This window comes from Anabas testudineus, chromosome 11 (assembly GCF_900324465.2).
Source record: "Anabas testudineus chromosome 11, fAnaTes1.2, whole genome shotgun sequence".
NCBI lineage: Eukaryota > Metazoa > Chordata > Actinopteri > Anabantiformes > Anabantidae > Anabas > Anabas testudineus.
The window spans coordinates 19,427,438-19,571,616 of record NC_046620.1 but is presented as its reverse complement, the minus strand read 5'-3'; the positions used below and the strand labels follow the sequence as shown (position 1 = coordinate 19,571,616).

Below are 144,179 nucleotides of genomic sequence, written 5' to 3'. Positions count from 1 at the left end.
GAGAGCAGGAGAAAGCAGAGGACAGACAGTGCTGCAGTCAGCCACAGTCTTTGTGCTGCAAAACTAGCTCAGCCCAGCAGAAATGGAGGCAGAGGGGAGGGGCATGGGAGAGAGAGAGCGAGTGTGTGTGTGTGTGTGTGTCTCAGTGTGAGAGTGTGTGAGTGAGCAGAGAGAGCAAGAGGGAGAGTGCTGTGTGTGTGTGTGTGTGTGTGTGTGTGCGCGCGCGCGCGCGCATGTGCATATAAGTGTGCGCATGTGCAAGCTGAAGAGCAAAACAGGGCTTGGGGTTTGTTTTTTTTTGCAGGAGAGAAACAATTCACTGAAGCAACAGCAAAACAACACACTTTGTCAGCAGATTGAATTTTCTCAAATACATTAATTAAAAATCACATAGAGGCAAGAGACGCCGAGCAGGGGGAGAGAAACAGGCGACTGGTGGGTGGGGAGGGGTGGGGGGTGAGAGGCACCCTGGAATCTGAATATGACATGTTCACACAGGAAGCAAGGGCCCCAGAATAGCAACAGGAAACCGGCCCCGGACTCTGAATACTGTCAGCGTCAGCCTAGCAAAACAAGGCTGCGCTGCACAGCGTTATGAAAGCTGATTTACTAAGAGAAGAGAGGGTGAACAAGGAAGGGAAGAGGAGGAGGACGCAGGCAAAGGGAAAGAGAAAATGAGAATTCAGATGGAAAGAGGAACGAGAGAGAGATAGTGTGAGATATATATTTATATATATATATATATATAAAAAATATATATATAAGTGAAAAGAAAAGGAGAAATGCAGCAAAAGCAGAGTGTAATATTGAAAAAGGCAGGGAGGGGGGTTGGGCTGGGTAGGAGAGGAAAAAGTGGGCCGGGCTTGTCAGGCTGATTGCTCCAGAGCTATGTCGCAAAAACAAGCTTAGCTGCCGCAGGAGAGCAGAGCTGGGCTGGGCTGAGCAGGGAATGGGGATTGCGGGGAGGGTGGGGGGGTTCAAGGTTGATCAAGACTGGAAGATCCCTCGGTTCCAGATCAGGAGGCTTGGCAAAAAATATTAAAGGTCAATCAGTTGAGCGGTGGGGGGGGCTCTTTGTTGCTGTGATTTGGGTGGTCTTTAATTTGCGCAAATGCATGGGATAAGCCTGAAATCTGAGACTGTGGTGGGTGGGGTATTGATGTAGTGATAAATTAGGTAGGTGATAAGGTGGGGAAGACTAAAACCAAACCAGGACATCTGATTGATGAGCGTCACAGGAAAAGCACTAACAAATCAAAAGCAGAGAAGTGAGTTGATAGAAACGCCAACGAAATATTCCCTTTATCATTAACAATACTCCAGTTAGAGCCGTCTTATGTGTCACATATTATACGTAGGATGTGAAATTCAAGTATATATACAAAAAAAAAAAGGTACCAAATCTACTCCATTACTCCACTGCTAAAAGAAGAACATACTCTATGAGCACAAAGCAGACAGAATATCAACCCATGGCTGTTCCTACATGATACTACCACTCAAGATGAAGCATCTCTTTCAGGAATTAGAGGAACAGGAGGACAGAGAACAAAACAACAAACTTGAGTGTCAGTGTGTGACCAACATGTGACCTTTCTGCCAAGTGTGGAGCACTTTCAGACACAACAGATAAAAGGGGCACCACAATTAGTGAGAGGCTCTGAGTGGGATTAGCCCCACAGTTTGAAAGGGCGGGGGAGTTCTACAAAGTGGTTTTCCATTATAAGTTTAACAGTTCTCTAAGTTTTCTAGTTTAAACGTAATAGGTCAAGGGAATATTTTTAGACTACAAACTCTACTAACTTCCAGTTGTTTTGTTATTCATCTTTACTTTAAGTTGGTCTAGATTAGCATCAGCTAAATGCTGATAAAGATATTTCTATAAAGATAGTGACTGGTTCTGGGGAACTGACACCGTGGCAAATATTCAACAGTTAAACTGTGCATGTGTGTCCTGGAGCTGGGGGTAAAAACAAACCAGGAACCAGCTCAACCTGCTCAGCTAGTTCCACCATTGCTGCCTGTTTTCCTTTTCCTCCTCCTCCACCTCTTATTTACAGCCTCTTTTTTCTTTTCTTACTTCAAGCTGACTGTTGCTTTCCTACCTCTGCCTTCCAGCAGGCGCTGAGCCTCCTGTACTCTTGCCTTTATTCCCACCTCAACGGCAGCCTAAGCAGACGCGGGGCTTTCAGCACCTGGCTCAAACAGACCCATCTGTGCTCTGGATGAGGTGGTGTCTGGCTGGCTCTCTGAATGCTACTCAAGTAGCTAAATGGCGCTTACCCTTCAGCCACTGTTGGATTGGTACGCAAACATGTTTTGAGGCAGATTAAAGCAAATGTGTCCACACAAATCAGTGCAGGTTTCTCTAAAAGAAGTCTAGTTTTTTGTAATCCAAATAAAACTTGTAGATCTGTTTACCATGCTGTACGGAGTATTTTAACTTTGCTTACAGGGCAACTTCATGCAGTTTTAATATTGCTACTTTGGAGAGCAGATGTACTGTATATGAATGATGTTAAACCTCTTTATAACCTCTTAAAATATCTAAATATATACAAAAAACTAAAAGAGTTTTAATTCAGTTGTCTTCTGGTTGCCCTTTAAAATTACATAAGTTTGGTAAATTAAATTTAGAATACTATTAACTATAACATTGCTTTGTGGTTACTTAGACAATAACTATATCCAACATTGACTGGAAAATAAAAGAGAAGATTACATATGTAAATTGTGACACACTAAAATGTCTGATGCTGCCTCATACTTTGGATGACAGAAATATGTGGGATAAAGGGGTTCCTGTTACTGAAAGAGATCGAGAAAATCAAATAAATGAAATGATGAATTTGGGACATGAATGCTACCACGCGCTGTGCCAAATTTTCAAGCTTGAGAATTGTTGAAAGTCCAGTCATTATCACAAAGGTACTGAGGAATGGCACTCTCATAACACCTGTAAGAGTCAATTCTGCTTCTTTGACTCAGGCTGTCAGAGTTGTAGTCACAGCTAGCACGGCCTAATCTGCACACAGTGCCATGTGCCAACCTCAGGGGTCCTGAAAGAGTGGGAGGAGAAAGAGGATCAGTTCATCTCAACCTTAGCCAGATTAACAGCTCTTGCAACCAATCACACCAGGGCGATAGGGAATCCCCAAGAAGTGCAAGAGAGAGAGAGAGAAAAAAAAATAGAGCAAAATAAAAACAGCCCTGGCCTTGCCTGCTCGGCCAATGGCTGAGCCCGCAGAGAGATGAATAAGTAAATAAGAGAAATAAATAAAAGAGGAGGGAAACACATCCTGAGGGCATCCCCTACTGGCATAGACAGCGCTGCCTCTCATCCCTCCCTCCCTCTCAGCATCTCCCACTCCAACCAATCACTCACACTATTTGAAGTTATTTGCTTGCACTCCCTCAATCCTGCGCCACCCCACCCCACTCCTCACCACCGACTCCGCTCTCTCACTTTCATTCTCTCTCATTAATGATCTCATTTCTCACTCTCCTTCCCTGAGGCCCAGAATGAGGTTAGCTCCACAGTCTGACCTATAAACACTGCCATGGAAACTGCAACGTGTTACAGCAAGACACCTCTTCAACAGAGAAGGGTGGGTGGGGGTACAGGGGAGAGGGAAGGGGCTTCTCTTACCTTTATCTTAGCCAGAGGGCTATCAGATGCCAGATTTACTTCACTTTCAACAATCCTTTTACTGGCAGACTTTTTCCACTTTTTATTTTTTTTTTTTTACCTAAGAAGTCAGTAGAAACCTGCACTGCTTGAACACACTTTACTCTTGGCATCAGCTTGTTGTTGTACACTCTGTGTAATGTTGAATCCAGAGGCAGCATAGAAAAGGAACGGGCCGGGGCCTAAATGAAGGCAGTGGGAATGCAGATTTTAACTCAGGGAGTGTAAAAATTTTTTAAACCAACTTAAAACTGTGAGTCCACATTCTCTTGTTGCAGTTTGGGAAGAAGGAACTGTGACACTGCCTTAAATCAGCTCCAGCTCCTGTAAGGCATTTAGGGACAGTATAGAGTGATATTTCATTCATGTTGTGAGGCATTCGGGGGACACTATGGAGGATAGGTCATCGGTGTTACAAAAGCACTCAGATAGCTTTTAGACTTCCAAATACCTGGTAATTAAATTAAATTCTGCACCAAAAAACATCAACAAACATCCAGGGCTGAACTATGGATTGACTATGGAGAAGCATTACAGCTTTTGTAATAAATATACATATATGTTGGAATGTTAGAAGTGCAGACTTTGGAGTATCCTCCACATGTCAGTAATTTAGCAGGCAAATTAACAGAAAGCTGGGAATCCAAGTGTCCAACTGAAAATTGAACTTTGCTAGCAAAATGTAATGCACACTGTCGCAAATGTGTGCGACTGTGTTCAAAATGGCCCTTTTACCAGCTTCAAACACAACTGCATCTCATAATCAAGGAGACAGATAAGACGCATAAGAGTGTAGCAGGTGTTAGTTATCCTGGATAAATTTGGACTAGCATGGGACTGAGTCACAAATGACTAAGGTTGCTTTCACTCTGCCAGTTTAGTCCGTTAGAGGATTTGCTACATAAAAAAAACAGTTTGTTGATGCATGCAGCTCGAGATAGCGTCTAAGTAAAGTCTAAAATCTGCTCTCAACAGTGGGACTGTCTGTGTACAGAGACACCAAAAACACCTAGAGCAGGATTTCCTCAGGTAGTTGTATCACATCCTGGTTGCCAAGTTTTTAACTAACTTAAAGACCCAAAATCCAAATTAAATTCTTTACTTACCAAAATTATGAATACTTGCAATAAGATTAAAAAGTACTCAGAAGTTTCTGGATGTAAATGTGGGATTCAGATCATAAAATATCAATTTTGGAAGTTGTTGGTGCCTGTGGACACCAGCACATAAAGAACAGTTACAACTAGCACAAGTCAAATGTTACATGAAGAGACAGAGGACTTACCGGCAGACTGGATGGTCGGGCCTGCATGCTGTCTTCCTGACTGCCCTTGTTGGAAGCCATAGGCTGGTTGGAAGGAGGAGCGCTGGACTGAGAGCTGAAGGAATCCTGGGAGAGTTCCTGATCACAAGGTAAAGAAAAAAAAGCCCAAATTGAGCATCTCATTATTGCCTTTTTGGTTCAGTAAAGTACAGCAACACATAGTGTCTTTTACTATCAAACAAACAACCTAAACTGGACTGTAACGCTTTGCTCCCATGTAATTTAATGCATTGTAAATACTCACTATTCATTTAAAAGACAGGGGCCTCATTAATTAAGTAAATAATTCAACTTTAATCGAGCAACGAGTCATCCCTAGATGGTTTAAGTCCAAGGGTTATTGGAATAGATTAGGGAGTTTCATGGTTTCTGCATTAGTTTGTCATAAAATTATCTTATCTTTATCTAAGTCAAGAGTATTAACAAATATTATGTGCATAAAATACCAAAATAAAAGAGTGACCTTTCATGTTTTTCTTGAGAATATTTTTATTTGTTATTCTTGAGAACAACAATAAAAAACGAACTAATTAATAACTGGCTGTTTTTAGTTGGATTTTAGTTTTGTCAGTCCACAAAACTTTTTTCAATACTGTTGTGGAGTGTCAATGTGCTCTTTGGCAAACCTCAGGTGTGCAGCAATGTTCTTTTTAGTAAGCAGCAGCTTCCTTCATGGTGTCCTGTCACAGACACCCTGCTTGTTCAATGTTTTACCTACTGTAGACTCATGAACACAGATGTTTGCCAGTTCTAGTGATGCCTTTAAATCTTTGGCTATCACTCTGGTTTGTTTCTTTAACTCAATGATGAATGCTCATTGTTGTCTTGGGTCATTTTGACTTGCTGCCCACTTCTTGGTAGAGTAGTCACAATCCCAGAGTGTCTCAATAACTGGCATCTGATAGCAAGACGGCTGGTTGTTCTCAATAAAGTCAAAGAACCTAATTTTTTGTGTTATTATTTAAGGCACATAATATTTATAATAATAACAATAACAATAATAATAATATAATACTATTGACTTTGATTAATGCAGAAAACAACAAAATTCCAAAAAGGAGAAATAGATAGAGCACAGCCAATGTAACAAGTATGTGTCAACTCAAACCTCCTGCTGCAAATAACGTAAACACAGATGTGCTCGACATCGCACACTAGGTTATTGCTAAAGTGTGTAAAAAGTGTGTGGTGTGTTTACCTGTGGTGGAGGTGGGAATCTCTGATATGGTGACTGTTGCTGCTGCTGCTGTTGTTGCTGGAGGGGGGGTGTCTGGGAGTAAGGTGATGGTTGACCCTGCTGACCATGACCTGGAGGCTGCTGGGCTTGAGGAGGTGGGCCTCCTGGTTGTTGCTGCTGCTGTTGTTGTTGTTGTTGTTGCTGTTGTGGGGGCCCTTGCTGCTGCGGGGTTTGCTGCTGTGGTGGTTGCCCTGGTCCAGGGGGTTGTGGATAGCCAGGCTGGCTCTGAGGGCCCTGCTGACCTTGAGGGCCGGGACCTTGCTGCTGTTGAGGCTGCTGCTGTTGCTGCTGCTGGGGAGGGACGTAAGGTGGCTGTCCTGGCTGAGACTGTGGGGGCTGGCTATAGGGAGGCTGACCTGGAGGAGGACCGTGTTGACCTTGGGACTGTTGATAAGGTGCTCCTGGTTGGCCATGTTGGCCAGGAGGCTGAGAAGGGTGGCCTTGCTGGGGGTAAGGAGGTCCAGAGTTGCCTTGTGGTTGGGCAGGGTATGGAGGCTGCTGCTGGCCGGGATGAGGTGCGGGGCCGTGCTGACTGTAGTAGCTCTGATTCTGCTGGCTGTAGCCCCCTGGGGCCTGTTGACCATAGGCTGACATCTAGACAAAAAAAACAGAAAGATTAGTTAAGATCAACCATAATTCCCCTCAAAAGAAGGGAGACCATTCAGATATGTGAGCAAACATCAGCCAGAACAGTTGTGACGTGAAAACGACAGGAGCAGCTTTCTTCAGTAGAACTAAGATTTTACTACAGGTTCACTATCCTGTGGCCCTCTGTGGAATATCAATCACTAAATGATACTGTGCACTGACAGGATCTGTTCTAAAGCAGTAAAATGTATAAAAATAACCCAATATGCAAAGACTCCTCTTTGATTTTTCTTTTTTTTTTTTTTCTCAATTCACTCTCAGTGGAGCAATCAGAGCATCTCTTCATCTTACTCACAGATTAAAAGGGAAAGACAACTGTTCTCTCTCTGTCTGCAAGAGTGTTCCTTGCTATAAACTGATCAGTCAAAGCACATAAGAAAAACCATGCAAGTGCTGGAATTCAGCCGTGTATTGCTTTAAATTACAGCCACAAAAATAAAAATTGAGTTTTGACTTCATCTCCTTGAACTTCAATATGAGGCTTTTCATATTCTCTCCGATCCTTTTCGCAAAAAGCCTTTCAATACAGCATTTTCCTTTCATTACCCTCTATCAGCATGGAAGGAGAAAGAACTGACCTTGTGAGGAAACATAGAAATAAGAAGAAAAAAAAGAAGACAAATGCACGACGAAGTGGGTATGACAAAACAGCCATGTGTTATTTTGGGAGGGTTCTTACCTACACAAGAATTCAAAGAAAATAGGAGATAGTAAAGAGATGCCACACACTTAAAACAATGTGAAGTGGTTGTATTCCATCTGTCTGACAAAGGGAGGGAAGCCAGTTTCTTCTCTTCAGGGTACTTATCGAGTCCATGGTCAAACACCAGGCAGGCAAGTATGAGATAATCACACCACACAATGGGCACAAGACCACAGACAGCGCACGTGGAAGAAAAGGCCTCACTCTACGGGAATCCCTGCATGCATTTCTCTGTTAAGATACACTGCCTGGCTAAGAGAGTTCAAGAAGGGGCTTATTCCCAACAATGAGAAAGTAGCTACGGCAAACTAGATGTTTGCTGTTTTCAATTGGACAACGCTGTCAGAATATGCTGCCTGCTGTGCCTGTAGACACAATTCAACTTTCCCCAACTGTTACTATCGAGTATGAAAAAATCCAGATAGTATGTTCTTGTAAGAGCCGTTTTAGATTTAAGGTGGAAAAGATGATAAATAATAGCTGGTATATATTCCTTCTAAAAAACATAGACCATTTTCTATCAATCTTGAATGAACAGTGCTCCATCCTAGTCAATAGTTTTGAAATACATTTATTTACTTTCCTGCCATAGGTATGATGAGAAAATCAACACCAATTTCATGTCTGTTCATTAATAATAAAGAGTCTGTTTAAAAGTAACAAAATTCACCTAACAACACCTGAAAAATGTACTAATTAACACAGTTTGTCGCAGACTATTTCCTATCCTCTTTATGCCAAGAAGAAGAATAACTGTAAATGTCTGTTAAAACTGCTGTTTTAAAGATAAGAATAACCAGCAGCTCAAACTGTTGCTAAAGTGATGTCTCAAGTAGCAAAACTTTTTATATACAATTCCACCTTCTTTCGGAAACACACGTAGATCGTGACTCCTTACTGTGAAACAGTAACTGGTTTTGAACCACTGCAAAATCTCTCACAACTGAAATCCAAACAGGCTAAAATCACTTTATCTGCTCCATACTACCATTTCCACCATTCCTGTAATGCTGAGTCACTTACCAAATAAACGCTCTAATGCCTCAGCTAACAGGAATGTACAAAACTTATTAACTTGTGGTCCAGACTTCAAACCATACCCTGCCCCCTCCTACCACAGCAAAATTCCAGGACAGGTAAAAGTCCAGTAGGTTTTCCATTTTGAATAATGAATTTGTTAACAGGTTGGGTGCCCAAACCAAACACGTACTGCAGGGTTTAGACAGAAAAGTAGAAATCTTGTTTTCGTTCAGTCAGGTAGGCTAAATTTCAAGCATACTAGCAGTTCATTCACCCCCGTGTCAAGCATGAGTACCAGCAGAAGAAGAGCTCCTCACAAACTGAACTGTATTAGGCATCGGTCACGTCAAGACAGAAATATGTAGTCTGATCTGCATACCCTATTTATTTGGGCTTTGGTCTGCTGATCCAACCCTCTTCACATCATTTTTCACCAAATCAAAATGTCCACAATAAGCAGATCAAATCTACGTCACTAATATTTCCTCCCAAACCCAACAGCTAATTAACATAGTGCAACATCCTCATTATACCAGATAATGACTTTATACTGTACTTTGGGGGTTATTTTATCACTCATGTTTATAACTGTTCAATTAATTTCTGCTTTGACTTTTTAATGGTGAGACAATCTTCTAACCTTCAGTAGCCAGCATGTCCCAGACATAATGCAGGTCATGTGACGCCCTTTGAACTCAACCTATATTGACATCCCACATCTTTCCTCATAAATGTATCATCTTTAAAATAGTTACTATGTAAGGTGAGGAAATAAACAAGACTATTTGTGTTTGTTTTCCTGACAGATAACAATATTAGGCCTTCTAAAGCAAAACAGTGATTCTAGAAGGTTGCAACCAAGATGCAAGGGAAGTAATCAGTCTACAATTACTGACCTGCTGTCCATACGGCATGCTGCCCATAGCACCGGGTGTTCGGCTCTGCATACCCATCGGATACCTCTGAGGTGCGGGAGGTCCGTACCCCTGGCCAGGGTAAGAGCCTCCTTGCTGGGGTCCAGGTCCTGTGGGAGGCCCTTGTTGCTGCTGGGAGTATGGGTTGGGTCCACCATATGGCTGGCCACGCATCTTCCCTACCTGGTCCATTGGGCTTGGAGGCTGGAAGAAAACATAGAAAATCTGGAGTAAATTGATGAGCTGAATTAGCAGATGGATTTCACTGGCAACTGTGGCAACAGTATGAGAAGGTACAACCTTATAGATGATTGTTTGTTATTCACTCACAGTTTTAGGTTTGGTTGATGGTTTTTTAAGCGTACAGTGATCATGCTAAACTGTGGAGTCACACAGCCTAGCTAGTTATAGCTTTATAATCATCCAACTGATATGGGATTGTTCAGAAAGAGATGCTAAATTTTTCCAGGTCAAATACAGCCAGACTTATTTTGGAACAGTTTAGTGGTTTTCTCGAAAAAAGTATTACTTAGCAAATGCAAATGATGACTCTTCCATTACAATGTGTCATGCAAGCATCATCTCATAAAACAGACACATTATAATCAAGCAAATATACAACAAGAGAAGCGGGAGGAGGAGGCATAAAGAAAGTAGTGGATTTACTTTCCTACTAGAAAGGGAAAAAATTGGCCATGAATGAATGAACGAGCCCACTATATCCGCCAGGAGCATTTCCCTGCCCAGGATATCATTGTGCCAGTAGGTGGATACTGTTACGGCAGAGACGTCGGAGAGCGTTTCTGTGAAAATAAGCTTAAGGAAGTGGAAGTGTCTGCGGTGGCTGGAGCTGGGCCCACCCCTCAGCTGGAGCCATGCCAGGATGGAGGCTGGTGGTGGTGGTGGTGGTGGTGGTGGAGAGGGCTGAGCCACATGGCTGGGTCAGGCAGTTATACTGGGCCAGCCAGCCTTCTCAGTCTGAAGAGCCAGGGAGGGACACGGAGAGCAGACATAGAAGAGAAGGGTGTGGGGTGGGTGGTTCAGAAGGAGGTAGCCTTGCCTGTCAACAGCTTGAGCCAAGGTCATAAAGTGTCTGATGCTGTGTGTGTACATAGGAGATGAGGTTGGTGGAATCCCCCGAAACAAAGCATTCCTCCAGAGTAATAAAAAAATAAATACGATAAAATAAATTCAGGACGGATAGAATTTTGTTCTAGTGTAACATTTTTCGGGAACAAAATAAAAAACACAAAAACAAAACAAAACAAATACAATTTACGACTGTGGGCTGTGTGGGCATCTTCCTGGCTGGCGTGATACAGTACCATCCTCTGTGTGTTCAAATAAAACCCACTGCAGCGACATCTGAAAGTACGAGGCATGGTGGGGGCTTTGAAGTAGCAACACCTCCTGGCCTGCTGACCTCGGGCAGCAGACACAAAGCTTTCATTGCTTCCCACGGTTATTAATCTGTGAATGTGTGTTTTCTTTCCTCCCCCAAAAACCTCTTTTCCTTGGTTAAGGGAGACAACCACCGGGGCTATTTATAGCAAGCAAGACGAAGAGGGCAGTCTGCCGAAAATGTAACAGGTCCCAGCTGCACTGCTGTTTGAACCTGGGCCAGGCCTTGCTCTTCCTGGGCTTTAATAAAGCAGCAGGCTTTGGCACTCTATGAATGATAGTGCTGCAGTTGAAGAGTGGAGGTCAGGTGGGGGGCGGCTCAATGGGAGGTTAGCAGTGTGTGTGTGAGAGAGAGAATATATGTGTGTTGGTGAGACTGTAGGTGCTCAAGGTCGGGAGGGGTGCAGGGGTTTGGATCAACAGGCTGTCAGAGCAGTCAACTAACATTATCCAAGATAACATATTCCACTCCAGGTTTTCCCTGTAGCCTCCCCAAGGCCACACTCTCCTGAGCTCTTCCAGGTTCAGGAGAGTATGTGTGCATTAAATAGGAAAGGAGATGTTTTGTGTTTTTGTGTGTGCGCACGCGTGTGTGGTGGTGGTACTGGGGTTACTATGCTCCCTAGGGCGGAAGAAGTAACAGGCCCCAGTAGGCATTCTCCTATGACCTCCAACGCACTTTTAACCCCAGTCTGCGAGCAAGGATACTTTACCCCCCCACACCAACATCAACACCTGCCATCATAGGAACAGTGTACAACCTGAAAATGAAAAATACTAGAAAATACTGAAGTAGACACCACTTTATTTTTCGTTTTCAATCATTTCCAGCAGCTGTGTTGGTCCAATTATGGCAACAATAACAAAAAAAAAATCTCCATATTGCCACAAACAAAGTAGGAGCCACTTGTTTCACTGGACAGAAATATGCTATAGCCCGTTCATAATGAGCTCCTTAAGCAGTTAGACCGACTCTCCTGTGTCATCTATAAAGTTTCCCGCTGAGGTCTAAATCAACGTCAAACATCCTCCAATGCTCGCAAAAAATTACTTGTAAGCTAACAAAGTACAAAGTAGCAAGCACTAAAGGTAAAATCTATTTCTCTACTTTAGACAAAATCTCCCAGAGATGACCGTGCCGTAAACAATCAACCCTTCTTTTTTCCTCACCAATTTCAGCCAACATTTTGCCAGGAGTGAGGATAATATTAAGTCAGCTGTACCCGCTTTTCTATTAAGAGGTCTGACAGCTTGGGCTCCCAGCTCAGCGGGGATAGAGCTGAAAAAGTGCAGCTCGACTACAATTGGAGTTTCCAGCTCCCAGAGCCACGTGGTGAACCAGTGCTGACGTTTCCAAAACAACCACTCATCTTGCTCTCACGTCTCATTTAACAACCACTCGAAAGTTGGAGATAGTGATCATTTGACAGATAAATGTCAACCGTGCACACAAGCGTTACACCAATATATGCCCACAGCAATCACTGATATATATGAAATACATTTTACATTTTTCCACAATTATTGACTGAATGTCTGATGTTTTGCACCATTATTGCCAAAACCTCTGAAACAAATTCTAATCATTCATTTCAAGAACTTTTATTCGCTACCTCAGTCTTTCGGTCACTACTCAACCACAGGTAAGAATCAAAACATTGCAAGACTTGTAAATTGAAATCCTTGCCTTCCAACTCTACTCCCTCTTGGGTTAAGGTGCCCTCACGCCCAACCTGAAAAAGGTGATCCACTGTTTTTTGAGCCTTGGTCTCAAAGGTTCTCCACCTCTGACCTCTCCTCATTATTTATTGAATATTTGAGTCTTAATATGAAAACTATTAACTAAGTGGCAATACTAAATGGTCTGCACTTATATAGCGCTTTTCTACCTAGCTGGTACACAAAGTGCTTTACGCTGCGTCTCATTCACCGATTCACACACACATTCACACACAGATGGCAGAGCTGCTATGCAGCTGCCCTGACTCACCGGGGGCAACTACCAATCCTGTGATTGGCAGTCAACTGCTCTACCTATTGAGCCACAGCCACCCCAATACTAGACAACAGATTTCTCAAATTAACATTTTGGGGCTTTTGACAGTTTAAACATAAAACATATAAAGATATCACATAATCAGCTAATAAGGGACTAAACTGCATCAATGTTAAGTAGCTATAATAAACGCAAACCATCCTTTAAGGCATGGACATACCAGCTTCATAACATGTCATAATAGTTTGGAAAGTATGTGGTCTGCAGCCACCTATAAATTTGGGGATTCCAGCGTGCCCTCTAGTTTTTGTTTCTTACTCCTCAGCCTTATTCGATTACTTTGACACATCTGTGCACTGCATGCTGGGTCATACCTGTGGCCCATCGGCTGCTTCAGCCTTCATCGATTCGTTAACCAGCCGATCCTTGCATTTCTTAAGTTGTTCACATTTGAAACACTATTACATCTCCTCCAAGCACTCATTTGACTATGTGCGTTTTAAACAACCTCTTCTGCATCTTGTCAGCAACTGCTACATAGGAATGTGTTCCTCTTTCTCTTAGCTACAGAGCTTAGTCTCTTAAGTGAGGCAATGTCAAGGCTGAAACATTACTCCAGCTAAGGAAAAATATTATAGAATCCATATTGATCCATTAATTTAGGGTTTAACTTGTTCTTGGGCTAAACTGTTACAAGTATATATTCCACAACAGCTTGTCTGGCCTTAAGACTAAAAAGGCTTCTTTGAGCTCCTATGTTTCCCCTTCCACACATCCCACTCTGATTGGCCAGTTTGTGAAAGTCTTGCTGTGGACTGAACTATACCCAAAACAGTGGTGATCAGTACACTCCTATCTTTCTCTGGCACAGAATGCTGCTCAATACTGTAGCAGTACACCTTTAACATGACACAAATCTAAAAGTCTGTAAGAGATATTGACCTCTGCCTAAACACTCATACAAGCCCCAACCAGGGAAGCTGTGGATGTTATTGTGGGAGGCTGGGTAAAAGGACATACTTTTTAGGGTTAGGAGAGCAAACCAGACGGCGAGTTATGGATTTCCACACTGCTCGAGGTCACCAGTTCATTATTATAAAAAACAAAGCAAATTGGCCTGACTGAAACCTGGGTGTTTCATTAACAGCCAGCAGGCAAACACACATTTAGCTCAAGCTTTGGGCCTTTGACAATGGGTAACATGGAAACCCAACTTCACAAAAACATATATGCAACATCAGAACACAAAAAAGGATAATATGAGCCTTTAAGCATTTAAATTTTTTTTTAAGTTTTTATTTCTGTTTGAGCTGAGAGATGAATCATGACCAATTAAGAAATAATTCAAAGTAGTTTTACAAATTAGAGGGAAAAAAGCTGAGAAAAAATGCCAATAGAGAGAAAGAGCACTCCACTGCACTTGTTGGTTTTTGTTCCTATGAGAGAAGTGTTTTCATCTTAAAACCAGTTTTACTACACTGGAATTATGCTCAATAAAGATTTGGCAAACTTGTTTTTTGTTGGTTTGGAAATTAGAGCAGTTGTTTATTGTTCAAGGTCTAGGACAGAAAGTGATTTGTTTCTGATGTATCAGACAAAAATGTCAGCAGCTGGAGGATGTCGGGGCACAAGATAGACTCAGTGGAAAGACGATAAGGCATACAACACTGTTGAGTTGAGTGTGTCTGTGTCCTTGTACTGGTAAAATTTGAATTTGGAATGTTATTAAAGACTTGGAAATATTCTGTGGCTATTCTTCTTAAAACTGATCATTTCACTCTGCTGCAATAACAACAATACATTTTCAGAGCATCAACACTGTAATCATAAGATGTGCATGTACTACGTGTCGTACGTATGATGCCAAGGAAGACTCACTATTATAAATTCTGTAAAGTATTTCACTGCTCTAATAAATGACACGAGATATTCTGCCTGTTTTAATAACTTTTCAGTGTCAAGTTAGTGGCGGTTGAGCTGCTTTGAAAGGAAAAATAGCTGCAACTCCCAGATCAACTGGTCAGTTTAGCATGAAAAAAAAAACAACAAAACAAGCTAATCAGAACCTTAAGTGGATTTTTCCATCCAACATTTAGGTGGCAACAATAAAATACAGTTTTGACATATATATGGCTGCATAACTATACTCAATGACATTAAATTACATTACTGCCCTGTATCGTATCTAGTGCTAACCTATGCATTGTTTAGTATTTATCATGACCCTGCAGGTTCTATTTGTGGCTGCTGTTAAGCAAACATTGCATAAAGTTAAAACGCACCAATAAAATGAGCAAAGAAGACAAAACAAGCAAACAGGAATTAGACAAGAGCTACACACATTATTTAGATGTAGGCTAAATTTTAAGAAGTCTGATGTGCAACAATAGATTCTCATTTGTTTCTTTTCTTCCAAATGGGCTGATGACAACAGTGTTCAACCCTAAATTAAATTATTTTAAATATATTTTAATATATATTTAAATATATATTTTTATTTAAATATATCTATTCTGTATCACAAAATTCATAGAACTAAAAATATCTGTTGTTTTGACATATAGGGAGATTCCCACATGCACACATGGCAAGCAAAAAGGCTTCACAGCAACCTGCTCAATAATGTCTGAAACTATCTCAGCTGAAAGAGTGACGTTTACAAAGGTCAATGGCACGTTTTGATGGTGTTAGGATAGAGCCAGGTTTCAAAATGTTGACAGTCGAGTATTTCAAGCCAATGTGTCTGTATTCATATTTTCACCATGCAGAGAAAATTAAGCAAATGAGAAATTATGAACAGCATGAGTATTTTGTGTTTCCTGAAGAAGTATAATTATCAAAGAGCTTTGCAAAGTAGATCAGATGTTTGAAATACATGATACTATAAACCAAAATAAAAAATATTAAACACTTAGTCAATTAGCTAAAAGAGGTTTTATTTTATACAGATAAAAAAATATTTTGTCCTGATGTCTATCCACACAACACTTGGATGCCAAATCAATCCGTCACACTGCACTCTTATTTCTGCTCAGTCATCAAATCAACTTCTGAGAAAACTCGTCCCTCCCCTTTTTTTCTATTCCATTAAAAGAAAATAAATAAATAACCACAATTAGCACATGGCTAATCTGCATAGAGGAAAGCCAGCACGCTCTTGGCAGAAGAGGTTGCACTGAGTATATTGTGTCATGACTGGACTGCTGGTGGATATTGCAACTATTCAAAACTGTGTGTGTATGTGTTTATGTGTGTGTGTGTGTTTGACATGGGGACGGGGATTTCTAAAGGGCTGGGGAGGGTAGGAGATTGGGAGGGGTCTGGAGAAGTGCCTGAAAGCAGGACTGGAGTCTAAGGGGCTGAGCAGATGGACTGGACGGGAGATGAGGGGTTGGGGGGCAGAAGATAAACAACTGCTGCTAATTTAATCTGCCACACGGCCACAGAGTCTCCGTCCACACACCATTGTTCTGCGTTGAAGCCCCACGACACAGTCAGTGTTACACACAAGCTAGAAACACCCTCATATGGTGTCACACACAGACAGGATTTCCTTGCACTTTACAAACAACACTGGTATTAGAGAGGGAGATTTGTTTCTACAAACAAAGTGACTGAATAAATGCAGCATACATCATATTAATAGCCATCTATGTGCACAGTGGACCTAAGGAACTTTAAGCTGACATTAGTAGGAGATATCATTTAAAAACAGACATTAACTAAAGCTGACTATAACCTTGAATGCATTTATCTATATTTTATATTTTGAAATACTTTGATGATTCATGGTGAAACTGTTTTTGAGGACAGCTGCAATTCAAGGCATTACTGCTCCTTCAGTATCTTGTCTAAGGGCACGTTAACACCAACTGATTGCAATCGCCACATTGATAGCAAATGAAATGTACATTTAGCACAAACTTTTAAAAACACTCCAAAGGCTGGCATCAGATAACCATTATCATCATCAGTCAATCTCCAGATTATTTTCATGATTGATTAGTCAATTGATTGTTTGGTCTACCGTCATTAGACAAATGCAAAACAGGGTTATAAAAAAAAGAAAGAAAGAAAAAAAGCCCTGTTTCTTAATAAGTACTCAGTTATCAAAATATTCATCTCCTGTTGGTTGGCCGCTATAGTATTTATTTATTAATCAGATAGCTCCTTATTTTAATCAGTACCTTGCATAAAAACGTTCCTGCACGCTTGTTTGGGTTAAACTGAATTGTTTATCATAACTATGTTTTGGCACCAGGACTCAGGAACCATAGAGTGCCACAACCTACAAGAAACCGTGTGCTAAAAGTCCTACCTATGAATAGTTTATCGTTATCTTCACCAACTTCTAAAGCAGTTATGACTGAGACCAGAAGAGCTTACCCCTGAGATGTTATCAATATGCACTATTCATATTTTACACTCTGCAAATAAGAAAAAAAGTTCTTTCATAATCTACCATGAATATAAAAGCACAGAGAGAAAACACCCTGCAGAATCCCAGCAGCAAAAGCAGTGTGGTTCTCCTGTTGCAGACGTGCAGCATTAAAACAGTCTAGACTACTTGTTAAAATTAGCTTTTAAGAAAAGCTTAAGTACAGCCAACAGGTGTGTGGAGATAGCTGGGGAAAGATCTATACCTGAGAGCTAGAGTAAACAAAAAACAAAAAGCAATGGGTAGAAAAAAAACTACCAAATACCTCATGTTCTCAATTAAGCAATTAGTCTGTCCACCCACAGCATCAACCTGTGGATTTCCAACTTTGAGCTGACCGCTGCATGACATAAAAGCCAGGAGGAACTGGGTTGGTTAGAGGGGGCGGCAGCCTGCGCCTGCTGGTGCCATTATCCACGACAGCACCCTACACACCCAGATGTTCACCCAGCTGTTCCCTGGAATTCAAAAGATGTTTTGGGAGGAGAGGGAGATGGGAACTCGAAACACTTGGATGACAAAAATCGACACATCTCAGAGAGATGAGGGATAAACAGTTTTTTTTACAGGGCTGTTTGTGGTTAAATAAGAACAATAGCAACAATAACAGCTAAAAGATGGCAGTTAAAACACTGTTCTGCACCTGCATTAATTTGAGCTGGTTTAAAAATAGTTAAAGAAAACACTGCTGCTGTCACATTTCGGAACATGCTACATTGGGTAAAATGTAGTTTGACAGTAAAGAAATTACTTGTGGATTTTTTCAATAACTTTCATTTACACTGACATTTAACAATCCTACATGCAAAATGAACCTAGGCACTCAAGGTCAAGCCAACCATCCTAACCAAACTAATCTGTTCATATAAAAAGTGTCACAAATAGTGGGTGATATCAGAAACTGAAGTTGATCAATATGGTGAGATGCAACCTTAAATGTTTGATGGTCAGGTGTTGTGGGAACAGAGTTTCTTGATGCTATCTGGCCCAGAGAACAATGCAGAGCTGCATTTGAGATGGGAACTTGGACAGTAATACCATTTCCAAAATCAAGAATTTTCTCAGTAAGAATATTCTCAAAGGCACACCACAGTAATTTTTTCCACCTTAACATCAAATGCTTTCTAAATCCTCAAAAATAACCCTGATGATGTCATCGGGGTTACCTAGACTGGGCTCGAAAATAATATAGCCTACAATCCAAACAGAGCTTTTACTGTGAAAGAGAAGTCAGGTTTGATGAAAAGTAGCTCTTGGCTTGAAACTGGGGGTTCAGTACTTTTACAGCTGGGAACTATAAGAGAGCGAAAGTCACAATATCAGCACCTCTGCTATACGTTTTGATCACTCTCCTTGATATGGGTCAAAGATAACCTTTCTTGAGCAGAAAAATAAAAACAAGCATCTTGGACATCACATTACAAGATGAAGAGAACACATCTTCAAAACATAATGTCAGATAGTTTTATACCTTTCCGCCTTAAGAAGACGCTAAACTGATCACTATCAACTTTTAACAGTGGTGATTAATATCTGTGAGGCACTACCTGGGTCCCAGCACTATACTGACAGACCTGGTGTGCTCTTCACCAACATATCTCCTGTTAAGCAGATCAAAGCAGCTTGCTGTGACTGTCCAGTAAAAAAAAAAACAAAGAATAAAAAGAAAAAAGAAGGAACGAGTGCTGCATGCTGCTGTCTGACCTGTCAGTGTGATGTTCAGGTTGGAGCTACAACAGAGCGAACATTCACCCTGACTGCCGCCTGTCAACCTGTCAGGCCAAACTTATACTTCCAGGTGACAGTGGCTGATTCCTGGGAGTGATACGAGGCAAGGGGTGTTCAAAAGGACTCAGAGCAGGGCCGGCGGGTGGGAGTGCACAATGTGGTGAGAAACGGTAGACTGCAAAACAGATGTTCATCATTTAACTGTGACATAACAGTAAACTGCGAGTGACGTGCACTACACCTGCATGTGCAACAAAAAACGGGATGGGTTTTCTTGTGTGCTGCTCGTAAAAAAGGCACTGAATGTTCAAAATTTTGAATCAAGGTAGTAGTTGTAGGGCTGGGCACTAAACATAAAGACTTTATTGGCAGGGACAGGGCAGAGAGTATTGAAAAATGTCAACAACTGAACGCTGGCATCGACCACGCGGTGTGATTTGTACTCTTATATACTTATTCATGGATCAGCTCCAGATTCAAATCTAATTGAAACATCATACACTGCAACCAAGTGCAATGCAAGTGAGAGTACAAGAGTGGCGGTGTCATTTGGGTCACAGGAGCACTTTCCCCAGTACCGCTCAGAGAAGAAGAAGTGGTCTCTGTTCTACTCTCTTGCTCAGAGATAAGCCACTTGATGAGCTAGTGGGCAGTGTCTCCTCCCGTTAGGAACCGAGGGAAAGACAGTGATCGGTTACATCACGTTGCCAGGGCCCTAGCTCACGCTGCATAGAAGGATGCTTATTCAGGCTGACCACTGGCACCCTGGACGACCCATTACGATAAGTGTGTCACTCGCTACAATGCCAAAAATACCCTGGCTGCTGAATGAGGCGAAGCCACTTAAGGACCTGGCTGGGCCACTGCCTGCCTCATGGTTAGAGTCACAACTCTGACACTGACGTCAAGCACACATGCACAGACAGAGGAAAACATACATGGTCATAGTCTGCATCACACATTGGTCATATATGACAGAATGTACAATTGGTGGGCTGTAAAAAAGCTTGCAGAAAAGATCAGTGTCTACCACGTTTCAGGCCCTACTTGTAAACAAATGAGTGACGGGCTGAACTGGGCTGTGAAGACAGTTGGCATTGTTCATTTGCACTTTGACAAACAGCAAACAACCGCGGACATGCAAATCTTAAGGTCGAGAGAGGAACATGCCAACAACAGTTACTGCGTTCTCAACAGTGCATGTTTAACTATGACAACACAAGAGCCAATTTTTCAGCGTCAGCCACCCACCAAACTCAGTCCACATGCATCTTCGGTGCATAAATCGTTGTCACCTGCCACACTAGCCACAAACAATGACACAGAACAGCCTTTCTGCTGTCGCTTTTGTCTGTGTAACTTTGTCCCTGCTGACCACCAGCTGCTCTTTTTTTTCCCAAACAGTGAGCTGATCAAATCAAAACTAAACAATGGCTCCATATTAAACAGCCTGCCAACTGGACGCCTGGTACACTGCTGTACATGAAGTGAAGGCATCCAGACTTGTGTAAACACTGGCCCATTTCTGTGAAAAATTCACATTGATTATTTAGGTCAGTTCAAAATAAGCACTAAACAAATTCCTTTTTTAAAAAAGGGATTTGAACTGTTTTCAAGTAAAGGTCCGCCTAAAATGAAGAAAAGCTCTAGTTTTGTGTTGTTGAGCATAATGCTAACTTACTGCTAGAGCTGTAACTGACGATTATGTTCATTGTTAATTAAACTTTAAACTCAATATTTTGGCTTCTGTGTCAAAAGAAATTGCTCTTCACAAGTTGCTAGAGGCCAAGGTACAATTATAATTTTAATTAAAATTTAATTTAGGGCTGCATCTAACAATTATTAGCAATTGTTAACGTGATGGTTACTTTCTTCATTTGTCATTTGGCCTATAAAATAACCATCAAGGTTTCCCAGAGCTTAAATTGGCTCATTCATGTGTCTTATTTTGTCTGCCTGGAACCATCATGATATTATCAATTTTCTTTCTATCAATTGCCTATAATTTTATATAGCAATATTAGCTCCTGTTTTCCTTGTCTTGTGACATAAATATCTAGAACACAAGGCTTTCAATGGATTCCAGATTTGGGCATTGATCACATCGACTTCAGTCTGCACAAGCTTTTTTCCGAGTTTCAGCTTGCCCTGACTGCACTCTGCAGCTTTGTTTTTTTTTTTTAAGCCTTAAAAAACAAAACAAAAAAGCTGAAAAAGTGCATAACACATTAGGTAAAACAGAAAAGCAAGGTTATGACTAGAGGGCACGATCAGCAACAACAGATGGAATGACCAAGTTACACAAAAGACATAAAGGGAGAAAACCAACTGTTCCTTGTGTGCTCATGTTCCCATTCCCTCCTCACTTTATATATGAGCCATTGGCTTTTTTTTTTTTTTAAACAAAGAGCAAAGGTGAGCACTGTGTGAGAGCTGGAAGGAAGCATCATTCTAAACCTTCTAGTATCAACAACTGCACCCATTTAAAGGTTAACTGCTTTATTCCATAAAACACACACACACACACACACACACACACACACACACACCATACATCATGTAAATGAAGTCTGTAGTCTCGCACAGACTTCAGAGAAGGATATTACTATGCTAATCTGGAGCATTTTAGAAGGTAAATGTCAAAAGAAATGAATTACCTTTACATTCCCAATGTGCCCCGGTGCAGTAGCCCAGGTTTGACATTTGTCCATGAAGGAACTTGCTTTTCCCAGTGTGGTTTCAAAATGAAACACTGGGTTGAGAATGATTCAGACTGAGTCAGTATCATGGATGTAGGTTAACTTTCTATGCCAATCATCCAAAAAATCTCAACAGCATCGCCAAAAAGAGGGCTCAAAAACCTGATGTTAATAAACATGAAACCAGCCCTTGCTACATCTGGATGGTGATCAGCTGCAGACCCTATAGATGATTCACCTTTCTCTGTTGTGACAATTTGTGAGGACAATTAGGATGACAACAGCAGCAAACTGTGGGTGGAAAAAACACAACAATGCTGGCTTTGGGTTGTCAGCATGATGAAGAAGCCCAATGTCACTAAAGAAAGATGGATGGCTGGTGACACGTGGAGTAAGAGCAGGTCGGCAACAAACACACACACACACACACACACACACACACACACCACTAAGTAACTGCTGCACTTTGTACACAAATACACACAGCTGTCAGGGGCAGACGAAGATCATTCACAAAACACCCCTCGCCCTCCCCTGGGTATCACTGACACCGTTTCTCCCTCATACGCACACACCATGCAGTCTCTCTCTCTCTCACACACACACACACACACACACACACACACACACACACACACACACACACACACACACACACACACACACACACACACACACACACACACACACACACACACACACACACACACACACACACACACACACACACACACACACACACAAAGTTGCCGGGAGGCAGCATGCTGTCCATGTGGCCTGTGGAGAATCATTACTCAGCAGTGCAGACGAAAGAGCCGAGAGTGAACTTCCTTTTTAAAGGCTCCGTCTTCCTCTTCTCCACAGCACCGCCCCCTCCACCACCACCACCACCACCACTACTAAACAGGCTTAACAGTAGCTGGATGTTGTTCTCTTTGGGTTCTTGGAAATGTGCACTGTGTCGACTGAATAGGAACAACTCACAAAGTGTTGGTTTCTAGTATTCGTGTATTCACAGACTGGTGCTTGTGTGTATCCTCTAGTGACACAAGCTTCATTCATCTTTAACTCATAACTTGAAACAAGAATATTTTATGTTTTCTTTAAAATACAAGAAATGTGTGCGAGACCTGCAACTAATATATATGTGTGTGTGTGTGTGTGTGTATACACACACAATAATATGAACGAAAATAGACTGCTATGGATGAAACTACCAATAATAATTTTATTGATCATCTAATCATTAAATTGTCAGCAAGTAAAGAAAATGCCCATTACAAGACATGAGATAAAATATTTGGTTATATATAAATAAAAATAAATTAAATATCAACATAAAATGTCTTGTTATCTCTTAACAGCAGTTCAAATGCCAAAGACTTTCCTATAAGACAAAGAAGTGTCACTATTTATTCCGCAAGCAAATGCTTGAAACAATGACTGAAAAGATTAATCAGTTACTACTCAGCTATGTCCTAAAAATCAGTGCTGTAACAATTTCTTTCATTATGATTATGTTTTTTTTTTGTTTTTTTTAAATGACCATGCTTTTATAATAAATTATTCGATCTTTGGGTACCGGTACTTATTTGAGTTTGGTATGTGGATGTTTGTTTTTAATGTAGGACATCAACAAAGGTGAACTGAGCATTACAATTTATTAGCCCTTTCTTGCAATATAGTTCTACTTTTTAATAGGTCTTTTGAAATTGTGTAACTATTACTATGCGCTTTAGGGCAAGAGCCGAAAAACATAGAACATACGAGGTGGAGAAAATCCCATCTTGTGCTAGTTTAACTGATATTACGAGAGTAGATAAGAACAGAAATCATGGATCAGTGTGGGGGTTGTGTTAGCGGGCAATTGCTAGTTTTACCTGATAAAGAATTCATTAAAGAAATGTAAAACTATATTGTAAAAAGGTCTGGTAATAATTCCCACACAGTTTATTAGTTCAGTGGACTGTTCTTACCTGACTACGCTACACTGGCCTCCCTGTGTTCTGCCCATACAGTTGCTAGCAGAGAGGGGCATATACACAGGTTTTTGAGCTATGGCACCAGCTGCCTAATGAAAAGACCATCATGTTATTTTTCTGGCTAAAACTGCGCAAATCACAACAGTAACAAAAAAGTGTATTGTCATATGAGAGAAAGCTGTTTGTTAGCTTAGGAGTATGATCAGAGCTTTAGTTTTTACCCTGATGCTGCAGAAATAAATGGGAATTTTAAGACAACTCATAGTGACACACTATGAGTTATTAAAGGCTGTTTAATGAATAATGTTCCTGCTTAGGTGCTGTGTTTGACATGTGTAACAATATTGCTTTGGGAAACGGAGGAGAGTGATAGAAAATCCAAATCTATAATATTCCAGAGGAAAAAAACTTGTATAATAAAACGAATTGGTATAGAGTGACATTTTGTGATTATTAACACGTTAACTGTGCGAGGAGGCTTTCGTGCTTTAGAGTTTAATCCCAGCTGTCAGTTATGATTTTGGACAATACATGGCGTTTGCTTATCCTTATATATACCAGTAGAGGTAAATTGGTTACACTTACTTGCTAAACATTTAACGTTATCACAACTGCTAATATATGTTGTTTCATTAGGATTAGCTACCATTAGCTGCCACATATGTATCTAAATGTGGTGGCCGTTCCATGTTAACGTTATAGTTACTACTTACTTACTTAATGTAGGTTAAACACTCTCAAAAGTTTGGTGAAAACACGAAATGTAATGGTTTGAGCAAACTTAAACTACGTACCTACTACTACTACTACTACTACTACTACTACTACCACCAGTATTTTGAGAGTTTACAATGTATAAAAATTGCTTCCGTCCCTCCAGCTGCTGTCCTCACAATAACAACACTTTGGCATGTGCAAATCACTTACTGTTATTAAACTGTGGAGATATATGACATATGATGAGAAGACAAAAGCAGTGTGCCAAAAATACCATTTGAAACTGCGCTGCCACGATGGCACAGCTAGCATGAAAGAGAACACTGACATCATACCATCGATTAACTAACGTCTGCTGTGCTGAGGACTAAAGGACCGTTTAAATGTATGTGAGGACTGAGAAATGACAAGAAAAAATACACATATGAAAAAAATGAACATTGTATCCAGAGTGGTGTTAGCGGTCTATCGGCTGCGTTCAGGGACAGTACAAGTACAAAGTCTGTCCCTTGAAAAACTCAATTAGCTGAATCATAATTAGTCCAAAGACATTTTATTACAACTATTGTAGTAATTTTTCAAGCAGAGATTACTGTAGTTCAAGGTTCTCAAATTTGATAATTTACCGTTACTGTCATTAATTAATGGTATTTCTTTTCATATACCTATATATTATAATATGAGAGCTGGTCAAACAGATTTTAGCTTGAGAAAACTTACATTTTAACAGCAAGAAGGAGTCCGTCAGAATTACTGACTGTTTGCTTATAGATTTTCATTCTGATCTCAAATAAAATTTCAGTACATCTTCAAATAGATGACACAGAACAGCTCTAATGTGCTAAATAATCAGATAGTGGTCTGTTTAAAGCTTTAATTTGTTTTACTTTTAAATAGCAATGCAGAGCCAGGCAACACATTTGCTCTGTTAAATATTTAATATATTCTATTTTTTAGCTATCATGAAGACTGTTTATTTATATGTTGCTTTCCAATTTGCAGTGGTGCTCCCCTTATACATCATTACTAGAGCTGCATGTGCATTAGCAGCAGTCAATTAAACGCCTTGACATTTAATTGACTGCTGCACGTTTTTTTGTCCCGTTTTCAACTGTTGGGCTTTTTTCAAGAAATATTTACAAGGGGTCTTCGACTACTATTTCCCTTTTGGCTCACTCCTGTGCGTTAGGTAGTGGGTGTACTTTGTTTCTACTGTCCAAAGCAACCCCACTCAAATCAACTTCAGAGAATTTGTTTGTGTGCAAGGCGAGACAAAAAAAAAAAACAACACAACACAAAATATTAGTCCTCACCCACCACTCAATTACCACATTAATTCGTCTTCAGCAGGTGGCCCCAGGCAGGTGAATGGCTCCATAAAACTCACCCATCGAATCATTACTGGAGATATATCCGCCAATTAAAAGGCCAATTGTGGCGCTGCTAATGAATGGAGAGTTGAAGCATTTAATAAACTCTACTAAAATAAAGCCTGCAGCACTTATTATGGCCTGCTCTTCTACAGAGGGTTAGCCTGTGAAAAACCCTCCACCTGAACTTTGGTCCACTTGCAGCCACATCAAGCTCTGCAGTCAAACATAAAACACACAACAAGGTCTCTGATTGAACACCATGTGCCAAAGTGATGACCTCAGGTGACATATTGAGTCCTTTATTTGACAACAGTTTTTTAGACATGTGTATTTGCTCTGCTTAAGCAGTCCAATCCTCCACCTTCCGCATCTGGGATTATAACCATTAAATTAATATCTTCCCTGCACCTGCACCGCTGACACCAAGACAAACTCCCGAAAAGCTCCAGTTTAAAGTGATTCTGATTCTACCCAATTCAGTGACACTAATGAGATTTTCAAAAAGCCCTCCTGCCTTCTGCAAAAATGCAGTTTCTGCTACCTTTAAGTACGCTTAGCAGCCCAAATGTTCAATTACCTCCCCAGACACTTTCCTTCCACTTGTACAATGAAAATGAGCCTTGGCTTCTTCAGCAAAGAACTGCTCTGAAAGTGCATGGGCTCACATGAAAGGGTAATGAAAAGGTGTTAAGGAATGTTGGGACAGACATCACTCTTAAGAAACTTAGAGGATATGGTTCCAAGGTTGTGAACACAAACACAGCTTAATACAAACTAGTCTGATTACAACATCACTTTCTCCTTAAATTTGAAATTGGATGCTATATTAGGAATATGGCGCTGTCACCAATGTAACTGTCACTACAGCAACCATTCAGCACAGAAATTCAACAAAAGTGACACACTGCAAAAAAAGTGACACTTTCTCAAAACTCTAATTTGACAACAGAAAAAAAGTGTTGGTGTTTTGTTCACAACACAACTAGAAATAAAGATTGAAGCTACATTGAGATGACAGTAATAAGAGGTGATTCAATAAAAGCAGTGCTACTAAGGCTGGAAAATACCTCAAATTTTTCTAAATATAATTCTTGTAGCGTAAAAACACATGTCTAAAACTAGGCTTTTACTAAACAAGTTAAGCTGAAATGCAGTCAGATCACCCCATAAGCAAAAATGTAAAGCCCCCCCCCCCTCACACAGGAAGTGATAAATTGAAACTAAAAAGGGAAGTCCAATCCTTCCCCTTAACAGCAGCAAGCAGCACTCTAGAGAACCCCTTTTTAATTTATTTTCATAAAAAGCAATACAGACCTATCGGGTTAGTGAACATGACTGCTCTGCATGCAGCTGCTTAATACAAGATGCAATACCAGCCTATTTGGGTTCAAATATTTTAACCTGAAGCATTTACCATCTTGCAGGCAGAGCTACAAGTGGTGGCATCTCTTCTACAGAAGAACAACCCGTTCTTAATTTCCTGGAAACTAATGAGAGACATTCTTGTAGAAATAAACACAAAACAACACATGTGCAACAAAAACTTTGTCATCTCTGATTAGTAGATGCAAAGTAAAATTTCATTAAAAAAAATAAAAATAAAAAAACACATGCAAGCTTAAATTGTATATATATTTGGAGAAAGTGCATGCAAAGACGTGTATGTTATGTAGTATATCATATTTGTCTACCAAAATGAACACATGCTGTAAGACAACAATAAAGATATCCTTTACATACACGTATATATCAAAATGATAAAAATAGTGTACAGGCAGAGCTACACACTTCCCCTGTGCTGCTTATGACACATAAGTGTCGAGTAAACACACAATACATGTGGCTGTTATTACTGAGTCAAGAGATGTAGGTGAGCACTGTTGACATGGTTACCTACTCTGCATGTGGAAGTAAATTAGACTATTGTGAACCTGCTGGGATTTAAAAAAAGAAAAAGAAAAAGCTGTGACACTTGGCTGACACCTTGGTTGCTTGTAAACACAATGCTGCAGCCAGTCGGACCAACTCACGTGGCACACAAGCCTCATCAACTCCTGATCCGGAGACAGTGGAGAACACAGTTTTACAACAGGGCTTATATGACCACACCTACTCTATCTGCTGTACCAGAGTCAGGCAATTTGAACGGAGCAGTGCATGCACCCATCGTGTACCCATCTGCTTCAAGAAAATAAATAAATAAAGTGCAAATTCAGGTGTCCACGTCTGAGATCATACATTCATAAATGAAAGTGGAAATGTGATTCAGGTAGGCCTGGACATATACAGACAATGGTGTCTACATGAGTACATCATCATGCAAATTACTGCAGTGGGAGGAACTGAAAAATATGTGATCATAAAATGCTTTCAATAAATACAACCTGTGACGTTATTAGTCTAAAATGTACATTATAGTGTCTAGTGTGTGTTTGTGTATATTTGGGAGGCTGTTCTGATATTTTACATACATAATATAAAGATATTTCTAACACTGCATATTTGCATCTAACTGTGCACAAAATGAGTATAAATACAGAAAATACACGGGGGGGGGGGGGGGACTATGTTTTCTTGACACGGTGGAGGAACACATAACTGTGCAGAGGGGGCTGTTTTTCTGCAGCCTTCCATTAGATGCAATTATAAATGGCCGAGAGCAGAGGGACGGGGGAGCCAATCAGATCTCAGCTCGCATGTCAACCTAAGACCAACTGTCTCCTGGCTCTGACAGCAGGATTTTTACCTCCATAATTCAAATCCCAAAGCAAAGGCAATCTGCACTTTGCCAACTCCAACCAGCGGGGCCGGTGTTTACAAGGTGGCACATGGAGGAGAGACGCAGAAGGGCGGGGGGGGGCAGGGGTAAAAAAAAAAAAACACACACACACACACACACACACCAAGCCGCAATGAATGAAAACCCTCCGTCAAGATGAATCAATCGCGGCCACAATCACACTTTGATCCGAGTAAACACTTAGCGGATGTAATTGGTGCCTTTCGCCGGACTGTGAGACACATCTCCGCTCCTCGGCTGCTCTCTCTCTCTCTTTTAGCCGACAGAAGGGTCTTTTTTTCTTAATGATTATGCAAATGTTATTTAACGGCTATCGCTGTCATTTGCATCTTGTTTATCGCCTTGACAGCCATTGACACAACTTTGATAGCGCCGGTGCGAGCACAACGCCGACAAAAAGCAGCGGATTGGGGCAGAAATAAGAACGGATTTACGGCACTTAAAAGTCCAAAATGAGGCTGAAGAAGCACTGCGAAGAAACAGCACCTTATCTGCCTCTACACACACACGCACACACACTTTCTCCTGACAAACTCTAGCTCTACTTAGTCAAACTCGTGCCCTGTACCAAGCAGAGACACGCACTAACATTACCACGACTCACCAAGTAGTTTCTACCAGAAAATGCGGCTTGTTTCTCGGTCTAAACACTGTTGCAGGGGGTGGTGTTGGGAGAAAGAGAGAGGCAGCCATTTTAGAGCTCTTGCTACATAGACAATGGCTGGGTCCAATGCAATATGCAACTCTACACTGCTTTTTCTGAGCTACTGAGTGACTTGAACTCAGTCAAAGTGTGTCAGTGCACAAAACGAACTTTACCTGATTTCTGCTTGGAGGTTGTCCAGTGTTTCCCGGGCTCATGGGAGGCGGATGATGGGTCCTTTGTTGCCAACCCGGATGGACCCCACCATACTGACTGCTGCCCATATCCCCTGGTCCCTTGTTGGCTCCTTCCTGATTGTTATAGTCTCCTTGGGGGTAATTCGGGTAGCTCCTGGTAGAGGTGGGGGATGTCAAAAGCTGATTTAAAGTTGGCGTAGACGTAGGTTGTTGGTTTCCCATGTTATACCTCTGATTATTGTAAGAAACAGCCATAGCTGTGGTTCCTCCTGCTGGCTGTTGCTTGCCTGGCTGCCCCCCAGCCGCCGGAGGCTGGTTGTTACGCGGGGAATTCATGGCCCCGTATCCTTGGCCCTGATAAGAAGTCCTGCTCTGGAACGGGCTGTAGTTGTTATAGTGGTTGGGGTAGCCGTGTTCGTGTGAATTAGGGGGGTAAGGATCCATCATGCCCGGCCCCGATGCAGCTGCCATGCCAGGGCTTTGTTGTCCGCCATGTTGATGAAAAGGGGCCCGGCTGTAGTGCTGGTTGTAACCGTAAGGAGGTGGAGGAAAGGGTCCCGGGTGGTGGTGTCCCATTCCGGGATGGTTATTCCCTTCAGGCCCGCCTGTATCATTCTGATTACTGCTATTATTATTTACCCTGGGTAAATTTCCGTTGCCGTTCTTCATGTCAGGATCCCCTCCTCCCCCAGCATTTCCAGCATCGGTCCCGTCCTGCAGCTCCTTCTGACCAGGAGATCCGCCGTCAGGTCCCGGTTCCTTATTTTCATGCTGTTTCTCTCCTGGTACCGACTCCTCCTGTGGGTCCCGATCCGGCTTTTTGAGTTCGGATGGCGGGCTAGTGTTGAGAGTGGCGACGCTGGCGACCTGAGCGGCCATGATATCCCTCTCTCTCTCTCCCGCACTCTTCCTCTACCTCTCTGTCTCAGCACGGCGACTCACTCACAATAAAACTCCGAATAACCATTGAATATACATACAATTATATATATAACAACGTACCCGCTGTCCCGGTTCATTCCCCCCTTTGCCCTCCGCCCGGACCGGTATCCGGTAATCCACTGCGACTCCGTTTAAAGTTAAAAACACACGAGGGGAAAGTTTGTGAAAGAAAAACAGTATAAATTCAGAGGCAGTAAATGAATTTCACCGACACAAGTGGACGTCTGTGTGTGTGTGTGTGTGTGAGTGTGTGTATGTGTGTGTGTTGGAGGGGGGGGGCTTCTGTTACAGAGCGAGAGCGAGAGCGCGAGCTAGAAATCAACCAAACCAGCACGAGGCTCCGCGAGACACAGCCATCTTACCGAGCTGTCGCGAGACAACCAAAACCCGGAGCGGAGCGGAGCGCGCGCCGGAACCCGGATCCGGCCTGCGCTCCTCTGACGTCAGCAGTGTTTATAGTAAGAGACAGAGGCGCTTTAAAGAGAGGCCGCTTGAAAAAGTCCAGCACTGCTCACTCTGAGACAGTTTAGTGGACAGGAGGTAGTCAGGACTCACCTAGTTATCCATATTCAAAGATATATTTTTTGATATTCATACCAAATGTGCCCTATATTCGTTGCTTTTTGTGCTGTGGTGATGCACACAGCTCATTTTGCTTGTCTGTTTTCAGTGTATGCTTATGTAAAACAATATCACAGTATTTGTATTTGCAATGGCATGATCTAGTCAGAGTTACCATTATTTCAAAGGCTTCACATGGCCGACCTCAATGACAACCGAAGTAAGTCTGGTATATTTAACTTCAAAAAGGTTGGAAATAGCCACATGCTTTTCATATATATAAAGATAAACTTATAACCCGTCTACAGGTTTAGTGGTATTTAACAATTAATATGTCCATGTATTTACCCTACCACTCTGCCTTGAAGTCAGACATAACTATTCAACCACTGTGATTACAAAAAAAAAAAAAAAAAAAGGCTTCATGCATGAGCTGTGTGTTCCTCTTTGTTCCATTCATTTGTGCACTTTATCTTATTAGCTCATTAAAGGAGTGGAACAAAATAGGCCACAATGTCATCTTCTGTTAGAGTGGGCTAATGGGTACAAGTGACTGCTTCCATGCTGCGTCCATGTGTCAACAACGACAAATGAGAGAGGCGCGCATAGAGCAGAGTAAAGTAGAAGAAAAGCATGAAATTACAACCTGTGTGTGTGTGAGAGGGAGCGAGAGGAGAGAGAGAGAGAGAGAGGGAAGATAGAGAAGGAAGAAGGATGGGGGATGGACTGAGCCAGAGCAGGAAGTGAAGATACAAAAAGAGAAACAGTGGTGGTGGAAAAGTGACAGTATAGGCCAGTGAAATTCAACACACCACATGTTATCTGTTAAAAGTCAAATCCCATGCCAAACACACATGAGAACGAGACGAGATTTGGGGAAAATCATAAAGTTGCCCTATGCAATTAATAGAAGCAGACATCCTATGTCTCTCCACCTCTCTCTCTCCCCCCCACCCCCTTTCTTCGTGTTCTCTGCCTGCCTGCCTGCCTCGCGCTCTCCTAGCAGCAGCAAACCTTAGTGTTGCCTTCATGCGCTGTCGGAATTTTTCTCAGTCACTCTGTGAGTCAGACATGAGCGACTCCTACACAGCAAAAGAAAGCAGCTGAATTTGAAAGGAAAGTCTAGAATGGCTTTTCCACGGGGTGTCTTCGTTCCTGACATCTGAGTGTGTATTCAGAGAGTGTGAAAGCTGATTAGTACAACGAAAAACACCCTAAGAACACAAAGCAATGTAGGATTAAAGTAGTATTTAAGGCCCTAGTAGCTGTGTGAAGACTTTTACTACTTCATCAGCAAACAGTAACAGGGTAGTGTAGGGGGATATAAATTACATAGAGAGAGGTTACTATAGAATTTAGTGCCATTAACACAATAAGCAGGTTAAAACAACAGCAAATAGTAAAAATATTCACTAAAATGTAAAGTATAATGTATAATGAATATATGAAGAAGAATTTGATATATTTTTGTTAATAAATCAACAACTGGGTGATCAAATTCATGAGAAATGAGAGAAAATTGCAACTAGATAAAAGGTAGGTTTATATTTTTCAAACAAAAAGATATCATGCTATTATGACATGCAAAAAATTGCTGTTGCATTTGCTCTTTTATTTTAAGCATGACTTTAGAAGATTAGACAAACATACACACACACACACAAAAAACAACAACTGTTTATAGCAATTGAATGCTGCGACACTGTGTGTTCACGAGCCTCGGGCGCAGCACGTGAAGGCAGCATCTCTGCTTGCAAAAGCAGCAGAACTTTGCTATGTGAATGTGGGGGATGGGAAGCAGCAGCTCCCAGCTCTGCTCAGCCCTTTCTCTCTATAATGCGGGTCTTTCTGCTTACATTGCTCACTCTATCAATGGAAAAGACATCCCTTTTACTTAAAGTTTTACTTAGACAACAACAAAAATATCCACTTGTATTTTAAAGCTGCAAATAGAGCTCTTGTATGTTTAATAAATGAGAGGAGCTATGCAGGGTGGAGGGGGTCAGCTCAGCTGCTGTCTGCTTATATAGGCTAAGGAGGGCTGTGTGTGTGTGTTAGCAGAAAGCGCAGAGATGAGGCTGTTTTGGAGGAGGGGGTAGGGAGCTTCTTTTTAGCATAAACTCGCTGTTTATTATCAAGGGGTGCAGTCTCTCCTCTCCCTTTAATATTTCTGAAAAGAGCTCTACAGTCTGCTCTCTATGCTTTTATTTCCTCGTTTTCTTATTGTAGAAGTGTGTTCAAAATGTGCTGCATTTTCAGCTCTAGCTTTGGAAAATATTTATTTGTTGTTCAAATGTCTGTGCTGCTCAGTGAAGATGCAAAGTTACTTTAAAGAACTAAGATTGAATGATATGCTACATTATTGTTGAGCAACAGCATGATGCTAAATACTTCCTGTGCTTGGAGTGACATGTATTTGTTTTTGTGATTCTTGTTTTGTACATGTATGGTGTTCTCCTATGCAACGAGAGCTGTTCATACAGACTTAACTCATAACTAATAATGATGCTTTGATTGTTTAACTTAACTTGACTTGGAGATCACTTGTAGAGGCTCTTACTTTGAAAAGCTGAGTCTAAATCAGGAAAAAGGCCATCTACAGCAGTTTACGGTTTATATTACAATCGCTGTTCATATGCAGCCGCAGTACTATAACTGTTAACCACCCACATATGAAGAGTGACTTGATGAAAAAGTGTTACCATGAAAACATCTCACTGTAATTCTCTGTCGTAATCCTGTTTGGCCCATGTAGGATAAGATTCACACTTCCCACGTGATCTCATACTATTGTGTCCCGTGTCTGTCTTTTGTCTCTTTCAGATTCATTCATAGAGAGAAGAAAAAAAATCGGAACTCATTTACAGATTGTTACACTTAAATCCTGTCTGGACTCTGTCACATTTGTCTTTTTGCTTTGACTGTTGATAGTGGTGGTGGTGGTCGTGTGACACCCCCCACCTCCATCTGTCCCAGGATGATGATTTAAGAGTGTTTACTCGTGCCCCAGCACCCCCTCCCTGCGTGGCTGACTGTGATGCATCACCTTATACCCAATGCTGTGGCTTCCCCAGCCGTCACCCCAGCAGCAGCTTGGACTTAATCCATTAATTTTCTCTTGTAATCATTGTTAAACTAATATCAGAGAAAGGAAACTGACAATAGAAACAGTTGTGAATGGCTGCATTTAAATATGCAAAGATTTGGTGGGACTCTATTATTTATGTCATCAAATCTAGTTAAAAGACAACTTTCTGAACAGGCTAGACCCATAAATATTTTACTAACTTAACTAAGCCAAAAAATTCTATTCCTGTTAATTAATGTAATCCTTACATATTCTTACACATGCATTTTTAATGTAGCAACTTTCTTCAATTAATCTCAGCTTTGGACAGTAAAAGTGTCTTTCTTGTTGAGCAAGTTAACTGATGACTGATCATTCAGGAGTTTTTCTTTTATTTTCATCCCTCGGGATTCAGTCTGGGAATGGAGCCATACAATCACCAAGACAACCCAATAATGTGGCGCGGAATTTCCTAACTAGACCTGTTTTACAATGTGTACAACTGAAGCTACAACCCACCACACAGGCTCATTTAAATGATGATCAAGTATAAAGAAAAAGATAATGACAAAGACCATAACATTATAGAATGAAATAGAAATTTAGAGCACAATAATTAAACACAGCCATAATAGCGATGAAAGATAAAGATAAGATAAATAATTAATATTATAGCCATTACTGCTAGTAAGTACATGCTGCTGGAATATAGATCAGAACAAATGAACTACATCTGACATTAAATCCATAATTTCTCTGTACATTAAACACTTTAATGTAAAGGAAGGTGTGTTGAGTGTGTGAAGGTGTGTGTGTGTCTCTCTGTGCAGCATGGTTGCAGCCATCCCCAGCTGATAATTAAACAGCAATGTATCATCCTGGGAACCTGCTACCTTTACTGTCACCTGGGATAAAACAACCTCCAAAGCAAATAAACAGGAGGCCTGCTGTGGTGATGGGAGCAGTGGCTGCAGCCGCAGTCCACTCCCAGCCTCGGTGGCTCCCCCTGCAACAAAAGAGCAGACGGTGATTCCGACCTGCCTCTTTTGTCGGGGTCCACATGGGGCCGTGATTAAAACAGTTCAACTCACCGAGGGGGTCCAGCAGCCCTCCCCTTCCCTTGACAGCAGCACTACCTGCAGGCCCTCTGTGAAAAACCGAAGGGCCAGGATAAATGCTTCTGTTCTGATTTTGTTCTAAAGCCACTGTCTCCCACACATATGAACCAAATTCTGTCAATTCAGCAGGTAAATTACTATGTAGCTCCAACCTTTACTGGTGAGGGGTGTTTAGAGGTGACCTCTGCTGTGGCAGGATTAGTGGGGTTCACGTATCCTACCAAGCGTGAGTGTGAAACAACATGTTTGACTTTGGCTGTTTGCATGTATCCACACTGCTCCTGATAGGATTACCGACACACAGAGACCGCTGGTCGTTCTCTCCGCATAGATTGATTCTGTTGTTGCTGAATTTATCTCTTGTCACCTTGGAAGTTCAAAGTGAGCCAGAGGTGCAGTGTGAAAGTGTGAGAATGTGGATCCTCTTTGGTGTTGATTCCAGCCTCTTCTGACAACTTTCTGTTTTGCTAGGTGTGTGTATTTCCAATGTGAATCTCATGGATTTCTGGTCTTCATTTGCTTCTTCTGTAAGTTTTATTTAAAAACAGCTAGTTTTCTCACATACTTAGTCAATACCCATTATTGGTGGATAACATACAGTATATTTTTTTTACCCACCAGAATCTTTAGGTTAAAGTGTTTTTTGTTGCTTTCACTGCACAGACAAAACTCATTGAGAAAAACACCATTTTTATGTGATTTAAATACCAATACCCTTAACATTACATTTGGAAATCTGGAAATGTAAAAATGTTTAAATAAAATGAATTAAATAAATGTTCCCTTTATAGTTTGAGGAAAATCTGCATACTAAATTAACAAATTCAAACCTTGCATTGTGATGAAGCAGAAGACACGGCTGTTTGTCTGAGCTAAAAATGACGTTTTGGAGCTGCACGGTTTTCACAGGCAGCAACAAATAGCAAATGGGGCTCCTTCCATCAGCACATAAAGTGTATACATAGAATGTATTTGATAGCTAGATGGAATACATATAAAGATAGAGTCATTCAAATAGGCATAAGTGGTAATTTCATCAGTGGGACCTATACATGAGTGATGTTTGTGTGCCACAAATGTATGTTCAAGCATAATAACAGCTATCATTCATAGAAAGAATGCAGAAGATGTGGAATATGCATGATCAGTGGGTGAATTGAAAGTTTCAACCTTTGTGCATTACCCAGCAAGATCATTATTCACTGCTCTGATCAGTGTAGATGTCCAGACAGACATGTCTTACTGCTAAGATCGGGTCAAAGGTCAGGAGGGTCTCAGGACCTCCAGTACAGACTCTGCTCTGATGTGTGGCTTTCTAAAGACAGTACCACTTTGACAAAGCTCTTCCAGTGTATAGGAATGAATCCTTTGCACATTTTTATTCTCATCCTCTAATCGTGCTATGAAACGTGGAGAAGTTACCAACACACACACACGGATGCATGTACACACCCACGTGTACAAAGCCTAATACAGCCCATACCTGACAATAATATACACACTGAGAATTTATGGCTGTAAAGAGTCCGTCATTGACGCACACTTGCGGCAAACATCAGTGGCAATCCCACACTGAGGTTGTCCTGGCCACACACACACACACACACACACACACACACACACACACACACACACACACACACACACACACACACACAATCACAACAGTTGGGGCCTGTCCAGATGGTTGCCAGGCAGCAGTTCAATGCATAGTCTGGAGTGTGTAGAGGAAGGAAGTGCCACTTTGCGAAGTGCAATGGGCATCCGGCTCATTCCCAGATGCTGTGTGCGTGTGTGCATGTGTGTGTGGAACCGGCCGCTTAAACTTACACCTGACAAACACACACACCCACCACTTTGTAAACAATGAAGAAATAAGGAATGTGCAATTCAAATCCTGCATGGTTTTACTCCTTAATAAATGTGTGGAGATTCATGTTTTCTTTAAAGAAAAACATGCAGCCAGGGCCTCAGTATACGTTTAATCCAAACGTACAGCTTTGATGCATGACTGGATATTAAAAAGCACTTGTAGAATTACTCTGCTGCCTCATGAGGTCATATTTCAGATTAATCTTTCAGCCATTGTTCTTACCTGATTTGATCAAATGAGATCAAACTTTTTACAAGGCACCACTCACCCTGAACTGCTTAGCAGATATTCAATCAGTTGCTCCTCTCTCCTTGTATTATTCTCTCTCAAGCAGTGAAATCCGCTCTGTTCCTTAGGTGAAAATAGACAGGGGACCTCAATGCCCCATGACAGGCTTTCAAATCAAAGCTGATAGGACATATTCAGGTTACACTGGAGCACTTCTATCAATCTTTTTTGTGTGCATGCGTGTGTGCGCTGTGATAATTTGCTAGAGGGCATTTTTTGAAAATCTCTGAATTCATGAAGTCCACACAGTCACACTGGCACCGGCACTGAATTCTAAACACTCCATTTTCTCACACTGTGTTCAAGTGAAGTGAAGGAAGGACCCCCGATCTCAACAAAGCCAGGCAAGGTTAAGAGCACTCGAAATTACAGTGTCCACCCTGCAAGGACAGAGAAGTGCTCACTCTCTTTTCATGCAGGGAATCATTTTTGTAGTAAGGGAACTCGTCAGTGCAAGCATACTGGGAACTGCTCCATTGTGGGTCACGGAGCCCAGTATGTGAGCCTTTCTTCGACTGACAAGCAAGTCCCATCCCTGTAAATCACACAGAGAATCTTGTCAGCGTGTCAGCTGTGAACTGCTATGCAGTGCAGTCTTACAGGAACAGCATTGTTTACTCCTTAAAAATAAATGTAGTCTTCACCCTTTGGTCATTAGTAAGTTAGGGCCAATCACATCACTGGCAGTCCTCTGCTTCTCTTGATTGACAGGCAGAGAGGAATCTTGTCATTCACAAAATTGTCAATGTGAAAAAAAAGAAACACTCGGAAAAGGTGTATATAAAAATAAAAAATGCTGAAATTACAATAATTATAGAGTTTCAAAAATATATTACTTTGACACAATGTGATATACTTTATTTAAACTTTATAATTACTGTAATTGCATATGTATATATAGTATATTTATTTTTTGTCATTTTTATTTCCAAAAATGACAGTACTGTAATTATTTTGTAATTACTTATTGTGTAGTTACCTTTTCTGTGAGTGACTGTTGCTTTGGCCTGAAGGAGCTAACAGACAATAACATAGTCGGCCATGCTCTGTTTCTTTTAGAGACTTCTGTAATTAAACTACAATACAATCATCATTAGATGAGTAATGTGAAATAAAAGCACTGGGAAAAGAACACTTTTGTAATGATAATTCTTGGAATTACATAAAAAGCTTAGATTTCAAATAAAACAAATAATAATATAGTACATTTTGTGAGTTTTTATTTACTCCAGTTTCCCATTCTTACACATAGAATAGTTGTATGCTTTTAAAATGACTTTAAATTGACTTAAACTTTAAATCTTTTTTGCAGCACACCATCACTCTCCTCCCAAAACTATAACTTAAAACCAATGTAAAATGCCAGATTTTGATGCAGATAAAACCGGCTTCTCTTTTGTATTTATATAATAGATTGGGCCTTTAGATTCTCCTCATGCAGTGCACTGAAAATAGAAAGACAGACTAGGCTATGAATATTTAAAGCCATAATTGAACCAAATATGCATGTTTGAATTAGTGATTCAGAGGCCATAGGTTTGCAATCAATGGTGGCAGTCAGGGGACCTGTGCTTGTTTTGAGGTGAGAAGAAGAGACACTCCAAGATGAAGGGGCAGCAGAAGAAAAGGGGCAATTACTGGTCCTTTCTTATGGAAATGGTAATGAAGTGGGACATGGGGCTGAGGACAATAGAGGCCCACAGGCAGGTTGAGCGTCACTGTGTAAACTGCTTCCTGTTAGGGAGCCATTTAGTCCTCACTTTTACTGACTAACAAGCCATCTCCAGACCAACTACAAAGACGCTTCCCCATCAAAGCTGGAGGCTGCTGCTGTCTGTGGAGCCCAGATAGGCTTTTCCCAGGCCGGCTCCCATCTAACAGCACAGTGCAGGACGTTTAGTGGGCCGCTTTAAAAAGAAAATAAAAAAATATATAAATATACATAAGTAAATTTGTGTGTGTGTGTGTGTGAGAGAGAGTTTTCCCTTTGCAGGAATGACAGCTGACGTTTTTCTTCATCTTCTGACGTATGCAGAAATGCTTGTTCCCAAGAGTTTCCTCCAGTACTTAATGTGCAAATTCAGTTTCCATCAAAGACTGGAGCTGCATGGTGATGGAAGTAATATGATGATGGAAGAAATCCAATGGCAGATATTTTCCTTACAACGTTCAGTGGCTGCGCAGAGAGAAAAGCTCATAATACATTTGTTGTAAAGGGGATTCACTTATTAACTATATTCAACACTTAGCCAAAGAAAAAAAAGAGCAACAATACAAATGAACTGCAGATACTGTGATCCGTGTGACATCTTTCACATGATCTAACTAAAACATATTAGATTTAGAGTTAAGATACATCATGCACATAATCTTTCCAATGCTCATGATGAATGTACCCAATATTTTTTTTATGTTAAAGCAAAACAGTAGTTTGTTGTGTTAGTGTGTCAAATATATTAATAAAAAAAAAGAAGAAGAAACATAAACATTGGAAAATCCTACAATTAATGGAAAATAGTCCCAAGTTTCATTTTACAGATCTGTATAATCTGCCTTACTTCATATTTGTGAAGCCAGACACTTTCTCATTTTATCAGGAGATAAGAGTTCTCACAGCAGTGATATAACCGTGACTACCTGAATAACAACAGTGCAGACTTGATATTCGCTGTGGTTAATTACATGCCAGTGAAGAAAGTGACTTTCATACTGTATTCGCACCTGGATGGTCTAAACTAAGCTATAGTAGTGTCTCCTAAGAGTGATGCTGCCATCATCAGTAATACAGTTCATAGCAAATACAGAGGATTACCTTTGTGATGAAGACAGCTGCAAGCTGCAAAAGCATTGACACTAAACTAACGTCCTGTGTTAATCTAAGCTTTTAAAAACTGAAACAGGAAGAAATAGTGCATGTGTGGAGGACTATTTGCAGCTGTGGATTAATACACATTTGATGCTCTAGGGAGGTCTTTTTGAAACCAGGACAGTTAATTTTAACTGTTAATGAAGGAATTCTGCATACGATCAAGGGCAACAGTGTGACTCAGTAACGTATCGCTGAGGAACAATAGTCCAGAGGAATAAGGTATAACAGCTGTCAAGTGTTCAGATATAATAAACCGTAAAATAAAACGTTCCACGTGGACACGTGCAGTGACAGGTTCAGGAATATATTATTACCCTGGACAGAGCAGAAGGGGGCAGTCTACTGCTCTCGGGGAGCATGTAGCAGAGCCACAGGGCTGTGTGTTGTGGTAAAAACTCTGGCAGAGACTGTGAGGAAGGGTGGAGGTGGTGGCGGCATGGGGGGGGGGGTCTATTGTCTTTTAATGAGAGCCTTTGATGTTGCCCCACTGTTTGCTGTTTGTACACCTGGGTCACTGTGCCTGCATTCAGATTGGCTGTCTGCTGGTGGAGGGGGCCACACGGCATATTCCAGGTAACACTTTCCAGTCAGCTGTGGCTGCTGCCTGGCGTGGGAAGGCAGTAAAAGCAGCCCGGCCCCCTTTGTTTACCCCCCCTTCAGTTTATGGCACAGTGAGCCCCCCACCCCCACCCCTTTTCCTCTGGTCCTGCTTGTCCTCCAGACTCTGTATACAGACTCTTAGAGTCTCTCTCTGGGGCCCCTAGACACCTGTAGAGGTAGAGTCGCCTGCCAGGGCCCACAGGCAGTGATACTTCCTTCCACCTAGGAAACAGTTCAACAAGAAAAACATAGCTCACCAAAAAATCAGGGTACAAATCAATACAATCGACAATCAATGTTTCTGCTGCCAAGAAACTGAATTTATGCTGCTACGTTTTTTTTTAAACTCAACATTAAACTCCCTCTTTAGGAACACACTTCATCTCTGTGCAAATTGATGTAGATTTTAGTTTAGTTTTCCTGTGTTCACCTTAAAGTCAGTTTAATACAAACACAGCTTTTAGCATTTAGAAGTTAAACTTGGTTTAGTAGATAATAATCAGATATTTGACCTTTTAAACAGGTTGATGTAATTCTAAGAATCAGGTACACTCAGAAGGGTGGGCTCTGGGGGCTCAAGCCCCTGCTCCGGATCAAGGGTGCCCCCTCAACATAAATGAATCCTCTGGGATGTTTATTTCTATTACTGATACCTCAAATGTCATTGTATATGAACATTTGGAATTTCTCAACCATTTATAAATTGAACACATGTTTTTACACTTATAGTTCCTTCAACTTGAAACCAGATCCAATGTATCTGCCATTTTCTGAGAACAAATGCAACACCAATCAATAGCTAAGAAAGCTAATTCACTGTCAACGCTATATCAACCATCCATGACTCAGTAATAAATAAAGCCATATTTCACTGTACAAAACAAGGTTAGTTATGTTTCTGCTGTAACAAGAATCCAACACCTAATATATAGAGCCTGTGCCTCTGAGAAACTCTCCCCATGATTAACCACGTAACTGAATGTTTTTTGTATTCAACATGCTTGAGTAGAAGGTTTTAAAATCTTCAGTAATTTTAGACATTTTAGACATTACTGTTACTAAAGAGAAGTTTTAAATCCACATTTTAAGGCTCAGTTTGAGTAAAAGTCCTGAGTTTAACATTTCAGAGGCAGGAAGAGGTCAAAGTGTTTAATAATGTACACGAAACACAACAGAAATACCAGAAAAGACTAAGTGAGAAAAGTAAGCAGGGTTTTGTAAAGTAGATTTGATTTATTTTAGAATCCTTGTGTGACCAGAAAACTGTGTCTTGTGACTCTAACAGGGGTCCTAACCCACATGTTCGGGACCACAGGTTTTTGTAGAAACTGGAAATGCACCTGTAACCTGTAACTTAAAAGCGACATCTTAAAAGGACACACACACACACACACACACACACACACACACACACACACACACAGACTGCATTTAATATAAGATGTTATTATAAGCCCCCACATCATTGCTTGGTAAGGTGATAATGCTGATAGCTCATTGGCGATGCATCAGAAGGTGACACTGTGTTGTGTGAACATCTCATTTTAATTGTGCATTTATAGAGAGAGGAAGTGCCGGCAGAGGAAGAGGGTGATGAGCTCTGAAGTCACACGTCCTCTGACTCTGAGTAAATAATGTTCCTGGCTGTAGCTATCATCAATCCTCTGTCTTTAACACTTACTGTTTGTCAGTGGAAAGTGGTCCTGCTCCTTTTGATCTCCCCGCTGGCCATTTAACCCTCCCACTAAAAAAACTCTGAGCGGCCAGGTCAGAGTGGAGCAGATAGACACTGTCCTGAGGTTCGAAACGTCTTCCCCAACAGACAGCGAGGTCTTGGCTGTGAAGATACACCCCAGAGTTATGATTAATGTCTGGTAATATTTGCCAATGTCTTTCACGTCTTCCCAGCACAGCCGAAGTCGATTCCTCTTGGAGTCAGGAGGAGATAGGCAGGAGTGTGATCTCACTCCGCAGGGTCTACTGTTAATACGTGTGTGTGTGTGTGTGTGTGTGTGTGTGTGTGTGCGTGGGTGGGTGCATGTGCACACAGCTGGAAGCTGCAGCGAAGAGATTTAACTGTGTTTTCTCACACACTGGTGTCTGCTGACCTCAGCTGCTCATATTTACATCAGGCAGCACTGATCACAGTGGAAGAAGAATTGGGAAACAGGAATTGTTCTAATCCGAATGAGTTTCACAAACTCTTAGAGTAGAAAATGTACTAATGAAGAAAAAAATATAATCATCCATAGTAATACATTTATTAATTGTCATTGAATTGTTCTAAAAAATGTAATCTGTAAAACATAACTAGGAACTAAAGCTGTTAAAATAGCACAAAATCCTACTTGGAGTAACAAGAATTAGTTAGTGAACAGCTGTTAAATTCTGTGACGTCCATTTAAAACTACATATGAGGACAAATGAAACCCATTCAGTGCAGTACTGGAACAGACAGATCACTGCAGTGAGTGTTACTGAAAGATCATCTGTTCAACAGAAAGGACCGGAGATCAGCTGCACGTTTCCCTGAAAATGAAACGTTATGTTTATTATGTTATGAATCTGTCATTTGATTTATCATGAGAGGCTTTAAATACAGTATAAATAAACATTTGGGTAACTGACTAATACGTCACTCTTACTGGACTCACTGCTGGTTCTGAGAACCTGCTGCAATTGCAAACAAATTCTTTACCAAACACATCATCGCCACATTCACAGGCCACAAAACCGGGGGCGTCTTATTATTAGGGAGATCGGGAGTGGTCTAATCTCTGGAGTCTCCGGTTCCTATTGTTTGATTTGGTTGATTTTCTGTCACAGAAAACACCAAACACCAAACTAAAAACAGAGATTCACCACAGCAGGATGTAACTTTCCCTCATACATTCACACACCTGAACTCCGTGTGCTGTGACTCCACACACAGTGTTTCAGAACCCTGACACGTCTGTGTCTCCAGCTCCTGCGTGGTTCAAGTTTACGTGTATTAATGTAACTTGGTGTCATATTATAGCTAAATTCAGATACTATGCACATGTTAAGATGTGTGAAGATTAAACTGCACATTACAGTCTTCACAATAATTGAATTTTTAAGAAGTATGTGAATTATTTAGAGTAAACTAAAGAATAGTTGCATGTAACAGAGTATGTCACTCGAAAGCTACTATTTTAAGTTCATCTAACTAAATAAATAGGTGAACTTAAAATATTGAAGTGTTCCCTATATTCCAGTGGGATTTATTCTCTTATTAGTTGTAATTCATGCAAACCATATGTTCAGCATTTAAATTATGATGCACTGGTTCCTTCATTTACGTTTATATTTAAACCCTTTTAAAATAGTTTCACTGAAAATCGTTTGGAAAATCTTTTTTTTTTTTTAATCTAGTTTTTTGCTTTCACCTGCAGTTTTTTGTTTGTTTCAAATTTCCTTTTTCTACTGGTTCATTTAAATTAACAGCATGTTGAAAGTTTTCAGTGCAGAAACAAATGTAAGAAAATGAAAGCTTGATTTTTAAGACTTCAATGTGCTCTGAGCTCAGCAATACATAAAGTACTTTGAATTAGCTCCGTGTCTATCAGTCAGTGTTTTGAAGTTGGCTTTATAATCCTGACATGCTGCAGCCTTTATGAATCCATATCTCTGTGTCTTATTTACATTTACAGTGGAGCAGTCTCCCCCAGACGAGCTGTATTTTTACTGTCACACTTCTTTTTGTGAAGCGACTCATCTTGATGTCGACTTAACAAACTCTCCTCCTTGTAATCTCCTCAGCAGTGCTCCTTGTTCTACAGAGCCCATGTCAAAGCTGAGTGCTCTAACATTAGCATGCCAAAGATCCGAAGGTCTACTGTAGGGCACCCAGATGAGGGCCGGCGGGGGCCGAGAGGGGAGGGGTGGGGGTGCAATTACTGTCCCCACTAATTCTTTTTATCCCTTTCAAAGGGACTGGTGATTAGAAGAGGAAAGTTTAGATTTCCTGAACTTGAAGTGGAAACGCAAAAGTGACAGACGAAGCTCAGGCCTCAATCCACATCAAGGAGGGCTGGAGCTGGGGCTGAGTGTGTGTGTGTGTGTGTGTGTGTGTGTGTGTGTGTGTGTGTGTGTGTGTGTGTTGGGGGCTCTCTTGTCTTTACTGGTGTGCTGTCGTGGCTGGTTTTACCTGCTGCTCTGTCTTTATAAACACACAATGCTACAGTTAAAATGACAAAACAGGGACTGAGTGCAATTTCTTGTTTTAGTATTGTTTTACTTTATGTACTTGCTACTAGTACTTCTTATCAGAGGTGTTTTTAATCACTCTGCATTTGTCTTTCAGCTGTAGTGCTTTACAGATCAAGATTTTACAAAGCAGATATGTCTCAGTAAAACAGAATATAATGTAGAAGTAGACTACAGGTGGATGAATTTACTCGTAAACACGACCAATAATATGTAGAAAAACTGTTACAAAATTATTCTGCAACATTTTCCAAGCAGTTTTTTGTACACCAGAGACTGACGGCTTGGTGTTGTAGTATAAACAACACCGGGGGGGGGGGATGACCTTTTATCCTGTTTTAATGTGGATGGATGTGAACAGTGCAGCGAGCTTGATCCAGATCAACGGCTGTGATGTCGCACTGTATTCATTTTAATTTGAATATTTTAGGGGATTCTGTTTTTTTTTTTACAACATTTAATGAAATAAAACATTTAAACAGTTACTTCAGTAATTAAATGTGTTATTAATGTGTTAGAAATGTTTTAATTATACCACTAACATAACATACATGTTTCATTTCATGTTTCAGCTGCTGCATTGTTTTGTCCAATATAATATGTCAGAATGAAAAAAACGCCTTCTGTGTGTGTGTGTGTGTGTGTGTGTATTCTTCCCATGACTGACTCTTCCACCTCCCTGTGTTTACTTATTTAGGCCAGAGAAGTCCTCTGGAAAATATGCATCGTTATAACTGTCCCTTTGTGAAGCACCAGACCTCTGCAATATTTCTCACCTAGGTGAGTGTGTGCTGATGCCAGAGCGGGGCCTGCATCAGTTAACCCTCAGCTCGCTGGGCAGCAGCAATCTGCGTCTGCCGAGAAAAAGCAGTGGAAAAGCAACCAACCAAGCGGCTTTTGCAAGCAAACTTTATATTTCAGAGCAGACATTCGCTCACCGTGTGGGATGAAGACGCTCCTCCTTTACCTCAGTTTGCCTCAGTCAGGTCAGAGGTTGTTGTTGTTGTGCTGATTTGTGCTTAACCTGGCAACCGCAACACACAGCTGAAGTTCAGTCAGAGTGTTTTGTTGCTGCAGCTACAGACAATTCATTCATAACCTGGCAATCGGCCATTGAATTCAACCTTAATTTGAAGTTATGAGGAAGCTTCCTGTGAGTAAGTTTGTGTGTGTGACTTTGTCTGTCGGGGGTTAGCAGAGCCTATAAGTCTGCGGGGGTTATGTCCTATATGCAGCCGCTTTTTAACACTCTCTGTCTCTTTCTCTCAGTCTCCAAAATAAAACACACACCCACACCCACACACACACACACACACACACACACACACACACACACACACAGGGGGAAAAGGAAGAGGCTGCTGAATGATACGGGATGGAAAGGTGTGAGAGAACCCCTTTACATTTATGGCCTCTGTAGAACTGGAGGAAGTGGTGCAGTAAAGTGGAGTCGCGCTCCAGAGCCCTCACTCAATTCCAAGTACACACAGACAGTGGAGTCAGAGAAAAAGAAAGATCTGAAACCCAAAACCTTTGCTGCAAATAAAATACTGAGTACTGTAAGCGAGTTTGGTAAATGACAGCTGAATATAAGTAAGTAAGACTTTACTGAGCTAATTAGGAATAAAAGTAACTAAGTACAAGTAAACAACCACCTCTGTTTGAAGGGCCACTGAATAATAACTGAAAAGTAACAGTGATGCTAGAAGTACTTAAAAACCTTTTTATTTTAATTTACAGATAAAAAATATACACAATATATCAGTTAGGTTAGCTCCTTCAAATATTTACTTTCAACTGACATAATTTAATTCTGTAGAACCTGATGATATTCAGTAAAGTCAAGGTTTCATTTTTTGAGGGTGTGTTTTAACAAAAAAGTGTTTTTAACATCAAGTGTTTTTAGTGAGGCTCACCCTCCTAACCAATCACAGAGGGCCAAGTAACGATGCTGCTACTACATGTTTAACTGGCAGAGATAAATGTAGTGAGGTCAAATTGTACTAAAATGAATGTTAGAAAACAGCCGAGTACATTCAATCAAACACTGTACTGAAATAAATGTGGAACTTTACTGGACTGCTTCTCTTTTAGTAATTCTGTTGACCACATTTCAGAGAAAACTGTTTTTACAGGCCGATCTGCAGCCATCAGTGCTTTTTACTGTGGCTTTTCAGTCGGACTTTTTTTGTTTTACTTTACCTTTGAGTGTAAAACCTCAATACTTCTATCACTAGTAGCAGTACATACACAATAATTAATAAATCCACACAGTAATATATTTTATTTCTCTGAATCGTGGAGCTCAACTGTTAACACAACATCAGTCTTCATAATTTCTTTATCGTGAAACGTGGCCAGTAAATGAAGGCAGATTTAGAAATTTGAGAGTTTTCTGTGAACGTGCGTTTGGTTAAGGGATGTTTTTTATGTAAATAGCAGAATTAACCTCAGCCTGGCACTTGGGCTCCAAATATTTAATATCAGAGGGAGACATGCAGGCCCATTATTCAAATCCAGCCATCACTTGTGGGCTGCCCACACTCTGGTACAACGGGAACACAGAGTCTGCCCTAATGGCCCATACTCAGTAAACACAAGGCCCCTGTCCCATGTTGATTTGAGACAACAAAAGATTAGCACTATTTGCAAATATACAGCTGAGTTCAAAGGCACAGCTCCCTTCCTTCACTTCCCTTCTTTTGTTTGAATGCACAGATTAGAGTGTGTAGGAAATGAAATGCTACAGACTGTAAGAAACATTCAGGTATTAAACTACAAATCCTAAACGTCCCACTTGAATCACTTCTAACAGGGAAAGTCTCCTCGTTTGATTATTTACATAAAGCTGTAGAAGGATTTTTTGAGAAAGGTTTAGTTGATGAAATATATTTGAACTCTGAACAGTTGGTTTAAATAAATATGAAATATCTGTATTTTTGTGAGAGGGACTGAGTCTGATAAGTGGGCGGTGTTTGGAGACGTCGGACGCAGAGAGGCGAGGTGTGTGCGCGCAAACCACGCCCCACCTCCCCATGAGGTCCCTGGGGGCCCTTAAATGATGAGGCCTCGGCGTTGAGAAACCTGCATCACTAAGGCCTGACCTCTCTCGTCAGCAGCTGTATCCGAGTCAGTGAGTCCTGTCTTGGATTTAGGTCTAGCTACTCTACTTGGAAATATGACTTCTTCCAACCCCGACCAGCGCCTGGAGCATCTCCTCAGCGCCGTGGAGAGCGAGTTCCAGAAAGGCAGCGAAAAGGGCGACGCGTCGGAGAGGGATATTAAACTGACGTTGGAGGATGCAGAGTTGTGGAACAAATTCAAAGAGTTGACTAACGAGATGATTGTCACCAAAACTGGAAGGTAGGTTGAATAAAGCGACTGACGGGGAGGCCGCGGTGACGGGGCGTGCGCACTTTTACGCACGGGTTTTTCACCGTGAGGAGTTAGTTTGTAAAATATTCTTACGTTTTTATTTAATGCCAAAACTGTGTCATAAAAGTAATGCTCCTGAGGCCTTAGAGGCCTTAGAGGTTTGTACAACACCAAAAGAGTTGTATTTTTTGTGATTGAGCTAAAGTAGAAATATGTTTGAAAACAATGTTGTCAAACAAAACAGCTCCACAGAGGCCTCAATCATTCTCACCTCAATCAATCTAACCTCAATCATTCTCACCTCAATCAATCTAACCTCAATCATTCTCACCTCAATCATTTCCAGGAGGATGTTTCCGGTGCTGAGGGCCAGCGTGACCGGCCTGGACCCGAACGCCATGTACTCGGTGCTGCTCGATTTCGTGGCCGCGGACAACAACCGGTGGAAATACGTGAACGGAGAGTGGGTCCCCGGTGGCAAACCGGAGCCCCAGAGCCCCAGCTGCGTATACATCCACCCGGACTCCCCCAACTTTGGAGCGCATTGGATGAAAGCGCCCGTCTCCTTCAGCAAAGTCAAACTCTCCAATAAACTGAACGGGGGCGGACAGGTGAGAAGGTTTTACCCACAGTTCATGCGTAAAGATGAAGTTTTATGGAACTACATTCGGCCTGCAGGACTAGACATAACACTGGCAGATATTCATTCTAACAAGTTATTTAACCTGAAGTTATTTATTTATGTTACATTAAACTAAACCACTGGAATATAGATTTTTAGATTCTTTTTTATCTCTCAATAAAAAAACAAACAAATAGATAAAAATCAAAAACCAATAGATTTTCCTCAGGAAACCACTAAATTCATGTCACGTTTCTGCTAAATCTTCACCATATTCATCAATTTGATTTCCTTCTGTAGATCATGCTGAATTCTCTGCACAAATACGAGCCGAGGATACACATCGTGAAGGTTGGAGGCATTCAGAAGATGATCAGCAGCCAGTCTTTCTCCGAAACACAGTTCATTGCCGTCACTGCTTATCAAAACGAAGAGGTCAGTTGTGCGCAGTGTTTGCTCTTTATGATATTCTGCATCAAGTTCGATTCAAATACTAATTGATGTCTAATTGCTCTTGATGTCTCTTCCTCCTCACAGATCACTGCTCTGAAGATAAAGCACAATCCCTTCGCCAAAGCCTTCCTGGATGCTAAAGAAAGGTACATGTTAAACCTGAAATGACCCATAGAGCACTATTCATATAACTATCAGCACTATATAGAGTCTAATGTTGCTTCTGATTGCAGGAGCGACCATAAAGAAGTCCCTGATCACAGCGCAGACAGTCAACAGTCTGGCTACTCTCAACGTGAGTTTTTCTTGGTTAAGCATCATCTAAAATGTTCAAATACAAAAGTCCTGCATGACTCAATGGTGTGAATTCATTCCTACAGTTGGAGGTTGGTTCCTCCCAGGCCAGAGCCCGATCTGCCCCAGCAGCAGTCCTCCTCAGTTCACTGGCACAGCCGGCCACTCCTCTGGCTCCTACTGTGAGCGCTACTCCAGCCTGAGGAACCACAGGGCTGCGCCGTACCCCAGCCACTACCCCCACCGCACCTCCAACACAAGTAAGACGGCATTCACATCTGTGTATTATAACACATCTTAACACTTCACAGTCAGGTTGAAAAGGAGAACTGGTACCAACGTGTGGCTTTGCTTGACTTCATTTGCAGACAACTACATGGACAACTCTTCAGGGACTCTGCCCACTCATGACAGCTGGTCTGCTCTTCAAATCCCCAACTCCACAGGCATGGGCACTCTGCCCCACACCACCAACACCACATCTAATTCCAGGTGAGCCGTTTTGTCTTTTTGATTCTCTTCCTTTCTCGGTGTTTAGACTTGAGTTTCACCAGATTAAATACATGTTTGTATGTGTTTATAAAAGGCAGTGTATGTTCATTAGTTACAGGGATTCAGCTCAATAATTCCATCAAAATACTAACAACTTACCTTCTTGTCCACAGTCAGTACCCCAGCCTGTGGTCAGTAGCCGGCACCACCCTCACCCCATCAGGCTCGACCTCAGGGTCCATACCTGGAGGTTTGACTTCCCAGTTCCTGAGGGGCTCCTCCTACACAGGCCTGACCTCCTCACTGCCCGTCTCCACGCCATCCTCCATGTACGACCCCAGCCTGAGCGAGGTTGGTGTTGGAGAGGCCCAGTTCGAGAGCTCCATTGCCAGGCTGACCGCATCCTGGGCACCCTGTAGCTCAGAGCTACTGAGCAGCGGCTGGAACTCCCCAACTGTGCAGCCTGAGTGTCCTCTGTAAAGGGCAGGACTGAAAACAGAAATGCAGTCCTGGAGAAGCTCTGGAAACGTCCCAAGACCTGCGAGGATCCCTTTGTTTGTGATTAAAAGCTTAAAGATGATTCATTCCACAGAGTCTCATTCTAAAAAAGATGTAAAGTGAATGTGGAGTCATTCTGAGCAAAGCTGATGAACATGACAATCATCTCCTTCCATGTTGGACAATATCACACTAGAACAATGAGGCTTAGGAGAGGAAGAAGCCTTATGACACATATATACTCAATACTATTTTACTTTATTTCAGTACCTGTTGCTCCACACAGCCACTTGAGCGACTGCTTACATTTTAGTTTTTCTTCCTATGTATGAGATAAAAGAAGGGTTCTGCTAACATAAATGTGTATATGTGTGTATATAGAATAAATTAACGTCCAGTGTGTTCCCATGTGAATGTGCCTTTTCCTGATGCCAATACAAATGTCCCGAGGTCGGACTGAGAGACACAAGTGCCTTCTGCATCCTGGCAGGGTTTGTTCCCCCCTGCACAGACACATGTACATAAACTATCTATTTGTATTTGAACTTGCTTTTATTTATGTCATTTAATAATAAATTAAAAACGTTTGTTTTCTCTATTTCTGTTTTCTAAGTGTGTTTTATCTCCAACTACAGTTGGATCTATTTCTGAATTATTTTGTCCCGTTAGTTATCAGTGAAGACAGATGGTGTACATGCAACAAAAGTCCGCAGCCAGACTTGACCTATGGTCATAGTAGTTACCATTTGTTACCATTTGTGTAAGAAAATACAGAAATAAAAATATTTTAAATATCACATCAGAGAATGTTAAGACATATCAAGCCAGGTTGAATGTTGGGCGACCCGGATGTCATAATGTCAGGCCCTTGGCCGGCGGTAAACATCTGTCCATGCAGTAGTTACCATGGTTTCTGTTTTGTTTGGATAGAAAGTCTCTATCTGGACAAACATAGATTCATGTGACTTGGCAGTTCAACACTGGATTACAGACTCCGATGCACCAACCAGATATTGTAAATTACCTTGTTTTTGGACGGAGTGCACTCACTATGTGAGTTAAAAAGTTTTACTTGGGGTGTAAATCTCTCACATCGCACTCGTGCATTCAACTTCAATAATCCAACTTTTGGCCTGGTGACATTTCTTTAAATAACTGTGTCCGCACTGCTGCGCTAAGTGAAAGCGGCTTCTTTTGCACCTAATTAAATTGGCGAGTTGATGGAGAAGTGTCCAGGTTGGGAAATCTATCGAGACACTTCTCCATCACTGGCACCCTTTTGCTACAATCAGCGTTGCGGTGCAACATACGGCTAACACGTTCAGATCTGCATGTGAGGACACAGGTACTGAATATGGACACAAAATGCTAAGATGAGGAAGTGAATTATACACATTAATACTGGTATTAATACTGGTATTAATACTGGTATTAATACTGGTATTACTCCAAAGTCAGCTTCACACTTTTTAATGTATGTGTTAAAAAGCATTGTTATATTTTTTTGATTATTCAAAAAAGGGATTTAAAGTGGTTCGTACTGGTAAACTTTTTTTTTTTTTTTACATGGTTATAACTGACTCTAAGTCTTAGTTGACACAGTATGTGTGTGTATGAAGATGTAGATGGACAAATCTGGAAGATTACAGTTAAACAATCTGTAAAAACCACATTACAACATGACACGTTTGCTCGTAGCGTAAAAAGTAAAAAATAGTTTAATTCTAAATGTGTTCACGTTCACCCTCAGCTCATACGTGAAGCCACTCATCACGTCTGTGGTAAGATGTGTGTGTCAGGGCCTCACAGGTTCGGCCCCTGAACAGTGATGGAGTGGTCCTCACCGAGGTGCAAATGAAGGCAGGAGGGTCACAGGGCCACGGGCAAACAGTAATGAAGCAGCAATGTGACCTGCAGCTGGTGGGGCCGCTGGCAGCAGAGCAGAAGGGGCCCCACGTGAGACGCTGACGTCTCCCAAACACTTTACCGACTTTTCAGAGTTAGGAATCTGTCGTTGCTTGAACACAGTACAGTAGCTGTGCTTGATATTCTGATGAGCAAATGAAATAATTAATATAATTAATGCAGCAGTTTAACAGGACAAGGAGATCTTTGAAAGCATCTGCCACTGATTTCAAAGCATCCTGAATGACTGAGTGGGATGAGGCTTATTTCTAGTGACAAAAAATAACAAAAAGCAAAAAGCTGTTTGCTAAAAAGGTCACTAAAAAATCTGCTATTGTAAAAACAGCAGTAATACACAGTAAAATAGTGATACGAGTAATTCTGCGGGTACATTTTACTAGTACGGTAAAGATTTAATGCTTTCCAGCAGAACACAGTAACATCACCATTTTCACCAGGTTAAACAACATTAACACCAATGTAGAGTCACGTTTCTGACTTTGTGAGGACTGTAGAAATATCTGGCTCTTATCTTAGAGAGCAATGTGCAACTACATCCAGCAGCTAGTTGTTAGCTGTGTCTGCCCCTTGTTTGGTGATGGCCAAGTAGAGAACAGTGGTTTAAAGATGATGATGGGTAGATTCAGAACACCCAGGTGATCGGGATCCATCTCTGTGTTCATCAATCATTTCACTTTTCACATCTCATAGATTGTTATTATCAACTTGTTGATCAGTGCAGCTGGAAGTTAAATCTTTACATACGACAATCACGCTTTCTAAGCATCTAAGTGATGCATATGGTGTTTGACATTTTGAATACAGTATTTAATTCACTTTATGTACCTCTACATTGGACCAGTATTTGTGCATCTAGTTGACACACTACTCATATGTGTGTCATATATTAGCATTAGTACAGTCTTACTAAAGTCCTTTTCCTTTACCTACTGTTTTGGATTGAAGGTTAAAAGTTGGACAACATCATTTTGTTCAGTTAAAAGTCAGTGAAACCTCATGTTTCATCTTCATTGTGTGTGTGTGTGTGTGTGTGTGTGTGTGTGGGTGTGTGTGGCTCCTTGTTTATGAGCAGTCGTCCTCACTTGGCGTGGAGGATGTTTGCCGATGGCCTTTGCTCAGTCTGGAGCAGCCCTGCTGGTCACAGGACCATCTCGACCCCTTCAGTTATGTTTGTGTATGTTGATGTGAGGACCCTGAGCCCACTGAAGCCTTTGTGCTGCAGTATGGCTGATCTGCTCTGTACACCCCAGCCTGCAGCCTGTGTTGGCCTTCACTAATTGACAATTGGAGTTTGACTTTGCACACCGGCCTCCTCTCCACCCCTGGAAGTGTGTGTTCCAAATACGCTTTACAGAGTGTGCCCAGCACCCAGGTGTGGAGGACGGAGCACTCTAAACAACAGATGTAGATGTTGGATTGGTTCCGTGTTGCCAAACTGTGACTGTCATTATTTGTTTTAAATCTATTTTAGATTTTATTATTGACAAACTATAAGTATGTTTGTCAAATCCTGACAGAAAGAAAAATAAACAAGGAGTGAAGTCAGAATTTAATCCACTGAGGCACCATGAAAATCGAAATCTGACACATGAAGAAGGTGCCAACTTCATGTCTCATCTTTGTCTCAGTGTCCCCGCACGTATCCCTCCTCCACTTCCAGGAACACGCCACCAACCCCTTATGAAAGAAGAGAGAAGGGGTGAAGCAGCCTCGGCAAACACCACGATTATGAGGGTGAGTCACATTGTGCAAGGCCTTCGTGGCTGATTTACGAGGGGCCACTGCCAAAAAAACAAGTCGTCAAGTCTGGAACAGCGAGTCAGTGCAGTGGTGGGGAGGTGTGTTTGCAGACCGCCCCCTCGTCCATCCCAGAACCCCAGCCCCGTCCCTCTGATGTCTGTGTGCCTTCGTTAATGAAGAAATTCTGATACCTTGGTGAGACATTGCTCTCAGCTGAGCAGCCTCTGCCGCTTCCATGCCCTCAATCTCTGCACAGTCATACAGCCGCCCCACCCAACCGCAATCCCATCAGGCCCCTGGCTTCACCTTCCTTGTTGTAAGAGGAACGTCTAAAAGCAGTGCAATAACTGATGGCTGACACGTATTGTATTTTACTAAATGTGACTAGTAGTAGTGCAGCTTAGGGGCAATTCTTAATTTTACCTGTGGACTACTGAGGTGAGTTTTCATACTGGAAAAGTTATTTTCCAAACTCAGCTGACACTAAGAAGTTTAAGAGAGTTTTAGCATACAGGACGTGCACATACTGGGGTTCTACACAAGACAAAAGTGAACTACATGTCTTTAAGATGGGACTAAGAATCACTTGGTTCTACCAGGTACGAGAGTCACGCCTAAGTTTGTAAATCAAGCTGCCTCGTTACTAGAGGTGTAAGAAAATATGAATACACATGAGTATTGCAATACTGTGAAGTTTTCTCAAAAAAACTTTATCAATTTATAGAAATGAATGATCAGCAGGTGGACAGGGATTTATTTTTGCATTGAGTTTAAAGCCCAGACCACTAGATGGCAGTGATGCACATGTTGAAATTATTACGTTTTTAATAGAACAGTTTCACAAACAACAACAAACAAACAAACAACAACAACAAAAACATTCCAGAGTATCACTGCTAACCTTTTTGTACAAAAGCTAGCTTGCATAAGTTTATTACAGATGATCACCCAGTTTTCTTATTGTCACATGATAATCTGTAATTTACCAACTACAGTTCTTCATTTGATGAAGACTAAATTAATGCAAACTGCTCTCAATGTGTTCTGATAAAACACCAGTGTCACTCAGTACGACACAGAGATTTATTATCCAATTCTTCACTTCTCTTCAGCTCTATGAAACATTATATCATCTTGGTGGGGTCAAGTTAAAAAAACATTGGACAACACTGGTTTAAGTTTGGACCAGGTCCAGTTCTCTCCTCTTCCCTGAGGAACCGTACATCCTTGAGCTACTATCACTACTGTCAAAAGACAAACGGAAGCCCTCTAATAATCCTATGGGGTAACATAACTGAAAACACTCGGTATTCAGCAGGTCAGTCTTTGCTAAAACTCCATTATGCTGGGGAGACAGATGTCCGGGAGTTTTTGAACTACATGAGCTATTTCACACACTAGGAGGACTTGCTGGCCAGCATCAGCTAATGTATGTTTCCTCCGGTCACCACAGGGATGGTGACAGCCTCTCACCATCCTGACAGGCCAGTCCAGTTAGTTGTGGACAGTCACACAAGCAGAGAAGACTTGTAAGCAAACCGGTCATCACTGAAGTAACACTTAGCAGAGGTGCATGATATCCAGTGCGGTCTCAGTAAAAAAGTGGGTCTTTGACTCACGAGAAGTAGCGCTGATCATCCTCTTACAACAGGGTTCAGACAACATGTCAGTTACTGCTCGCGTCATGATTAGTACTACTTGAAAAGACTAAATATTGAGTTAAGTGAACTTATTATATTATTTTGTCGATGGTCAGTGGCGGATGCAGCAGGTCGAACTGCAGCTCTTAAAATGAATGTTAAAGGGGAACTGTACCAATGTCACACAGGTAATTCTGTTTCTAGGTATTGGGGTGTACAACTGCATATGTGAAAATGTTGTATACAGACTGTTGTATCTCCCGGAGGAGCTGTGTGAAATCTGATTATTTAACTAACTTATTTAACTACAAGTCAGATAAAACTCCCTCTTGGAGGGTGGAGGGAGCTCACAAGGTCTCCGTAGTTCCCTCTCCAGGCCTGCTCAAGACTACATCAGCTGCTATTAGCATATGCTGGCTGCACTGTAGGCAGTGGAGGTGTTGAATAAAAAAACTCAAAGGTGAATAGATTAAAAAAACAAAACTGTTGACTGTGGCAGTGGTACACAATGCAAAACGAGTGGCAGTTAAATCAGTGGCAGTCAAAACCGAGAAATGTTACATTCCAGTTATAATCTTAGTTGTTCCTTAAATCAAACCGTGTTATATATATTATTAATGGTCCATACTTTAGCCAGAAACAACCATTCAATAGGTTTAGATTCAGTAATTTTCAATCAACAATCAATCAACAACATTCACACACAGAACAACAGAATACATTCCAGTATTATATCAACCTCTCTGTGTACTGACTTTATGACTTTAAGAGGTTTAATTATAAGAGTAGTCTTAAAGTTAGGAGCAGATCCTAAATAGCTGCAGTACCCACAGAGGTAATATTGATCTGCACACACAAATAAACAACATTGCCCCCTTGTGGTGGAAAACTGAAACTCTTTCCAACCTGTGAATATTTTTTGTCCTGTACTGTCAAAAGTCTAAGGCCACCATTCGTTTGTTTTTGGCAGTGCTATTATAAATATCTGTGTAAAATGTTTATTTCTTAGTGTCTTTCTTGAAACACAACTAGAAAATATAGAGACAATTTTGTTTTGTCAGTTTGAGAGTTGATATGTAACATTACGTGAAGTGCTGACCCCTGTGACCACAGATACCTCAGTAAATATCACATTAGTTTGATTTTAAATTCATTTATTAAAAAATCCAGACACGTTTAAATATTCAGATGACATGCAGAGGGAGAGTTTGGGAATTACAGTCATCAATCTTTAAACAAAACTGAACCTGTGAACACAAGAGACAAAACCAGGTCCAGTTTGGAGAGCAGAGAAAAAGTTGGTCGGTGCTGCACGATGTTTCTGACGTCGTTCACGTTGGACGTGATTCGTGATGTGGATTCTACAGCTGACGCAGACACCAGCAGGTCTCAGCTGAATTTGGCTTTAGAGAAATCCATCTCTGGGTGCTGAGCCATGAACCTGCACAGACGAATGATGTCAGGAATATGCTTTTAGACACTTGTTTACCGATCTGATCGTGCTGCATATTTTAATAGTCATCAGTTGGATCATATCATCTTTTCCCTTCTTCCCTGGAAAGATGTTTTTCACTTTAGCTACAGCACCACCATCTGGCTCAACAGGAAGAATTAGACACCACATTTCATTCTCAGGGCTTGAGCAGAAACAGGGAACATGGTAAAGCGACACGGTCATCTGTCAAATTTACTGATCTCATGTTGTCTTTGGCAGCTGCCACAAAGCCTCAGTTAAACTGACTGAAACACAGTGAGTTAGGCAATAAAACACCAAAGATGTCAGCTTACACAGAAGAAAAATTATCTTTACCTTATGCATTTGCCTGTGATGTAAGAGTGGGAACTTACTTTTTAAGAATGTCTTGTTTCTTCTGCTCTTCTGATGTGGGCAGGCCCATTGACTTCTGCCTTTGGTCATACATCATCTTCTCTACCATACCACGTGTCTCTCCATCCAGGTCTGACAGCTGCTCGGCAGGACACAGACCCAGCGAGGAATCAGGCAGATGAAGAAACATGTCAGCAAACTTTTTGTCCCTTTTAATAACACGCTATTACTGCTAAAAGATGTTTCATTCTTCACCTTTGAGTTCTCCGGACAGATTTTCTTTGTGTTGATTTCTGGATCTGTGGTGACAATCCTGCTCCACCACTCCATTTTATTAATCTGAAATTAGAAAAAGAAAATGATACTGATGTTTTCAGTCACTTGACATCAAAGATGTGTCTACAGTGGTTCACATTTCCTTTGGTAATTTTCTTTCCCAGGAACCTTCTCTTGGATAAAGGTCTCTGCTCTATTCTATCATCCAAACACCCTGTTATGTACTTCAAGTTTTTAAAAATGCTGTGTGGTATTTGGTCAGTCAGTGGTGTTCAGCACTGCAGACCCTTTACTAAACTCCTGACCAGGGACTTTTTTGGGTTGGATGGAACTATAGCTCTAGTAAGAATAGCGTTTTACCACTGTAACTGAGCCAAAGTAAAAGCCTTTTGTTGTGAGTACAACCAGGCATCTGGTTCTGGTTTTAAGCGAGCTGCAGTGAGACAAAAAGGTGACATGAAAATTAGTCAGAGAACCACTGTGTCGCCTTTGAACATCTAGTTGCCTGAACAACTGTTTTTCAAACTCCAGACTTTCTACTGTCTAATTTGTGTCTCCCTGCTGTGAGAAACGATAAAAGCATTTCTTTAAATTTCCCTATTGTTCCTCTGTATGTCATTTTGACCATGCCAAGGCAGTTCAATTTAAAATTTTAATTGAGGTTTCTGAGATGGCACCATGTGGAGGAACACACTATAAATTTAGAGCCTGGTTCCTCCAGTGGAAACACAGATGAAGCAGCTAAGTTCCCCAAAAGGTTCCTGGTCCCTGGGAAAAGTCCTATACCTGGTGGAAATGGACTTTAACTCTTTACTCACCTTTTCCAGGTGGACGGTAACCACCTTGCCATCGTCGATAAGCCAGGAGCTTTCTTCTACTTTCACCTCATTGTAGAGCTGGCCTTCAATCACAGGAGGGTGTCCCTTCAGACCGACCTTGATGGAGCGTCGCTGGACGTCCACCACCACATCTCTCCCCTTAATGCGGAACTTCACATCGAAAGGCACTGACAGCTGTGGGAGGACCTTACAGTCAATACTGCACATTTGACTCAGTTTCATTCACATGCATGAAAACTGGCAAGCTCATTATAAATGGTGATTATTAAAGCTGAGAGTGTGATTATCATTAAACTACAGCACACACTGGACATGACACATAAACACACAGGTGTGGTAGTGAAGGTATGGTGTGAAGATGTTGTTGATGTCTGTGCATCAAGAAGCACTGACGTGTGTCACTACACCACATGGGAGGAAGCTTACATTTATAAAAAGTGGTGTCATCCTGAGCTACTAGTGTGTTGTACTCCACTGGGTTTCTTGTGAAATCAAGATTAAATCAAAGATTAATTGTGCATGTAGGTTCAGGTGGTGGTGAACTCAAATCTTTTAAATGCTACACCCTCAAAAGCTAGTTTAAAATTATAAGACAGACAAGCGGCACAGGGGCAGGCACAGTCCAGGACAGCACAGAATAATGGCTTATACTGAGGGGCCTATTATAAAAAATGTGAATACAAAAAGAGTTAAAGGGTCAGTGTCATGTCACTGAGAGTGGTTTAAGGAGAGAGAGAGATAGAGAGAGATATTAAAAAAAAAAAAAAAAAGAAGATTAGCCTTACGTCAGTCTTTCCAGTTAGCTGGATGGTTAAAACACTTTTTTGTGGCATGACAAACTGAGAACATATTTATTACTGCTTTATCCAGATTTAGGAGATTATCATCTCCATACTGAGTCCTTGTTTAAGTTTCTAGTATTTATTGTTCTGAAGTTCGTTCACATGAATGTGTTTACAGAGTCACAGTCAATACCGTGATAACATAACGCCCCTCATACCATAGTGGCAGGTTATTAAAACATTTATTACATTATCACTAACTCACATCAACTTCTGACAGGGTCTGTGTCCATTTGTAGTTGGACAGGTCCGCTCCATTTCCTGCATTGGGCTTCAGTTTGTCTTTGTCCTTCTCATCCTCCTCTCCTTCTGACTCACTCTGGGGAATCAGAAGTGTAGACGAGTAAGTCTGCAGAGCCACATTTTACTGCTCATCAAAAACTTCAAGCTGGAATTCTCTAAATGTTCACGTACCCCTTTCTCTTTTTCTGCTTTGTCAGACTTTTCTGCATTTGTCGTTGCACTCTCTACTTTAGCTTCTTCTTTCTTTTTCTGAAATACAAAACATAAATATAGCGGTAACAGACAGACCAGAAAATTGCACTTATTTTATTAGCGTGTGACAGAGCATTAAAGCAGTCATGGTTCACCTTGTCAAGTTCCGACTGAAGTTTTTCTGCTTCTTCATCAGTCAGTTCCTGAATTCTGGGACCGTCGTCATTTTTCTTTTTCCTCTCTTCCTCCGCTAGCTTGGCAGCTCTCTCAGCTTTCTCTTTCTTTTCTTTCTCTTGTTTCATCTGCTTCTCATTGTGGGCCTTCAGTGCTAGCTTGCTGTGGTGGGCTAAGGCATCCTTCACTAACTGCAAAAACATTAAGTAAGGTAAAGTAACATGTAACACAGCAGTAGAGTAAAATCAAATCAAAAACATCGAAACAAGAATGCAATGAAAAGAAATGATGAATAAGTAAAGGTGTGTCGATTAATACACGGTGTAGTCTCAGAGGCTGCAGATACACTAACTCACCTTCTCTGCAGCACCTGACTCACCACCAGTGAAGAAATCTGTTTTGCGACGGAGAAAACTGAAAAATGTGTTCACCAACTGTTGAGAGGAGAAATAGCACATCACCAAGTCAACTTATTACTTTAATATGCAATTGTACATTAGTCACAAAACTACAGCAAATATACTGCTTTTAGACTCTTTAGACAGCTGAATAGGTGCAACCAATTACTCATACTGGATAATTACAACTTCATCTAAGTTAGTGCATTAAGAGAATTATACAGACATTACAGATTTTCTACATGAAAACAGGCCGTCTATAAAATTAAAGTAATGATTAATTTAACTAAAACAGGGCATGTCAGTCACATGTAACGTTATGCCGAATTCACCAGGACACTGTAATGATTACAGATGTATGGTTATGGTTCAACTTCCGTGGTCTTTAAGATAAATAAATGACAAAATGAGTTACAACCCGTAATCAAAAACATTAGCTTTATCGTTATCTAACGTTAAATGCTAATGTGCGTCTGCTAGCTTACAGGCTCACTACACTACATTAGCACAAGAGCTTCAGCATGTTCACAACAGTGTGAATTACCTCTTGAACCCCTCCTTCGTGTTGCTGCGCCATAACAAGCAGCATCCCGTCATACTTTTCGTCATCATCACCCATGTTTGTGGGGAAATTAATATGTTTAAGAAGGTGACAGCAGCGTAAATGATAAGCAAAAAGTGGAGTTAGCTACAACGTTAGGCCCGTAGTCACGTTACACACTTCCTGGTTACAAACCCCTCCCATTGTTGTCTCGACCAATTGGTGCAAGAGACTAAAATTGACAGCTATAATACCCAATGAAGTGAGCTTTGGTTCAGGGACGGACTACGGCGACCAGTAAGAACGAGAAGTTTCTAGAATCACGATTGAATTTTGATGAACACGCTGCAGAAGAAAATGTCATTATAATTATCACAGTGCAGCTAAATGACAAAAAGGATTCAAGTTTTTCAATAAATGTAATCTGATGTTACAGTTCCACCAAACTTTGAATATGCAAGCCTCCTGCAGGTCTTTTTCAGTCCTATTATAACATTATATTATTATATTCAATTAATTAACCTACATTATATCACCTTCCACTGTATTATGAAATAAAGATATAGTGAATAATGATATAATTGACTATGAATGATTAGGGTTATTTACTTACTTATTAATTTAAGTGTTTTAAATAAAGTCAAATACACTTGTACAACTGAAAAGTGAAACTGATCAATGAGAGTGCACTTGATTCAAAACTTGACTGAACTCCAGATGGAACACATTGTTTCCAAATGTGCAAAGTTTGTGATGAAACCTGGCTTTTTGCCATTTGAAACATAAGGAATGGTATTAATAATTTCCAAATTGCACCAATCAGCCACAACATTAAACATTTACAAACCAGGGGTCAGCATGAGAAAAGTTTAATGCTGGTACATTTTGTTTGTGATAACTCCTTACAAAAGATAATCGCTCATACACATACAGTTGTCACAGCTCGTAAAGCTGCTAAATCATCCTCATCATCAATCTACCTCCCTGTCAGGTTAATGGATTAAATGCGCACAAAATGCAGTATATTAAAAAAATAAAATATTTCTTTCTCGATGATCAATCATAAAAAAACATTTAATAATACTGTGTAATATTTAATACTGTTACTTAAATTGTTATTTTTTTAATCTCAGTGTAAAGGAGAGACACTGCTTTAGATTCAGTAATTTAGACAGTATTTAAATTATTCATCTTTTAAAAAGAATATTTATTTGATTGTGTTTTAGGCTGATTGAGGCTTATTTGATGTGATTATACCCAGCATTAATTTAGGATATAATGTCTACATTATAAACAGAATTTTTAGTAAGTAAGTTAGAATCAGAATCAGAATCAGAATCGATTAGTAATTTAGATAAAATAGCAGAATGGATCCAAACAGACACTTAAAGTCACAACAATATTAACTCAAAGCATAATGAAAGTAAGTAAAGAATTACATTTCTTAATACACAAACATGTGACTGTGGTTATGCAGTGTGACAAATGAATAATATCAAATTTGTCTATTTCGATTATGTAGAGCAGCTTTAGCTCCAGCTTTTTTCTACACAATAGTTTCTCGAATCTGGTTGGAACGATAGGCTGTCACCATTTTCTTCATGTCATGGTCTGCCGTAAGGTCAGTTCTTCTGAGCATAGTGTTTGGGCCGGCCAGTGGATCATTTCTGCCTCTGTAAAAGAGTGTTTAGTCACTAAATGTTCTCATACTCATCTGATTTCAGCCTGGCTGTTTTACACTAGGTACATGTCAAAATACACTAATTATTACTCAGCCTGGTTACAACAAAACAATCTTAACAAAAAGCTGCCCCTTTTTGCTGGTTTGCCCTCAAACAATTTAAACTAAACTAAAGCAACTTACTTAACTTTTAGGTGTTTTTCAATGGCTTTCCTTTCATACACTGTTCCATGTCTTGTTTTTACAGGATCAACAAATAACTTCTTGGTGAGCGGGCAGATGAGATGTTGGGGTACAAAGTGTTCCTCAGGTTCCACCAATTTCTGTTAAATGAAAGTATATAGTGTAGAATAAATATTAACATGCCATAACTGTGGAAATGTCTATCTAAAACAAATTTTATGCACATTGTAATTATATTGCAGTAATCCAACCATTGCTGGTGAGTGGCCACTGGACTTGCTTTACAGTCTGGAAGAGGTTTCACCTTCCACACAGAAGGCTTCATCAGTTCTGAGTCTCATTATTACTGTAGACTATACTACATTATGTAGCAGATTGTAAGATTGTAATAAAACTGAATGGTGATCTAAAGACATTTGAAGACATAAAAAATATTAAATGAGTGAAAAATGTTAATAAGTTCTCTTCCCACTCCCAGCCACCAGATGTCTCCAGCTTCTTTTTATCTCTGTCATATTTATCCAGTTGGACAAATCTATATTAAATCTTTGAGTTATTTTAAACAACAGATGTTTGCAGATTTGAAAAGATTCAGACTTCACAAACAGATTTTGATTCAGAATTTCTTCATAAAGATCATAGCAGAACTGTATCTGCAGCGCAGAGAGAGGGAGGGCCGAGCAGAGCACGTGTAGAGTAGGCTGGGATGGAGCTCCCTAAACTTGCACATTGTAGATTTAACATTTCAAAACACCATAATTCATTTACCTTCTCTACATCATCCAGTGGCTGCCCAGCTGCTTTCTCAGTGTGTTTTTTGGCCTCTTGTTCATATTTATCATGACTGGTCAGGAATTGCTCAGCCAGAATGCTTCAAGACAAAAGACACAGTACAGTATTTAATCAAAATGCAACATGCATTCAACATATGAATACACTGTGTGTGACTAATTGTATGTATCTGTAAATGGCGGTAATGATGGCAACCTGCCATATATTATGGTCCCAGTCGAGAGCCCCCTAGAGAATGGGAGGTATCCTGACAACTTCCTCTTTAGAAGTGTCTCCTCTTGGGCCAGCCATCTTTCCTCTAAACTCTTCCCTTGAGTGTCATTAAACATTCTAAACCTACCACTTGGTGTTTATTCTCATACTTGGGTCCCAGCATTGTTTTTAAACTAAACTTTACTCACCCCCATGGGAAAATTGATGTTCGAGAGCTGCACGTAGATGCTACTATAGGTGTCCTGTCCATAGACAAATCAAGAATTGACCAGTTTATGGCCATAAAAATATTGTAAGAGCTTGTGTGTGGTTGTGTGTAAAACTGATCCAGCAGGTGCAGCATCCCGTGGCAATGATTTTTCAAGTATTGTTTGTATTTTACCTAAACAGTCTTGAATGAGCAGTCTATTGGTGCATGGGTGTACAGAGGGAGTAACCGTAATCTTACCTATCCAGTGGATCTTCAGGCTCAGGAACAATCAGCAATCCATACACAGCATCCAGGATTTCTCTCATGGCGATTTGGGCATTGTAGCTGCGATCAAATATGTTGTGGCAGATGCGCCCCACACTGTTAATGTTGCAGTGGTAAATCTTCATTCATGTTAAGATAATTACACAGTACAACACATATTCACTATAATGTTTATGTGGGTGTATAGGTATGTTTGTGTAAAAAAGAAATGTGGTATTTAATTTGAAATGTGTACTGATACACACACACAATTAATGCTCAGTATGTGCAAGTGTACGTTTATTTGGCAGGATACGGGTGTGACAAAACGAACAGTTGGAGGCTTCACTGGGTAGTCAGGACCAAACTGGCAGAACAGCTCAAAGACTCCATTCTCATAAGGTGTGTCAGGAGGGCCCTCCAGGAGAATTTTCCAGAATGCTGCAAAGTTTAAAATAAGACCCCACAGCTGATTAATGCACTCTACAATGTTTCTTTAAATAGTCTACTAAGTCTGAACTAAATTAATTAACCTAGAACTTTTTAAACCAACAATATGCAACTTAAACTAGCGCTAGCATGAGGCTTAAATTCCCTCTGCTGTGCTCTGCTACACTCCCAGCACTTCAAGTAGTCTTCTTTACAACAAAGACACTGCAAACATTTTTAATAATTGCCTATTGATCAGGCAGGAATAATTGATTGGTGAGTCAGCTGAGCCTTGCTGAGAAGTGGATATCTCTGCTGTTTTCAGTCCAATTCATGAATCACTAGAGACTGTGGTAGTACCTCTCGACATTATCATACATTTAATTCTAGTGTTAAATATTTCTAGTAAAACATATTTGTAAAAAGTGAAAAAATTATATCTAAGTAAAAAAGTTATATTTGGAGAAAAAAATATTTTGAGAAAATATGCCACTTACTGAAGTCTGATTCAGATGGAAAGATACTGAAGTAGGGATGTGGGTGACAGTGGAGGCTTCTCAGCTCCTCCAGGATACGTTTGTCCTTTTCCATGAAACGCCCCTCTTTGTGCTCTCGGATCCTCTTTTTCAGAGCACTAGTTTAAAAACATCAGTGGTTTAGAATTAGCTCAGCCGTCTTGATAGTTTATACTACTGCTATAGTGGGATGCCAGATTAAAATATGCTTGTTTATGCTAATGTGTATATGAATATCTATTAATAAATTAATCCACAGTGAGCAAAATATTTTCCAACTAGTTACAAACCCCATTAACAGTAAACTTTTGATTGCTGCTGCTGTAATAGATAAATCCACAAGGGATTGATATTACTTACTTACTGGAAAACTGCTGTCGCCTACCACAGTCAGCCTCGGGTGCACATGCTACAACAGTGTGGTTTCTTAGACATAGAAAATGTCTGTCTCATCATGAAGAGGAAGATCAGACAACAGTAATCACGACTACCAAAGGATGAAAAAGTTTAATGGAAACTCTCTCTCCCAAGTTTTTAGTTAGTTTCAAATTTAGCTAGATTAAAAAAAATACAATTAAATTGGTCAGTGAAAACAGTGAAAATCTTTTTCTTTTGTCAGAAAACTATCAATATTTACAAAATATCAAAATCTTTCATCAATATTTGATTAAAACAAATTAGCCAATCAGATTTTAATTTTTATTGCAGGCATGCAGAAAAGGTCCCAACTTTCCTGGAAATACGGTTTCTAAAAAAAGAAAAAGAGATACTAGCTCTGTCAATTACCTCTCTGTCATTGTGACTTTACTGTTCATCTGGCTCGGTAACACAGCCTTGGGAAATTCATCGTACCCATGAGTAGCAAAGAACCTTGTTAGACATGTCTGAACAAACAAAAAAAAAACAAAAATAAACTGATGTAGTACATTCTTGTAATGCACAAAGTTAATTAGTGTGATTAATGTGATGCACGTAGGCACTTCAAACTGCTTTGTGAACAGTAATTGCTGTACTAACCTTGGTAATGTGGGCTGGATCAGTTTTGGTCTTGGGTTTTCTCATCTCCAAAGAAAGAACAGTCTCAATCTCGAAAAGCTTGAGACCATCTTGGCTTGTCTCTGGCTTGAAACAGCAACCCCCTGAAATCCAAAGAGAGAGTTAATTAACCAAAAACTCTCCCATGCATGATATCAAGTCATGCAAATATTAAATGTAATCTATCATGAAACCTTATTTTTAACAGAAACTGAAAATTGAAAGAGAATAGAAGACATCAGATGGGGCCATAGGTAAATTACTACATCATGCTGAGGAGGAACTAAAAAATGGCTTACAATGCAGCACTGAAGTCAAAATGTCTTTGAATGAAACTGAAAATTTGACCTGCTGATTTTTAACATTTAAAAAGCAGCTCAAAGCCCATCGGTTCACTCCAGCGTTTGAGTAATTTGTTTTTTAATAATTGTTTTACTCCTATTCTGGTGTTTCTTTTTGGTATAAGGTGCAATGCTAAGAAACTTTACTTACCATGTGGGGTGGACATTATTCTGCACTGTACCTGTTGCCATGCTGATTCCATGGAGAACATTGTTTTCCACTCTTCCGAGAAGAATCGAATCCACTATGATGTTAGATTTTATCAGGTTGACTGCGACAGCTTCTGGTCTGCGTGAGGATCTATGCACATACATTCAGATCTCTTCTTAACACATATCACATCGTAAGCAGGTGCTTTACATTTGGGTGCTTCATATTAAAGACCAGACCAAGAACATTCAGTGATTAGAACTTCATTGCACTTCTTTACTCTCATTGTTATTCTACATAATTTATTACATAGGCATAGCTATATACCATAAGAATAGAATTTACCCATCATCATTTCCGTCTGTGAGACACAGTATGCGAAGTCTACAGTCTGGAAACTTTCTTTTTACTTTTCCCAGCTCGAGGATTCCATAGTGCAGGCCATCGTACAGCAGGGTTCTTCCAGCTGCCTTCAGAGTGTGCACATGTTCCTACAAAAGGGAGCCACTGTGTCTAATATGGTTTATAGACTTCTGTTTCAGACAAGAGGCTGTGGCAACAACAGCATTTAATTGGCATTTTCAATTGAACAGTGCAAAAGTAGGCAGATCAGAACAGATAGGTTTGATGTACTTTACATCAATGTAATGTACTGTATTGTATTTACCTTAAACCTTTCAAGTGTTTCTGTAAATGTGTGGACTGTTGTCACTGTAGAGTTGAAAGTCACAAGGCCAATGATGTGATGGAAATCATAAGCCATGCTTCTCGTTGCAAAGTTATCAAAAAGTTCTTTTACAGCATGGATTTTCTGGATTTCCACATTTCCATAGCATTTTTCAGTCATTGAGCCGCTTGCATCTATCAGCACCTAAGAAAATAAAAGTTTCTAAATTAGTTGAAGTTGGCGTCACGTGCCTTGACAAAACAATTGACTTCAGATGATCATGTTCTTAAGGTGAAATGTCTAAAAAACAAATATTCCCATGCCATGTGATGGTTTGAGGGGCATTAGTGCACACAGCATGGTTGGCTTGCTCATCTATGGAGGGGCCATTAGTGCTCAGTGATACATACAAGCGTTGAAGCAAAACATGCATTGTTATCCAAATGTCCTCTGTCTTGCATTACTTTTTTCAGCATAATAATGCTAAAACACATTCTGCATGGCTCTGTGATAAAGTCTGGGTGGACTGCCTGCAGTCTGTCACCCAGGGAAAACATCTTACACATTATGAAGACTGAACTGTTAAGGGACTTGAATCCCTTTGCTTTCATTTTCATTTAAATGGATTTTGCTTTCAATTTGCTTTCAAACTAAAGAAATTCATTTCCTCAGTTCCCCAAAGCTTGAAGAGTCTTGTTAAAGAAGAGGTGATGCAGCACAGTGACACGCCTCTCACTTACTCTATATACTAATTTTTCCAGTCTTGTTTCAGCAGTCCAGCCTGCTTAAAAGTTAAAAATTATTTTCACATAGAAAGCAAGTTACAACCGTTTAGTTAACTACATGTTATTGCTCCGTTAATGTGTGTCCATATTACAAATACATCCTAAAAATAATCCTAAAAAAGGTGCAGGTATAGCAGTTCTTCTTCCCCTTACCACAAGCAATTGTAGGGATTTAGAAAAGGTTCAAAATTACCAGTATAGCCTCTTTTGGAGTCCTGGTCGTGACAAATGAATGGTCATCTCTATGGTCACCAGTTCTGCATAGACAAAAAATGTATTTTTTGTTGTATGTTTAACTCATATGTTTGTAAAGGCAAATGCTGTAAGATTACATCAGCTAGGACATTTGAATGATTTTTCTAATAATATAACTAGTAACTAATCTAACTGGACACTTGAATGCATCAATATGCAAATTCAAGATATGATAATTGTGGATTCCAATGTACAAATGTTAGATAAAACATTTTGTTAATCTAAATTGAGTTTAAATATTAGAAACATTTGAGATACTCACATTTTTGCCAGTTCATCCACATCAAAATTTTGGACTTTGCCAGCCAGACAATCATACACTTCAATCATTGCAGGCATTAACTTATTTTTATTTAGATAAACACCAAGATTTCCTGCAAAAGACAAAAGTACTTGTTAAAAAAATTACATTACTGCATCAGCACCAGGAAGCATTCATTCAACAGATGCTTCTATGGCTCTGGTCAGACAGCTGTCTCAGCAGTTACTATGTGTTCATTTGCTTTCAAACAAAACCACAATTTTAACTTAACTTAATTGTACAATCTTAACCAAAGCGTTTTGTTGCTATGGTGTGACAAAACCAGACAGACAGAACTGTTCCTGTTCTGTGATGGTTTTTGGGTTTTGTCCTTCTAAACCACTAACAGTACCAAATACTACTTTATTTAGTGGAGTATTTTTTGTCTCTGGTCCAAAAGTGTTAGGGTGAAAAATGAATCCTTGCATGTTGCTGTGGATGTGCCAAATGTTTGTAGTGATGTGGTGTATGTAACAAATGTTCAGTGCTAAATGCTCAGCCTATGGCTGAAAAGGCACAAGAACATTTAGGGGTTTGTGTGTGTTGTGGACATTATTTAAGGGGGTCATAATATGCTTTTCATTGTTTGATGTTACCTACATACTATTGTGAAGCAGGGTGCTTCACAAAAGTATAGTCAGAGACGCAACTGCTGGAGGTGAATGTGTTTTTGAATGTTGGTCAATATTAAAACATCCACAGCTAATATACTTTGTTTTCGAAGTTTTTCAAAATGCTATACGGTGTAATGTCACAATAGAAGTCCACAACTGGTCATGATTTTGGACTCCTATACATAGCTGTAGCATCTAACCTGAGAGAGTTTCTGCAAGAATTTCAGCTTCTGCAGGGAACACCCAAACCAGCAAGAGCCGCTCCATTCACAACCTCCACGGCAGTGCACGCTTACACAGTTTTTTGCATGTGTGTGTGATTTAGTAAACACAAACCTTTTAGGCTAATCAGGGCCAGTTTGCCTCTTCCTCCTGTCAGATTGTTCTCTCTCATTAGTTAATTTGTGAACTTGCATCTTGCAAAACTAGTTATAGTTTAGTTTTGGTCTATATGATTGATTGCACATATTTAAGAGTCTACAAGGGTGCAAGGTGGTAAATAGGTTAATCCACACGTCCATATGTCCCCCAACTCACATTGTATATTGTAGCACATAGAAACTATACATCTGACTGTTCCTCCAGTACATGTTCACCCACAAATATTTCTGTATTTACACTGTAGACTACTGATAAGTGTACCTTCATTTAGCAATACAAGACAGGGGTCTTGACAGCCTAGGTCCTTCAAAAGCAACGGTGGAGTCACACTGAGATGGGGAAAACCTTTCAATTCTTCTGCGATGCCTCCAAAAGTCTTCTCAACACATATGTGAAAGCTGTAATGTAATCACACAATTTACTGAACAAGCAACTATAAGCACTGTAACTATGAATACAGTGAGAGCTGGGTCATCTAAGCGCCAACAAAAGGTAACTCTGTATTCTGTATTATGTGTTGGTAAGTCTCAACCTCATGAATTTTATATGCATAGGAATCTATATGACAATGCTTTCTACACAAATGAGATACTTTATCGTAGTTCCTTTTAATATATACTAACATATACACTAAGAAGTAATGTGAAAACAACATACTTTTGGCTCGTCACACTTTCATGAGAAATCCAAAGATGATATGTTGTAACTGAAGGATGGACACTGAGCAGAATCTTCTCGACGTCAAGGGCTCTCTTAAGGGATGTTTCTTGCAAAACATCTTCGGTGCAGTTTGGAATCTTTTCTCCATCTTAACATAACAAACAAACAAAACAAACATATAATGCAATTATTCCCTGAAATACAGTTGATTAGTCTAAATTTCACCACAAGTCTAGTTAGTTAGTGAGTTGTTAACTAACCATAAATGCCTTGTTGAGGCGATCTTGCTAGATTTTTAGGTTTTTATCTGTACCTTTGATTTTCTGGAGGACAACCGCTCTCTCCATAGCACCTGGTATTCCAGGTACACTAACTGGTTCACAGAAGCGTCTCCCTTCTTCAGACAAAAGAGAATATGGTGCGTAGTTCTCATGTTCCGATGTTTCTTTCTGACAAAATAATACAATAATACAGTAGATGGGATGTTAGACAGTAACACTCTAGTGGGAGCTCCTCTGTTACACTTTGGGCTCCATATAATGGCAGTTGTAACTTGGTCAACAGCTATTTGGCCTACTTGACCTGCTTAAATTAAGGAAGCTTTACTAAGTAAATTCTTAACATAAAAACACTACATACCTCAGCGCTTTTGTGAATTTATATCAAGCCTCTGAACTAATGTAGAAATACCTTTGCCTCTGATAGGAGAAATGCCCAGCAGTATGTTGAATACTCAAAGACATCAAGGTCTTCAATGATCTTTTCCCCTTGATTTGTCCCAAGTTTTGGCAAAATCTCCCTAAAGAGGGTGTACAGGCCCTCAACCACTGCCACCTAAGGAAGAAAAAGACAAAGACTGATGTAATATAAATACATTCTCTCAAGGACACTGGTGAAACACACAGGAGAAAATCTAAGTGATATAAAATCATTGATTATCATGATTTGATTACCTTTTGAGTCCTGGTAATGACCTCATTCTTACAGAGTAACTGATACAAACTCTGTGCCAGAGGGTGACATCCGGTTAGTTTACGTATGTAACTGATCAGATCCTTCTGTGGAACCGCTGGAGGCCTGTATTTCTGGAAGGGAAAATATAATAAAAAAATACATTTAAACTTAAAGCTACAGTATGTACAGATTATTTTTAGTACAAATATGTTGTAAACCTAATGTGAAGAGAAGCTGCCAACGTCTCCTGTGACTGTGAAACACTGAACAGCAGTACAGAGATGTTCTCTGAAGGTTTCTGAATGAGGCACATTCTTCTGACTAGTCAGAAGAAGAAGATAACTGGTAGTTGTGTTTGTAACTTGTTATTTATTATAATTCTATAAGATTAATATCATGAGAGAAATAAAGAATGTATAGACTGTTGGGAGCTCCATTAACTAATATTATTCTATTTTAAATAGACACTTAAATATACAATGAGAAGAAGAAGAAGAAGAAGATTGACGCTACTTTACAGTCCTTAATTGCTGTATTTGTCTTTGGTAGAACATTTGGATTTTTTTTGCACTGTGTTGTGTCAGTTATTGTTCTACATTTTATGCAGCTTGACCCACACATATTTATTTATTGTTAATTTGTTGTGCACAGCTACAGGGCCACACTAGTAAATACCTCTGCTGTGTAAGAAGACTGTGGATCCACTAAACCACACATTTTAGGGTTGTGTTTAGACCTGTGTTAGTTGTAGGTGCCAAGGAAGGCTTGAAACATTTGAAATCGAGGAAGAAACTACTAACAGAAGTAATTTTCATGCTTCCACATTAAGCCAAGATAGACTATTTACATCAAACCACCTCTAAAAATAGTTTCTCTCATTCTTCTCACAGTGTAAAGTAAATGAACACATCGACTGAGAATTAACTAAGTGTGACACACAGCTTACAATGACAAAGAGTGATGACAAGAAGATGCTAATTCCTTTGGGGGTTTGTTGCACTGAGGGCACAACGTCATCACTGAAGAATTCATTTGGGTCGGGAACCTCCTCAGAAAATGAGGAGAGGGAGAAGTGCACTGTTGATTCCTGTGAGATCCCACAACTTTCCAAAATGTTGCCACTGCCAGATTCACCTCTGAAGATATGATTGATAAGCACGTGATTACAAGATGTATTGTTGGAAAAAAATAGATATTACTTCTAATCACAATGGCATCAATGCACTGTGATAATGCAGAATTACCTGTAATGAAGAACATGTGCTGGGATTCCACTTTCATTTGCGAGCTTGTTCTTCAAAGTAGAAATTGTGTCGCTTGCTAAGTCGACTGTCACCTCAAAGTCCCCCTGTATGAGTTGAATAAAGTTATAAATCCCCATGTTCTACAGTGGCATCATGTACAATTCCTAAACTAGACCTTTGGCAAATTCATGCAACAGATGAGATTCCAAAAGTCTCTAAGCCCTAAGAGTTTAGAGATTCAGTGCAGTACAGGTTAGTGCAGACTCAACTTGAGCATGATGTGACAGCGAATCGTATCTGTTCCATAGGCTTCAGTTTCCCTTCGCACTGAACTTGGAGGCGCTGTTCTCAGGTTTTGCTTTGGTGTGAATACGGCATAGATGATATCTCCATTTTGAATGTGTCTGTCATGTAAAGACCCTGTAAATAAAACAAAATCAAAATAACCAATTTATAACCTACCTGAGTTGTACTGTATGTACAGTGTATCCTCATATTTAGTTTTAATTGTATTTTTTACATCACGCAATTTGAGTGTGTACATCAGTTCAAACAGTGCCCTGCTTCACTTTGTTGTGGGTATACATTCTCCTCAACAGTAACTTATGTCACTGTTGGAGTTTTTTTCTTGACAAGGTTTAGCAACAGGCAGGTTTTAAAAAGAAGGTTAGCGTGGGTTTGAAAATGACATATAACACAGAGACGTGTTTCTGTTCTAGTGACAAAATGGGTGAAGGCGATGTTGCAAAAACAAACTAGTACATTTCAGCTGTGGTTTGTCAGAGTATTGCTCATTTCTTTATTGTACTGTCTATTAGATATACTGTATCTGTTACTTACTGCATGTACGGCTCTGTATATGTCATAGTTCTACGCTTAGGACTCAGATGCAGATCATAGAAACTAGTGAATTCTCCTACTTCAATGAACCTACATGTGTTGAAGAAGGGATCTTCGCTCAGGGGCATTCCATCCACTGTGAAGAGACAGACCCCCCTCGACGAGTCAATACTTTCCAGGTGACAGATCCTCAACATGAGATCTTCAACTGTGTTTTGTGCTGGATCCATATCTGAAATTTCATTTACAAAAGCATATAAATAATACAAAGATCACATATATTTTCTATCTGTTAGTATTGTTCATATGCATAATATTAATAATCAAAAAAGGCCGTGGCTGAGTGTTAGAACATCTTCCTCGAATGGCATCAGCAACAAAGAGTCAAGTATTTTCCTTTACCTTTATTTCTCTGAATTCCCTGAAAATTATACACTGCCAGCCCCCGCCCCCCAAAATGAAAAAAATAAAGTCACCATTACGCAAATAGGTATAAACCACCCATTGGATAATTACTGCATGATTTTTGTTTCAGCGGGCAACTTGTTATTTAACACTGATGCAGTGAGTAGCTTCTCATTTCTTAAACAACCAAGATGTTAATCTGTTTTAGAAGGGTAAGAAAGAAAACAGCTAAGGAGATTGATGAAACTACTAGGACTGGGTTGAGAACTGTCCAGTGGAAGAAGGTCACAAGGTCTGACGAGTCCAGATTTACCCTGTTCCAGAGTGATGGGATCATCAGGGTAAGAAGAGAGGTGGATTAAGTGATGTACCCATCATGCCTAGTGCCTACTGTACAAGCCTGTGGGGGCAGTGCTATGATCTGGGGTTGCTGTAGTTGGTCAGGTCTAGGTTCAGCAAAGATATGAGGTCAGCTGACTACCTGAATATACTGAATGACCAGGTTATTCTATGGATTTTTTTCTTCGGACATATTCCAAGATGACAATGCCAGGTTTCATCAGGCTCAAATTGTGAAAGAGTGGTTCAGGAAGCATGACATTTTCACACAGATTGGCCACCACAAAGTCCAGCCCTTAACCCCACTGAGAATCTTTTTTGAAAAAACGATTTAATTAAAACACATTTTTCATAATTTTTTATTTTTTTTACCTCTGATGCATTTGGGTTCCTGACAGTTCGGGTATGTGTACAGCAGAGAGAATGAGTTCATTGACTTTTGCACTGGCGTAGCAGCTGGCTGTACCGGAGCTCGAAGTCTGACAATGGTGTCTTTCATCCTTGAGAAACGATTCTTTTCCACCTGAGTAAATCCTGTTTGGAAACACAAGTTTTTATTAATGGCATCAAACTGTTCTTATATTCAGCTGTAGTTATTTAACTCAGTACATACTGTATATGTTTCTATTTGAGCTAATGCATTACATAATAACAGTGCAAAAACAATGTTAAAATCTATAACTGCAACAGAAATGTAAATATACAGTATGTGAAACACATTAGTGTAAGTTTGGAAAAGCAGTAGAAGAAGAATTAAGAATTACGAACTAAACAAATGGTTAATATGCAGTTTTACTCTTGCAATCACTAGTAATCTTACCAAAGTTGTTTAAGTCTTCATCTGTTACACTGTCAATGAAATCTCTTTCATCTTTCACACCTAACTGTAGAAACTTCTTGTAGTAAGACTGCAGTCTGTGTCTGTCGAGGAGGTTGTAAATCGCATCCATCTGAAAATGTGAAAAGATACAATCTACCAGCGGAATTCCTCACTAGTCGTCATACAATGATTCCTAAATGTTCTGTGGCATTTAGCCCAAATACTTTAGAAATACAGTTTTTAAGTCTGGCAGACTTACCTCGATGTGTTCAAGCTACAGTGCAGAAAAACGGTTAGGAAAAGGTTTCATTTTGTGCCGATCTGATCATGGAGGGACTGTTTTTTTTTGTTGAAAATGAAACTGACAGTGAGTTTCACAAACTGGCTGTGGAACAACCCAGAAATGACTGAAGCTGAGAATAGAGAAAACTGGCAAGTGTACACAGAATGTCAGTGGGGGTGGGGTGGGGGGAAGCATCACATGACACCACACATTTTGAAACTGAAAGCTTGAAAGGTTTAAAGCTTGACACAATCTTGATCATATTTGGGTACTTCCAAGAAGCTACTTGGATGAGTAATGAAACATTTTCAACCTAACAAAAGGAAGTCCAGTTGCCATGACTCAACTTCCAGGTGACTTCACCTGGACGACTAAGAAGCTTCACACACTTCTTATGTACAGGCAGCAAACTGTCAAGAGCAAGATTATGTTAAAAAATGTTACTACTAAATGTTTTTGTTAAAGCATGCTTCTCTCCCCAGACAAAAACCTCAGGCTGCTGCTTGGATTGTTTTTTTTTTTTTTTTGTCAAAACAGCATACACACAGGTTTTTCATACAACCGAATACAAGATGCTGATAACTCAAGTGTTGATTCAAGATAATGAAGGCAGCACAGTTATAATCCTAGAAATCTAAGAACAATCCGTGAGACCTGCAGGTCCAATGTGTAACTGGGGCACAGGTCAGGTGGCAGCCAGTGCGTCGACCCCATTAGTCTGGGATGGTCTGGTACAGGTTGAGTTAATGACTGAGGTAAACACGATAAATGTCATTCACCCCGTGAGCGTCTGTATTTCCTTTCCCCTTCCAGTGTTTTACTAGCTTTATTGCTTCCACGTGGAGGGAACATAGATCCACCTGCACTGGAAGTCCAGGGTCACTTTTTTCTTTTACACAAGAGCTTAAAAAAATCAGACCTTGTTAAAGATTTTTTAAACAGGTCAAGGCTGAGTTCGTTGTGAGCAGGTGACGTTCAGGATAAATAGGGCCTGGTGGGGCACTGAGTGACACTGTTCATGCTTTCTAGGCTCATGACTTCCTTCCCTGCTATATTTCCTCTGGACAAGGGGCTGGCAAACAGCTCCTGCTCTTGTTACCAGCATCGGTATCCTCACACTATCCTTTATAAAATCTTGAGCTGGAGGGACAGAGACCACCTCAACAGCAAGCTAAACTGTACGGCCTCAGAGCAAAGCTGTCACTGCGAGCAGAGGAGGACAGTTTGCCTCAAAGACCCAAAGGCCACCTACCAAGTTGCCTCCAGCGTGCTGGTCAAAACCATCTGCTTCATGAGAAGTCTACCATCCTTCAGTCAGCTTCGAACAGGAGATCAGTTATTACTATTAAGACACTGCTGGGCTCCTTTGTTTGTTCTAGGGCTTGCACAAGAAAAGATTGTGTTTGAAGTGACTGAATGTTCCAAATTCAAGCATCCTGAGGCAGATTCTGCTCGGACCAGGACTCACTGAAAAGGATGCTGCCCAACCAACTCTTGATGAAGTCCACAGATTGAAAACTTGTTTGCACCATCTTTGGAATCTGGATCTCAGTCCCAAAGAATATGCTTACCTAAAAGGTGCTGTACTGTTTAACCCAGGTAAACCCTCTTTTCTTATTATTTTTGCTTTTACCTTGACTAGTCTGTTGGATATGGGCTTAAACAGAAACCTATCCTTACCCACTGCAGCTGTTCAAGGTTTGAGTGCCTTGTCGTTCATTGAAGGCCTCCAACAGGAAGCTCAGAGAGCTCTCCATGAAGTCACCCACCTCCGTCACCCAGGGGATGCCAGTCGCTTCAGCCACATCCTTCTAGCAGCCTCCTCCACTCAGACTGTCAGCCACCACTTGACCACAGAGCTTTTCTTCAAGCCAGTTATCAGCAACATTGATATGTTACATTTATTGACAGAGATGTTGTTTGTCCAGTAAGAATATAATGCAAGATTTATTTGAATGTTGTAATGTAGAATTTTTAATACCAAAACTTGGTTGTAAGGCACATGAAATAAACCTTTTAAAACCTTAAAAGCTTGATGAAATTATAGGATTTGGGAACTCTGAGAGCATAGGAACTGATCCATTATCCATTCTTTGACTCCCTCCTGTGGCTGTATGTGGCAAAAACAAGCAATGACAGTTTGCTGCCGTTTAGTGAAATGCAGTAATGTGTTAATGGGTATTTGCATGACAGAGACAGTGAATCACTTTCTAATTAGTTGTATTTTCTACTTTTTGATCAATCAAACCAGAACAACGAGTGGTGTAGCACATTTCTTGATTAACTAAAAATACAGTTTTTCAGTATTCAGTACTCAAAATATTTTATTCTTTACACTCAAAGCACAGAATCAGAACTGGGCATGCAAAATAGGTATCGAGAAGCAAGCATAATCTGGGTAGTTGGAACAGAATCTATTAGCTAGCTGTGTGAATCAAATGAAGTCACTACAATAGAGTCCAATACAGTAACCATAAGGAAATGCTGATAAGAAGTCAGCTGGCCAAATTCCCACTGGGGCCATGGCAAACACAGCAAGTATGTTGGTTTGAAAACCTTCACTTCATGATTCAGTTTGGGATAGTGTTATTAATAAGTTATAGATCATTTACAGTTAGAACACGCTTTCTCAATATCTTTCAATTTATTAGCTGAGTAACACACAGAAAAGTACATGAGTACATTGCTACAAGCAGGATACAGAAAACATCTTACATGTATGTGTAAAAGACTAAGAACTGCTTCATGTTGCTAACTTCATGATATGACACTAGCAATGGCTAAACCTGAAATGAATCAAAAATCAAACGCCATTTTGCACAACGCCATATGGATAACAAGGGTAATGTTAGCTGGATAATATTGTTGCCTATATAACCCTGAACCCTGTTCAAATTAATGGTAACAGGGCGACACACGCAACAGTTTACTGGTGTAGTGCTGTCTGATATACAGTCTGAATGTATTTTTTTGTAATCTGCAAAAACAGGAAAATTTATAACACCCTGATTTAAATGAATCTACTTTTCTAAATTTGACATGGGGACAACTACAATGAAAATGCATAAAATAACCATGCAAAAAAGAATACTGTGGTAATGATATCATGGGGATTTCTAAACTGGAGCTTAGCCTACGCGTCCATCTATGACAGGGGTGTCAAACTCATTTTAGTTCAGGGGCCACATACAGAATAATTTGATGTCAAGTGGACCTAAACCATCTCAACTAGGTCAGAAGACTAAAGAGGCAAAGACGTCTGATGCAGCATCTCATCGCATTTCCCATCTAGCTTAGAGAAGTGTCCTACTTCATTGTTCTGTTGAATCAAATGGTGGTCACACAAGGCAGTGACACTAATCCCAGTTTCAGTAGTAAACCATGAGCTGACATTGGCCAATGGAGTGCGTTTGATATTACCGTACCATTTTTATACTTAAATAAGCCGGGAAAATGTAATGCTGGCCAGTATGGGTTTGCATTGCTGCAGACCAGTCAGAGTGCTCTTGTCAACCCCTGTCCACTACAATATTAAAATAAAGTGGTGCTTATGCGGGCTGAGATTAGTGTATATTCATTCATTTCTTCTTTGCAAAAAAACACACACAAAAAAAAAACAAAAACAGAAAGAGGCAATTACCAGGTTGTCATAGCTTGTAAAGCTGTAGCGTTTCTTTGTCAAGTCTCCCAACTTTGTCTTTTTGAAATACAAACAAAATGAAAAGAATTAAGCTCATGTTTTTTCACCTGCTTTTATTTAAGAATTAACATTTGTATCAATAACAGTAACATTTGCAATGTGAAATTGCCAAAGCAACAAGAAGCTCTATTTGAAAAAAAAAATGAAAACAGATCTGAGTTGGTGTCAAAGTAAAAAAAGACAAAAACCTTAACTGGATTAACTGCTCAAATGTTTCAATATTCAACACATGAAAACAATTTTAGTTTACAAATTTCAGAAGCTAAACATTAAATTGATGATTCATTATTTACTATTGTCAAGAATGTGAAACATATTGGATCATCTTCATTACCATCATCAGTCTGCTGGTCAGGTTAATAGATCAATTGTTATTTACACACCCAACTATCGCACACATACATAAATAAAATATGCTGACATACAAAGTGCAATTTATTAGACAGTTACAGATTTAAAACAGCAGTTTGTCAATGATCAATCATTAAAAACTACTTGAATAATACATGTTACTCAACTTGTCTTTTTCTGATCTCATTGTAAACAATAGACACTGGTTTAAGTTCTGTAATTTAAACTTAGCTGTTCTTAAATAAAAACGTTTATGTGATCATATTTTAGGTGATCAAAGCTTATTTGATATGATTATGTCCAGCTTTAATTAAGTATGCACTTACAGGATATACGAACTAGTCATTAGGATAAAATAGCAGAATGTAACCAGGTGGACATTTATAGCCAAAAGTCACAAAAATATAATTCTTATATTAGTAATATTGAAATTGTTACAAAAATAAGTAAAGAATTACATTTATATTTATCAATGATGATGATTTACATGACATTAAAAATTAATAATACCAACTTGCTATAATGACTTTTCCCAGTTTTAGTGCAAACTTTTTTTCACACACTGGTTTCCCGAATTTGTTCAGAACGATAATCTGTCACCATTTTCTTCATCTCACGGTCTGGCTTAAAATCTGTTCTTCTGAGCATAGTGTTTGGGCCGGCCAGTGGATCATATCTGAATCTGTAAAACAGTGTTTAGTCACTAAAAATACTCACAAGGATAGATGATTTCTGCCTTGCTGTCTTTCAAGATTTTGGATAAACATGGTTATAACAAAACAAGCTTAACAAAAAGCTTTTCTTAACTCAACGTAAAAACAAACAAACAAAAATAAAAACAAACAAAATAACATTAACCCATAAGATTATTTTTTTGTTTAAATTTAAATTTTTTTTTTTCCATTTCAACATCTTCTCCCACATACTGTTCTATTCAGTAGAAATGGGCTTGGTTTCTTATTGGTTAAAAGTAAGATGAGTAGTATTGCCCACACAATTTTCATTTTTGGTATAATTTTTGTTAAATAAATAAATGGATCTTAAGTCGTGTTGTTGTTTGTCACATTTATTCAAAGTTGTATTTGCTTCCTTCTAAGACCTGCTAAAATCACATGACTTTAATGATGTATTTCCCAAAAAGGAGGGAGTACTAACTTTGTTACATGACTAATCTAAAGAACAGTATGGTTATTTCACAAAATAAGCAGATGATCATGAATGTAATCAGAATAATACTAGGATTGAGAATTCTGCAGTACACACTAGCACCAATTTTAACACTGTCTCCATTCTCGGGGAAGACATGGAGGTGCGGAGATCTGCTCTGACAGTATAACTGTTTTGCAAGAGAACAAACTTTACTTTACTACAAACCTTACTTTTTTGTGTTACATAAAAAATTACATAAAAAAATCTTGCAATTACACCTCATGAAATGGAAACAGTTCTTCATAGAGCACTTTACAAGTTTTTTCTCCTTAGCTTAGACATTTTTGTCTTGTATCTCACTTTCTAGTTGCTTTGGATAAAAGCATTTGCCAAATGACTAAATGTAAATGTAATGTACATATTCATTCATGTATAATAGCTGCTATAGACTGACACCATGTATACCATGTGTAAGTTACATGTGCTGTATGATTGTACTCCAAGTAGAAGATTTGGGTGATTCTTAAATTATGTCCGGGTGTTTTTGGTGGGAGCCGTCAGCACCAAAAGCCCAGTAACAAATAGGGATAGTCGGGCTTGTGTTACGTTTGGACAAACAGGTCAAACGGGTAAGAACAAAAAGGGTAATTTATTAACAAAATGCAGGGGACATGGGGAACCAAACACTAAAAGTAACATAAAGAGACCTGAAAACATGGTGGAAAAACACAAACAAAACCATAAACACACATACAAAGTAATAACAGAAAATACTGCGGTAACGCAGGCAAAATACAAACTAATAAACCTAATAATGATTCTATAATCTCCTCAACCTTGCTGACACGCCTTCTGCAGAAGAAGCAGATGCTGGGAACTCGGAGCTGCTCTTACAGTTCTGAGACAAAGAATTAGCCCCTGCTTCCATTTTCTTTTGCATATTTGTTACACTTAAATGGTTCAGCTCATTAAGTAAATTTTAATATTACACAAAGATGACAAAGGAACAAAAAGATGACCTGAGTAAATACAAAATGCAGTTTTTAAATGATTGATGATGATGACCGACACAGCCATATGTGAGAAAAACTGACTTACCTTTTGAGGTGCTTTTCAACAGCTTTCCGTTCATACACTCTTCCATGTCTTGTTCTCACAGGATCAACAAATAACTTCTTAGTGAGCGGGCAGAGGAGATGGTTGGGAAAGGACTGCTCTACATGTCCCACCAATTTCTGTCAAATTGAAAGGATATACTATAGTAGAGCATAAGTAATTAATAATTATGTTTATATGTAAAATGCATTATATGCACATTGCAAATCTTTTATGGTATTTATATTATGTAGAACAAGATTGTAATAGTTAACAGTGATCTAGCCCATGTAAAATTTTATCCATCCATCAACACTTTATGCATTTATTGGCATATAAATAATAATAAAAAAGATATTTGATCCTTTGGCTGTTTCTTCTCTCTATGACACTTACCCAGACAACTTCCTTTTCCTTGTGGTAAAATCACTTGGCCTCCTGAGTACCCACCTTACGTACCTTACGTACATACGCATTTCCAATTTCCTTTATCAGCTTACATTATATACCATACAGTTTTCAGTTTCTGTAGGACTTTCCTTTGCACCCTAACACCTGTTTTGCCAATTCATCTCTTAACTCATTATCTGTTTTGATTGATCCTTTCTCTGATTGATCCTCGTTCGGATCAAACTAGACTTAACATATGTGATCCTTGTGCTTATTTTGTCTTTGTTTGAATATGTAGCAACATGTTTTTGAACTCTCCCTGTGCGCTTGACAGAAACCCATAGTTAATTTACCTTCTCCAGATCATCCAGTGGCTCCATGGCTATTTCCTCTGTGTGTTTTTTGGCTTCCAGCTCATATTTTTCATGACTGCTCAGGAATTCCTCAGCCAGAATGCTTCCAGAGAAAGAGATGCATATTTAATTAAAACATTTCATTAACCTGGGATTGAAAAATAAATAATTTGTAAGCCTATTAATTATGTTTCCATCATATTTCCTCAAATCGGTGTGGCAGGAGTTTTGAAATGTTAATTTACTTGTTACAAACAAGGCAAAAATGAGTAAGAACAAAATCCTGGAACAAAATAATCAGACATACAAAGTAACAACTGAAAACAAGGCTCTAATGCCAATAAAAAGACAAACCAACATAAAAATCAATAATACAAAGTTACAACAAAAAACTTTGCATAAATGTTGACAGAACACAAACAAACAGACTAACATGAAATACTAAGTAAAAAAAAGGCCGACAAACAAACTCCAAGGTGATTAAAAACAACGAAAAAAGTCCAACAAACGAACTAACTAACAAATAGCAAGGCTTCAACATGCAAAAAAGTCCAACAGAGGGGAGCTTACAAAGAGATGGGGACAAACAGGTGAAATGAATCAGACATTAATGAGTCTGGTGAGTGGAGGAAGAGGAAGTCTAAAACAGGAAGTGACAGGGCAGTGAGTGAAATATAAACCAGACAGGGGACAAAGGGAGAAACTGTAAAATTACTATATTGTACATGAAGGTCATCTGCAAAATATTAAATATTTAATATGTTCATTCATGTTTGTAAATCATGAATTAACAAACCAAAAACATAACAAAACATGGAGGTGCTATGAGTTACAGCAGCTGGATCCCTGAGATTCTGTGGTAGTCGCAGACACACCTGAGCTGCACTACATTATAATAGTGTCAGATAAACATGATACTTTACCATCCAATCCACCACTTCCAAAAATTGTTTTAAGAGTTTGTTGTGAACTTACGCTTTCTTGTTGACTATAGTTGACGCATTTTTTTATTTCTGGTTTCCAGTTTTTTCTTAATTGATATCCCATTTCCTTTCCCTCTGCTCCTATTGTGTCTCCAGCTTCTCTAGTAATTATTGATTCATTGTTTTCACCTGTTCTCTCTCCCCTTTTAAACAGTACCTCTCCCAAACTCAAACTGACGACTGCATGGTCTCTGTTACAGTATATAAAAATATGTAAGGGGAAATCTGTGTTTGCATTAATATTCACTCCCTTCAAGTCAGTATTTAGTAGATGTACCTTTGGCTGCAATCACAGCATGGAGTCTGTGTGGATAGGTCTTAATTAGGCTTGAATATCTGGACACTGGAATTTTATGCTACTTTCCTTTGCAAAACTGCTCAAGTTCTGTCAGATTCCATGGGGATCAGGTGTGAACAGCTTTTTTCAAGCCCATCCACAAATTCTTCCACTTGACCATGGAGTCTTTCACCTGCCTATTGGTGAACTCAATTTGTGATTTAACATGAGTTTTCTTCAACAGTGTCTTTCTCCTTGCCACTCTCCCATAAAGCTTTGACTGGTGAAGAACTGGTCAACAGTTGTTGTATGTACAGTCTCTCTCCTATCTCAGTTGCTGAAACTTGTAACTCCCTCAGAGTAGTCATCTCTGTGTTAGTGGCCTATCTCACTAGTCTCCTTCACTCCGTTTGTGTGGATGGCCTGTTCTAGGCAGATTTAGACATGTGCTATATTCCTTCCATTTCTTGATGATGGATTTCACTGAACTTTGGGGGATGTTCAGTGGAGATTTTTTTGTATCCATCCCCTGATTAATGCCTTTTCAATGTCCTCTTCTCTGAGTTGCTAGGAGTGTTCTTTTGTCTTCATGGTGTAATGGTAGCCAGGAATACTGATTAACCAGTGACTGGACCTTTCAGACACAAGTGTCTTTATACTGAAATCACTTGAGACGCATTCACTGCACTCAGGTGATCCACATTTACTACTAGCACCAAATATCTGGACCTCTGTTGGATTGGATCAGTCAGGGGGTGAATATTAATGCAAACATCAATTTCACCTGACATATTTTTAACTTAATTTATATTACTTTGTAGAAACCTGTTTTCACTTTAACATTAATGAGGTATTTTTCTGAAATGTCTTTGTCAAAGTCGTCAATTTTTATTGACCATCCAAAGAGGTGAATACTTTTTATGGCCACTGTATCTTAAATTAGTTTTCCCAATTAAGTCAATGAACCACTAGTCAAAATGGAATTACAAATATCTTTAATGTGATCATGGAAATTCAGTTTAAAAGTTTTTAATATTAAAATGGCCTGCCTTAGGCATTGCAGTCGCTCTCCCCCGACTGCAAAACATTATGTCATGATGGGAAACCCCTTGCTCTCACCTGATCTAATGATTGGTTTAGGTGTTGGCAGGACGTTTTATAGAAACATTTACTCTTATATTTACTTTGAAATATTTTGAGAGAATCCGAGATTTCAATGTGAATATTGATTATTTTACAGAATAAATGTAATTTATCAGAAAATATAATTTTAGACTCAAACTAGAGGATAAATTGACAGATTACTAAAATCACATTTGTACATGTTTCAGTCCTGACAGTCTATATATCTGACAGATCTGAAATCAAATGTATATATCGGGTTTCTATTGACTAATGTTTTACATTTTCATATATAGTTTTATTAGAAAACTGATATGTTGACTGTGTATCATTATAATTTCAACCCATTTCAGCTAAATATTTGAGTCAGATGAAAGTTAAACCATAAACACACCATCTCACCATATTCTTTGAAGAATTTAAAAAAACAAACAAACAAACAAACCAAACAAAAAAACAGTAACCTTTTGTGCAAGAAAAAACAACTAATCTGTTGTATTTGTTACTGTTGATGTTTATTTGTAAGTTTTCTTTCTGTCATGGGAGTGTTATTCTGTACAGTAGAATGGAGTCAAACATGCAGAAAAAATCAAAATCCAGAGCACTTGGTAATATTTTCAAGCACTGTAGACCTAGCAACCCCTCTCAATGATTATTTAAGTATTGTTCGTGTTTATACCAATACCATATTTAAATGAGACCATATCAACCTAAATACCTAAAGTCACTAGTGCATGGATGTACAGAGGGAGTAACTGTAATCTTACCTATCCAGTGGATCTTCAGGCTCAGGAACAATCAGCAATCCATACACAGCATCCAGGATTTCTCTCATGGTGATTTGGGCATTGTAGCTGCGATCAAATATGTTGTGGCAGATGCGCCCCACACTGTTAATGTTGCAGTGGTAAATCTTCATTCATGTTAAGAAAATTACACAGCATCTACAATGTACATATATTATTTATTTTTAAATTTAATTAATTTAAATGTTTACAAAATCCCAAACAAATCCAAGTTACTAATTTGCAAACATTCACCAATTAGGATTAAACCTGTATTGATATATTTCATAAATTAGGTTTTGGCAGGATACATGTGTAACAAAACGAACAGTTGGAGGCTTCACTGGGTAGTCAGGACCAAACTGGCAGAACAGCTCAAAGACTCCGTTCTCATAAGGTGTGTCAGGAGGGCCCTCCAGGAGAATTTTCCAGAATGCTGCAAAGTTTAAAATAAAAGCTCACAGCTGAAAATATTTAATATCAGGTAATACTGAATACCCAATGTTCTTCTGAATAAAACTACTAAATACAATAACCTAGCACCTGCAAAAAACACAAACATTTGGGAAACTATTTAAAGCAAGCAATTTAAAACTGTGCTACTACAAGGCTCAAAATCAGTCCACTCTGCTCCACCCACCTATCCCTCTGCTGTGTTTTGCTAAATTCCATGCTTTATAATATATAAGATGCTCTAAAACGCATTACTCAAATAGAAATAATTGAAATGTTCTTATTTGTTAGAAGACTTGCTGAAAAACTTATAACAGTCATAATCTCTACATTGTTGTCAGGCTGACCGAGTCACAAGAGACTCTGCACATTGATTTAATTCTAGTTGTTATATATATTTTAGTAAAAAATAATCAATCAATAATAAAAATATTTGATAAAGGTTACACATCATACATCTCTTTCAGTATAAAACATAAATAAATAAACACTTACTGAAGTCTGATTCAGATGGAAAAACATTAAAGTAGGGATGTGGGTGACAGTGTAGGCTCTTCAACTCCTCCAGGATTCGTTTGTCCCTTTCCATGAAACGGCCGTCTTTGGACTCTCGAATCCTCTTTTTCAGAGCACTAGTATAAAAGATCAGTGCTTTAGAATTACCTCAGTTATTTCAATAGACTATACTATAGAATAAGTGTGATTAATGCACAGATTCCAGCCAAAGAAAGCTGTACTTGCTCTATGTTCTGTAGGATATATTTTAGTTGTGTCAAAAATATTTTTACATACAGTCTCATAAAGTTCATAATATTGTTAAAAGAGTCAGGGACTGAAAGACCAAGGGCACTGTCAAATGAGTGTGACCTTAGGTGGAATTGCATGCGAAATAGTCAAGTTGCAATGATGGATATAGCGACCAGGCTCAGGAAAAAAAACACAGCTGGACAGGGCTGTAGAAGGTCCTTAAACCATCAGCATGATCGGTTTGGTGGTGGGTCAGTGATGGTCTGGGGAGGCATATGAATGAAGGGATGTACAGACCTGTACAGGCTAGCCAACAGTCTGGCCTGACCTGAGTACCATTAAGTATTGGCATGAAATTCTGGAACCCACTGTCTAAGCCTACACTGGTACCGCGGGTGCTGGGTTCCTCCTGGTGCAGTTATTTGCAATGATGATCTGACTATCGTACAAAAACATGAACACAAATTTCTAGTTCTCTATAGTAACATAACAAGTATAGATACAAATATAAAGAGTTCCTCTTGAACTTAGTTGTTTCTGTAGACAAAGTATTAATTGTGTAACTTTGTGTCTTCTCTCTACTGTAGTTGTGTTTCCTTCTCTCTGTCTCCCTCTCTCTGTACTTTTCTGCAGGTATCCTCGGCCTGGAGCTGTACATCTCCAGAATCCAGTTCATCTGCCCAATGTTCTTGATGCTTGTTGTTGTCTTTATTGCCTGCTGTTCTTTTCTCTCTTCTCTTTCCACTCACCCCAACCGGTCGAGGCAGATGGCCGCCCACTATGAGCCTGGTTCTGCTGGAGGTTTCTTCCTCTAAAGGGAGTTTTTCCTCTCCACTGTTGCCTAAAGCTTGCTCAAATGGGATTGTTGGGTTTTCTCTATAATGTTTTATATAAATATTTTCTGTAAGGTCTTAAACCTTACACTGTAAAGTGCCTTGAGATAACTTCTGTTGTAAATTGGCGCTATACAAATAAAATTGAATTGAAATTGAATTGAAATTGAATTAATTGCTGGAGATTTTAATATTCACTTTGAGAATCTAGATGACCCTCTGAGAACAGCATTTATGTCCATACTGGACTCACTAGAAGTAAATCAGTCTGTAGTAGGACCCACTCATAAAGCAGGTCACTTTAGATTTAATAATATCCTTCGCATTAAGTATAAGAACTCTACTTACAGTTCCACTGTCTGAAGTTATCTCAGACCACTATCTTGTCTCAACTGAAGTGTGCCATATTAATAATGTAAACTCAGTGCCACGCTACCGCATTAAACGTACATTCACATCAACTACCACACAGAGGTTTATCAGTAATCTCCCAGAGTTATCAACTTTGATTGGATCACTGTCTGACCCCATAAAACTCAACCAGGCAACTGAGTATTTAGAGTCGACATTCCGTTACACCTTAGATAATGTAGCTCCAGTTAAAAGAAAAGTCATTAGAGATAAGAAACTCGCTCCCTTGTATAACAATCACACATGTGCATTAAAACAGACCGCTCAAAAATCTGAGCATAAATGGCGCCAAACTAAATTGTTAGTATTTCAAATAGCCTGTAAGGAGAGCATCCAGAATTATAAAAAAAAAGCTCTTAATGCAGCTAGATCAATGTATCTCTCCACTCTTATCAAAAACAACAAAAATAACCCTAGATTTTAATTTAAAACGGTAGCCAAATTAAATAGAAAGAAGACCACTGCAGATATCTCCCCAACAACGTTGTGCAGTAGTGGGGACTTCACGAAAAGTTTTAATAACAAATTTGTAAATATAAGGCATAAAATTCAAGCTTTAAAACCAGACAATTGAATTGACGCAGATGATAAACTAACCACAGCAGATCAGTACCTAGAATGCTTTACTCCCCTTGAAGAGAATGAACTAATTTCTTCTGCAAAATCATCAACTTGTACATTAGACCCTATACTGACACATTTTTTAAAACAGATAGTGCCGGAAATAATAGAACCCCTGCTGAAAATAATCAATTCTTCACTCAGCAGTGGGTATGTTCCAAAATCTTTTAAATTAGCAGTTATTAAGCCGCTAATTAAGAAACCTGATCTCGACCCCTGTCAGCTGTCCAATTACAGGCCGATATCAAACCTCCCCTTCATCTCCAAGATTCTCGAAAAGATAGTAGCAGGGCAGCTATGCTCATATCTACATAGAACAACCCTAACATACACAAACTCTATCAGTCAGGATTTAGGCCTCATCACAGCACAGAGAAGGCACTTGTTAAAGTAGTAAATGACCTCCTATTGGCCTCTGATCAGGATTGCGTCACTATCCTTGTGTTACTCGATCTTAGGGCAGCTTTTGACACCAGTGACTATAGTATTCTCCTTGACAGATTAGAAAATGTTATAGGAATTATTTGACAGATTCCTATTTGACTGATTGATATCAGTATGTAGATCTAAATGGCGATTACTCCACATGCTCCCCAGTGGAGTTTGGTGTTCCACAGGGTTCAGTTTTAGGCCTACTGTTTTTTCCTTTAGCATGGTATTAACTTTCATTGCTATGCTGACGACACACAGTCATATGTTTCATCAAAACCAGATGAGATCAAACAGCTTAATAAAGTTGAGCAATGTGTAAAGGATATAAGAGAGTGGATGCTAATTAACTTCCTTCTGCCTAATCCTGATAAGACAGAAGTACTAGTCATAGGACCACATGCAAGATTTTAGATCACACTCTACCTCTAGATGACCTTTCTATTCTATTTAGTGCAACAGTAAAAAACCTTGGTGTGATTCTAGATTCCAGTCTTTCATTTGAAGCTCATGTAGATAATATCACCAGGATAGCTTTCTCTTCACCTCCCTCTCCTCTCTCTCTTTCTCTCTTCCTGTCTTTCTGTCCTCTGGACTTGTTTGACTCGTCCTGGTGCCCCACTTCTGGTTGGAGATCTTGTCGCTTGGATGCCTCATGTGGTCTTTATGGGATTCGTGTGGTGACTGGGGTTGGTTCCCCAGTCACCACACGACGGTCCTGGCCTCGGCTGATGTTGACAGCTATTTCTCTGAGTTCTTGACTCAACACTCCTACAAGTCTACTAAAGCGTCCAATAACTAACTGGACTCCATATTAACTTAAAGAAATCATCTGTTATACTGAACTGCCTGCTTTCTAACACATAGTATGTGATCACTCATATGAGGATGGGTTTCCTGTTGAATCTGGTTCCTCTCAAGGTTTCTTCCTGTTGCCTTCTCAGGGAGTTTTTCCTTGCCACCGTCGTCCTTTGCTTGCTCATCAGGCACAATCTGATTATTATGATTCACACACACTCACTGTTCATGTAAACTTCCATAGTTACTTTGGTTGTGTAAAGCTGCTTTGCGACCATGTCAATTGTAAAAAGAGCTATAGAAATAAAATTGAATCGAATTGAATGGAATTGGTGCACGACAATGGATATCCAGCATGATTTCTTTTCTCGCTGACATCTAATGTGTTTCAAAATGTTCCATTAATTTTGTACAATTATGTTGTTCAGTGAACACACTGAAAATCTTTTAATTGTACTGTCAACAAATAAAGGTTAAAGCGAATTAACCAGATTTCAGTTTATATTGCACATAGGCAGAAAAAGTCCCAGCTTTTCTGGAAATGGGGTTTGCAAAAATAATATTTTGTCAATTACCTCTCTGTGACTGTCACTTTACTGTGGATCTGGCTTGGTAACACAGCCTCAGGAAATTTATCATACCCATGAGTAGCGAAGAATCCTGTTAAAAGACTCTGAAAAATAACACAGGGACATAGTCCTTGTTATTGATTGTTTCAAAGCATTTGTGTGATCTATGCAGTCTAATTTTCAAAGAAAGTCTAACAGATTTGCAAACAATAATCACTGTACTAACTTTAGTGACGGTAGATGAGTCTGTTTTGCTCTTGGGTTTTCTCATCTCCAAGGAAAGAACAGTCTCAATCTCAAAAAGCTTGAGGCCATCTTTGCTTGTCTCTGGCTTGAAACAGCAACCCCCTGAATAAAAAGAGAGATGCAAAAGAGTTGTGCATATTTTACTCATTAAATGCTCAAGATTGGCTCAGAAAAAATGGTCCTTTACATTATTAAGTTCATTTTCAGTCAATACTACAAGAAAAATCATGTTGCTGATAGACTTACAAAATGGGATACAGTGCAGAAATAAAGTAAAAAAATATTATAATAATATAAATAATATAAATGTGCATGCCTAAACAAATACTCCACTAATTTACTATTTAATTTTTCTATTGAAATACAACATCTGAATTTTACTTACAGTACAAGTCAGTAAAAGTACTCCAACAAGAAGACGGTGTACAACTTGTTGTTATTAACATAAACGAGAAAGTCTAGTTCAGATGACAAATTCACAAAGGTGGAACCCACCAGTAACCACCTTATATAGTAACAGGAGGTTAATCCATGAATAATACATCAGCATCTTATTAATATATAAGGAGGACCTAATTCTGCAAAAGATAACTAGGAAATATTGATGTCTTCTCTGATCTATAGTGGAGTAAGGTTGAAATTGAACCATGGTGGTGTCACCGTCATGCTGTGTGAATGTTTTTCAGTTGCAGGAATTTGGAAACTAGTCAGGATTGAGGGGACAATAAACGCAACAATGTATGGAGACATCCGTAAAGGTAAAAAACCTGTTACAGAATACTCTGACTTTTCGCTTGCCATTGCAGTGTCTTCTGTTGTTACTTTGTATGTCTAGTTTGTAGTCTGTTTTAGCGCATTGATTGTAATTGTTACTTTGCATTGTTTGTCACCGTTTCGGCCTGGCATCAGGCCAAGCTGAGGATTTCCCTCACTGCTCCACCTCACTCTCCCTCTGGACTCCGCCCACCAGCCCATTCTCTCCCTCTGCTCACAGCAATCAGCTGAACATTGGACTCACCTGTGCCCACTTTCCCCTACAAAACTCTCCTCAGTCCTTTTCCCCTCTGTCAGTTCGTCGTCGTTCCCAACCTGTCTTCAGCGTCGCTCCCAACCCGTTTCCCGTGCCTACAAAACCTGCCTGTTCCTGCCTGTCCTCCTCAGACCTGTCTGCTTCCCCCCTGGATTCCCTGGACTTTGTTCCCCCTCTGAACTCTGGACTGTGTTACTTGTTTTTTCCCCGTGAGTGTTTTCCTGCCCTTGTGCAGTGGTTTTTGTTTCATCCTTTGATCCCTAAGTTGTGACTTTGTTTTCGTGTTTCTGCATGTTTTTGTAGTGCCGGGGACACCCGCCTTAGTTTCCCTGGTTTTTGTAGTGTGTTTAATAAATCCTGTTTAAGTTCATTCCTGCCTCGTCCCCCTCCTTAAATTGTGACATTGTTAGGTTTGCATGTTAGTTTGTATTTTGCCTGCTTCAGATCACTGTGTTCCTTTGATACTTTATATTTATAGTAATTGTGTATTAGTTTGTTCTTTGTCGGCATTAGAGCTTTGTTTTTTTTTTATACTTTGTATGTTGTAATTCACTACTGATAGGATGTCCCAATAATTGCTTAAGCCTGCTAAAGCCTCCAGATAATCCAAAATGCTGCAGACAGATGTCTGACTGGAATTAGCAAAGGAGATCACATTTATCCTACATTCGCTTCTCTCCATTGGCTCCCTGTAAACCCCAGACTTCAGTTTAAAATTCTTCTCCTCACATATAAAGCACTTCAAGCCCCATCTTATCTTAAAGACCTCATAGTTCCATATTTTCCCAGCAAAACAAAACAACAAAAAATAATTGAGAAGCAATGCTCTAAAGGAAGTTTTTCCTCTCCACTATAGCCTAAAGCTTAGGTTTCCTATGTAATTTTCTATACAATTTCTAAAATGTTTTTTCACGTTGTCATTATTGGGTATTGTTTGTAGAATTTTATGAAAGAAAATTCATTGAAACAATTTTGGAACAAGGCTATAACATAAAATGTGGAATAAGGTAAGCAAAGTTGGCAGTCGTCTATAGACTGTATAGAGTCCGTGGACAAGACACTGAAACATTTACATACATACACACTTACATAATATAATCATTTATTAAATTATTTATGCCTCCAACTATCCCTGTCCAGCAAAAATGCCATAAAGTTTACTAAATTATTAATTAATTTAATAGTATCAGCACATTACGTTTGAAATATTGTGGATACTAGGCACATTAGTAGGCTGGCCTTTAATCAGTACTGTACCTGTTGCAATGCTGATTCCATGAAGAACATTGTTTTCCACTTTTCCGAGAAGAACTGAATCAACTATAATGTTGGAATTTATCAGGTCAACTGCAACAGCCTCCGGGTTCTTTGAGGATCTATGCACAAATATTCAGATATGTTTCCAGAACATATTGTATCACAGTTCACACTGCATATGAAAGACCAGCAATCTGTGATTATCACTGGATTGTACTTATGACTCTTATTGATCTACTGCATTTCCCAATCCTTTAACACAGCAAAATAATTTTACCCCACATCATTTCCATCTGTGAGACACAGAATGCGAAGTCTACAGTCTGGAAACTTTCTCTTTACTTTTCCCAGCTCGAGCATTCCATGGTGTAGGGCATCATACAGCATGGTACGTCCAGCTGCCTTCAGAGTGTGCACATGTTCCTGCAAAAGGGAACCACTGTATCTAAGTACAATGAGAGAGACTATGCATGTTACATACAGAAACAAAGAACACATCTCAATATTTAATTGATATTTTCAATTATACAGTACCAAAGTAAACAGATCTGTACAGATTGATGATGGTTTGATGTATTCCACATTAATGTAACGTATTGTATTTTATTTACCTTAAACTTTTCAAGTGTTTCTGTAAATGTGTGGACTGTTGTCACTGTAGAGTTGAATGTCACAAGGCAAATGATGTGATGGAAATCATAAGCCATGCTTCGTGTTGCAAAGTTATCAAAAAGTTCTTTTACAGCATGAATTTTCTGGATTTCCACACTTCCGTAGCACTTTTCAGTCATTGAGGAGCTTGTATCTATCAGCACCTGATGAAATTAAAGTTCATAAATTAGATTTTATTGAGGTAATGTGACTGTGAGCTTGAGTGAATGACTGACTCATACCAGTTCTACTTTGTCAAGTCAACTTAATTTATAAAGCACTTTTAATACAGCAGACTGACTAAAGTGCTTAACAATTTAAAATAAAAGAATAGAACATAATAAAAGTGCAATCACAATAAAATTACCAACAAAACATTTAAATAAAATTTTAAATATAAAAGAACTAAAAGGAATAAAATACAATAAAATTGTTAAAGCCAACTTCTCATACTGGGTCAAAAGCCAAGGAGAAGAAATGAGTTTTGACCTTTGATTTAAAAAACAGTCAGTGAGGAGGCCTGTCTAACTTGCAGAGGCAATGCATTCCACAACTTAGGGCCTGCAACAGCAAATGCCCTGCAGTAGGTCAGCTGACCTGAGCGACCGAGAGGGGGAGTGCACACATAGCAGCTCAGAAAGGTAGGGATGGGCAAGACCATTTAAAGACTTAAAAACAAATAAAAGAATTTTAAAATGAACTCTAAGATGGACAGGCAGCCAGTGCAGCGAAGCTAAAACTGGGGTAATGTGCTCTCTCTTGCGAGTTCCGCTCAGCAAGTGTGCAGCTGCATTTTGTACCAGCTGAAGACGGGACATGGACGAATGAGACACAGCAAAATACAAAGAATTACAGTAATCCAGCCTAGTCGTAACAAAGGCATGGATCACTGTCTCAAAGTATTTTTTTTGACAAAAACGGTTTAATTTTTGCCAATTGTCTCAAGTGCAAGAAGCTGGATTTTACCACTGCACTAACCTGCCTATCCAAACTAAAGCCACTGTCCACCTTAACACCCAGGTTTGTGACGGTAGGTTTAAAAAATTGTTGTAAAGGGCCCAGGTCTACAAGAGAGGACCCACTGTTGGCGCTTGGACTAAAGACAATGTGTGTAAATGATGCTCACTGTACCACTCTTCTCATTAAAATGGAGGAAATTTAGAGCCATCCAGGGTCTTACTTCATCCAAACATGTCATCAATGAGCCCATGGCAAAGCCATTCTTCTGTTTCACTGGTACATATATCTGGATGTCATCAGCATAACAGTGAAAGGAACAATTATGCTTTCTAAGAATGGAGCCAAGGGGAAACAAATACAGGGAAAAAAGCAGAGGCCCCAAAATTGAGCCCTGTGGGACCCCACACAGGAGAGGAGCAGAAGAGGACTGGACATGATCAATTTGTACACAAAATGTTCTCTCTGCCAAGTACGACCTAAACCACTCTAGAGCAGTGCCACCGATGCCTATACATTCCTCTAATCGAGAAGTGAAAATACCATGGTCCACTGTGTCAAAAGCAGCAGTTAGGTCCAGTAGAACCAAGACCACATTGTCTCTAGCATCTGTAGCTAAAAGGATTTCATTAAAAACCATCAGCAACGCTGACTCAGTGCTATAAAGAGGTTTAAAAGCAAACTGGAAAACTTAAAGTGTCCTTCAGTTGTACATATAAAGTTTTTTCCAGAATTTTTGTGATAAAAGGGAGTTTGGAAATGGGCCTAAAGTTAGACAACACAGTGGGATCCAGGCCTGGCTTTTTGATCAGTGGCTGGACTGTATCATGTTTACAGTTCTTTGGAAAGACACCAGAGGCGAGGCTGCTGTTAATAACAGCAAGAATAGAAGGTCCTAAAGCAGTGATAACCTCTTTATAAATAGAGGTGGGACAGCATCAGTGGGGGGAACCTGAGGGCTTCAGATGTTTAACAGTCTCATATAAAAACGACAGAGTCACTGGTTCAAATGGGAGAAAGGTTATAGGACAAAATACAGAAAGTGACGGGTCAGAAGCAGGTGATGATATGAGGGCCCTGACATTGTTCACCTTAATTACAAAAAAGTTTTAACATGCCTCCAGACAAGGTTCTACACAGGCAGTCTTTGGGGCATTAAGAGCAAGGTCTATAGTGTTAAACAGAACACGAGGCTTGTGACAGTTCGACAGGATAATATTAGACAGGTGTTGTCTTTTAGCCTCTTTTACCACAGTCTGATTACGACACCAGCAGTCCTTTAAAATTTGCAAAGACACTTGCAGCTTGTCCTTCCTCCACTTTCGCTCAGCTTTTCGGCACTCACGTCTGACACCACGAGTTGTTTGATTTAGCCAGGGCTCAGATTTAGTTTTAGGCTGTCTGGGTTTTAATGGAGCCACAGCATCTATTACTGTTTGGCAGATGGAATGAAACCAGGAGCTGAGCTTACCTGTATCAGAACAAACAGGCTCTGGGGTGTTTTGATTGAAGGAGGCTGAGAACTGAGCGGCAGCGGAAGGGTTAATAATACGGACACTCCGAGCAGGAGCGCGAAGCTTAAAGGTGTTACAGGACAAACTAATGTCAAATAAAACAGGCATATGATCAGAAAACACTGCATCACAAATCCTCAAATTGGAAACAGACAGACCATAAGTTAAAACCAGGTCAAGTGTATGTCCATGTTCTTGCGTGGGTTGTGAAACGTGCTGAAGAAAATTAAAAGAGTCAATAAGGCTTAAATAGTCCTTCGACATTGTTTTGTCTGGACAGCACAGACAACAATAAGAACTCGATCATACTTAGGCATGATTTCAGCCAGCAGTTCAGAAAATTAATTAATAAAGTCCTTATTATATTTAGGTGGCCGATAAATCACTGCACACAACACAGGGTGCAAGCGACCCAGTTCAAAGAAGTCCAGTTCAAAGATGGAGAAGGAGTTGGATAGAGCTGGTCGGCTACATTTATATACAGATCTGTACATGGTGGCTATCCCACCACCACGACCCGACGTGCGTGGGCAGTTAAAATAACCACAATCTGGTGGTAAAAGTTCAGAAAGAGGGCTGGACTCACCAACATTCAGCCACGTCTCCGTCAGACAAAGAAAATCTACTTTGGTCTACCCATAATCAATAAAAAAAAATCTTTTCTGTACTATTATTCCTATTAGTTGTGGTGGCTGTGGCTCAATAGGTAGAGCAGTTGTCTGCCAATCATAGGATTGGTGGTTCAATTCCTGGCTGCCATGTCATATGCCAAAGTGTCCTGGTCAAAGTGCTTTGAGTACCAGTTAGGTAGAAAATTGTTATATAAGTGCAGATCATTTACTATTAGTCCCATATGGAAAAACTTTTACATTCAAAACAGCTTAAGACAACGTAATATTGGTGTGTGAATCAGAATAATAAACTGGTCAAAGAACTCTTCGTTCTTCGGGGTCAACAGAGAAGTGTTACTTATTATGCCAGTGCTGCTGTAACCTACTACAAGTTTTTTTTTACAGTTGCACTACATGGGTATACAAATAAGTGATTCAGGTTGTATGGTTAGCTGGTTAAGATGTGCCATGGTCTAACTAACACTATAAAAGCTTGTCAAAATGACCCTTTGTGGGTTTCTGAGAAGGAAATACATATAAATAGAGAGAGAGAATATTAGCAGAGATTAATTTAAAAAATAAAAGGAGTATGAAAGATTTAGATTTAGGGCTTTTGTCAACAAGCTGTACCTGAACTATGTGATCCCTTCAAGGTATGCTCTGAAGGAAATTGTTGAGACAAGATATCAACGAACCAAAGAAAAATGGATGTCTCAATTACAGAAAGCTGATACTGTGAATCAGACATCAGACATGTGGACCTCGATTAACATGGAGGCATATCTTGCTACCAAGTGCCATTATATAAATGATGATTTTTAGAATATGGGATAAAGTCACATGTCTGATTACAGAATGTGCTTCAAATATGACCCAGTGTGCTAGTCTGTTTTAAGTGTGGCATATCCCATACTTTGCCCATACACTCAACTTGTCGTGGCGTAAACTTGGATAAGAAAGATAAAAAATTCACATTTCCAACAGCAATTGAATTAGTTCATAACCTCATTGCCAACTTTAAACAATGCTTTGGGGCACTGGAATCAGTAAAGGTATTAGTAAACGCAACCCTGTTAGACCCCCTGACCTTTGGCAGTACCTCCAATTCTGTGAAAGAACAGATAGCTGAATGCATTGCTCAGATTCGCTCAGCAGCCATAGTACCACAATCAGCTGAATCCTTGCAGCCATCCACATAAGGTTGAGTATAAATCCCCTAGAGATTTTTTGAATTGTGTTAAAAGTGTAAGTTAAGTGTTTTTGTAAAAAAAAAAAAAGTGTTATCTTCATCTACAGCAGCAGCAGTGGAACCTCTGGGAGCTATTTGAAGCAGAGGAAATATCTCTCTCCCTGCAAAATCTGTTCCTGTAAGAGAATATTCTCCAAAGCAGGGGATGTTAAAAGCAAAACAAAAGAAAAAAGTTGAAGCAAACAAATCATTTTTCTCAATAACAAATTCTAACAGTCTTTCCCTCATCTATAGCCCCAGTCACACAAGCACTCCCCATTGCAGAATATAGGTGTACTTTCTAGTTAAAATACTTTATAGTTAAAACAGTTAAAAAAGTGTATACAAGGTTAATGATTTAATAATTTTTTACATTAGATTTTTTTCCACACTATCTTAATTAACTTCCCATCTAACAAGAACTTGGCAACAGAAATATAATATTTATAAATAACATTCTGTTACATTTCCATCTAATTTCCAGATCTGCTGGAGAAATCAGCAGATCTCACCATAGTGGTAATTTAGATGTTTCCATTTACTGAATCAATTTCTTCAATTGGTTCAAAGCTTCAGAAAGCTTCACTTCTCCCATCACTACTTAAGAGTAAGTTACATAAGCATGTACAATAGTAAAAATATTAATAATAAAGAAAAATCACTGACGGAGAAGGTGTGTCTTAATATTTAACTGGTAGTGTAAGACCCACAGCCTGTCCAGCTGGCACAGATGGCCTATTATAAAAGGGAGTGACTAGAAATATTAGTTCCTTAAGTGAATAAAGTAAATAGAACACATACTGTAAGTTGTATTAGAAAAAAAACAAAAACAAAAAAACAAGCAGAAACTGACTTCCTTGAAAAAACTATGTAAAGTGAACTAGAATTACTTTTTACTAACAACAGCTTATTAGGAGTAGTGCAGTTACATTTGAGTTAGAGTAATTTTATATTTTAAATTAAAGGCACCTATGAATTAGTACACACAACGCATCATTACAAAGTCAAGCAACTAGATAATTTCAACTGAATCATATATTCTTAACATTTAGGTCACTAATGCAACTTTCTAAGAAATTAGAATTTCTAAGAAAAAAATATGCTTCGTTGCCACCTTGACATTTGTCAAGGGGGCAACACGTCACAAAATACCAGCAGAAGACCAAGGGAGCCATAACCAACCAAGATAAAGCTACTGTATGAACTCGATGTGTTTAATGCTCGCTTTGAGGTCCTAAAGAAAATAGACAGAAGGAGAGCACCTGGTCCAGATAACATTGCTGGGCGGGCACTCAAGGTCTGCTCATAACAACTGGCACATGTGCTTGCAGACATCTACAACCTGTCTTTAGAAAAGGCTATCATGCCCAGTTGCTTCAAATCCACCACCATCGTACCCATTGCCAAGAAAAACATTGTGACCTATTTCAATGACTAATGACCTCTGGCACTCAAATTGATTGAAGTGTTTTGAAAGGATAGTCATGGAAAATATTAAAAAAATCCATCCATTTGCACATTGTCAGAACCATTCCACTGAAAAATAAATAAAAAACCACATCCACACACATTTAGATTCCTCCTCACAGTCCAGAGCTGTGACCCATTTAAAACATTTGATTTACGTAACACAAAAGGGTGGCATGGTGGTGTAATGTTTAGCAATGTCACCTCACAGAAAGAAGGACCTGGGTCCAAATCTACTGCTTTTTGTGTGGAGTTTGCTTCTTTGTGCCTGCACAAGTTCTCTCCTGGTACTGCATTTAGGGTTAATTGTTGACTCTAATTTGGCTGTAGGTGTGAATGTTTGCCTGTCTCTGTTTGCCAGCCCAGTGATAGACTGGCAACCTGTCCAGGGTGTGCCTTGCCTATCACCCAATCACAATTGGGATAGACTGCAGCACTCCCATGAACCTTAAAAAGTTAGAGTCAGGATGATGGGTGTATATTTGAATTTAGACGTTAGGCAGACACTCTTATCCTGTCTTTCCTCCCAATTTAGGTGATTTAACCCTGAACTGTTGAGTAGCTAGTTAAATTCCAAGCAAAAATGGATACGGTCCTTTCAAATTATATAAATTTGTCTTCTCTATATCCAAGCACAAAGTGTTGTCCAAAGAGGTTATGCAATGCAGTGGTATACGCACTGCAGTCCCAACTTTTTAGACACATTGCTGACAGCAAATTCAGCCTGATCAAACACCAATCTTTAAAAACGTAGACATGCAGTGGATGATAAAATCGCCTGCAAGCACTTTTAACTTAACTGAGTAATGACACCAGGCTGTTTTCTGCAATGTGAAGTTAATGAATTTTAACCACGCCAGACTTTCAACTGACTATATATTCACACATGACATCTAATGGTGTACAGATCTCTTCAGAAGTACACTGCTACCTTTTGGAGGTAATCTAATTGCATTTCATTTAAACTGTTTTGGCTGTGTGTGTGTTCATCCATCTATCAAATATATTGTAAATAATGCTATTACCTCCCATACAATGTAATATATACTGTAATGGCTGCAGGTATAGCAGTTCTCAGTCCTCTAACAAAATAATTTAGGAATGCAAGTTCATAATTACCAGTATAGCCTCTTTTGGAGTCCTGGTTGTGATAAATGAAAATTCATCCCTATGGTCACCAGTTCTGCATGGAAAATAAAAATGTTAATTTTGTGTTACAATGAGATAATTTGCATGTAAAGTCAAATAAAGTCACGTTAGCCAAGTTCACATTTTTGACTTTTTCAATAGTAATTACAAAAATCGGAGGTACTCACATTTTTGCCAGTTCATCCACATCCACATTTTTGACTTTGCCAGCCAGACAATCATACACTTCAATCTTTGCAGGCATTAACTTATTTTTATTTAGATAAACACCAAGATTTCCTGCAAAAAACAAAAGTACTTCAACAACAACAAAATTTACATTAACAAAGTCATTATTAGATTCAGCCACAAAGACGTTTGTATCTACAATGCATTCCACTGATAAGTGTACCTTCATTTAGCAATACAAGACGTGGTTCTTGATAGCCTAGATCCTTCAGAAGCAATGGTGGAGTCACACAGAGATAGGGAAAACTTTTCAGTTCTTCTTCAATGCTTCCAAAAGTCTTCTCAACACCTATGTGAAAGCTGTAATGTAATCACATGATTTAATAAACAGGTTACTGTGTGAATATGTGAGAACTGGGTAAGCTGGACCATTGTCAGCACAAACACTAGGCAACATGGACAAAACAGTCAAATTAGTTACTGAATTCAGAAATGAAATTATGAACTCAGAAATTGTTGAAGAATTTAGAACAATATAATTAATTGTAAATACATACTTCTGGCTCGTCACACTTCCATGAGAAATCCAAAGATGATATGTTGTAACTGAAGGATGGACACTGAGCACAATCTTCTCGACGTCAAGGGCTCTCTTGAGGGATGTTTCTTGCAAAACATCTTCGGTGCAGTTTGGAATCTTTTCTCCATCTTAACATAGAAAAAAACAAACATATAATGCAATTATTCCCTGAAATACAGTTGATTAGTCTAAATTTCACCACAAGTCTAGTTAGTTAGTGAGTTGTTAACTAACCATAAATGCCTTGTTGAGGCGATCTTGCTAGATCTTTGTTTTTATCTTTACCTTTGATTTTCTGGAGGACAACCGCTCTCTCCATAGCGCCAGGTATTCCAGGTACACTAACTGGTTCACAGAAGCGTCTCCCTTCTTCAGACAAAAGAGAATATGGTGCGTAGTTCTCATTTTCCGATGTTTCTTTCTGACAAAATAATACAATAATACAGTAGATGGGATGTTAGACAGTAACACTCTAGTGGGAGCTCCTCTGTTACACTTTGGGCTCCATATAATGGCAGTTGTAACTTGGTCAACAGCTATTTGGCCTACTTGGCCTGTTTAAATTATTTAAGCTTTACCTTAACCCTATCATCTTCCAGTTGCTGTGAGCTTACATACAGAACTAACCTAATTTTAATTGTGAAAGTAAATTCTTAACATAAAACACTTATGTGAATTTATATTAAGCCTCTATACTAATGTAGAAATACCTTTGCCTCTGATAGGAGAAATGCCCAGCAGTGTGTTGAATACTCAAAGACATCAAGGTCTTCAATGATCTTTTCCCCTTGATTTGTCCCAAGTTTTGGCAAAATCTCCCTAAAGAGGGTGTACAGGCCCTCAACCACTGCCACCTAAGGAAGAAAAAGACAAAGACTGATGTGATATAAACACATGCTCTCAAGGACACTGGTGAAACACACAGGAGAAAATCAAAGAGATATAAGATCATTGATTATCATGATTTGATTACCTTTTGAGTCCTGGTAATGACCTCATTCTTACAGAGTAACTGATACAAACTCTGTGCCAGAGGGTGACATCCGGTTAGTTTACGTATGTAACTGATCAGATCCTTGTATGGAACCGCTGGAGGCCTGTATTTCTAGAGGAGAAAATATAATTAACAATTAAAATTCAAATATGTTGTAAACCTAATGTGAAAAGAGGCTCAAATTCTTGGTGGTTTTGAGTATTTTCCTATTTCAACTTGGCTTCCAGTGGTTGCATATTGTACTTTAGCTCTAAGGCAGAGTTGTCAAACTCAGGCCATCTGACCCACGGTGTAATAATATTTGGCCCACAAGATCATATCAAATGTATATTGGAGCTGCCACCCCCCCAGTATACAGTGCATACACCACTAATACTACAAATCCCAGAATGTTTTGTTAGTGCGTTGGCTCATCAGTCAAGACCGGGAAGCACCCCCCTACTTTTCTGTTGACAATCATTAGCATCCATGCAACCAGTCACATAGGACAACCTTAATCCACCCCTCCCAGAAATGGCCAAATGAAAGAGGCCAAGTGATAAGTTCGCTAAAAAACTCTAAAGTTTACTGGTGATTTGTTGACTTTAAAATGCAGATTTGAACTGTTCAGTAATCCGTTTGCGGTTGACGTGGAAAGCGCACCAACCAACCAGTTTCCATGTTTCCTCCCAGACACACTAAGCCAGCTCCGTGCACAAGCTTCTCAAATGCTCTCTATGTTCAGCAGCACATATCTATGTTGATGAAGATGAACAAAACACCACTCAGGAGTCGTCTCACTGATGAACACCTTCAATCAATCTTGAGGATTTCCTCAGCTCAGAGCCGAACCCCAGACATTTAAGAAGAGATGCCAGGTATCTGACTTGAATGGTAAATGGTCTGCACTTATATAGCGCTTTTCTACCTAGCTCATTCACCCATTCACACTCACAAGCACACACACATTCACACACCGATGGCACAGCTGCTATGTGCCTGACCTGACTCACCAGGGGCAACTAGGGGTTCAGTATCTTGCCCAAGGACACTTTGGCATGTGACGTGGCAGCCGGGAATCAAACCACCAATCCTGTGATTGGCAGTCAACTGCTCTACCTATTGAGCACAGCCACCCCTTGAACCAATGTGCATCAGAGTAAATCAGAGTGTAGCAAACTGAGCTTGAATGATACTGTCTTTATGCACTTTCTACTGAATGGCATGGACTGTTAATAGTTGGAAGATTACATTTTCATTGAAGTAACATTTTGTTTGGTTGTTTTGTTGTTGGCCTGTGAAAAAAGATTTTCATTAAAAAGGAACTCGAAAGACTATGAGAGACATAATAATTTATTTTATTAATTTAAATAAGAAGCAAATACCACTGATGTGTTTTATTTCAAATTTAATTTCTCATTTGTTTATAATATTAAGTTTTCCTTGTTCCAGATTCAGTGTTTATGCAAAACTAAAGTTTGTTTCCATGAGAAAAGGTTTAACATTACAAATCTGGAGCGATGGGAAATCATGCACAATTGCAGTAAATTTTTGTTTGGCCCGCGATTTTGGCCCACTGCAAATTTTAGTTTAACACCTCTGCTATAACACATAATCCTAAATTCTAATCTAGCTGTAACACTGTTATTTTTAATGTATCTGGGGAAAGGCTTCTCCAATAATTAAGCACTATAATACGGGAAGCTCCTTTTTTGTAATGTAAATATTTCTTATTTTGATTTAAAAAGAAAGAACGCAGCAGAGGAAGCACATACAGTGGGTACGGAAAGTATTCAGACCCCCTTACATTTTTCACTCTTTGCTATATTGCAGCCATTTGCTAAAATCATTTAAGTTCATTTTTTTCCTCATTAATGTACACACAGCACCCCATATTGACAGAAAAACACAGTTTCAACGATTGTTGAAATTTTTGCAGATTTATTAAAAAAGACAAACTGAAATAGCACATGGTCATAAGTATTCAGACCCCTTGCTGTGACACTCATATTTAACTAAGGTGCTGTCCATTTCTTCTGATCATCCTTGATCACCTTTATTTGAGTCCAGCTGTGTTTGATTATACTGATTGAACTTGATTAGGAAAGCCACACACCTGTCTATATAAGACCTTACAGCTCACAGTGCATGTCAGAGCAAATGAGAATCATGAGGTCAAAGGAACTGTCTGAAGAGCTCAGAGACAGAATTGTGGCAAGGCACAGATCTGGCCAAGGTTACAATAAAATTTCTGCTGCACTTAAGGTTCCTAAGAGCACAGTAGCCTCCATAATCCTTTAATGGAAGAGGTTTGGGACGACCAGAACCCTTCCTAGAGCTGGCCATCCGGCCAAACTGAGCTATCGGGGTAAAAAAGCCTTGGTGAGAAAGGTAAAGAAGAACCCAAAGATCACTGTGGCTGAGCTCCAGAGATGCAGTCGGGAGATGGGAGACAGTTGTAGAAAGTCAACCATCACTACAGCCCTCCACCAGTCGGGGATTTATAGCAGAGTGGCCTGACGGAAGCCTCTCCTCAGTGCAAGACATACGAAAGCCTGCATGGAGTTTGCTAAAAAACACCTGAAGGACTCTAAGATGGTGAGAAATAAGATTCTCTGGTCTGATGAGACCAAGATATAACTTTTTGGCCTTAAAGAGGTATGTGTGGAGAAAACCAGGCACTGCTCATCACCTGTCCAATACAGTCTCAACAGTGAAGCATGGTGGTGGCAGCATCATGCTGTGGGCGTGTTTTTCAGCTGCAGGGACAGGACGACTGGTTGCAATCGAGGGAAAGATGAATGCGGCCAAGTACAGGGATATCCTGGACAAAAACCTTCTCCAGAGTGCTCAGGACCTCAGACCGGGCCGAAGGTTCACCTTCCAACAAGACAATGACCCTAAGCACACAGCTAAAATAATGAAAGAGTGGATTCACAACAACTCCGTGACTGTTCTTGAATGGCCCAGCCAGGGCCCTGACTTAAACCCAATTGAGCATCTCTGGGGAGACCTGAAAATGGCTGTCCACCAACGTTTACCATCCAACCTGACAGAACTGGAGAGGATCTGCAAGGAGGAATGGCAGAGGATCCCCAAATCAAGGTGTGAAAAACTTGTTGCATCTTTCCCAAAAAGACTCATGGCTGTATTAGATCAAAAGGGTGCTTCTACTAAATACTGAGCAAAGGGTCTAAACACTTAAGACCATGTGCTATTTCAGTTTTTCTTTTTTAATAAGTCTGCAAAAATGTCAACAATTCTGTGTTTTTCTGTCAATATGGGGTGTTGTGTCTACATTAACGAAAAAAATGAACTTAAATGATTTTAGCAAATGGCTGCAACATAACAAAGAGTGAAAAATTTAAGGGGGTCTGAATACTTTCCGTACCCACTGTATGTGCTTATTTCTACAGTCTATACGTTGTGCATTGGTCTTTTTCAAGCCTTAATAAACATTTGGAGTTTTTGCCCTGCATTTGTAAGATTTTACATTTTATGCAGCTCTAAACACTTCATATATATTCATATTCACAGTGTTCATTTTATAGAGATCTCTGTCTAGTATACACTTTATTTTATTCTTGGAGTGTTGCACACGGCCACTGAACCCACTAGTAAATACCTTCAATGTGTGAGAAGCCTAAGCACCCACTACACAATATATTTTAGCGTTCTATCATTTAAAGCATGGAATCTTAAAAATTGAGGAAGACACCACTGACAGAAGCTGATGTAAGCATCAGTCATTGTTTATGAAAACTGTTCCATGCACAACCACGTGTGCCAGCACAAAATAATGAAAAAAAATACCATATTTACATATTTACTAAGAATAAACTACTGTTTAGACTGCTTACAGTGACATAGAGTGACGACAAGAAGACGCTAATTCCTTTGGGGGTTTGTTGCACTGAGGGCACAACGTCATCACTGAAGAATTCCTTTGGGTCGGGAACCTCCTCAGAAAATGAGGACAGGGAGAAGTGCACTGTTGATTCCTGTGAGATCCCACAACTTTCCAAAGTGTTGCCACTGCCAGATTCACCTCTGAAGATATGATTGATAAGCATGTGATTACAAGACGTATTGTAGGAAAAAAATAGATATTACTTCTAATCACAATGGCATCAATGCACTGTGATAATGCAGAATTACCTGTAATGAAGAACATGTGCTGGGATTCCACTTTCAATTGCGAGCTTGTTCTTCAAAGTAGCAATTGTGTCGCTTGCCAAGTTGACTGTCACCTCAAAGTCCCCCTGTATGAGATTAAATATAAAGTAGTAATATAAAATGAAATATCACAGGGTCCTACTTAGAGAAATAATAAGAATACTAAAAGAATGTGTGGAACCCAATGTAGCTCCATATAACTATGTATATTAAAAAAAATAAGATAAGAGATAAGATAGCCTTTTATTATCCCACGATGGGGAAATTCTTTCGTCTACAGCAGCAAGGTGACATTAAATAGGACAACAGTATAGAATAATAGAAGAACAGTATAGAGTAGACAGCATCAGTATGAACTCCTGGACCTTAGTCATGGATTTGTTTCACCTGTGTGTCTCCGTTCCTTTAAAAGCTCCTCTCAATCCTTTGTCATTGCTCGTTTGTTACACTGCACTATACCCTCCACCAGTCATGGTTCATTCATTCGTTGTTTGCACACGGATTCATCACCTTTGCTACACCCTGGACTTTCCCCCTGTATTTCAGACTTTGTTTTCCCACTTAAGTGAGTTTGTATTTTCGCCTGCCTTTGCAGTGCTTTTTTTTGTTGTTACTTTGTATGTCTAGTTTGTACATTAATAAGTATTTTGTCTGCTTTAGTGCATTGATTTTCATTGTTACTTTGTATTGTTTGGTCTGCATGCTTGTTTGTATTTTGCCTGTCCTTGCAGTGATTTTGTTCACTTTGTCTATGATTGTCTGTGATTAGTAAGCTGGTTTGTGTGTACTTCTATTTATACTGTGATTTTGTTGTTACTTTGTATTGTTGGTCCGTATGTTAGTTGGTTAGTATTTTTGCCTGCGTCAGAGCAGAGTTTTCTCTTGGTACTTTGTATTAATAGTTGGTGTGTAGTTTGTATTTTATCAGCATCAGTACAGAGGGTTTTTGGTTGTCACTTAGTTTTCCCTGGGTTATGTTATCACTTTGTTTATTGCTTTGTTTGATACTTCGCTCTTCACCGCATTTTGGGTATCTTTAAGTTGTCACTTTGTTTCACTGTTTTTCAGTTTTTGTTGTTTGATTCCCTGTCTAGTTGGTTCCCCGAGTGTCCTGTTTTTAAGACCGGGCAGCTTATAAATCTTTTTTTTTTTGCTTATACATTTGTTTCGTTAGTTGGTTTGTAACAGCTGTGGTGGTATAACTGGGAGAAATCTCAAACTGAGCTAAAGAATAAACAATATAACAGTCGCATTGTATACAATTCCTGCTTCACCTAGGCCCTGATTTACCAAGATGCCAAATGTGCATTTTGTGGATTATATACTAAGAACATTTGAGGATTTTGTGTGTTTCACTGTTGTCCACCATGGAGAGTTTGGAGAGTCACAAGCGTAAATACATGAGGAATTTCGACTTAGAGAAATTACGAGTGCTGGTCATCAGTTTTACAAAAAGAAACACTTTGTGGAAAAAGTTGCTCCCATAACTCTCGGAAACCAAGACGGCTTACATTACATCAATTTGACACTTGCAGTAGGCTATCTCATTTTATGTGTATCGTCCTTGAATGCCCCCCTGCCCCTCCGACACGCCATAGCTCACCTAACAACTACAAGATTAAATCTGACAATATGTTTTATGCATTATCATTCGTAATATATTAACACGGATGGTGAACAAATTTTTTGAACGCTTTAATTTCTTCTGAAAATCAGCCTCTGCGGACATGCATTTTGCACCTGCCTTTCAAAGGTTTTACTAAATCAGGCCCCTATAGACTTTTGGCAAATGCATGGAACGGATGTAACTCTACTAAATGACAACTTTGGAAATCTGGCGGATATAAGGTTAAATCTTTTAACTGTGACCCATTGGCTCAGATTCAAGTATCAATGTTACTGTATATTAAACAAAGAAAATAAAGTAAGCTCACCTGGAGCATGATGTGACAGCGAACTGAATCTGTTCCATAGGTTTCACTTTGCTTTTGCCATGAATTTCGAGGAACTGCTTTCAAGTTTTGCTTCGGTGTAAATATTGCATAAAGGATATCTTCACTTTGAATGTGTCTGTCCTGTAAAGACCCTGTAAATAAAACAAAATCAAAATAACCATTTTGATGGTGTGTGTGTGTGCAAACAACCAACCAGGAATATGCCCATGTCATCAAGGAAGACAAAATTCATTGATGGAATAACCTGGTCACTCAGTATATTCAGGTAGTCAGCTGACCTAATTCTTTGGGAACATAACATTTCTGATATAGCCTGACCAACTGCAGCAACCCCAGATCATAGCACTGCCCCCACAGGCTTGTACAGTAGACGCTAGGCATGATGGGTGCTTAACTTCACCCGCCTCTCTTCTTACCCTGATGCTCCATCACTTTGGAACAGAGTAAATCTGGACTCATCAGACCTCATAACCTTCTTTCATTGCTCCATAGTCCAAATTCTTATGCTTCCTAACCAATCCAAGCCTTTTTCCTGATTAGCCTCACTGACAAGTGGTTTTCTTTGGGATGCTCCGCTGTTTCCCAATCTCTTGACTTCCCCTCGCATTGTTCATGTGGGAAATCACTTATAACCATATGTGAGAGTTCTGCTGCTCTGAGATCATAATCATTCAAGATTTGTTTTTCTAGCCACATTTCTTCCTCGAAGATGATGGTTCAATCCAATTTTTAATAATGCATTGGACAGTTCTTGTTGTTTTTTTTCTTTGCATGACGCATGCCAATAATATGACCCTTCTGAAACAGATTAACATCTTTTCCACAACCACAGGATGTGTCTTTAGACATGTTTTTTTTAAGAAATGAGAATCAACCATGCAGTAATTATCCAATGGGGACTCTTACCTATTTGCTTTGTTTAATCCTGGTGGTGACTTTTTTCCTGGATGGGCAGTGTATATGAGTCACTCAACACACTATTGTTTTTGACCCCTCATTGTTGCGACTCTTCTATCTCTGGGGCTCTGGTGTCACTCTAATCCAAAATCCCTCTGATAAATGCCCTCCGATTATTTATTATAAAACCAAGCACTGGTTGAACTTACATGTGTTGAAAAAGGGATCTTCTGTCAGGGGCATTCCATCCACTGTGTAGAGACAGACACTTCTCGATGAGTCAATACTTTCCAGGTGACAGATCCTCAACATCAGATCTTCAACTGTGTTTTGTGCTGGATCCATATCTGAAAGTTTAAAATGACAAACTTATTTTAAAAAGTATACAATTTTATATAACATCAAGATCATATCTGCTTTATGTAAGAGACATGTCACTTTAGTAAATAGTTAACCTATAAACACACAGCTCTAAAGCTCTGTTTTATACATATGTGTATTAATGTTTAAACATTACTGTTACTGTATTTGTAAACCATAAACTCACATTTTATTACAAGAAACAACTTTCCTCCTGCCCCTCTTTTCTACTGTCTCACCCCACCTCTGTTTATTATTCTTACAGTCATTGCTTCTGTTTTTCTTTGTCCTGTAGGTCTTGTTATTCCAGTCATTGTCATTGTCAAGATAAGATGTGCTCGGTATGTGCTCAACCTAGTTCATGTTATTTTATTTTTCATTAACCCTAGTGTAGGTCTCATGAGCCTTCTTTGGCCACATAATACTGCTGAACCTAGACCTGACCAACTGCAGCAACCCCAGATCATAGCACTGCCCCTACAGGCTTGTACAGTAGGCACTAGGCATGATGGGTGCATCACTTCACCCGCCTCTCTTCTTACCCTGATACTCCAATCACTCTGGAACTCTGGAGGTTAAATCTGGACTCATCAGACCACATGACCTTCTATTGGACAGCTCTTAACTCAATTTTAGTAGTTTCATTAATCTATTTAGTTGTTTTCTTAAAATGTATTTCACTACATGTTACCCATAAAGTAATTCCCTTAATTCTGTGTCAATACTGCGATAGATTTTAGTTTACTTATGATGATAAAATCACTGAGGTTCAGAGACGTATGGTCTCAGCGAAGCCGCTTTGACTACTCATGGTCACTAGATGTCGCTGTAGGACGTTAACCTGTCAAATAAAAGCGTCAATTAGAAGAGTTATTGTTTCTCCCTCGGCTATTTTTATAAATACACGTTGCACCCCCACCTCCCGCGCCACTCAACGTTTTATAATTTCTTTAAAATCAGATTTGGTTTTTAAAGTCTCCCTCATAAAGCTCTTACACCCTCTAGTTAACTGAGCGCTGCAGTACAGTCTGCGCACGGTCAATATATAACTTAATAAAAGGAAAACAAATATAAGACTTGTTATGTCGGTTTGGTTGATCCATTTATTGGATTACTAATATTTAACAAGATCATGGAAATACGCCGTTATTTTCTAATTTCCTAGCTGAAACGAAATTCACGTCCGTTTATTCGTTTTTTGGTTTTCTACAGTAATAGAAATACTGAACGAACAGATGGTCGGACCCTGGTCTATTTCCTGTCACGTACACGGACTCTTGCCCCTCACTTTCGCCTCAGCAGAGGTGGGATCTGCTGTAAAAAAGACACCAGCTTCGACGAGTCATGTGGTTTGTTCTTCTCATGAACTTCAACTCCAGTGGGTGTGTCTCACAGCATTTCCTTGATCAGAAAATCTCGGCAACAAAATGGCTTTGAAATATTGTCCTCGACTTCTATTAAGAATGGCCATTTTATTTGATATAAATATAGTTATTTATTTATATATATTCACCTCTGATGCATTTGGGTTCCTGACATTTCGGGTATGTGTACAGCAGAGAGAATGAGTTCATTGACTTTTGCACTGGCGTAGCAGCTGGCTGTACCGGAGCTCGAAATCTGACGATGGTGTCTTTCATCCTTGAGAAACGATTCTTTTCCACCTGAGTAAATCCTGTTTGGAAATATAAGTATACTTATGTTTGAAAATGGCAACAAACTGTTATAAATTGAACTCTAAAACTGTAGTTATTTAACTCAGTATACTGTACTGTATATGTTTCTACTTGAACTATTACATAAAATAATAACACAATATATTAAAAAGTGCAGTCACAACAGAAATTTATAATGCAAACTGTAGAAAATATGAGTGGATAGCTATTAGGGTAATCCCATAAAGCTAGATTTGGAAAAACAGAAGTAGGAAGAGGAAGTTACAAACCAAACAAATTCAGCGTTACTCTTATGAACTATAGTCTTACCAAAGCTGTTTAAGTCTTCATCTGTTACACTGTCAATGAAATCTCTTTCATCTTTCACACCTAACTGTAGAAACTTGTTGTAGTAAGACTGCAGTCTGTGTCTGTCGAGGAGGTTGTAAATCGCATCCATCTAAACATCAGAAAAGTATAAAAGTAATTAATAGATATTTATAATACAATAACTCAAACTGTTGAGGTTTGGCAGACTTACCTTGACGTGTTTAAGCTGAAGTGCTGAACAACTTAAATGGGTCATACAAATAAAAAGGTTTCGGTTTGTTAAACATTAAGGGAGTGGCTGTTTCTTTGAAAACAAAACCAAAAGTGCACACGACTGGAAGTTTGCATGTTAGTATTATGATCATTTTGTGAGATACTACAGTAATTTCATCTTTACAGCAATTAATGCTGAAAAAAATAGTGAGCACATGCTGAGCACACTTTGACAATGACTGGAATAACAAGACCTACAGGACAATCAAAGATGGAAGCAATTACTGTAAGAATTATAAACAGACGGTGGGTGAGACAGTAGGAAAATTGCTTTTCTTGTAATAAAATACAAGTTTATGGTTTAAATAAATTAAACAAATACAGCAATTAAATGCACTGAGCCTTAGAGCTCTATGTTTATATATTAATTAATTATAGTAATTAATATTATTTGGAAAAACAGAAGTAGGAAGAGGAAGTCAAGTCAAGTCAAGTCAAGTCAAGTCAAGTCAAGTCAAGTCAAGAAGCTTTATTGTCATTCCAACCACATATAGCTGAAGCAGTACATAGTGAAATGAGACAACGTTTCTCCAGAACCATGGTGCTACATAAAACGGCAACAAGACAAACATGCGGCTGAGGACTGCTAAGTTGTCCTAGCAAAACACATAAAGTGCATCCTGTGCAACCTAGTGCAAACAGTGCAAGAACACAAAGAAAAAGTGCAGATAGACGTCAGAAGACAAAAACAGAACACAAAACACAAAACAGCAGCGACCAGTATCGGAAATGAATACAATTTACATCTGAAAGATGGAAACATGACAAATCTAGAGAGTGTGTGTGTGTGCTCGGTTCAGTTTGTTGTGTGTGTGTTGAGGAGCCTGATGGCTTGGGGGAAGAATTTGTTCAAAAGTCTGGTTGTGAGGGCCTGAATGCTCCGGAACCTCTTCCCTGATGGCAGAAGTGTGAAGATTGGGTGTGAGGGGTGGGTGGGGTCGTCCACAATGCAGGTAGCCTTGCGGATGCAGCGTGTGGTGTAAATGTCGGTGATGGAGGGGAGAGAGACTCCAATGATCTTCTCAGCTGTCCTCACTATCCGCTGTAGGGCCTTGCGATCCGAAACGGTAAGATAGGTATTTATAATACAGTAACTCAAGTTGTTGTAGGCAAATGTTTCTTAAAATGTAATATGCAAGAGAAAAAGATGTGATATTTGCATCTTATACAATTGTACACTTCTTTAAATATGTTTGCCACTTACAAGGTTAGTGGATTATGCTGGACATAATGTTTTGCATCTGAATTCATAATGGCTCTCTCCAGGCATTATTCAATGTACTGCTAGGTATAATACATCAGTATTAAATCTTACTGTTAACACTATCCTGAGCTAAAATTAAAAGTGAAAATGATGGCTGGAGAAATGTAAGTTAGTTAGATCATAGTTTAGGTTTTTCAGGCTATAGCTGTTAAAGTGATAGGTGCTGTCTGCACTGATGATATAATCTTTTCCTTTCCAGTAACCTTATTAACATTATATGTCACACAAATATATTTCACAATTAATTTAATGCTAGTTCTGATCACAGATATTATTGTAACTAGGACCAGAGTTCATAGCTCTGTCTGTTTTCGTTACATACTTACGACACCTACAGTATTTTGTAGAATTTCAAAAAAACACCAGAAATATGCCAGTTTCATGAAATTAATATGAATGTGATAATAAAATATATTAACAATTTTTTAATCAAAGCTTAGATTTTACCTATTTTTTAGCTTTTAATGTAGCATTTTAGGTAGAATTTCACATTACTAATACTTTTACTATCCAATGGCAATACAACGTTTTTCAGTAATTCCAACTTTGATTAATTTTTTTCAGTGTCAAATATTAAAGTCAGCATTCTCACTAAATATTTGACAGGGACATCACTCATCATTATTAATAGTAGTATCACAGTAAATGTAAAGTTTTTGTCTATGATAATTGACAGAGAAGTTAGTTGAGAAACTCTTATTGAGGAGACTGGCCTCCAGCTTCTGGTTTAACCTCTCTGTCTGGCTGGTGGACTTGGGGTGAAAACCATATGATGGGCTGAAAGAAGTACCCGGTAGCCTACAGAACATAGACCAAAACTTAGCTGTGAATTGGAGACCTCTGTCAGGAATAATAGCTCTAGCAATGTCATGGAGCCAAAAAACATGCTGGAGGAGCAGGTCTGAAGTCTCGCAGGCGGAGGGGAGTTTGGCAAGATGAGCAAAGTGAACTATTTTAAACTATCTGTCTACGATGGTGAGGACAGTAGTATAACCATTGAATGGGAGAATACCAGTACCATCTATCCAAATGTAGAGGAAGAGGAATCCAGAAGGATGCTGACATGGTGAATTGTTAAGAAGTGTCAGGAGGAGTCAAGATCTGTGCTATAGTAAAAAGTTACTTGAGCTGGTCAAAAGGCTTCTGCGCTTTAGGAGTTCAAGAAAACAAAATTGTGTATGTGCAAGTGGCTAGCAATGGAACTGTAGCCCTGTATGAATCTCTAATGAAAAAAATTCCCAAAAAGCGCTACAGTGCTTTTCGACTCTCAGGGACAGACCAATCTCTCACCACCTTCACATTCTACAGGGTTCACCTGAATTTTATCAGAGAGTAGAGGTGGTCATTTATCGTTTGTAGTTGACATTCAGGATAAAGGTTCAGGCCTGGTGGGGCACTGTTAATGCTTTCTAGGCTCATGACTTCCTTCCCTGCTATGTTTTCTCTGGACAAGAGGCTGGCAAACAGCTCCTGGGGGATGCCAGGTGCTTCAGCCACATCCTTATAGCAGCCTCCCCCATTCAGACTGTCAGCCACCACTTGACCACAGAGCTTTTCTTCTAGCCAGTTAATGCAAGATTTATTTGAATGTTGTAATGTAGAATTTTTTATATCAAAACTTGGTTGTAAGGCACATGAAAAAAACCTTTTTAAACCTTAAAAGCTTGATGAAATTATAGGATTTGGGAACTCTGAGAGCATAGGAACTGATCCATCATCCATTCTTTGACTCCCTCCTGTGGTTGTATGTGGCAAAAACAAGCAATGAAGGTTTGCTGCCGTTTAGTGAAATGCAGTAATGTGTTAATGGGTATTTGCATGACAGAGACAGTGAATCACTTTCTAATTAGTTGTATTTTCTACTTTTTGATCTATCAAACCAGAACAACTAGTTATATGGTGGTGCAGCACATTTCTTGATTAACTAAAAATACAGTTTTTCAGTATTCAGTACTCGAAGTATTTTATTCTTTACACTCAAAACACAGAATCGGAACTGGGCATGCAAAATAGGTACCGAGAAGCAAGCATAATCTGGGTAGTTGGAACATAATCTATTAGCTAGCTGTGTGAATCAAATGAAGTCACTACAATAGAGTCCAATACAGTAACCATAAGGAAATGCTGATAAGAAGTCAGCTGGCTGAATTCCCACTGGGGCCATGGCAAACACAGCAAGTATGTTGGTTTGAAAACCTTCCCTTCGTGATTCAGTTTGGGATAGTGTTACTAATAAGTTATAGATCATTTACAGTTAGAACACGCTTTCTCAATATCTTTCAATTTATTAGCTGAGTAACACACAGAAAGGTACATGGCTACAAGCAGGATACAGAAAGCATCTTACATGTATGTGATTTAAAAGACTAAGAAGCTTTTTCTCAACTTGTCTTTCCTTGCTGAAATTAAAAAAGATTAAAGAAGGATTTGTTGCCGCAAATTGCAGCAACAATTAATTTTCACAATGTGCACGTACGTGCAGAAGTGCATGAAGCTACTAGCAATACAAAAGTATTTTAAAACAAGCATAATGGCGAGGAAAAGGAGTTGAATTGTGACCCCTCCAATATTCTATACATGTCTGTATGGGAAATAGAAAGCCATCAAAAGCATGTGGTTTGCGTAGCCCAGCATGAAGGAAACAAAGAGAAAACAAAATAGATGTGTACAAAGACACATACGCCTACCAGTACCCCTAAAGCTCACTGATTAACCAAGTTGTGTGTGCACTATAACCAAACTGGAAAAATAGCAAATGGCACCACGTAAAAACACAACTACGCACACTTCAGTTTTGGTAGGAAATAAATATCTTACATATAAACAAGTGTGTTTTACAGGTGTTGTTACCTTCAGACCTTTTCAGTCTTTATGCTAAGCTAAGCTAACTGGCTGTAGCATCATTTCCAGGATATAGACATGTTCTTTTCAACTGAGTTTTGTCAGAAATCAAATATTTGTAAGGATCTGCTCGATAACTATTTGCCACATTTTACAATAAAATCGTTTTTTATATGTAGTGTACTACACATAAATTTAGGATTTTAAATGATCATAAAAAACTGCCTTTGTCTTTCTAACAAATACTCTTACTTCATCTTTTTATATTATTGCCACTTTTGAACAAATCCATGTCACTCACATCAGTTTTAAATAAGACAACTTATGGAATCAGAACATATTTTCTGATTGGTATTGTATCCTTAACATCAGTGTGAATTGAAATTAAATACAGATCATGCAAATCTGTTTAAAAATAAATCTATGATGAAAAGAAAATGAAATGTGCCAAAAAACAAACAAACAAAAAAACCTTGTCCTTTGCATAACAAAAGCATAGTGATCTCCTTCAGTGATGAGTGGACAGATAACTGTGATAGAGCTAAGAGCTTCTGGTGGTATCTGCCTGCAGGATAAGCTCTAAATTAAGCAATCCTTCAAATATACACATAACATATATCAACCATAAATATCTACACACAGAGCCCTGAGTTCACTGATGTCCTTCAGACAATGTGACTTTTCACATTTTATTCTACCACAGCAAAGCCATGGTCTCTACAAAGAGCTTGGCTCAGCCACAGACTGCTGTGCAAGTAGTGTCCCCTTTCAGCCTCCCATATGTGACCTTGTGGACACAGCAAGACAAATAATTCAAGCATCTGATTGCCAGAGGGAAACGGGAATCATGTTCTCACAGAGGTGCGAATTAGCGGGACACCTGAAGAGTTGGTCTCGGTGTGAGAAGGTGAGTAGGCTGTTGGAGAACTGGAAGTATGACCTACAAGAAATGTGGAATCATTATGAAAAAAATAGGTTATAAGGTTATGAGTCTGGTACAGAGTTTCTCACATTATATTGTATAAAAACATCATACATTCTAGCTTGTACAAGACAATATTAATCAGCCAGAACAATGCACACACTGAATAAACAATATTAGGCCTCCAGCAAGAACCACTCATATGAATACATTTGTAATGTAGCACATACACAAAAAACTGTAGTTGTACAGGTCATGTACAGATACAGAGATGATTTGCTTTTCTACTTCTTTCTCACAGGAAAAATACTAAAAGTTGTGGTAATGTATCCAGAAATATAGCAAGAAAGTAAACAAGTTAAACAGGCTAAGGTTTCTTTATATGTGGATAACAAGGGTAATGTTAGCTGGATAATATTGTTGCCTATATGACCCTGAAGCCTGTTCAAATTAACGGTAACAGGGCGACACATGCAACCGTTTACTGGTGTGGTGCTCTTTGATATACAGTTGGTATGTATGATATGTATTTTTTGTAATCTGCAAACAGGCAAATTTATAACGCATTTGAGCACAGAGTTTTGGTTAATCTGATGAATAACTTTCAATAACAGAATCCCAGAACATGTATGTATGATTTAGGTTAAGAATGAAGGAGTGGATGTGGTCTGTTATAGTTAAAAATCCTGCACATGGATAGAATTACATTTTGGTTTTAAAAAACAGCTGACAGACTGTACTAGAGTACACCATGTAGTACTCATTTCACTTAGAACCTTCACTTCAAAAAACTAAAATTATTTGTGTATCATTAGTGCAGCCAATGAATTAACTCAGGATACATTTGAACAGAGACTGTTACTGTTGTTTACTCTATTAGACAGGGTGGACCTGCTAAATGACAGCAAATTCTGAGCAACAACATTAAGACCTAAATCATTTGTTATTTCAACTTCTTCCTAGAACATGGTAGCAATATTCTGTGTATGTAATATAAGAAATAAAAGTCAGACTAGGGAATAAACCTGCATAAGGGTTTAGATTCTACAAATGAAAATTGACACAGTAGGGGCAACTTACAGGCAGGTTTGTGAGTAATGGAACAAAGGTACATTTATTGGAATTTGTCCTCTGTACACCATTACACTGAATTTGAAAATCTGCATATATGCTTTTAGCTGGGTGCTAAATTTATTAGAATATTATTTTAAAGTACAGTATCTCTCAAAGATCTATTAAATAAACAAAAAGCATTCTGTTTGTTCTGACATTTCACTCTGCTAAAACTACTACTACTTTATGTTACTGTTACACTGGGTGACATGTTCCTTCATAATGAAAAATACGGGCACTGTAGTTTATATATACCACCTCCACAGACTAATGATAAAGTTAGCAATAGATAATAGGTCAAATAGCTTAAGACAAGTCATTTTCAAAATGGGTGGCAGGCTGTTGTGTTGGCACAAAGTCATGAACAGAGGAAAAACACAAAATCTTATTGTTAAGCTGTCACAATGCAAATGTAGTTTTATATTTTTTCCCATATTTATGTTTCCATGACAGGAAGGTTTAAAAACCATCAATTTATACCTTCCTTTAGAGTTTTAGAGTCCCCAAAAGTAACTGAAATGAACATTTGAATAATCAACATAATACAGGGCTACGGCCCTGTACTTATCTGCTATCACAACAACATGAAACATAAATTCATGTTTTATCTTAATGCCTTCAGAATTAGACTATTTGTCTAGTCAGAAGTAAAGGTTAACGTTAATGTGAATTTATGTTAACAGACCAGTGTTTGTTTCGGCTTTGTCTGATGAAAACAAACCAAGGTGGTGCTGGACTGATACGATGTGGGCAGAGACTGTTGGTAAACACACACGGTGATTTCAAGAGACTAACCTGACTTGTGGACTAAATTGAGTGAATGACCCACTTTTCAACTGTTCCTCTAATTTCCACTGAAGTCTGTATAATTCTGTATATTTAAGACTCTAACAGTATAAACAGGGTGTGTAATAACATAACAGAGGCAGATTTCTTACCTCCGTTGTTTCTCCATATCTCTCTGGCACACTTGTCAGAGGACGTCAGCTCTGATATTTGGATGTTTGGATTTGATTTGTAGTCATCTTGAGGAAACAGTAAAGCTGTAAATTAATTATAGGAAAGCTATTCTGTGGCTGCAACACCAAAGGCCAATATTTCTGGAGTTTAAACATGAAAAACTCCAACTTACTGTTGTTGCTGAACAAGAAGGAATCGCTCTCCCTCATTGTCTCGTTTCCGCTGTCTGACATCGTCCTCTCCACTCTGGATGTGGGCGGCCTCCTCTTCGTACTCTTCCGGGTGCTGATGCGAATGATGCCACGCACCAGCCGGCACTCAGCTTCTTGCTCACCCATTTTGTGCTCCTCTGCCAGCGAGTTGATGAGATGGTTGATGGCCTTGCTCTTCTTCAGAAACACAGAATCTGAGGTGCACCGGGCCAACTCTTCGATCTGATACTCAGAGTAAAGTTCCAGCAGCTTCTTAGTAATCAGAGAGTCCACATCCTCTTCGCCATCCTCCCAGTCATCAAACCTCATAGACTCATGCAAGGACGGGTGGCTGGGCTGTGTGTGACTCCCAGCGGGAGGCACATATGATGGAGTTTTGGTTTCAACAACTAAAACCTCTCTTGGACTGTCAATTTTGACTCCAGCGATGCGAACATCCCCCAGCCAATCTGTGCTGTCCTCCTCCTTCTTGCGGTCTCCTGGATTCACAGCTCGGAGGCTCACCTTCTCTGGTTCATCTGGGGAGCTCTCAATCGGTGCGAGGCACGGAGCAAGGATGGAACGCTGGCAGACCCTGTACAGTCCGCAGGTCAACACGTTGCACACAAAGGTCCTACAGCTCACTGGAGAAGTGCACGGATTGCAAGTTTGTGCCGCAGAGGGAGGGTCAGCTGAGCCAGGAATAAAGCCAGCAGCCTCAGACTCCGTCCCATTCACATCTTTGAAGTGAGCCTTGTGTACTGCCTTTGACTCTGAGTTTGGGAACCTGTAATCTACTGGGTCAACAGAGCGCTCCTCATATGACAACCTCTGACTGTTACTCTGGCTCGCTCCATGCCTGTAGGCCCGAGTCCCTGCACTGTTTCTCTGACTGCCAGAGCTGCCTGCAGACATGACTTCCTACCTCAGAAATCTGGAAAAGAACGAGAGACAATTAGGTCTCCTGACATTTACAGTATCTAAATGGGAAAGAGACTGGTTGAAATGACACCACTAAACGAGGGTTAAATGTGATCTGTTATCGCTCCAGTCTGTCAAAATGTAAAATCACTTGTTGCCACCTGAGGGCATCTCTGTTGAAAACAAATGTGAAACTACTATCCTCGGGTGGTGGGCAGGTAAAGTAACCCAACTGGTTCTATGGAAGAAGTGTAAACACACGGTGAAAGACAATTAGTGTCACACATTAGAAGTCACTGGATGATATCATGGGGATTTCTAGACTGGAACTTAGCCTACGCGTCCATCTGTGAAATACAGAGACGAACTTTTACATTAAAACAAAACAAACAAACAAACAAACAAACAAAAAGCGCAGTTTCTGACTTCAAGTTAGAAAGCAGCGTCTGTGGGTTACACAGATGTTAGGTCTTACTGACATTATGTGTTTGACGTTCCCCGTCATGACGGCGGGACCAGTGTTGACAGTGGCCACGCGATGTATTTACACGTAAAACAAGTGAAATTACAGCATTAATGAGCAGTTTCCCCGCACATTTATTAACTAACATAAATCCGTCTTATTATCAAAAGGCCGCATTCTCCTTCGTGTATAAAATCCTTTTCGCTCTCATGGCGACTTGTCATTGCTGCTCTTTCCTCCATTTGCTAGAGGACTTGCGAATTTCTCTGTAAACAAGCTACTCACAGTGTAAACCGTACGTCCACCAGCCGGCTCCCGAATCAAAGCTGTCGTCTCCACCTAACATTGAACATTTCTGTTTTAATCCATTTTGATCGTCTCTTGTGTTCCCTCTGTTTAAAAGTACAGTTTCAGTGAACTTTTCGACCAAATCCGTCTACCTGTGCGTCAAGGTACAGGAAGCGCACAGGTAGTTTCAGCCACATGTTACCATCCGGTTCTGCCCTAAAAAAAATAATAGGCCAGTTAAAGGGTCACTGTAAAATTAGCCCAAAATTGCGGCATTTTTGTAGTCTTCTGCTTGTAATGACACACCGTAAACTTAAATAAACCACGCAGCAAATAACTTGATGGGCCACCATAAAATAAAACATTACTCACCTACACCTCGCAAAACAAAAATTCAAAATTTCAAAATGTTCGCACCATTATTTTGAAATGATTTCCGGCCTCAACATTGGAAATATCCTCGAATGAGAAACTTCTGTCAAGTTAACTACAATAAAACGTTTCTTTACCGGAAGCTGTGTGAAATTATAACCAAACGCTACATAGATAGTGAACATTTTGTCACCAGATTGCACCTGTAGAAAAAATATAACGTATTTATATGTCATGTTGTCATTTATTTTATAAGAAACATCATTACACAGACATTTTTTATTTCGAAACTACCGGAAGTCCACGTTTCCTTTGTGTGAAGTTTGACAACAGCTAATTTGCCTCCGGACGACGATTTAATCTCAGCTCCGAGACCAGTGTTAGTCACGAACCAATGAGTGTTGTTACGACAGGAGAGGAGCAATATGCATCACCATTTCAAAGTTATAATTTATAAATATGGGACTGCTCCATATTAGTAAAACTAATGGCTAAAATGTGCAAGACGGGTATGCTAACGAGCTAGCAGTGGTGAAGGTATTTTGGTGTAGTGATGTGCGGCGGTCCGCAGCTGGCTGAGCTGGGTACTGAGGGGCACCGCTAACCAGCTACGTTAACGAAGACTAGCGGCTTATGTCTTGAGTGTGTGCAAACTCTTCAGAGACAGTTATGGTGAGATATGGAAAGTAACGGGGTTGTGATATCGACCACGGGGTCTTCGGGTTATTTACAACTGGCTGCTCATAGTAAAGGATTGACGCTGGCTTGTTTTCTCGGTGGAGTGACGACATCTGCTCCGCGCAGCTGCCTCTCAGTACGCGGGTGTCGGTGATGCTGCGGGTCGCGGGCAGCGCGTCCCGGTTGTTCGACCTTAAATCATGAAAAACTGCGAATATCAGCAAATCGACCCACAGGCTCTTCCGACACCCAACCCGACCCCCCCACCTCACCAGGGACACGACAGCGACAAGAGAGAGGAGCCGAGAAGACCGAGGAGAAGGTGGGAAGTTTTCCCCGGGAAGAACCGCTTCTACTGCGATGGACGGCTTATTCTGGCCCGGCAGAGCGGGGTCCTGCCCCTCACTCTGGGCCTTATTCTCGTCACAAGTGGATTATTCTTTATATTTGAGTGAGTTAATATTTTGTAATTGTCCTACGATTCTGATAGAAAATCAGCGAGGGCACTTGTGTTGGTGGTTTCCTGGCTACGTTTAGTTGATCCAGTTTGTGTCCATCACGTACCAGCACACGTTTGGGTCGCAGGGATAACCATAGGTTTATCGAAAACCTTATTAACCGATGATGTTTGACAAGCCCAGCTGGTTGTTAGGAAGTGTTTAGTTCTGCTCAGAAGACATTTCTGCGTTGTCCAAAGACTGTTCTAACCATCTGGGTACAAAATGATCAAGTCTACTGAATAATGACAATGTAAATACTCGTTTCTTGAGTTGCGCCTTAGTTCCCGAATCAAAACAAATATGGCGGCTTACTGACAACTTTAGAAACAGGCTATTAAACCTCGAACTGAAGCTGCCAGTTAATCTTAACTAATTCAGTTACACCAGTGAGATATATTTACTAATAGAAATACTAATTTCTTAGTCAGGGATTTATTTTTGTAGCTGTTAGAATAACAGTGTGCTGGAATACAAGAAAAAGAAAGAAAGCCTTATTCTTCATATCTCACAGCCTGAATATGAAAATGGCATTTTTTAAAATCACATTATTTTCTGGTGATTAAAGGCACTGAATGTTAATTAAAACTAGGTCCCTTGATGTGTGGAAAAAACGTAGCCTCTGTAATGAGACTGGGATTCATTTCCCAGCCTTTGATATGTGTCACAGTAATTCATCCTCCTGTGTCTTTGGCTTCTCTCTTATCACAGCTGTCCCTTCCTCGTCAAACACCTGACCAGCTGCATTCCCGTCATTGGAGGAGTCCTTTTTGTATTTGTGGTCACCACACTGCTCCAGACCAGCTTCACTGACCCCGGCATCCTACCCAGAGCGACGCCAGACGAGGCTGCAGACATCGAAAAACAGATTGGTAAGGGACAACTCTGCTACAGCTGGGGTCACAACTCTGTGGATGTCCCTAACGCTTTTTGACTTTGCCATCACATTCATAACAAAGCCACCATAAAGTGCCCACTGTTTTCTCCAAGAGTGGTGCTCCTGATCATCATTGTCACCAGAGCTTTCCATGTGGCTTTTTTCATCTCGGAAATTTAAATAACACGTCAATGTCCAACTTCAAGGACACATTATATTCAGCACACATGAGAGCTTTCATACGCTTTATTTTGCTTTGGACCTTCATTATATTATTATCCTGGAATTCTGCTAACATCAGCTGTTTTACTCTGAAAATGAAACATTAAGCAAATTCAGTCATCACTTATACTTGTCTATAAGGCTTATTTTAATGACAAATAAATCTTTCACTTCATAGGTAGAAGAAGTAGAATCAGAAAAGGCTCAGCTTTCATGACTTATTACGTCGGCAGGCAGTTGGGACATTGTTTTGGAGGAAACTTGTCCTGTCGACTTCTAAAGCTCCTTGATTTAGTCTTTTGGAACATTTGGAACTATTTCAGGACTGAGGCGTTTGTTATATCTCCTGACAAGGTTCTGTACAGATCCAAAGCAGTCCATCAGTTATGCTCACCGTCCCTTTGATGTCTAGCCAACATTACTGATCCTCTCCATACGGCATGTTTCAACATAGCGACCTCGCTGTCTAAAGTTGGCTTCATGTTCACCTTTGTAAACTCCTACTCGTGACCAAAGTTTAGGCTGTGGTGATGTAAGATGTTCATGTTACCCAACTGCACTGCTGTTGTTGCAGCTATTTTTGAAACAAAGACATGACACGTAGTTTTGAAAATGTACTTGCCAGTCTGTATTTAAGGAAATGTTTCATCATTCGCAATCTCTAAATTAAATTAAACTCTGTAGTGTAAAGTGGAGCCGTGTCCTACTTGCATTCTAATTCTGTGCAGTATTGTGGGAGATAGCCTGGCTACCTTGTGATTGTAAACACATTCTGTTAATGATTTTGTGCTCACTGCAGCAAAGCAAAGTTCCTCCTCCTTAAATGAACAATGATCTGTATTTTCCTGTAGGGTATAGGTGCTAATCACTTCTGCACAGCTGATCTTCCCCTCTTCTCTGCAGACAACACTGGAAACACTAGCTACCGGCCTCCACCACGCACAAAGGAAGTCCTCATTAACCAGCAGGTGGTCAAGCTCAAGTATTGCTTCACCTGCAAGATGTTCCGGCCTCCGCGCACCTCCCACTGCAGCCTGTGTGACAACTGTGTGGGTGAGCCTTGCACACACAGCAACATGATGACATTTATCTAGCATAAATAATTAATATGGACTTTATAGGGAATCAGTGAGCATTATTCCTTTACTCTGGTTCAGACAGGAATGATCTGAATGAAACTTTCAGTCCCTTTATTTAAAAGTGTGGTGCGTTACTCTTTCAGAGCGGTTCGACCATCACTGCCCCTGGGTGGGGAACTGCGTTGGGAAACGAAACTACCGCTTCTTCTACACCTTCATTGTGTCTCTCTCCTTCCTGACGGCGTTCATCTTTGGTTGCGTGACCACACATCTGGCACTAAGTATGTGGTTATGGTGCAATCCGCATGTGTTATATGGTTGAAGAATGGGCAGGATCCTACTGATAACAAATGCAAACACACCTGACTCAAACAGCACCTGGCAGAAACTGTTAAGGTGTGGTAGGGGAAGATGGGCAATAGCACGGGTAAAGTTGTAAACATAACCTGCATGAGCTAGAAAGGCCAGAAAGCTTACAACAGCAGTACACCTCCACTTCTACTGGACATTGGTGCAAGTTCTTTCGTGAACTGTGCACAAATCAACCAGTTCACTGGCAGCAAATGACTGCACAATTCCTGTTTTGTTTTGCCCCCATGAACAGCTAGCAAGTAAGGTTTACAGCTTGTGTTCAAATTTTATTGCACCCAGAAGTCTTGCTCACTAAAGGCTACATTTTCTGTTGGACTGTTGTATAACTGCTCCCACATCAGGAAAATTAAATTGCGACTGTTAGTTTGGGACTTCCGACACAATTAGTCGCCTTTTTATCTTCTTAATAGATTCATGTACAGGTTTGTGTTTTCTCTTTCTTTCAGGAGCTCAAGGTGGAAAAGGCCTGGTGTTTGCTCTGCAGGAGAGTCCAGGCAGATATCCTTTTTAAAATGTCTTGTGTAAACAAACACTGTCACCAAGCAGGTTTTATAGACTGCTGTAAAGATGATGTTTTTTTTTTAGCCAGCCTGTGCACCACCAGACGTACCTCTCAACCAAAAAACCAATGGGATTTAATCCCATGGTTTTGGATTATTGCAGAGAATAAGGTCTGTGACAAACATAGGTTTTGGATACTTAAACATTTTGCTCACGGATCAACATTAGTTTATTGATTTATGAAGCCTTAACAATCACCAGAAGTATAAAGCTGTTGTCATGCTATAAGCAAACTACACCACAGTCACATGACTGCATCACCACAACTAAGCTTCCAACTTGTAATTTGGCTGCAAATCAAACAAAAACAGGCCTTGAGACATTGTGTTAATTTTAGACATCTACTGAAAAACCCTTTTACTTCTGGAACCAGAAATGCTAAAATGCTAACTCGTTTCTGCTCTCTTCTAGGACTCACTCTGTTTCTTTCTATGCTTCCCTCTTTAAATATCCTGATGCTCTCCTTAATCTAGCCCTTCACTGCAGTGGAGCTGGTGATATGTTTCTTCTCAGTCTGGTCCATCTTGGGCCTCTCAGGCTTCCACACATACTTGGTGGCTTCCAACCTGACCACTAACGAAGACGTGAGTGCTGCGTTGGAAGTTGTTGGCACATTTCTTGTATTGCCTTACAGCGTCAACATTAATACATGTATGTTGTTTTTTCCAAATATAGATTAAAGGCTCCTGGTCAGGAAAGAGCGGTGAAGATGTCACCAACCCATACAGTCACAGGAACATCTTTATTAACTGTTGTTCTGTGCTCTGTGGGCCCATGCCACCAAGGTCAGTGGTACATTTCCCATACTGTGTGAATTCCTACTGGAATCCTTGTGTGATTAAATCTGTGTTTGCATGTCTCATCCAGATACAGACTACATTTGGTTTTATTGGTGTCTCAGATAGATGCATGCCTGGTTTCCATGACAACATACAGTGACTGTAATGCATTCAGTCACTATCTCTTGTTAATGTTATGCAAGAATGGCTGCATTAAATGAAAATATAACTGATTTCTATGGGCTCACAGTTAATATGTTCCATTCAACCCCTGTACGCTGTTTGACTTTGTCATTGCAAGTACATTTTAAATGCACAACTTCAAATTTCTTGTGTAGCCATTTTTTGAGACACCTGTTCTGTGTGCATACAGAACCGGAGTGCTTTCACACCTACAGGATTTAGTTTGTTTAAATCAAACTCAAGTTCGTTTTGCCTCTTGGTGCAGTTTGTTTTGTCTGGACTGAACACGGTAATCGCACTTGAGTGCGCACCAAAACAACCGCACTGAGACCCCTAAAAAGAGGTGGTCTCGGTCTGCATCATCTAACGAGCCATGGTGCAGTTCTCCTGTTAAGAAAGCACCAAACCAAAACAAGACCATACGCTATGAGTAGCATGATTTGAGGACTTTGGGAGGTGTGTAGATTTTAATTTCTTTCATTTGTCCACAAAAAACATGCTGTCTAATTAATCGAGGACAAACGTGGAAAAGTTCCTCACAGACTTAAGGTCTGACGACTCTGCGTGTGATTTTTATAAACAATAATCAGTGGGATGACCAACCCGCATTTACCTTTATAGTGAAGACGGCTCTCTCCTGTCACACAAATGTACAGTTGTCCACAACACATTAGTCCTGTATTTACTTTTATTGTTATTATCTGATCAATAAGCAGAAAAAAGTTCTTGCTTAATTTGGCATTGACTGGATTTTTCTAAGTGTGAAAAGAAACTGAACCAAGAGGAAAACGCTCCAAGTTTACAAACTCATCCACTGATTTGGACCAAAGCAAACGTGCTAAGGTGTGAAAAGCCCCTGTCTGTACATCAGATGCTGAGAATAAAAGGAGGCTTGGACCTTCCTTCCCTCTTGTTTTTGTTTTGTCCCAGCTTGATCGACAGACGAGGTTTCCTGCCTGCAGATGAATCTGCCCAAACCAGTGGTGCGGACGTCGAGCTCCCGGCTCTGGCCACGAAAAGCGAGATGCATGTGGTAGGAGGATCTTCTCAGCAGGATTTTGGCTTTCAGGAAACCTCCCCTCCTGTGCCTGCACCCCCCAGTTCCCTCCAAACGTCTTCCTCTGCCTGACAGGATGTTGCGTGCCGTTGCCCCAACCCAGCATTTGCCTTTTGCTGTAGTGAAATGGGTTATATGCGATGCGAACAGGTCCCTTTCATATCCTGTGTTTACATTACAGTCACATGTTTACATGTCAATATGGATTACTTGTCTCAGTGCAAACTTTTAAAATGAGCTTGCAGTGTAGGCTGACATATTTTTATTAGTTTAGTCATAACCGAGTTTTTTTTTTTTTTTTTTTTTTTTTTTCCAACGAATAGTCGAATCATTTTTGTAATATTTTTCTTCCTTTACAAATAGAGAAATGAGAAAATCAATATAAATTTCATGTCTGTGCATTAAAACTCCCCTGAACAGTGGTCACTTAAGCATTAAGTAGCCGTTGTGCTGTAATGGTGAACTCAGGGCGATCATTAGCGAAAAAGTCTGGACACTGACTCAGCATTGTCAGTTTGTTTGCTGACAGTAGCACCACGAGCAGCTGGTCGTGCCTGACCTGGTGTGGTTGCAGCAGCAGATACCGGAGCACTCTGAAATGAGTAAAATTTTTATTGCTTATGACTTCAATGTATTGCTTATGACATATTTGTTTGGCAAAGATCTTTTATTTCCTCTTTCAAAAGTTACATTCTTTTAAGTACAGAGTTGGAGTCAGCACACGTTTATGGTTCTGCTGGTAGGTGCATCTCTTTATTTTAGACAGTGCTAGACTCGCTCTTTCCCACTGTTCATTTGTGCTAATCTAGCTAACTGCTGCTAGGTGTAGCTTTATATTTAGCATGCTGTCATGAGAACAGTGTTGATCTTCTCTTCTCACTCTGGATGGGTAGCTACTCATTGAAAAGCAAATGTACTAAGGACGGTTTGCTGTTGTTGTCAGTCTGATGACTTCAGACACCACCCTGCTGCAGAGAGTTCATGCACTGCTAAACAACTGAGTCATGTTTTCCTCAGGCAAATGTCACATTAACTGCAGTTCATATTATTTCATGTTATTGATTTTTTTCTATATATTTTTTTCCTTCCACTATCCGCACTTCAGTATTTAGTTCTTGTGCAGTGTGTCGACTCGGTGTCTGAGGAACAAAGAGAGCAGAAGTGATTAAAAAGTGCTGTTTCAGGCTTCTGTTGGAGAAGCTTGTCCTGTATCTAATTTTTTATCTATGTTGGGTCACTTCCTACTGTCTCCTTCCTCTGGTTGTGTTTATCTGCACTGTGAAGGTTAAAGTGCTTTAATATCTGTGACAAATGAAGTCACTTCTCCATCATTTCCCTCTTGTTTTGTCATCAAGCCTTAACACCACATTTTTTAAACTGTCTATTTTGTTTTCTACATATGTCTATTTTTTTAATGTATCATAAGTTAAAAAGTAAAATTGCAATAAAACCTGTGTATTCTCCATGCAGTTCATTATCTGTCTTCTCATTTCTCATAGTTTTTCTTTGTCCACCTTTTCAATTTCCATATTGGAGCATACTGTCCCGGTATTGATATGTCCACTGTGTGTCTACCCCCCCAGTCCTAACATACAGTTCTGTCTGTGGTCTGTCTCTGTGCCTGTCCCGCCATCAACGCTAGGAGCAGAAATGTCTGGACTTTGCTGTGTCCTGCACTGGCTGATAAGCCTCAATTAGAGCAGGAAAAGTGAGACGAGCTTGGTAAGGTTGTTCAGAGAGAGTGAGAGAGAGGGAAAGCGAGTGCAGAGTCTCTGTGTCCACTGCTGTGCCTGCATGTCCTCTTGGCTGGCTGCTCTACTTCTGCATGGCTTGATGCTGCAAACATTGTAGAGTGCATCATTTAACACAACGGAGGATGTGCTGTAGGTAAAAATTCACAATGTACAGAAGATCTATGGCTCAAACAGCTCAGGGGTAGTGTGTGAGTATTAATTTAAATTCCACAATTTCATGCCATTGATTTGTGATGATTTGGTTTAACTCTAAAGGTTTTGGGTTTGTCAAAGACATTTGGACCATCATGAGACATGAGAACTCACAGTATGCGATGAAAGTTTTAATACAAATATAAACCGTAGGAAAACACGTTTATTGACTGATAACCTATTAGTACAATGAAATGATCGGGCTGGATTGACCTGAAATTAAAGCTCTCTTCTATACTAATGTCTAATATAGTGTTTTAAAGTGAATTGTGATCTGTTTTTTTTTTTTTTCACCTAGAAAACTAATAATGTTTTAAATTTGAATAACAAATGAACTCCTCAGGCTTCAAGTTCATCCATTATTCAAATTCTGACCATATACTGTAGCTTCAAGGTGGAAAAGACATTACAGACAAGTACTTTAAGTAAAATGCAGTGTTTAAAGCTGCACTCATCAACATTTTTATGGCACCAACTAAAAGATGACCTCACTCAAAGTTATAAACCCACAAAGAATTGCGATCCATTTCCAGCTCCCCTCAGCTGTACATGGTGTAGCATCTTTCAGCAGTTAAAAGTTTTCATTTGTGCAGTAATTTGGTTCGTGATATAGTAAATACCTGCAAAACAAATGCTATTCTATCTGTCGTCAGTCAGGTTTTGCTCTCTATGCAAAATCTGCTGCATGCATCAACAAGTTAGTATTGCTATTTCCAGCATGTTGACTCTTCAATACATATTTCCTTAGAGCTGCTAGCATAGCATTAGTGTGTTGCTAACAGAAAACTTTCACTAAAGATTTGAGGAATAGACTTAGACCCATAGAAGAATGTGGCAGGCAGGTGCGTTCTAACAAAAGACAGAATTGCATCATGGGAAGTGTAGGCTCCAGTGATTGAAAACCAGGACATCTCAGCATCTGCTGTTGCACATTAGACCTTTTTTTGGTCTGTTTGCTAACATAAGTTGTTTAATTCAAACTAAGCTTCTATTGTCTCCAGTGTTCTTAACAAAAGCCTGTCAAACACAGTGTGGTTACCCAGCTCCAATGTGCGTCCTTGTGCACATTTATGGCATGAAACATGGGATCTGCTGCTTCAGATTGCTTGAAGGGCCAGCTTTTCCTTTCAGCTTGCCTTTGATTTATCTTTCACAGCTGTTGTTGCGTTCACTGAAGTGATTTAACATTGTTCTGTTAACTGCACTTGCTTGTCTCATCACTTCTCATTTTTTCTCCTCCCCTTTCTCGCACTTCCTCAGTGCACACAGGGAACTAAGGGTCTGCTGGAGTCTGCCACTCTCTCTCCGCTCCTGTCCACGTCATGTCCTCAGGGGAAGCCTCAGACGGGTCCAACCTGCCCAGACAACAGCCCCGCAACAGACCCCTCACCAGAGCTCTCCGGGAGCTGCGGGGTCCGCCATGCTGCCAGCTCCACAGGTGATACCTCCTCTCCACGTCACACTAAGACTGGCTCAAGGAAAAGCAAACAAGCAGCTTTGCATATCCCCAACCCCACCTTTGATGTCCCCGTATCCCCTACCTCTTCGAACACTGGCCCCAGCTCCAAAGACAGGGGCCACAAAGGTGCCAGCTTCACCCCTTTGCACTGACTGACTTGAATGATAATACACTTTCTTGCATGCTGTAACACAGTATGAATTCAAATTCTTCTTCATTTATTGTTTGACGTGCCGTTGATATGTTTTATCCGATAATTCATGTAAAACATGGAAATTACCAGCATCACATCCACTAAATATTGTGAAACAGTAACAGTGATGTGTCAGACTGTGGGAGCTTGAAAAGCTTTGTTTGGAGACTTAAAGTACAGAATCTGTATGCGTCTGTAAAGAGAAGAAATGCTCTTAAAGGGAAGGTCCATTCCAAATATAAAATTCACATATGGCATTTCTATAATATGCTGCTCAGCATTATGGCATGGATTTGAGTCTCTCTTTAGGCGGAATAGCACAGAGACAGTTTGGACTGATAATGTGGTGAACTATGGAAAGAGACAAGATTTGGATTTTGGAGCACTTTGAAGAATAAGGCAACATTTTCCTTATTGCTTTTATATATATATTATTTTATTAAATCTCCTTCTTTACATCAAACCCCTCTAAGTGACAAAGAAACAGGAACGGGAAGTGTTTTTATTATGAATACCTTTAGTGGCCCTCATAGACTTCCAACTTCCTAAAGAAGATTTTGGAAGGAATCATTGAATGATTTTGGTGTAGAATTACCAACCACACATAAAGCAACACTTATTTACCACTCAGCAACATGTTTGAGGTCATTTAATTAGGACACAATATCAGTCTACATGATTTAGGCATTAGAGGTAGAGTCTGAGTCTTTAATTCATTACACAATTTGTCAAATTGAGCAAATGTCTTTTCCTTTTTTTTCTCATTTTCCTCTAGATGACCATCCAGTGTTTGTGCTCAGAAAACCTAGTGGTTATATGGGAAACAAGAATGTGGGATTGCCCGGATAATTACAGTGGGCACAAGGAGTGCCGTCACTCGTGCACAGCAGAGGAAGAGAGAGAGATAGCAGGAAGTAGTTTCTGACTTTGTAGTTTTCAGAGACGAAAATGATCTGTATGTGCTGAGCAGTGCGATTTCTCTTTCTCATTTGGTCACAGCTAACTTACTGTGTACTGGTGTTTAAAGCCTGTGTGGTTACGTTTTATTGAATAATCGCTAGCATTGTTGCCACGCCAGCTCACGTTCATGAGGAAGTGTGGTTACACAACTCTAACTTAAGGGAGTTGTAGATATCGGATCCAAATATCAAAATACTTCAGAATCAGGTGTCATGTTGTCTTAATTCCCGCCCTGGAAGCTGACTCCTTTATATCACCGTCAAATCTAATCCTGATGCAAAATGTCTTTCTGTCAACAAGTTCACTTCACATTCCAAAATGATTGAAATGACACTATGTGAATTTTATTTTTGTGTAGCTTTTCCCTGATTTTACTGAATTTGAGCAAACGGGTCAGTTGGTGTTATGTGTTAAGTTGGTGGTCAGTGTGTAATTGTTGAGCTGTAGAAATGGCAGCAAATCCAACTGCATGATAATGACTAAAGATGTATTTTATGGTATTTTCCTTTATTTTCACCTGTTCAAGCATCAAATCTTACACCTCAGAGGTCCCCCACCACATTCTTTTTGGTAAGCCTGTGTTTTGGATTCATAATTATAGTTGTGTAACTGAGCTGAAGCAGTATTCTTCACTCCTACTTGTGTTATTATTAATGTCACACAATGATTTAAAACTTCCTTTCAAATGTCCACTTCCAGTCTCCAATACCTGTTCTCTCCTTTTTGCAAACAGTTACAACTTGTGCGCTTTGACAAATCTAAGAAGATGTAAGTAAATGGTGGATGTACTGGTGTGTTCTCAGGTGGAAACCTGTAGAGGTTAGATATTCAATATGCAAGTTCGATGTGACCTATATCATGTTTATCCACATTGTAACCTGATGGCAATAGCTGCACAAAATGCAATGATCCAAGCAATCATCCCCGTGCACTAAAAACATAGGCATGCACACACACAAGCTGCTCATCTGTAGTTCACCCAAAGAGTTAACACTGAATAAAGAAGAATCTTTTCACGTGCAGTATTTACTGTGTAAGAAGTCATCCTGACACTGCCTGGATATCAGTGAGAGTCAATGCAAGTGATACATTTCTGACAAGAAACATGTTGTACTGCACATGTACAAATTGTAAGGTTACTAAACCAATTCTCCTGTCCAAATAAAGGAGAAATAAAGGTTCGGTGATTCCGTTTTTTTACTCCTGTGAAGTGCTGCAATTGACCACTAGATGACAGTGATGACCTGCAAACTGCTGCAGTCAGTTTCTAGGTCAGATAATTCTATTCACAGTCAACAAGTGCACAAACTGCTCCACATAACTGCTGAGCCTCAGGCGTTTGTATCACGAATCACATCAATTGTCTCTTAAATACTTTACTTGGTCTTCCTCTCCTCTTTTTTATCTACTTCATGAAAACAAAGAGAATTCAGCAGGAGCCCTCTCCCCGGATCATGTACTTAAAAGTCAAATGTAAATACAGAGTGGTTTTAATATTACATAATCCCTTTTTTGTACAGTCAGTCAGGGAGCTGACAGGTGATTTGAACAGAGTAGGCTACAGTCTTGTGGTGAGAGAAGGAGCTAGACGTGTGAGCATGTGGTCGCTAGGCTGAATTTCACAGATGACTGTGAAACTGAAGTTGGAGAAAGTGAAGCAGCTGTGTTCTGTCCTTCGTCAACAAATTCCACTGACCACCATCACTGTAGTTGTGTGGGGTGGCTTTCAAATGGTTAAACACCTAATAGCTTCCAAACATATTTCTACAGTCATGAGTTGGAGAGAAGTAAGTCTTTTCTGTAAGTTTGGTGACAGAGCATTACTGAAACAATATTGGATTTCACTTTGTGAACCATGGCTTTAGTTAAAAGTTAGCAAGGTACAAATCACAAAAACCATAACAACCCCCTTTAATCCATGTATATTTAATGTCTTTGCTCCAGTGACAGTATTGGTCATGTCTTTGGGTTGTCTGTCCATCTGTCCTATTGCTGTGAGGGAACTTCTTTACATTTGGCACAAATGTCTACTTGGACATAAGGATTACCTGCTTAGATGTTGTAGTGTGCACGGTGGTGTAGAGCGGGGCTAGCCAACCCTGGTCCTCGAGGGCCACTGTCCCGATTGTTTTCCAACCATCCCTACTAGGCTTCTGATTGGCTGAACACACCTGACCCATGTAATCTAGACTGGGAAAGCTGGAAAACAAGCTGGGCGGGGGCTCTCTGGGACAGAGTTGGTTACCTCTGGTGTAGAGGTTACCGCCTGGGTTTGAAGTCTGTATGTCCTCCACATGCCTGTGTGGGTTCTCTCCAGGAAAGGCGGTTCAGATAATGGATGGACGAATAACTTGGCAACATGTCAGCACAGATGGAATATTTGTGGATAAATGTTTGGCGTGCAACTCTCTTCTACTAACATTAGCTTCACTCTTCCAATAGGTGATTTATACATTTATATATGTGTTGTACCAGAAAAATAAATGACCAATGACTGATGTATCTGTACTAAACATGTGTTTTAATCATTCTAAAGGTTAAACTGTAAAGTGATGATGATTTGTGATCATCCTCATTTTGGTCAACTGCTTAAAATCCCTCATTATTAAAACAAACAAACAGTTTAGGCTGACATCTTTCACTAGCTCCATGTTAATGGCTTAAAACCATTGACTTCATATGATGTCATGCATTATGACTTGTGTTTCTCAAAACATCCTATGACTAAAACACATGAGATTATTGCAGGGTAATGGAGCCAAGGTCAAATAAATTCTTGCACCAACTGTATGAAACGCTGCACGTCAGCAGTATAATATCTTTACAAGTTTTTCCAGCTGTCTAAATGGTAGTTTACCCGTCTGTCTTGCATGTGTGCATCTTATGAGGGAAGTGGGACACCCCTCTCACCATGTCCTCTGAGGAATGGCAAGAAAAAATTAGGTGGCTCCGGGCCATACAAGTCTGCCGTGTTTAACGAGTTCCTCAAAAGAATAAATAAATGTTTATGGAGAACTGCTGCTGAACATAGCTGATTTCCCCTTCTTGTCTGCTGTGTATGGCTGTGTCATGAAAACATAGCACTGTTGCTAGGGAGATCCCCCGTCTCTGCTTAATGAGTGGGGTCTTTGTCTGCTGTTAGGCTTTGGGTTAAAACTTGTCATCACCTATTACTAACCGATAACATCTCATCAGTAGTATGGGCCGCTTGCAGAAGTCAGTGCCAAAGTCAAGCTGAAGGACACAAATAAGAACATTTCCCAGAATTTATCATGTCATCAACTGATGCTCAGCATGGGTCAACATGTGTTTTCAGTAACTAAACTCAGTACTATTAGGTAATCACAGAATTACTATATTATCCCCCTTGTTGTTGTGTTGGAGATCTGCTTGGAGGTCAGAATAGAACTCTGACTCCTTCGTGATCAGAATGCCAGCTAGACACTTTTCGGTTTTGCTAGTTTGGCGCCATCCAACTGGAATGAGGCCGGACTCATCTCATCTGGATTTCACAGAAACAACTGCAAGAAGTTGCAACGGAGAAGGGCGTCTGGCTTAGTTTGTGCTGCCTGCTTCCACCATGACCCCAAAGTGGATAAGTGGAACAAAATGGATGGGTGGACTCCTAAAATTACTCTGCCTCATCTGTTGTGCCATGTTGAACCTCTAGTACAAACACCGCACAACTGAAAATAATTAGTTCTGTTATGGATTTTATGTTGTGGAGGTTATGAACATCTGTTGTGGACTGGGTCTCAGACCGCTGTGATCCAAGCTGTCTGTATCTGTCTTTCAAGCTGGTAGGGAGTATTTGATACTCATTTTATTGTGCCTTTGAAAACCCAGAAGAACTCTGTGAGGATTCCGAATTTCTTCATTTTCCACGATGCTGTGGTTCTTATATGTCTGATCTATTCAGAGTGATTGTGTCATAGGGAGACAGAATCAACTCGCCATATTTCTCTGTGCACGCTCAGCACACTCCTACCAATTACATTCATATGCCACTAATTAGCTCAGTTTTCTGGAGGACATTTTCTTTTACAGTGGTGCCTGGATTACTTTCACATTTAGAATGACGTTCTCACACTTCAGAGAAAGGCTGTATACCATGTTAACTGCTCCATGGCCACAGACCCTAATGACTCTGATGTTTTCCTTGCTTTAAGGTGCTTTGATTTGGCTAAAAACTGAGTCCACAAACAAAACGCTACTATTATATTGGCATATAACAACGTGAAATGGGAAATCAGTTGGAAAAAGTGGAGGTTGTCTTATATTCAATATTTTCAATGTATTCAATCTCATTAGATTAGACAATTACTTGTTCACAACGTTGGGGCCCTGTTCTTCATACTTCATAAGATCAAATGCATAATGCAGTATATTCTAATCCTGGATAAAGTTATCTGGTTATGTCAGTTCTTCAACCCCAGCTGGATCAGAAGTGCTGGGCTGACTCACAATTTTCTCTTGAGCACACATACACATGCACAATGTATGTTTATATTTATATATACAGTAATTTGTCACTGACAGAGGGAAGAGTTGTTTAAGTTATAGGTCTCATAACCTCACCTTTTATAATGAAGTCAAGTCTTATCATCAGCCCTGTTTCAACATGTTACCCCCGAGGTAAGGCAGGTCAGAGGTTCAGGCCAAAACCTGCCAACAGCATAAATACTGAGCAGTCAGATCACTGGAAAAACTAAATCATCATTCAAAAGACTAACAAAAGAGTTTACAATCAGAATAACACAAGGAGATGATGATGATAGCATAAATATTTACTATATTCACTTTAAAAGGAAACAGACTGGCAAACTATGAGGAATTAACTCACACAAATAATCCACTGAATATTGAGTAAACAGGAGATAGGAGGTCTCTCAAGACACTGGAACAAAGAAAGGAAGAGAATCGACTAGGCCTCAGTCACACCTGTAACCTGTTCAGGTGTGAGCTGGTTGGTTGAGGGCAGACTTCGCCCACCCATGACAAGCCTGGAAGACGTTTTTACAACATGAACATAAGAGTGGGATCAGCGTTACGAGTAACTATTGTGCTCTGTCTGGCATCAGAAAAATGTTTTCTATATCTTCTTATTCTATTATAGGGTATTAAAGGTAGGTGTTAAACCCCAGCCATGTAAGGGATAATCAGGTTTTTACCTGGGACTCTGGCTGTTCTGTTGTTCTTTTTCTGGATCAGGACGCTGCCTTGTTGAAGGCCCACTCAGGGTATCCACAGGTCTTGAGAGCTGTCTTGAGATGCCTGTCTTCCTCCCTATTTTTGTTGTGGTGGATGATGTGAGTCAAACAAAAGGTACTGGTCAGAGTGGGTGGGTTTTCAGTGAACCTCTATTTCCAGTCTGCGGTCTGTCCCAATGATGACCACACAGTCCAGGAAGGCCAACTGACTGTCTTTAGTGTCCTCCCTGGTGAATTTGATGTTAGTGGGTGAAGTGGAAACAACATGGAGCACAAATCTGTGGTCTCTAACCAACTATCCTCAGACTAAAGAAGCTACTTGGATGAGTAGTTAAACATGTCGACCTAACAAGAAGAAAGTCCAGTTGCCACGACTCACCTCCCAGTTATTTGAAACTGGAGGTAACTAAAAATGTATTGGTTCTCAGGCAGGTTCTGAAGCGTCCTTTTCCCAGTTGTCTTTTTTACAATGAAGATTACCTGTAAATGTCAGTCGCAATGATTTGTGTTATGAATTGGTATTGCTACTGTATATTCATCTTTCCGACCAAACCCCAGTAGAGCCAGTTGCACCTCGTGTTTGGACACCTCACACTCACCTCATTTCATACAAACCTAAAAGAATTTGAAAAGTATACTTTTTTCTGTCAACACTTCTAGCAGATGTTTATATTCCACCGTATGTATTTTTTGGAGAGTGTGATTCTAAAATTCCTCCAGTTGCTCCAGTCAGTGCAGTCTTCCTAGGAAGGAAATGGTTGATTCTGACATTTCCAAGGCATCAACAAATATGTTGGACATTGTCCACTGCTTTGAAAAGATTTATACTGACTTATGTCTCTTCAATTTGTGAATTCCAAAAGAGATAAAGGGTTTTTTTTTTTTGTCTTGCTGTTTTTTTTGTCTGCACTGGTTGATTTTTGGGGACATGCTGTCTGACAGCTGGCAGTGGAACTTGTGATAGAGCAGCTGGAGGCCACGTGTTGACTGGACAGGAGCTGGATAGTGTGCCTGCAGAATTTGTGACACTGCAAAAAGAATAGATGAAAGAGAAAATGATTAATTTTTATGTTTGAATTTCAAGTGTGCCTTGAATATCCAATCTTTTCCTTTTTCTCCATCTTTCACACCCCTGCCATCCCCCGTACACTGCGACAGAATCTCTGTGTCAGGTTTTTCACGCTACAATTAGTATAAACTGCGGTCAGTTTTACAGCGTGGGCTGACGTTGCCTCGCCCTCCTCACCGCCAACTGTTCAGCCTCTAACGCTGTGTGGGGTCTGCCAGCATGAAACCCTACAGGTTAAAAGGTGTTGTCTTTCCTGCAGTGAGAAATCACATCCAGCCGCTTGACTTTGAGCAAAAAAGTTATTGATTTTACTTTAGAGGTGAGAAATGAGAGATTGCTTGTGCATTTTAATGGAAAAAAAACTCTTCTTGTGATTACTTGGCAGTGGAGCTAATGAAGTTGAATTTAAACATTCACTCTGGTTGGAACCGACTAAAGATGACTTGTTAAAATTGCAGGGCAATGATTAGCCCCAGCTTTGTATTCCTTACTTTCGAGTCAAAGGGCTAACTCTCTGGCTACATGGAGACAGCTGTAGCTTCTACAACACTCACCTGAATTCTAGACGTACTTCCTGAATCCTCATAGATGGGAAATGACATCATGGTCGAGAGTCAGACAGTATAGTCAGAAATGGCACCAACACAAGAAATCAGTCATTCAAGAGAAACAGACAGAGATATGGTACTTTTCCAGGACGTAACTGGATTGTTTCTGACACCGCCATCTAAAAGAGTGTAAGAGGATTCAGGAAATCTATAGTTCGATTTAATTTTTAATTAAATAACTCAACGAGGTAGAAGCTATGTGCTGTTTTCGGGGCTTTGTGGAGAGTTAGCACTGTGACCTGAATGCATGTAATACAAAAAAGGAACAAGCTGGGTCTAGGAGAGAAAGATTGAAAGCAACCAGGTTTCTTCTCTATTCTGTCAAATGTCTGTCCGCTTTTTTAGAATATTTTTTTACACATTAATATAAATACAAACTTTAGAAAGAGACACAACTGTTCACTCAATCACTTCCAGGTATCAGGGTCATCACAACACATAAACAATACACAACACAATCAACACAGTGTCAGCTGCTGACAAAATGAAGACATCCTACAGAGCTTGAGAAGTGGCGAAGGTTGTTAGCTGTGGAGACTGCAAATGGACCTGAGAGTTGGCTGGGCCTTCCATGCAAGCCTAACCAAGAACTTGAAAATAAGAGGCTTAAAATAGAGGAAAGGACTGCAATTCTGTCAATGAGCCGTGTTGTGAGAGTAAAAATAATCCAGTGGGAAAAATAATCAAAGGGCTCTACGCTCCTTATCCGTATATGACTCCATCCAAATGAAAATAAAACAGTGAGGGGAAAAGCTGGGATTTCCCACTGCATTATTAGGAGAGGCTGGCTCTAAACACACGAGAGGCATGCTGAGGAAAACAAGAAACTGTGTCAAATCAAGCTATTAACCCTAATAAAGCAGATGTTCTACTGCATTTAACTGTGCTGTCTGAGAGGAAAACTTCAAAAAAATGTAGTAAAATTGACTAAGTTTAAAAATGCAAATACACATCCCTCAGGAAAACAACATGGAGAAGTGTGACAGTGAAATAACAGGACAGACAGAAGCGTACAGTGAGGGTGCTGTGGTCGAGGTGGTGGATGGGCAGATACTTTTGCCTTTAATTCACAGCTTTTACAGACAACACACAGTGAGTCAAGTTTTAATTTCTAGCTAAAGGTTTTGTTGTTTCACCATAACCAAAGCCTCTCCCTAACCTTAGCCAAAATTGTTGGAGTTGCCTGAGCATAACCATGGCCTCTCCTGAGCTGTAAATATAGTTGTTTTAGTTGTCCAACCTTAACCCAAACCTCAGCCAGAGTTTTTTTTACTTGTCTGAACTTCGGATTTTGATGTAAAAACAGACGTTCTAGTCACTGCCAGGGGACAAACTGAGTTATTTTGGTAAAACATCAGACAGTGGTGATTTTATGAAATCATTCTTGTGTTCATCAACAAGCCTCTGTAAAAAAATTAACCATTACTCAAAGATTTATTCAATTTAATTCAATTTGAACGATATAGTATATCATTTTAATTATATAGCACCAAATAATAACAGAAGTCATCAGACCAAGACTTTACAAAATATATTTACCCATAAAACCCATCAACCAACCAAATTTTATAAGACAAAAATGTGTCTTGTCCTATTGTGTCACTAGCATGACTGTCCAGTATTTGTATAAATAAAAGTGTCAGTTTTATACACTGTGTTGATGATGCCAGGGAGACAGAGTAAACATTCATCTCTGGTTCATTCCAGTCGCTCTAATTGTTGGAAGCAATGCATTACATTAAACGTTCCAGCTACATTCTTTAATTGTAGTCCACTTCATTGTTAGAGCATGATTATTAAAATTGGTTCCACTTATTACCTTGATTACACCTCACACGACCTGTACTGCATGCTTTCTGTCTATTATACTTGTTGTAAATGACCCTTACACACCTACTACTAAAACATGCAAATCAGGTCAAATCAATTTAAACAGTGGTCATAGTGTAATAGTTAAAATAGTGTTCTGCTGCTCCTGCTACACAACGTGCACATAACAAAGCTTTTCACCTTGTTCCATGAGTCATCAAATTCACACCCATGTGTAATAAGGCCAAAAGAATTTACAGATACTGGCAGATGTTGTGTGAGGAAATGTTGTGCTCATGAATTAGCAATTTGTGTTCTCAGGATAAGCTCGCCAGCATCGCTAAGAGAAAACCTAATGTAGCATCATAGATGTATTAAAAATGCATATGTGTCAAATGAAGGAATATTATTACTTAAACATGCTAGTTTAGGAAGTCCTCCACCCAAAACATCTATAAATGTCATTTGTCCCTGCCCTCTCATTCAACCCATAGACCCATGTCTTCAAGTATGGCTGTTAGAGACACTTTAACTGAAATACAATAGATGCACTTGGATGTCCTGTCTAATGAACAGCACAGTTACAGGACAGATAGAGCAGAAAAAACGATATCATTTCACCCAATTTTAAAGGTTTTAAGGTTTAGTGTCTTGTCCAGGGACACTTGTACCCAGAAATTGCAGGGAACTGGGAGTTGAACCGACAACTCCCATACCAACTTCAGAGCTCCAGGCTACCATCGCTTGGGGAGGTCTTTATTTTATGTTTTCACAGTTTTTTTTCCAGATATGCTTCTGTGAACACATTATGGTGTTTACAGCGATACACTCTGTAGATTGTAAAGACCACCCTTGAAATACCCTGCTGTGTCATTAAGTCACTTTCCATATGTAGAACTACACAACTGTGTATTGTTGTATATATATATATATATATATATATATATATATATATATATATATATGCTATAATAATGATGAGAAAATAAAAATGATAATGCGTTAATATATCACAGATTCTCAGAGTAAACGTGTAGATCTTATTTATTTTCAATGCACAATGGGGTACATTTTAATAGCAGTGAAAGAAATCATTCAAAACATATAAGTCTATGTTTGGAGTGTGAATGTGAAGTTTTAACATTTTCAATTTGTTAAAATGATTTAAGGCCAAGCTCGCTGAACAGCAAGAAACGTTACCTCTGCTCAGACTTGCGAGAGATGCAATCTACCATAGGTGTGGTAGTGATGATTCCATACAATAATTCACAAACCTTGATTATCTCTGCAAGACTTCAAAGACCTATAGATTGTCGATTCCATGACGTGTGCTTCTCTCTACTAACATCAAACGAATGGACTATGATGAATTTATGTGGCTGTAAAGAAGGTTTTGGGCTGAGAGTAAACGGCCTGACATCTGTGCTTGGTCTTCGCTGTGGCGTGTAATGAGGATCACAGGGCCTTTGTTCTCTGCGAGAGGAGAAAAGGAGGCAGGTAGGGGGGCTGAAGCTCAGGTAAACCTACGCATGTGTATTACAGTTAATGGAAAACATTAGAGGAGAGCTGTGGAGAATTGAAGCTCTACTTCTAAACTGAGGGTCTTACTGGTGACCTTTAAACCATCTGGCTGGATCATCAGGGCTGGCCAAAGATTTGGAATTCCCCACAAATAAAAACAGCCAGACCCTCAGCTTAAGTCTGATGTACTTTCACATATGCAGTGGCAAAAAAAAGTATGTGAACCTTTTGTCATAAAATATGATCTGATCTTCATCTAAGTCAAGAGTATTAACAAATATAATGTGCCTAAAATAATAACATAAAAATAATTCTGAAGTCCTTATTGAGAACAACCACAAAAACCTCACAATCCAAGTAGAAAAAGTATCTGAACCCTTTGAATAACGACCTCAAATAAGCAAATTGGAGTCAGGTGTTAGCATAAATTAGGAAAATTAGTTTGGAGGTGTGGACTAGAGCTACTTTGGCTGACAAAAAACACTTAAGGTTTTTGAGTTTGCTCCACACAAGAAGAATGTGCTTATGTGAGCATGCATAGCCAAAAAGAGAGCTTTCAGAGGATCTACGATCAAGTATTGCTGATTTACATAAAACTGGAAAGGGTTACAAAGATGACTTTAGAAATTCACCAGTCTACAGTTAGGCAGCTCAGTAGAAGTTGGTTGATCCAACATGACAATGACCCAAAATACACAACAGCGTGGCTTCAGAAAAACTAACTTCTGGAGTGGGCAAGCCAGAGCCAAGACCCCAACTCAACAGAGGTACTATGGAACGACTTGAAGAGAGTCACACACATGAGACATCCAAAGAATATGACAGAGCTAAAGCAGATCTGCAGAAAAAAGAGGGAACATGATTGGTCTTCCAGTAAGCATTTCCAACCCTGATTGCAGAAGAAGGTTAAAGAATAGTAATAATTCCAACATTTAAGAATTATAGAACTGAGGAACAGACAGCACATTAGAATAGTGTTAGACAGTTTGTAGTGGTAGTGTTGTGGTTTGTTCAGTCACACATACACAGCTTTCTGAGAGCTGCAGGTAGTCGTTTCTTAAGTTATTACAGGTTCAACTCTACCTACCGGCCATGCTGGAATGAAACAGTTTCAGATAATTTAACAACTTTCTTCCCTCAGAGCTGACGCCAGCGCTTCCACTTATACACCCCGAGAAGGGGAAAGGAATGTTATTATTCCACTGTATCGATGACTTCCTACAGGCAGCAAGACATAATAAACGAACTGTCCGAGGCCCTATACCAACAGACAAGTCTTAACACATGCCATCTGTAATGTTACTGGACAGTTTGGGTATTGGAATTGTCATCCACAGCATTGTGTGCCAAACATACTGAAATTGACAAGAACATGTTAAACTACTGACTTAAATGAATTTCAGATGCATCATCATGATTACATTACTCCACCTGCCACTAGAAAACTAAT

General features: G+C 39.7%; 7 protein-coding genes and 1 pseudogene across 10 annotated transcripts in view; 3 read left to right on the top strand and 5 right to left on the bottom strand.

The window, feature by feature from the left end:
* arid1ab (AT rich interactive domain 1Ab (SWI-like)) overlaps nucleotides 1–30,817 on the bottom strand; it is a 49,143-nt gene extending 18,326 nt beyond the window's left edge. The window contains exons 1-4 of one of the 2 annotated variants that reach the window (XM_026350087.1): nucleotides 30,511–30,817; nucleotides 9,517–9,738; nucleotides 6,211–6,843; nucleotides 4,974–5,090 (exon numbers count right to left, since the gene is read on the bottom strand). In XM_026350087.1, the coding sequence (XP_026205872.1) occupies nucleotides 4,974–5,090; nucleotides 6,211–6,843; nucleotides 9,517–9,726 (960 nt within the window). In that variant the 5' untranslated portion in view covers nucleotides 9,727–9,738; nucleotides 30,511–30,817. Of the gene's footprint in view, nucleotides 1–4,973; nucleotides 5,091–6,210; nucleotides 6,844–9,516; nucleotides 9,739–29,487; nucleotides 30,388–30,510 lie in introns of those variants that run through there. The other variant, XM_026350086.1, reaches the window with a different exon arrangement.
* A 17,402-nt stretch (nucleotides 30,818–48,219) lies between these two features.
* Nucleotides 48,220–50,772, top strand: tbxta (T-box transcription factor Ta). Its single transcript, XM_026348112.1, has 8 exons — nucleotides 48,220–48,419; nucleotides 48,778–49,042; nucleotides 49,354–49,488; nucleotides 49,591–49,652; nucleotides 49,740–49,801; nucleotides 49,887–50,060; nucleotides 50,169–50,292; nucleotides 50,466–50,772. Exons 1-8 carry the CDS (start codon nucleotides 48,235–48,237, stop codon nucleotides 50,770–50,772), a joined length of 1,314 nt encoding a protein of 437 aa, XP_026203897.1. The 5' UTR covers nucleotides 48,220–48,234.
* Nucleotides 50,773–57,233: 6,461 nt separating this feature from the next.
* Nucleotides 57,234–61,630, bottom strand: nudc (nudC nuclear distribution protein). Its single transcript, XM_026346580.1, has 9 exons — nucleotides 61,433–61,630; nucleotides 60,847–60,924; nucleotides 60,472–60,681; nucleotides 60,296–60,373; nucleotides 60,087–60,200; nucleotides 59,019–59,213; nucleotides 58,180–58,263; nucleotides 57,945–58,063; nucleotides 57,234–57,537 (listed from the first exon to the last, which is right to left on the bottom strand). The coding sequence occupies exons 1-9, from the start codon at nucleotides 61,505–61,507 to the stop codon at nucleotides 57,486–57,488; spliced, it is 1,005 nt and encodes a 334-aa protein (XP_026202365.1). The 5' UTR covers nucleotides 61,508–61,630; the 3' UTR covers nucleotides 57,234–57,485.
* Nucleotides 61,631–62,282: 652 nt separating this feature from the next.
* On the bottom strand, nucleotides 62,283–75,873 carry LOC113153967. The gene is made up of 25 exons (XM_026347898.1): nucleotides 75,748–75,873; nucleotides 75,489–75,618; nucleotides 75,041–75,202; nucleotides 74,019–74,156; nucleotides 73,353–73,504; nucleotides 73,085–73,188; nucleotides 72,787–72,976; nucleotides 71,840–71,971; nucleotides 71,577–71,720; nucleotides 71,200–71,335; nucleotides 70,884–71,034; nucleotides 70,488–70,624; nucleotides 69,193–69,304; nucleotides 68,869–68,932; nucleotides 67,891–68,094; nucleotides 67,569–67,714; nucleotides 67,255–67,373; nucleotides 66,714–66,835; nucleotides 66,483–66,580; nucleotides 65,679–65,815; nucleotides 65,069–65,193; nucleotides 64,747–64,892; nucleotides 64,062–64,164; nucleotides 63,294–63,433; nucleotides 62,283–63,102 (listed from the first exon to the last, which is right to left on the bottom strand). The coding sequence occupies exons 2-25, from the start codon at nucleotides 75,616–75,618 to the stop codon at nucleotides 62,976–62,978; spliced, it is 3,219 nt and encodes a 1,072-aa protein (XP_026203683.1). The 5' UTR covers nucleotides 75,748–75,873; the 3' UTR covers nucleotides 62,283–62,975.
* Nucleotides 75,874–76,804: 931 nt separating this feature from the next.
* Nucleotides 76,805–77,702, top strand: LOC113154104 (annotated as a pseudogene).
* Nucleotides 77,703–79,523: 1,821 nt separating this feature from the next.
* LOC113153966 lies at nucleotides 79,524–112,359 on the bottom strand. Its single transcript, XM_026347897.1, has 25 exons — nucleotides 112,253–112,359; nucleotides 112,042–112,171; nucleotides 111,570–111,731; nucleotides 109,906–110,043; nucleotides 108,779–108,930; nucleotides 106,827–106,930; nucleotides 106,529–106,718; nucleotides 102,669–102,800; nucleotides 102,406–102,549; nucleotides 101,981–102,116; nucleotides 101,673–101,823; nucleotides 101,339–101,475; nucleotides 101,115–101,226; nucleotides 100,918–100,981; nucleotides 93,982–94,185; nucleotides 93,648–93,793; nucleotides 93,371–93,489; nucleotides 91,064–91,185; nucleotides 90,844–90,941; nucleotides 86,925–87,061; nucleotides 86,288–86,412; nucleotides 85,959–86,104; nucleotides 82,810–82,912; nucleotides 82,070–82,206; nucleotides 79,524–80,504 (listed from the first exon to the last, which is right to left on the bottom strand). Exons 1-25 carry the CDS (start codon nucleotides 112,295–112,297, stop codon nucleotides 80,378–80,380), a joined length of 3,261 nt encoding a protein of 1,086 aa, XP_026203682.1. The 5' UTR covers nucleotides 112,298–112,359; the 3' UTR covers nucleotides 79,524–80,377.
* Nucleotides 112,360–115,843: 3,484 nt separating this feature from the next.
* On the bottom strand, nucleotides 115,844–121,464 carry kdf1b (keratinocyte differentiation factor 1b). Of its 2 annotated transcripts, none has more exons than XM_026349566.1 (4): nucleotides 121,275–121,464; nucleotides 119,587–120,539; nucleotides 119,393–119,497; nucleotides 115,844–117,359 (listed from the first exon to the last, which is right to left on the bottom strand). In XM_026349566.1, the coding sequence occupies exons 2-4, from the start codon at nucleotides 120,518–120,520 to the stop codon at nucleotides 117,265–117,267; spliced, it is 1,134 nt and encodes a 377-aa protein (XP_026205351.1). In that variant the 5' UTR covers nucleotides 120,521–120,539; nucleotides 121,275–121,464; the 3' UTR covers nucleotides 115,844–117,264. The 2 variants fall into 2 exon arrangements, with proteins under 2 accessions (XP_026205351.1, XP_026205352.1); XM_026349567.1 differs by having other exon boundaries at nucleotides 119,393–119,479.
* A 509-nt stretch (nucleotides 121,465–121,973) lies between these two features.
* Nucleotides 121,974–133,690, top strand: zdhhc18b (zinc finger DHHC-type palmitoyltransferase 18b). 2 transcript variants are annotated; one of them, XM_026348683.1, is made up of 9 exons: nucleotides 121,974–122,778; nucleotides 123,536–123,696; nucleotides 124,827–124,976; nucleotides 125,146–125,283; nucleotides 125,821–125,872; nucleotides 126,417–126,519; nucleotides 126,611–126,720; nucleotides 127,828–127,930; nucleotides 131,161–133,690. In XM_026348683.1, the coding sequence occupies exons 1-9, from the start codon at nucleotides 122,528–122,530 to the stop codon at nucleotides 131,509–131,511; spliced, it is 1,419 nt and encodes a 472-aa protein (XP_026204468.1). In that variant the 5' UTR covers nucleotides 121,974–122,527; the 3' UTR covers nucleotides 131,512–133,690. The 2 variants fall into 2 exon arrangements, with proteins under 2 accessions (XP_026204468.1, XP_026204467.1); XM_026348682.1 differs by lacking the exon at nucleotides 131,161–133,690 and having other exon boundaries at nucleotides 127,840–129,423.
* Nucleotides 133,691–144,179: the final 10,489 nt, after the last annotated feature.

Coding starts and splice junctions, on each gene's coding strand:
- tbxta (XM_026348112.1), top strand. CDS start 48,235: ATGACTTCTTCCAACCCCGACCAGCGCCTGGAGCATCTCCTCAGCGCC. Junction 49,802..49,886: donor ACAGTCTGGCTACTCTCAAC/GTGAGTTTTTCT, acceptor TCATTCCTACAG/TTGGAGGTTGGTTCCTCCCA. Junction 50,293..50,465: donor AACACCACATCTAATTCCAG/GTGAGCCGTTTT, acceptor TCTTGTCCACAG/TCAGTACCCCAGCCTGTGGT.
- nudc (XM_026346580.1), bottom strand. CDS start 61,507: ATGGGTGATGATGACGAAAAGTATGACGGGATGCTGCTTGTTATGGCG. Junction 60,925..61,432: donor ACGAAGGAGGGGTTCAAGAG/GTAATTCACACT, acceptor TCCTCTCAACAG/TTGGTGAACACATTTTTCAG. Junction 57,538..57,944: donor AAACAAGACATTCTTAAAAA/GTAAGTTCCCAC, acceptor TCGTCTGTGCAG/GTTCATGGCTCAGCACCCAG.
- LOC113153967 (XM_026347898.1), bottom strand. CDS start 75,618: ATGGATGCGATTTACAACCTCCTCGACAGACACAGACTGCAGTCTTAC. Junction 73,189..73,352: donor GCTGTCACATCATGCTCAAG/TTGAGTCTGCAC, acceptor CAACTCATACAG/GGGGACTTTGAGGTGACAGT. Junction 64,893..65,068: donor CTGTTCGTTTTGTCACACCC/GTATCCTGCCAA, acceptor ACATGAATGAAG/ATTTACCACTGCAACATTAA.
- LOC113153966 (XM_026347897.1), bottom strand. CDS start 112,297: ATGACCCATTTAAGTTGTTCAGCACTTCAGCTTAAACACGTCAAG. Junction 112,172..112,252: donor TTCAGCTTAAACACGTCAAG/GTAAGTCTGCCA, acceptor TCTGATGTTTAG/ATGGATGCGATTTACAACCT. Junction 106,719..106,826: donor GCACATGTTCTTCATTACAG/GTAATTCTGCAT, acceptor TCATATCTTCAG/AGGTGAATCTGGCAGTGGCA.
- kdf1b (XM_026349566.1), bottom strand. CDS start 120,520: ATGTCTGCAGGCAGCTCTGGCAGTCAGAGAAACAGTGCAGGGACTCGG. Junction 119,498..119,586: donor CTTCTTGTTCAGCAACAACA/GTAAGTTGGAGT, acceptor ATTAATTTACAG/CTTTACTGTTTCCTCAAGAT. Junction 117,360..119,392: donor GATATGGAGAAACAACGGAG/GTAAGAAATCTG, acceptor CATTTCTTGTAG/GTCATACTTCCAGTTCTCCA.
- zdhhc18b (XM_026348683.1), top strand. CDS start 122,528: ATGAAAAACTGCGAATATCAGCAAATCGACCCACAGGCTCTTCCGACA. Junction 122,779..123,535: donor GGATTATTCTTTATATTTGA/GTGAGTTAATAT, acceptor CTCTTATCACAG/CTGTCCCTTCCTCGTCAAAC. Junction 125,284..125,820: donor GACCACACATCTGGCACTAA/GTATGTGGTTAT, acceptor TCTTTCTTTCAG/GAGCTCAAGGTGGAAAAGGC.